This window comes from Zootoca vivipara, chromosome 12, assembly GCF_965207765.1.
Source record: "Zootoca vivipara chromosome 12, rZooViv2.hap1.1, whole genome shotgun sequence".
In the NCBI taxonomy this organism is placed as follows: domain Eukaryota; kingdom Metazoa; phylum Chordata; class Lepidosauria; order Squamata; family Lacertidae; genus Zootoca; species Zootoca vivipara.
Window position 1 is genome coordinate 30042502 of NC_142595.1, and position 142142 is coordinate 30184643.

The window sequence follows — 142142 nt, forward strand, 5'->3', positions numbered from 1 at the left end:
CGCGGAACAAATTAAATTCGTCTTGCAAGGTACCACTGTAGTTTTGCATTTCACAGAAATATTGGTACAATATAGCTGGTATGGTTGATTGACTTGCTGTTGCAGTTTTGAAAAGTAATGGCGTTAGCTGAACTGTTCCTATGTAAGACTCTTGAGAAAAATACACCATTAATACCAGGCATTAATATCACATGTTAATAGAAAAACAGGAAGATAATCCTACAATCCTTCTTTCTTAAAAACTCCAGAAAACATGGTTGGAATGCAGGGAGATTACACATACATGTGCTGAAAGCTAAAATGGTGCAAGCAAACATGGTTAAACATGGCAGGCAAGATATTTACATCTATGCTTAATCCAGATATCTCACTCTGTACATCAATAAGCCTAAAATACACCACCATCACCATACATAATAAAAAATAAAGAAACCACCTCAGTATAAAAACAAAGCGAAACAAAGCAAATAGATAAGATATATTCTTAAAAGATCAATATAAACTAAAATATATAATATGTAGTGGTCATGATTACTACCGGCATAGAGGGAAGGACCACCCCTATGTCCCCACATTTTATCTGTCTCCAGTGATGGGACTTCTTTATCAGATCTCATCTCAACACTTTCAGCTCCTGGGCAGGAATATTCTAGGAAATCCCAAGGATTTCTGGATGTACCCGGGAACAGTGTCACAAAAGTGTTTAAGGCTCAATAGCTTCCTCAATGCTGTTTGGATCTCTTTGTTTCTCATGCTGTAGATGAAGGGATTCATCATAGGAGGAAGTATTGCATATATCACACCAAAGACTAGATCCATCCCAGATGAGCTATTACTAGGTGATCTGATGTAGGCAAAGAGTCCAGTGAACATAAGCAGAGAGACAACCAGGAGATGGGGCAGGCAGGTGGACAGGGCCTTATGCCGTCCCTGTTCAGAAGGCATTTTGAGGACTCCAGTCAAGATCCACGCATAAGTTACAATGATGAAGACAAAGCACCCAAACGCAGAAATACAGCTAAATGCAAGAAGTCCAACTTCAACTATGTATAAGTCAGAGCAAGACAATTTTAGTAGTTGTGGGATTTCACAGAAGAATTGATCAACATGATTGGAGCAGAAGGTAATTGAAAATGTGCCTGCAGTGTGCAGCACAGCATAGAGAATACTGGTGATCCATGCCATGGTTATCATTTGAATGTAGGCCCCTTTGTTCATAATTACTTCATATTGCAGTGGATTACAGATGGCCACATACCTGTCATGTGCCATTATGGTTAACAGGATTAAGTCAGAGCATCCAAAGAGGAAAAAGAAAAAAACTTGAGTGACACATGCAGCATAAGAAATGTGACTGTTGTTCATGATTGAACTAACCATGGATTTCGGTCCAATGGCAGAAACTGTCCCAATATCGGAAATGGCCAAGTTCATGAGAAAGAAGTACATTGGTATATGCAGGTGATGGTCAAGGGCTATTACAAAGATGATCAAAAGATTCCCGATTACCGTTATCAAGTATAGTCCTAGGAACACAAAGAAGTGTAGTATCTGTAGTTCTCGGATCTGAGAAAATTCTAGAAGTAGAAATCCAGATGTGAGAGTCAGATTACGCATTTTGTATGTCCCTCAGAATTGGGTGCTACCTGTGAGGGAGAGAAAATCCCATCAAATATCAGAACTGATTCTCCATTTTATGTCATGCTTGTATGCAGACAATTTAAATTCATATTTATTAATAAAATAGGCAGTGCTGCTGCCGATTGAAATGTGTGCTTCATGTAGGGAGGATTGTGATAATTCTGCTGCCCCAGCAACATTTTCCTCATAATACAACAAAGTGGATGTCATACAGTATATGCATTTCAATGGATGATAAGCTTTGGGGCATAGGAGAAAATTCTGTATAACTACTTTAGCCTTGAAAAAAATATGTAGATTTCTCAGAAATTCCAGCTGCTTCACAATGCAACAGTCTTATTACTGACTAGGGTTCAATTTTGAACTCACCAATCACCTACATTGGCTTACAAATTAGTTTCTGGGCACAATTTAACTACTCATATTACTATTTAGAATGCTAAGTGAATAGGTGTCCCATTATCCGAGATTGTCTCCTTCCCTACAAACTCTGCCTTGTGTTCAGATTGGCAGAGGGGCCCCTCTTTCAAAAAAGTTGAATTTTGCACTTTCATTGTAGAGTTTACACCATATAATGAAGGTACATATCTTTACCCTTCTTCTTGACACTACAAACACACACACACACACACACACACACACACACACCTTGGGTTGCACCTGTTTTTCCAAACTGAAATTGTTTTAAGTGATTTTAACATTTTTATAGTGTTGTATACTACCCTGGGACCTTTGATGATGATGATGATGGTCATGATGATAATGATGATGATGATGCACTTTCATACAGTAGGTTAGCATCCTCATGAGTGGCTTAGAACAAGACTTTCTCAGCTTCTGCCCACCATAGTCTCTCCTCTGCTTTGATGAGACCTTTGACATCTGGGTCATGTGCTATTCCAACAGCAATTACACCCCAACAACAACCTGAGCCTAGACAAATCCCTGGAATACATTCACTTTTTGGAAAATATAGTGCAACAACATACTGGAGATAGTATAAGGGACCCTCCCCTTATATAGGAAACCTACTGACTTATATAGGTGCTTCATCTTGATTTCACTTGTACTTCACAGCTTATAGTACTCACACATTTCCCTGAGGAAACCTGTGCTTTCACCAACATTTCTCTGATGAAAATTGGGACACCCACTCCGTAATGATGATTTTAATATTCATATTTATCCTACTGGGTGGCCCCAGCACTCTGGGCAGTTTCCCACATATTGGACTCAGGGTTGGTCTTCCCTGTGAGCGGTTGTCCCCAGAGCCTGAGTCCAGGGGACATCTGGGTGGAGGTCTAGCAGGGCTCCTGCTTGCCACTGTCCCAGGTGTTCACCCGAGGCTGACTTATGGTTGGTGCCCAGGGTCAGCGCTACCTGCAAGGGTGCAGGGAGCTAGTCGAACCAGAGCCTATGTAACCATTCCCTTGATTGCAATCAATAAAGTTGTGGCCTAAATTCTGCAAAAACCAAACCAAAAAATTGAGTCTTGTCTGAATTTATTTGGGGGGGGGTGGTGGTTAAAAGCTCTACACACTCAAACATTTCACAAATGAAAATGGGACACCCTACCATACCCTCCAACACTTCTCCAATGAAAATAGGGACACCATAAGGACAAGTGAGCATAGCTGCCAAGTTATCCCTTTTTTAAAGGGATTTTCCCTTATGCTGAATAGGCTTCCTCACGAGAAAAGGGAAAACTTGGCAGCTATGCAACTGAGACATTCCAGGATCAAATCAGAAACTGGGACGGCTTCTCTAAATCAGGGGCATCCCTGGAAAATAGGGACACTTGGAGGGTCTGCTTTCCAAGACCAGCACCCCAACCTAAAACCAACAACAACAGGCCACAGTACAGTGATATAGACACAGGATATAGGCCATGTGGTCAATCAAGATGCCAACTCTCTCCATGGCTATTCAGGCAATGCTGTTACATGATCTAAACATGTTATCCACAATTTGTGCTGTGTCAAAGCCTGCTTTCTCCCCTCTCTACACCCCCCCCCCAAAGTTGGGCTATCTATTCTATTCTATTCTAGGGTTTCCCCCCCCCTCTCTCTCCAGATATATCTCAGCTACCTCATTCTGTTCATTATGTGTCTTCAGCCTGTCCTGAGCATCTGAGGAAAAAGTAAAAGATGGGAGAAACTGTGCTTGCAAGATGAATGGGCAAAGAGACAAGAGAATGGAGATGGGGATGATGAGAAGAAAGGGGGTGGGAATAAGAAAGTATTTACTTTCCCTCATACATATTATCAGTGCTTTTTTAAAGGAAAAAATGGTACTGGTACTCACCCTGAAGTTGATAAAGCAAGTGCCCCACTTTAAACATGGGGGGGGGAGCTTTCAGGACTGCATGTCCTTGAGTACCCCCAGAAAAATGTGTGTGTATTATCAACAGGAGATGCAATTTGTCTTCCAGTGAAGTGGATCAGTGAAGTGTTTGCATTTGTCTCATCATTGCATCACTCCCATCCTTCATTTGAATCAAGACTCTGTGTCTTTCAGTGTAGCTTTTCAGTTTTTCAGTTGTGGAAAGGAATTTATATGTCTGTCATTGGTCTCTTGGAGGAGAGCTCAGTGCAGCTAATCAGAAAAGTTTGTTGATGCTTCTTCTTTTGCCTTTGTTATCATTTCCCTTACCTTTGATAATTGGCACTGATAAGCTAATGGGACTGTTCGACTCATGGAAGCTAGAGCAGTGTCTGTAATTCATTCTCATATCTTCAGGTCCAGGTTCAGACTCAAGAGTACAGGGATTCTATGCCAGCAAGGAGCTGCTCCATATTACGAAATGCCTTTGAGACAGTAGCTATCTCCTCAAGAGAATAGAGGATGGCACTGAGGCCCACTGACACGCGCTTGCAAAGGATTTTGCAGACAGCACTGCTAAGATCCATTCTGGTTGTATTCTGGGTTTTCAGTAGCAATTCTGGAGGAGGCTAGGTTTTCTGGTTTATTTTGTTGCATATAGCTATACTACCTTTCTGCTGAGGCACCCAAGACCATTTACAATTTTAAAATGATAAAATGCTATAAAATACAACTGGTGGATTGGGGTGGTAGTAGAGGACAGTTCAACTGAAGCAGAACCTGGAATTGCTTGCCTGCGTACATCACTCTGTTCTCATTTCTCACAGGGCAGATGGTGTCCTTTAGCATTAAGAGGGGGTCATTCTGATAGAAAGATGCCCGGATGTTGTCTTTCCCTGCCCCCTCACTCTCTTCTTGAATACCTTCTACAGTCATACCTCATGTTACGTCCGCTGCGGGTTATGCCTTTTCGGGTTGCGTTCCACGCTGAACCCGGAAGTACTGGAACGGGTTACTTACAGGTTCGGTGCACACACCTTACCTTCCAAGTCCTAGACTGCAGAATCCGGGACCGGCAGCTGTGTGACACTGGAAGTTGTGCCGACGTAACTTCTAGTGTCGCTTTGCCCTTTTATGGGCACCAAAATGGCCGCCGCCGGCTTCGAAAGTCGCTTCCACGCATGTCAGGAAGTGCGTCAACACAACTTCTGGTGTCGCTCTGCCCATCTACGGGCAACAAAAATGGCCGCCGTAGACACTGGAAGTAGCGTCTATGCACTTCCGGGCATGCGTAGATGCGACTTTTGAAGCCGGCGGCGGCCATTTTTGGTGCCCATAGAAGGGCAAATCAGAAAGAAAAAAATGGCTGCCGGCAGGAGAAAATAACGGAGAAAACGGGAGATGAAGTGATACGGGGGACCACCGGGAAAAGGTAAGTAAAAACGGGGGTTTCCCGGGGAAAACGGGGTACTTGACAGCTATGGCACACACATGCGCAGAAGCGCTAAATCATGCTTTGCAGAAGCACCGAATCACAACCCGCAGATGCACAGATACAGGTTGCGAATGTCCACTGTACTGGAATTTGTTGACCTTGAAATGTGGATAAGCTCTTGGGAGAAGTGTAGCTAATTGCTTGTATTCTCATCCTGGTCATTGAAATCAGGGTGTTTAGACTTCTACACTTGGGCTAGCAAAGTCATAAACCAGGTATCCCCAAACTTTGGCCCTCCAGATGTTTTGGACTACAATTCCCATCATCCCTGACCACTGGTCCTGTTAGCTAGGGATCATGGGAGTTGTAGGCCAAAACATTTGGAGGGCCGCAGTTAGGGGATGCCTGTCATAAACACTTATCTCAGGGGAAGTACTAAATGAGGTGATAATATGGCCTCTTTTGAAAACAAAAACATAATTGGACTCCTACAATTTGAAGAACTGTCATTTTGTGTCCAACATCCCCTTTTTGTACAAGTTGTGTGAACAAGTGGTTTGTTTGGTTTTTTTTTTTTTTTTACACAGTTCCAAGTGTTTCTGTATGAAACTGATAATTGAGATCTTTTCCATTCTGGTTTCTGGCCAGGCTTCAGCATGGAAACTGCTTTGGGCCAGGAGCTGGAAGGGGAAATGTAGCCCCATTGGTTTTCCTGGATTGTCAGCCATGGATCATCCTGAGGGAATGGGAGTTAGGGGGTCACTTCATTGAGATGGCTCCCATCATTTCTGACAGATAGGATTCAGAAGTACATGGAGGTAGGTATTTGTTGTTGTTGTTTAGTCGTTTAGTCGTGTCCGACTCTTCGTGACCCCATGGACCATAGCACGCCAGGCACTCCTGTCTGTAGGTAAACGGTGGTCAAAGGTTCTAGCCCCACCCCCTTTCTTTAAAAGTCCCATCCGAGCAGCAGTGAACCACTTCCCAACGTGCAAATTAAATGCCAAATTGTTAGCAGCTTTTGTCAACATCGGGCCAGCTGGGGTGCCTTTTACTTTAATCCAATTATCCAAAATAAAAGGGGATCCCACAGTGAACTAGATAGCTGATGAAGTCTTTATTCAAAATGGAGTCATGGCATAACACAGCACCCTGTCCCTCCATTCTTGGTGAAGTCTTCCAACTCTGACAGCAACTGTGGGTTCACGGCACCCCCTCAAATTCATTGGGGGGATTAAGAGGGAAACTAGCCTCTGCTATCATCCATTATCTCTAATCTGAGCCCCCAACCTTCAGCACCCGGGGGAGCAATTATTCAGGTTCATGGCCAAAAACAGCAACCTGTTTTTAATTCTCTTTATTGTTTATGTTCTTGTGAAATTAACTTTGAGATATTTATGGAAAGTGATTCATAAATGTAATTAAATAAATGAACAAATGCATACGAACACATATGGTGTTTCTGAATGGCAATAGAAAATGCAAACCAACCTTGTTTACAAATAAACAAGCCTTTTCAGTGCATCCTGCCGCCCCCAGGGCATGCTGGGTGGAGTCACGACATGTGATGCATCATGTGACCTCCCCCCCCCCATGGGGAGCAAGTCTGCACCCTGGTCAGATTCCTAGCTCTTTTGGGCCTTATTGTAAGAATTGTAGGAATTTAAATCACAGGACTTCTGCCCTGAAACACAAAGGACTCTTTCTTTCTTTCTTTCTTTCTTTCTTTCTTTCTTTCTTTCTTTCTTTCTTTCTTTCTTTCTTTCTTTCTTATTATGAAATAATTATAAGTCCATACCTTTTTTAAAACAAAAACAAATCCAGCATTGCTACTACAGAACATATACTATTAAGAAGATATCTACTTGCTGTAAATGGAACAGAATATTTCTACTCCATGTCAATTTTGCATATACACAATCATTTATTCATCAAATCACTCACTTTTAATTTCTTTCTTTTTTATACTAAAATCCTATTAAAAATGTATGTTCATTCACCTGAGGTATGCATTTCCCCCCAAAATATGTATTTTGTTTATATAAATTGTCTCTCATGCTATTCACCTTTTCATTAAAACAAATATATTATTGAAAATTTATTTGACCTGCCACTACATTGCAAAAACTGGATAAATGCACAATCTCACTGAGAGTCGTGTTCCAATCAATTAAAAAGTCAGGGACCGACAAATTATGGTGGTTGACGTTAAAATGCAAACCAAAATAATTTATTCTCCATCCTTAATGCCCATATCAAAATATACTAGATTGCAAAATGATTTTCATTTGATGCTTGGAACATAGTTTCCATCCAAAATGTTTTGACAGTGCGGATCTGATCTCTTGATTTCTCATGCTATAAATCACTGGATTCATCATGGGTGGCAACATAGAATATAGCACAGAAATCAACATGACCAGATCTTTGGGGGCATTTTGAGTTGGGCACAAATAGCCAAGGGTGCCAGTGCAGATAAATAAGGAGACAACAATGAGGTGGGGCAAGCAGGTAGATAGGGCTTTCTTCTTCCCTTGCACTGAGGGGATTCTTAGCACGTTGGTGAAAATCTGAACATAAGAAAAGATTATGAAGATAAAGCAACCAAAAGCTTCACAGGCTGCAAATACATTGATCCCAACTTCTGCCATATAATTGTCATTACAGGAGAGCTTCAGCAATTGTGGGATTTCACAAAAAAACTGGTTGACAACATTGGAGCAGAAAGTAATGGAAAATGTGCCCCCAGTGTGTAACATAGCATTGAAAAGGCCAGTCATCCATGCACTTGCTGCCATTTGGATGCAAGCTCTCATGTTCATCACTGTCTCATATCGTAGTGGATTGCAGATGGCAACGTATCGATCATAAGCCATGACTGTGAGGAGGCCCAGGTCAGTCACTGCAAAGAAGATGAGGAAAAAGACTTGGGAAACACATTCTGGATATGAAATCAACCTGGTGTTCATGAGGGAGTTGCTCATGGCTTTGGGGACATTGATGGAGATGTTGCCAATATCTGCGATGGATAAATTCATCAAGAAAAAGTACATAGGCGTGTGAAGTTGACGGTTGAGGATTATGAGTATGATTATGAGTAGATTTCCCATGACAGTAGCCAAATAAATCAAAAGAAACATCACAAAGTGTAAAATTTGGAGCTCTCGGAAATCAGAGAATCCCAGAAGAAGAAAACTGGTCTCATTTGACATTATCTACCCTGTGGGAAGAAGGAGAGATATAATTTGGAGGTGCCTGATCCTTGATATAAGATCTCTGCTGGATGAAACCAAAATCTTATGCAGTCCAACTCATTTTTTTCTTTAGTAGCCCACCAGATGTCTCTTTGAAGTCCATAAGCAGTAAACAAGGGCAAAAGCCTTCTTCCACATTTGCTGCTCCCCAAATTGGGATCATATGCAGCTAGGAATATAGAAAGCTGAGTAACACCCCCGATCTATCTCAATCAATATTGTTTACATTGGCTGACATGATTCAGAGCAGAATCTTCTCTAGCCCTACCTAAATTATTGTTATCTATTCATCATTGGCCCATGAAATAAGGACATTCATGGGCAGTTGGCCCATGAAAAGTCATATTTTGGTATCACAATGAATCAAATTAACCATTAGGGTGATGACTTTTTCATTTTCCCCCCTCAAGAATTATTTCCTGTAGCACAAATGGATGAAATTTTGCCTATTAATGACTAAAATGAGGTATATTCCATTAAAATGTTTAAAAAGGTTACGCACAAACCAGTTTTAATTTTTTGTATGCTGTGTTACCATTTCATAAAATTGTATTAACAATTCTATACATATTTCGTATCAAATTTGGACACAACACCACATTCCACAATGGGGAGTGTTCTTAGCAACATAGGGTATACAAATGTCACACCTGCGCAAGGTAAAAGCCCCTTTTGGGGTCCTTAAAACTCAGCCAGCAGACCCTGCCGGACATGCTGGGAAAAGAACCTACAGGAGAGGTAGCAAAACATCATCCTCTAGTGGCGTGTATACTGTTACTGTGGCTAAAAAAAAGCTTTCTTGTGTGTTTGATGACCCTATATAATGTTGTATATATGTAACTCTAAAGCTTGGGTTCAATTTTAGATCTGCTTACAGTGACTTCAAAAATGGTCAAAAAACTGATAAATAAAATTTTTTAAATCATTTTGTGCGCGAGGGTTTTTTTTAATCAAATCTCTTTGAAAGTAAGTAATCTTTAATGAAAGGTCATCAAATTATGATACAGGGAAATGAGGTTATAAAAAAGTCATCACCCTGTTTACCATCTTGTCAATATATTTTCAAATGCTCTTAGGTAATGGTCAGTTCAGACCCTTTGTCACTATTGATCTGTTCCTCCCCAGTACCATTCTGTGCAAGAAGGGTGGGGGGAGGGGAGAAAAGGGGCTGCAGAAGGAAAGAGTGGATGGCCCCATGTAATTTTGGCTCTCACTCTGTCCTCCACTGGCATAGTCTCCAACCATTGCTAGCATCCAGCATCTTCTTTATGTTACCCCAAGGGAACATAAAAATAAGGGGAAAATGTTTTTCACTCTCCTGCCATAAAGCAAAAGGAAAGACATGTAGAAATTCCTTAATTCTTAGATCAGGACAGTAGCTCCATGTTGTACAAGAACCATGAAGTCATAAAAAGAATTGAAAATTATTATTTTTTAAATCAAGATTATGTATCTGCTTCTAATTGTCAATGTGGGAAATGTGTCATTAATCACCAGTAGGTTTACCAATGCCCTGCATATTCATCACCCCTTAGTACTGAACAGGTTGCTCTCCATCACCCAGAATGAAAAAACAAAACAGTGAATGGTTTGAAGTAATTCCTGCCAGTTTAGTACTTTTAATGTCTTAACTGCAGCATCATAGAGTTCAAAGGGGTTTTGTAGGCAATCTAGTCCACCCATTTAGAGGAGGAAATTCACAGCTAGTGCATTTCTAATACGTACCGCTATCAGCTTCAGATTTGAAATATACACCTACTTGACTCTTCTTCCCCTGATTCTAGTTTTCAAGTCTGCCAAGGAGGTGTATATGTGTGCATGTGATTTGAAGCTGTTTTGATTGCTGCAACATTTCTTTCTTTCTTTTTTCCGTTTCTGAGCACTTGAGAAACTTGTTGCCTTGGGACCACTATGTCTCAGCGTGCAAGATCAGCTGGGAAATTATCTTTTATATGTTGAGAAAATAAGTGCTTTTAATTTATTATAATTCTGTTAATTCTATTCCTGTTAAGTGGTTCAAATCTGTAGGAAAGACAAATTAACCCTTTAAAATACTCTGAAGAGCGGCTCAATTGGTTTGCAGCAATGTTGAGAGGTTATGCCATTGTCCATTTCCCACCCACCCTCTTCCTTTCTGCATTGAGGTTTTCTAGCATTCTCTCCCTGCCACCTGTCTTTGACTCTTTTCTCCTCCTCCCATTTTGGGGCAAGCCCACTTCCAGGCAGGCAAAGAGCTTCCACCACAGCCTAGACTTGTAGCAGTTTACCCACTGCCTGTATATGAGAGCATGCAGTGGGAAAGGGTACAGCATCTTTTTAAAAAAAAAAAAAAAAAGTCTTGATATTCCAGGGCCACAAAAGCTGCATTTGCTCAATTTTTGCAATTGGGGATAGGGCAGGGGAGGATGAGATGGCAACCCTGCTCATGTGCACGATACTGTAGGGCAAATGATCCAAATTTTATTTCGAAAAAATTATACACTATTTGTTTGTTTTTTAAAAATCAAACCAGTTTACAAAAGAATGAATACTGTAAAATTATTGGCAAAAGCAGTTAAAAACAACTGTTTAAACATTAAAAAAAAATTAGAATCAGCAATAAACTAAAAACAGATTGAAATACACATTAGCATTCTAGATATCTGGGAAGGTTTGCTTAAACAAAAATGCTTACAGCAGGTGCCAAAATGAGTGCAGCGAAGGCACATAATCCACAGCATGCCTTTCGGATTGTGCATAGCGCAGCTGAATGTTGTACATTTCCTGTTGTTGTTGTTGTTTAGTCGTTTAGTCGTGTCCGACTCTTCGTGACCCCATGGACCATAGCACGCCAGGCACTCCTGTCTTGCACCGCCTCCCGCAGTTTGGTCAGACTCATGTTGGTAGCTTCGAGAACACTGTCCAACCATCTCGTCCTCTGTCGTCCCCTTCTCCTTGTGCCCCTGCTACATTTCCTAGCAATACACAAATAATCTGTTTGGTATGCATGGTGTCAAAGAAACATGCCCTTTTCTGTAGTTCTTCTTCAGAAGTGGCGATCTTTGCTCCCTGGGCTGCTTCTGTCACACTGCCTAATGTTATCTGACTCACAACACACACACACACACACACACACACACACACACAATGATGAGCAAAGAAGCAGAAATAATATATGATTGCATGATTCTGGATAGACAAGTAGTCTGCCCCGGTTTAAGGCAACTCTAGGTATAGGTATAGGTTATATAGATACATGGGTATATTTTTCTTAGGAACTTAAGTTATGAAGCACTGTAGCACTAGATCATAAAATGATGGTTGTCATCTGATGCTTGGAACATAGTTTCCATCCAAAAAGTTTTGACAGTGCGGATCTGATCTCTTGATTTCTCATGCTATAAATCACTGGATTCATCATGGGTGGCAATATAGAATATAACACAGAAATCATCATGACCAGATGTTTGGGGGCTTTTTGAGTTGGACACAAATAGGCAAAGGAGCCAGTGCAGATAAATAAGGAGACAACAATGAGGTGCGGCAAGCAAGTAGACAATGCTTTCTTCCTTCCCCGCACAGAAGGTATTCTGAGTACATTGGTGAAGATCTGTACATATGAGTAAATTATAAAAATAAAGCAAGCTAAAGCTACACATTCAACAAATACAAGGACACCAACTTCTGTCATATAATTGTCATTACAGGAGAGTTTTAGCAATTGTGGGATTTCACAAAAAAACTGGTTGAGAACGTTGGAGCAGAAAGTAATGGAAAATGTGCCCCCAGTGTGTAACACTGCAAAGAAAAAACCAGTCATCCATGCACTTGCTGCCATTTGGATGCAAGCTTGCATGTTCATCACTGTCTCATATCGTAGTGGATTGCAGATGGCAACGTATCGATCATAAGCCATGACTGTGAGAAGGACGAGGTCAGTCACTGCAAAGAAGATGAGGAAAAAGACTTGGGAAACACATTCTGGATATGAAATCAACCTGGTGTTCATGAGGGAGTTGCTCATGGCTTTGGGGACATTGATGGAGATGTTGCCAATGTCTGCGATGGATAAATTCATCAAGAAAAAGTACATAGGCGTGTGAAGTTGACGGTTTAGGATTATGAGTATGATTATGAGTAGATTTCCCATGACAGTAGCCAAATAAATCAAAAGAAACATCACAAAGTGTAAAATTTGGAGCTCCCGAATATCAGAGAATCCCAGAAGAACAAAATTGGTCTCATTTGACATTATCTACCCTGTGGGAAGAAGGAGAAAGAGAACTGATAGAATTTAGAGGGCATGAGCCTGAACATAAGAAATCTGCTGGATAAGACCAAAGACTTATGTAATCTGGACTCTTTTGCCCATACTGACCAATAAGATGACTCAGGAATATCACTGAGCATAAGACATGAAGTAAAAAGAGGAACTGAACACTGTACCAAAAAATGTTTTAAAGCACATAGCTGAATGTAACCCTGAACTGGGAATATGGGAACTGTTCCATAAACATTTCAGTAGTTTCATCTCTCCTTCAAATTCATCACCTGTTTTGACTGAAAAAACTAGATTTCATGCCCCAAGAATAAAGATACAAGACAGTTAATGTAAATAAAATATAAACAGAACTTTATGTCTGATTTGAATTAATCTTAATTAGAAGCACACACATTGTCTAGTTCAATCACCTTTTTTGTGAAGGAAATTTGGAGCTAGTGTATCCCCAATGGATGGCTTTTCAATCTTTGCTGGAAGATTTCTGGAAGATCTTAGCCTCCATATCATAGCTGCCAAGTTTTCCCTTTTCTCACGAGGAAGCCTATTCAGCATAAGGGAAAATCCCTTAAAAAAAGGGATAACTTGGCAGCTATGCTCCATATATTTAGTCCCTGCATGTAGATAAGGAAACTCCACTTTCCCTCTCAAATAACACCTTAACTTAAAAAGTCAATTTATGGAGTAGAGAGTCGGTGAACAAAGGGTCAGAAAGGGAAAAGAGGGAAAATATAATATGTTCACACACACAAAATGTCATTCAGAGGATTTTTTTTTATTGAGATGGTGAGGGGAAAAGTTGGATTATTACCTTGCTGTTCATTATTTCTTCTGAATTGCTGTGGTGATCACCCATCAAGCTATGCAGTTCTATATTAATCTATGAACATATCAATAGGACATTCAGATTCTAAATGGAGAGTAAAGTGTTTCCTCCCACCGATTCTGGTATTTAAGGCTGCTAATGAGGTGTATATGTGCATGTGACTTGAAGGTTTATTTTGGTAGTTTCTCTCCCTCTTTCTCTTTTGGGTCCAAGCATTTGAGAAACTTGCTACCTGGGGACTACAACAGCTGCATGAGGAAACTTAGCTGGGAAATTATCTTTCATTTATTGTGACCACAAAGGATGCAAGGCACAGAAGGTTGGGTGAACCGGTACACATTTACTTATTTAAATATTTAAACCCAAAACCTATATGCATAGGGAAAACAACATTAAAGATTATATATATATATATATATATATATATATATATATATATATATATTGTAAACTACTTAGAGTTTTCTTATACTCAAGTGGTGTATAATGGTTAGAGTGTTGAACTAAGATTTGGAAGACCAGGGTTCAAATCGCCACTTAGCCATGAAGCTCACCTTGGGTGACCTTAGGCTGCTCTCAAGCTTTTAGCCTAACTGCTGTGACAATAACAAGGGGAAGGAGGATAGGAAGAAAGGAAAGGTGGAATCAGAAAGAAAGAAAGAAAGAAAGAAAGAAAGAAAGAAAGAAAGAAAGAAAGAAAGAAAGAAAGAAAGAAAGAAAGGAAGGAAGGAAGGAAGGAAGGAAGGAAGGAAGGAAGGAAGGAAGGAAGGAAGACAAATTACACACATTTTATACAAGGCCATATTCAAACTGTAGATAACATCACCATCTTCACTAAAGCATTCCCACTCTTCATCTTTAAAAGATGGAAAAGAATCTTCTAGGATGTGACTGCTGTAACATATATATTCAGCCAGGATGGGGAACTCTCCATTCTGCCTGTTATGAGAGTTGGACTCCAGCAACATATGGAAGCCCACAGGTTGCGTGCTGAGGTTCCAAGACATCCCCCCAATAACTCACACTTCACACAATATTTTAAGTTTAAGGTTTTTGGCATTAATTTGGCCACAACTTTATTTAAATACAAGTGAATGTGAGTGGTTGCTTAGGCATTGGTTCTTGCCGTCTGTCCCCCCATCTGGGACAGATCTGACTCCCACTAGCCTAGTAGGGAAGCCAGTAGGTAAGCACCCTCGGGAAGAGATTGGGGCAGGGGCCCACGCCCTTGACCTCATCCCTCAGATGCTCCCCAAGGCTCATGCATGGCCCTGGCCCCAACAGGGATAAACGGACAAACATGTAGAGCCCAAGGATTCCTTTAAAGGAATACCCCTAAAGGCAGCAGCAACCATGACAGGCAGGCCCAACCAAATCCGTACCCCTCCACCATCCAATTTGAACCAATGCCTAACCACCAACCTTACAAGTTGTGACTTGTTGCAGCGTAGTAAGCAAAAACCACCTGGCACCAGCCAATCAGCCAAGTGACAAAATTCCTACCAGGCCTCTGATCCAAAACAGGCAGCCCCATGAGAGGCACAGCAAGGTCAATGCAAGAATGCCTAAAATTAGAGAAGGGCGGGCGGCAGATTCGTTGCAAGCAGCAAAAGTGGAACTGAAAGCTGCTCGCTAAGCACATATAGGGTAAGGCTGTCAATCAATCATTTGCTACATGCAAATTTCCCCAGCAACAGCACACCCACCAATCACACATGTAGCCATACAAACTGACCCGCCTCTCCAACCCTGGCATGTCTTGTTAACCCTTCCGCAACCCATGTTCTCCTCTATGGGGAGAACCTGCTTTCCCAATTCCTATCATACACCATCTATCTATCTATCTATCTATCTATCTATCTATCTATCTATCTATCTATCATCTAGACTGTTTTCTTCAGAACCTTTTGTAAAATGCCAATTTAGACCCATTTGATGTTTTCTCTCCCCCAAACAGTTTTTAATCTGGGCTTCCACTGAAATGAGGCTGCATTTTAAGTTGTATTTTAATCCTATTTTTAAGTTGCATTTTTAAGTTGCATTTTCAGTTGCATTTTAATCCATTGTTTTTATACCTGATGTTAGCTGCCCTGAGCCTAGTCTTGGCTGGGGAGGGCGTGGTATACTTAGAATTTATATTATTGTTGTTGTTGTTGCTATTATTATTATTATTATTTACACATTAAATTGATAAATTGAATAAATGAGCAACATCACATGTATTAATTGGTTTAATAGCATGTATTAATTGGTATCATTATTAAACCAATTAAATACAAGTATTGTGTTCAGTTATTCAATTTATCATTTTAATGTTTAAATGTGTATAAATTGGCATTTTACAAAAGGTTCTGAAGAAAAATATGTGAATTTAATGAACATGCATATTATCTGTTATGCAATTAGCTGCCTCAGAGAAATCATTGGGGGGGGCATAAAAGTAAGGCGTTCCCTTAAAAATAAAAGCATCAAGAGCACCATTCTCAGGCATTTGGTAGCCAGCCTCTGCAACTTCCAGTGTTTCAGTTACAGCCCAGGGGAAACCCCTTTCCAGTTTAGGAATATGGGTGACCAGAGACATTGCATAGTGCTGAACAAATATGTAATGGGTAGAATAACACACCCTCCATCCTCTACCACCTTGCAACAGTAAGGAAAGCTCAACCCTCCAACCTCTGAAATTGTAGAGAAATTCTTTAAAAAAATCCCAACTGCCCTCCAAATTATAGAAGAAAGATCCTCTTTTGTGGGAGTAGAAAAGCTTTTGAGAAGTAGAGATCAGTGAGAATCGCTCAGTCAGTAGAGACTGAGACTCTTAATCTCAGGGTCATGAGTTGTGCAAAATATTGCTGCATTGCAGAAAGTTGGACTAGGTGACCCTTGTGGTCCCTTCCAAGTCTACAATTCTACGATTCTGTGATTCAGCAAACACCATCTTAAGCTGGGTTTCAAAACAAGGGGATGCTACACAGCCTTACTTGAAAGTCTGCCATCAAAATCTATAAGGTGTCCATCAGGGGAAATGTGTTTTGAATGTGGAATAGAGTAATTTAGCAGAACATTCTCTTTCAGGTATCTACTATATGGAGCAAATTCTCGTCACTCTATGCCCCACCCCATCCCATTATTTTTTTCCTGGTGTCACCACTGGTCATATTTCTGTTACGTAGGCTGAGACCCTACCTGCCCGTGTACTGTCTCGCAAGAGTGGTGCATGCTCTAGTTATCTCTCGCTTGAACTACTGCAATGTGCTCTATGTGGGGCTACCTTTGAAGGTGACCTGGAAACTGCAATTAATCCAGAATGCAGCAGCTAGACTGGTGACCAGTCTTGAAAGATCTACACTGGCTCCCAGTATGTTTCCGAGCACAATTCAAAGTGTTGGTGCTGACCTTTAAAGCCCTAAACAGCCTCGGTTCAGTATACCTGAAGGAGCGCCTCCACCCCCATCATTCAACCCAGACACTGAGGTCCAGTGCCGAGGGCCTTCTGGCAGTTCTCTCGCTGAGAGAAGCCAAGTTACCGGGAACCAGGCAGAGGGTCTTCTCAGTAGTGGAACCCGCCCTGTGGAACGCCCTCCAGCCAGATGTCAATGAGAAAAACAACTACCAGACTTTTAGAAGACATCTGAAGGGAATCCTATTTAGGGAAGCTTTTAATGTTTGATGGACTATTATATTTTAATATTTTGTTGGAAGCCACCCAGAGTTGCTGGGGAGGCCCAGCCTGATGGGCGGAGTATAAATAATAAATTATTATCATATTATTATTAGTATTATTATTACTACTACTACTACTTTGGAGAATGTGAGAGTGATTTCTCATATTTTTTGGAAGTTACAGCACTCTTATTCATGACTACTAAGAAGTAAGCCCAGCGATTTTTATGGGACTTACTTCCATGTAAGTACTATAGGATTGCACCTGACCTAATCACATCTGAAAGTGTAGGCCTTATTTCCATGTAATGGGGCATTGGATTTTTTTAAAAGTGTTTGAATATAAGCTTTTTAAGTGTTTGAATATAAGCTTTATTTCCTTTTTCTCTGTAGAAAAACTGTGAAATATCCACCTCAGTAAGATTTTGACAATACCCCCCACTCCGATGGCAGGAATAATGAAACACAAATAATGAATCATTAGCATCTACAAACTGTTTTAATTAGTCTCCTAGGGAAGGAGGACACTCAACACACATTCTATACAACTCATTTAATGTGAAACTTTTCAGGGTCAATGCTAGGTGAACATGATTTGCTAAAGTTCTCATCTGCTGAGGATTCTAATTCTGAAATAACTATTGCAACTATTTTTAAATGGTACACTTATTTTATTTCTCCGAAGAGAAATCAAAGAAAAAAAGAAGGGAAATAGATTAACATTATTAAGATAATGCTTTCCAATCGATATAATGATGTATAATTGGTGAGGCAGTTTTTCAGTTGTTTGTGGTCTCAACTGAAGAATTTATCTTAACTGTTCCTCAAGGGACAGTCTTATGCCTTTGAACTAATTTAGTTGAGCACAATGGATTTTAAAATAATGATGAAAAATGCACTTTTTCCTCTTAGAAGTGATGTAATGCTTACAACAAACAGCTACTGAAATATTTGAAGTGTCAATTCAAACCAAATAATTTTATTTGTTGTTGTTGTTTAGTCATTTAGTCGTGTCCGACTCTTCGTGACCCCATTATTTATCCCTTCATAATTACAGCCATAGATTAATCTCTTCACAAACTTTTCCAGCTTCTGCCTTTGACTGATATTTGAGTACATCAGCAATAAATCTAAATGTATCATGAGTGAAATTTCAGAATGATATAATCCTGAAGGGAGGGGGTCTAGAGATGGATAACAGATGGCAAACATAAAGGAATATAAGAAAGTGAGAAAAAATGTTGGATTGGTGCCACAAAACAGGTATTATTGAGTAAGCCCTTTTGATTTCATAGAATCATAGAGTTGGAAGAGACCACAAGGGCCATCCAGTCCAACCCCCTGCCGAGCAGGAAACACCATCAAAGCATTCTTGACATATGCCTGTCAAGCCTCTGCTTAAAGACCTCCAAAGAAGGAGATTCCACCACACTCCTTGGTAGCAAATTCCACTGCCGAATAGCTCTTTCTCTCAGGAAGTTCTTCCTAATGTTTAGGTGGGTCACTATGCCACCCACAGGCAGCTGAGGTCAGCTAGAAACAAGGAGTTGAGTTGGGCATCAAAGGCAAGGACAACACAGAAAAATGCCAGAAGCAGGAAGATCTTATTGTCTGAGGAAAGCTCCACACACCCCCTTCGTGTATTAGACTTAAACTTTTAAGTTATTTAAGCTGGTTGTCATAATAATAATAATAATTAATATATAAATAAATAAAAAAAAATAAAAAAAAATTGTTGGGCCGCCTCCTTGCTATCTTACTGTTTCGTGACTGCTTCAGCAAAAGCAACATTGCTTTGCAATCTTATTTATTTTATTAGAACCACTTGGACACATTGGGTTGTGTCTATCCTTGGTTGCTGATTAACCCACTCCCTTCCCATTAATTGCCAGAGTACATTCTGCGCATTTGTGGATCACATTGATATCAGTAGAAGCAGTGCTTTAGATAACAAATAAGAAGTGCACCATTAATAATAATAATATAATATTTATCTGTATTAATAATACAGTGGTACCTCTAATTACGAATTAATGCATTCCGAACGCACATTCGTGAGTCAATAATAATAATAATAATAATAATATGCAAGTCGAATCCCATAGGTATGCATTGGGAGAAAAAATTCGTAAGTCAAAGCAACCCTATCTAAAAATTCGTAAGTAAAAAAAATTCTATCTAAACCGCATCCAATATGGCGGACAGAGCTCCGCTCGTAAGGAGAAACATTCGTAAGTAAAGTTACTCGTGGGTAGAGGCACCACTGTAATAATAACAGCAATGAGCTCTGTGCAGATCTTTACAATCACAAATATCTTCTGTTGTATTGATTATAATTGGATTAAGGTTACGATAGCAGTAATACATATGTAATAATAGTACTAATTAAAACAAAAACAAAGCTTATTACAACTCGTGCTTTCTATCGCCTCGTCCTGGGCTCCTTAGGTTATTTTGAGAATGATTTTGCCAGGTTGCTTAGCCTCACTCTAAGGGTGGCATGGTTTGTGTACCACTAACAGCCTTACTTAAGTATAAAATGAGAGGTCTTGGGGACCGAGATCCCGGTTCGGAGTTCATACACTTTCGGAACCTCTTACAGGGTTATTCTCTTTCCCTGGCATGCACATAATGGTTTCAGTCTCTGGGGACACTTGAACTTCACAAGCCAGGCCGGCCATTCAGTGCACATCTGACTGGGTTAACCGCTGGACTTCATTCCTCTTCATATGGGTGTACTCTCTACAACGGGGTATCTCTCTGGCAGGACAATTTGTAATTCTTTCCATATGATCAGGTTCAATCAGGGCTCCTCCACGGACAGCAGTGTGCGCATGAAGTTGGCGGTTACATACAATTTAACCTTTCCAAGTTTCTACTCATAGTAGTGGCACTTCACCTTGGTATGAAGGACTTCAGAGATCTCTGTGTTTGTCTTTGGATTGATAGTCGAGATGTCGTCGGTGTCCCTGCAGAGCAGGCGTCGAGTTCCAAGAGGATGTCGCTCCCGCTCTGTGCATCTGTGCAGCTTTGCCTTAAGTTTATCATCAACTTCTCAGAATTTATTCCCGTGGTTACTAATGGCATTGCGATGACATACCTCAACGGGCTGAGGGAGTAGTGGCATCTTATAAGAGGGCCTGGGCGGTTGTGATGGGCTTAGGTCCAAAATCATTGGGGTCAGACTTTGTGGCCTTTTGGCTAGCCTGGTTACTATTGCATGCTATTTAACCTTTGGAAGTTTCTTTCATAATAGTTCCAGTTCACCCTGGATGGAGGACTTCAGAGATCACCACGTTTGCTTTGGGGGGGGGGGGGGTAATCGAGCTGCCATCAGTGCCCTTGCAAAGCAGTCCAAGATGATGTCACTCCCACTCCGCGCAATTGTGCAGCTTCACCTTAAGTTTCTCTTCAACTTCCCAGCACATTTATTCCTGGGGTTACTAATGGCATCACGATGCCTAGCCTCGATGGGCTGTGGGATTAGCGACATATTGGCTCTGTCCACTCTTATGGCTGATTTCATTGACTTTCGGTTCAAAACCTTTGCTTTCAGATTTTATGGGGATATCAGGGACAGTCAGCCATCCCACCACAGATTAGGTGCTTTAATACCTTGCCTGACTGTGTTACCTGGGCGTGTGGTTAAGACTTTTACTAGTCTGACAGCCGCTATTCCTCTCTTAGCTTATAAATTGAATGAGAATGGGTGAAGGACACCAGGCGATTCCTGGCCCCTTCCTCATCCATCAGGATGGGTTTGTGAGTCCCCCGCCCCCGACCAGTCCGCTAAGGGCACTTTGTTATCTGACCTAATGCTATCCATACATAATTATTGCTTTACATTCGTCAATATAAAATCGGAGGGGGAAGGGTGCCCGCGTGTTACCGCGCATTCCTTCCGAATGGAGCAGTGGTACACACGGGCCTCTCATCGGAGAGAATAAAAGATTTGGGTCGATGGACATTCAAAGCTTACGAGGGTTACCTCCGCTGCACAATGTGACTAAGCAATTGAGTTTGGCAAATCACTTACGTTCTTTTGCTTTGTTCTCAGGAGATAATACGGTGAATATCTGGATAGTTGATCACAGTACCATGCACCGGGCTCAGGCACGCGTCTTTGATTGGAGATTGGGTCCCAATTTGGGGCTACCTCCAGGAGTCAAAGTTTCCTGGTTTGCAAGGAGATGGATGTGCTGGGATGGACTCCTGCCAGTTGTGTAGGCCAGGGCCGCCTCGCAAAATCCCCCTGTTTTCTTGGAGGTGCAGCCTGGTGGAAATGATTTGGCTTAATGTAAAGGCACTGAGTTGCATTGTAGATTTTAAAGACTTGGTTGAACTGGTGGCTGCCTTTGCAAATCTTGACTATCTTTGGTCTTCTCTGCTGGAGAGATGCATTTTTGCGTGACTTTAACCCCCCCCCCCCCCCGCTGCCATTGATAAATCAAGAAAGTTCTTGGTTCTGGCAGTGGCCAGAAAGGTTTCAGCTTTGAATGGACAAACTATCTTGCACCCAGCCATAAGATTCTGAGATGCCCCAGGGTGAGTCCTAGTCGATGTACATCACAGGACTCACCCAATGGTGGCTAACCCTTCACAGACTGCCAGCACAGCAGGCTGGAGTCATATGATGGCATGCATCAAGGAAGTTCTTGGATCTGGCAGTGGCCGGAAAGGTGTCAGCCTGGAATGGACAAACTATCTGGCACCCAGCCATAAGATTCTGCGAGGCCCCAGGGTGAATCCTAGTTGATGTACATCACAGGACTCACCCAACGGTAGTTAACCCTTCACAGACTGCCAGCTTCATGTTGAGCACGGCCTCCTTGCAGCAGCCCCTATCCTAGCCGCAGCATCCAGGGTTGCCGTGCTGCTCCTCATCATCTGCACTATAATCACACTGACCTACAGGCTCCTCTAACTCCCCATTCCCCCCCCCCGTACGTTCTCCCTTCAAGCTTCCACACCTGACAGCCTTGCCTAAGAAAAGGAGTCCAGCCTGGAGAGCCTCCTTGCAGCTCCCCAACTCCTGCTGCCCTTTCATGTAACTTGGTTTAGAGGGATAAGACACTGGTTTCGGGTGTGAGGGTATTGGCGGCGAGCCTCAGGAGGCTCGAGTGGTGGTTAGGCATTGGAAATTAGCATAAATTACGTCATCATCTGCCCAGAGAGTAGTGAAATATTCTGATAAAGGTGTTGGGGGCGGAGCTTGTCCTGAGCCTCTGGAGGTCAGGGCCGTAATGCACGCCCCAACGGCAGCCACAGAAGGCGGTTCCGGTAGATGTACATCACTGGGCACCTTGCTGGTGATTAACTTCTCACAGACTGCAACACACGGGTTGCAGTCAGATTTAGTGGTTAGGTTCCAATGCCTTAGCCAATACCGCTCAATATCCGTAACCAATAAAGTTGTGGCCTTTTCGCCCAATTAAAATCTATACAGTGTGTCTTGTGTCTTATTTCATGGGAAGGAGGGTCATTGCCACACAAAAACACTTCCGCATCCCAACGGAGGTGGTGTTGTGGGCGGGACCCTTCTGCACTCTCGCGATGGGGCTGGGAGCCCAGCCCCTCGCGTGCAGGGAGTTCCCGCCTACGTCATGCCCAGGCTGACCATTAAGGTCGGCTAGGGGGCGGGGCCTCACCCCCTTTAAACAGAGTGGAGGTGGGAACTTTGCCTCTTTGCCCGCTTCCCCCTCAGCTGTTCGGATCACCCGCCCGCCCACCCTTCAGGCTAGGCTGACGCTGCTATGGACTTCGGTTAGTTGCCTTGGTTGGCCAGGGGGCCTGGTAGGACTTTTACCACTTGGGCTAGCCAAGATGGTTTTTTCGCCTACATCATAGCAATTCGTCGCAACTTTGGTTTGGGGGTTAGGCATTGGAAATTAGCATGAATTACGTCATCATCTGCCCAGAGAGTAGTGAAATATTCTGATAAAGGTGTTGGGGGCGGAGCTTGTCCTGAGCCTGCAGAGGTCAGGGCCATAATGCACACCCCAACGGCTTTCATGGGAAGGAGGGTCATCGCCACACAAAAACAACTACCAGACTTTTAGAAGACATCTGAAGGCAGTCCTATTTAGGGAAGCTTTTAATGTTTGATGGACTATTATATTTTAATATTTTGTTGGAAGCCGCCCAGATGGGCGGAGTATAAATCATAAATTGTTATCATATTATTATTATTATTATTATTATTATTATTACTACTACTACTACTACTACTTTGGAGAATGTGAGAGTGGTTTCTCATATTTTTTGGAAGTTACAGCACTCTTATTCATGACTACTAAGAAGTAAGCCCAGCGATTTTTATGGGACTTACTTCCATGTAAGTACTATAGGATTGCACCTGACCTAATCACATCTGAAAGTGTAGGCTTTATTCCCATGTAATGGGGCATTGGATTTTTTTAAAAGTGTTTGAATATAAGCTTTTTAAGTGTTTGAATATAAGCTTTATTTCCTTTTTCTCTGTAGAAAAACTGTGAAATATCCACCTCAGTAAGATTTTGACAATACCCCCCCCCACTCCGATAGCAGGAATAATGAAACACAAATAATGAATCATTAGCATCTACAAACTGTTTTAATTAGTCTCCTAGGGAAGGAGGACACTCAACACACATTCTATACAACTCATTTAATGTGAAACTTTTCAGGGTCAATGCTAGGTGAACATGATTTGCTAAAGTTCTCATCTGCTGAGGATTCTAATTCTGAAATAACTATTGCAACTATTTTTAAATGGTACACTTATTTTATTTCTCCGAAGAGAAATCAAAGAAAAAAAGAAGGGAAATAGATTAACATTATTAAGATAATGCTTTCCAATCGATATAATGATGTATAATTGGTGAGGCAGTTTTTCAGTTGTTTGTGGTCTCAACTGAAGAATTTATCTTAACTGTTCCTCAAGGGACAGTCTTATGCCTTTGAACTAATTTAGTTGAGCACAATGGATTTTAAAATAATGATGAAAAATGCACTTTTTCCTCTTAGAAGTGATGTAATGCTTACAACAAACAGCTACTGAAATATTTGAAGTGTCAATTCAAACCAAATAATTTTATTTGTTGTTGTTGTTTAGTTGTTTAGTCGTGTCCGACTCTTCGTGACCCCATTATTTATCTCTTCATAATCACAGCCATAGATTAATCTCTTCACAAACTTTTCCAGCTTCTGCCTTCGACTGATATTTGAGTACATCAGCAATAAATCTAAATGTATCATGAGTGAAATTTCAGAATGATATAATCCTGAAGGGAGGGGGTCTAGAGATGGATAACAGATGGCAAACATAAAGGAATATAAGAAAATGAGAAAAATGTTGGATTGGTGCCACAAAACAGGTATTATTGAGTAAGCCCTTTTGATTTCATAGAATCATAGAATCATAGAGTTGGAAGAGACCACAAGGGCCATCCAGTCCAACCCCCTGCCGAGCAGGAAACACCATCAAAGCATTCTTGACATATGCATTTCAAGCCTCTGCTTAAAGACCTCCAAAGAAGGAGACTCCAGCACACTCCTTGGTAGCAAATTCCACTGCCGAACAGCTCTTACTGTCAGGAAGTTCTTCCTAATGTTTAGGTGGGTCACTATGCCACCCACAGGCAGCTGAGGTCAGCTAGAAACAAGGAGTTGAGTTGGGCATCAAAGGCAAGGACAACACAGAAAAATGCCAGAAGCAGGAAGATCTTATTATCTGAGGAAAGCTCCATCCCAAACAGGAAACTGTCCAAAGCTCCTCCAGCCCAGAAAGACAGCTTCACTTTAAATTATTTGTGGGTGGGTGGTAGAGGCGGAAATGGTTTGTCATTACATCAGCGTATGCACTGTTAATATGTTGTTGTTGTTGTTTAGTTGTTTAGTCGTGTCCAACTCTTTGTGACCCCATGGACCAGAGCACGCCAGGCACTCCTGTCTTCCACTGCCTCCCGCAGTTTGGTCAATCTTATGTTCATAGCTTCGAGAACACTGTCCAACCATCTCATCCTCTGTCGTCCCCTTCTCCTTGTCCCCTCCATCTTTCCCAACATCAGGGTCTTTTCCAGGGAGTCTTCTCTTCTCATGAGGTGGCCAAAGTATTGGAGCCTCAGCTTCAGGATCTGTCCTTCCAGTGAGCACTCAGGGCTGATTTCCTTCAGAATGGATAGGTTTGATCTTCTTGCGGTCCATGGGACTCTCAAGAGTCTCCTCCAGCACCATAATTCAAAAGCATCAATTCTTCGGCGATCAGCCTTCTTTATGGTCCTGCTCTCACTTCCATACATCACTACTGGGAAAACCATAGCTTTTACTATACGGACCTTTGTCGACAAGGTGATGTCTCTGCCTTTTAAGATGCTGTCTAGGTTTGTCATTACTTTTCTCCCGAGAAACAGGCATCTTTTAATTTCATGACTGCTGTCACCATCTGCAGTGATCATGGAACCCAAGAAAGTAAAATCTCTCACTGCCTCCATTTCTTCCCCTTCTATTTCCCAGGAGGTGATGGGACCCGTGGCCATGATCTTAGTTTTTTTAATGCTGAGCTTCAGACCATATTTTGCACTCTCCTCTGTCACCCTCATTAAAAGGTTCTTTAATTCCTCCTCACTTTCTGCCATCAAGGTTGTGTCATCTGCATATCTGAGGTTGTTGATATTTCTTCCGGCAATCTTAATTCTGGCTTGGGATTCATCCAGTCCAGCCTTTCTCATGATGAATTCTGCATATAAGTTAAATAAGCAGGGAGACAATATACAGCTTTGTCATACTCCTTTCCCAATTTTGAACCAATTAGTTGTTCCATATCCATTTCTAACTGTAGCTTCTTGTCCCACATAGAGATTTCTCAGGAGATAGATGAGGTGATCAGGCACTGCCATTTCTTTAAGAACTTGCCATAGTTTGCTGTAGTTGACACAGTCAAAAGCTTTTGTGTAGTCAATGAAGCAGAAGTATATGTCTTTCTGGAACTCTCTAGCTTTCTCCATAATCCATTGCATGTTTGCAATTTGGTCTCTGGTTCCTCTGCCCCTTCGAAATCCAGCTTGCACTTCTGGGAGTTCTCAGTCCACATACTGCTTAAGCCTACCGTGTAGAATTTTAAGCATAACCTTGCTAGCGTGTGAAATGAGCACAATTGTGTGGTAGTTGGAGCATTCTTTGGCACTGCCCTTCTTTGGGATTGGGATGTAGACTGATCTTCTCCAATCCTCTGGCCATTGTTGAGTTTGCCAAGAAAATTCCATGGACAAAGACAACAGGCTCCTTCAGATATGCAGGGGCAAAGCCATTTAGGGTTTTAAAGGTCAGCAACAACACGTTGAATTGTACTCGGAAATGTACTGGAAACCAATGTAGATCCTTTAGGACTGGTGTTATATGATCCTGGCGGCTGCTCCCAGTCATCCATCTATTCCAACATTGGACTCCTGGTATTGATTTGTATATATTATATGATATTATACAAAGTAGGAGTAGCCAACATGGTGCCCCCCAGTGAACAAGTAGTCTTAAACCTTTTTAGTCTCAGGACCAACTTTTAACCCAAACATGCATCAGAGGACCCATTTTTTAAATGTTCAGAATTTGTGTTTAAACCAAGATACGTGCCTTATTTATTAAAGTTATTAAACTATCCAGTGTTACACCCTCATAGAGTGTTTTTTTAATCTAAAAAAATAATGCTTCTTAGTAATGACAACAACAAGCAAACCTCACAAACAGTTTTATTGTGGCCCATAGACCCAATATTCACATTACAACAATAGAATATACTTACAGTTAATAAGGTGTAAGTTTGACCTTGCTAGCCAACGGGAGAGCTTTTAGCTTGTACATACTGGTTTCTGATTTTTACTGCTTCCTAGAGGAATTTTGCTAATAGTAATAGTATGAATCTTATCCTTAAGGAGAACCTTGACATGAAAAGAGTCAGCAATTCCAGGTTCTGTTAATATTGGATTACAAGCAAACCTGTACTATGTGTGCATGCAGGAATCTGAGATTTTATTTCAAAAGAACAGAAAGGTTTTTTTGGCCACTTTTTCTATATGTTTTCATAAACAATTCATAAGCCATCAAAAAGTATACAACCAACGTAAGCGTTTCCACATAAATCATAAAAAATAATAATAACAGCAATAACAGCAATACTCCATCCCAAGAATCTTTTCAGCAGCCTTATGTGGAGTCACTCAGGGCCCCGTCAGGTGGGAAAAGGTCTGCAAGGCAGGAAGCAGGTCTTCCAGGACTCGTGTAACAATTTGTTTTTTAATGAACTTTATGTTGTGAAGACTCATTGCTATGGGATTCGAATTGGCCACAACTTTATTTAGATTCAGGTGTAGGGAGACCTTGCCTCAGGCATTGGGCGTTATCCTTCCCAGTCCTCAGCCGGGGTTCTGGGAGGGTTCGGGGTTATCCACATGTATGGGGGTTGGGGCTGGCTCTGGAGAACATATGTTCAAGCAGAGAGAGCCCGCCCCCTGTTTGCCTTCGCTGGAAGGGGGAAGTGATGACGCCTATTGGCATGGTCAAGGCTTCCCCCAATACCCCGATCTTCTTGCCGCAAAGGGGGTGAGGTCTCCGCCTCACACCCCTCCCTCTCGGAAAATCACCAAAGAATTGCTCCCAAGCCTGACACCGCCAAAGTTGTGATGTATTGCTACGGGAAAGGCGAAACCTGCCAGTGCAAGGAAATTCCTTTCCGACCCTTCAACAGCGGCCTTGACGTAGCAGTGCCTGTGAACCTGTAGAGAAAAGGTAAACCTGCAAAAGAACATGAATGAAGGGTGTGAAGGGTGGGAGAAGCTCTGGAAACAACTGGTGCTTGGAGGTAAGATTCAAATTTTCTTGTGTGAGCTGGACAGTCCCTCCCCTTACCTGGCCATCCCCTGGCAAAGCCTTCCCAGGCAGGATTGGACGCTGGGCTGGGGTAGGCGGAGACCCCTGGCATCCTACCTGGGAAGGCGATGCCAGCCCCAAACTCCCAGGGAGTCGCCTCTGGGACCAGGGGGCTGTGCGCGTCCATGCAAAGGTCACCCCCCATTGATGTGTGGAGTGGTCATTCCTGTCATAAGATATAAATTCACAATACAGTGGAGAAAGATTACCTGAATGTTAGGGTGATGTGAAGTGGAATAAGATGACCATTTACTATGTGTTGGGTTTTGGGAGGGAGGGAGGGAGGGAATCAGTGAAATACAAATATTTTATACATAATGGATAAAATATGAAATACCCTTTGACTTGATGGAAAGCTTTCTTCTATCAGATAACTATTTGGAGAAATATCCCTTTGAAGGGCTGCCTTTGGATCCAAAACAATATTTTTGCAAAAGGAAGGATCAGCAAATTGCCCATACAGCTAACATTAGTGTGACTGATGTCTGCCTTCAATTAGCAATTGAGAATGACTAAATAAATAAAGAAATAGCAGGCTAATGGGCAGGGCCGTCTCAAGCAGGTTGGGCGCCGCTGAGGCGCGGAGATCGCTCCGGCGCCCCTGCCCTCGCAGCGCGCCGCATGGCTTCCGTGTGGCCTTGCTGCACAGCGTCCCCCCCCCCGCCGCCCGGCACCCTGGCGCCCCGTGCCACCGGGACTACACCTAGAGCCGGGCCTGCTAATGGGTCTGAATCTGGAGTGGCACTCTAGTGAAGCAGAATAGAGGTACTTTAACTATTTGTTCCCCATAGTGATCTCCACATCTATTTGCATTAGAAGAAAAACATCCATTGATATGAATGGGTACATTTATCCCCATAGGCCAGATTGGGAACACAGTGAGGGACAAAATATTGCAATCTCTCTATTTCATGCCAAGATTCAAAACCAGAATGGATGTTCTTTGCTACCTTTTTAAACAATTCTCTTTTTTTTTATTCAGCTGATCATCTAGTTTTGGCCTTAGGTTCTGATGAAATCAGTGTGAGTTGTTAGATATCCAACTTGTTTTTTAACTAAAACATCAGTGGACTGGAATTATACCAGCTCAATTCAAGTTTCTAAATCAACAGCAGATTTCTTTTCTTATGGCAAAACCTCTGAAGTGCTGCTGTTATCTCTTTGTTCCTCATGCTATAAATGATCGGGTTCATGAAAGGAGGTACCATTGAATACAACACTGCAAGCAATAAATCTAAGCCTGACGAGGCCCTAAAGGTTGTCCCCAAACAGGCATAGATTCCAGTGAAATAGAACAAGGAGAGCACAGCAAAATGGGGCAGGCAGGTAGAAAACGCTTTTTGCCTTCCCTTTGCAGAACGAATGCCAAACACAGCTCTGAAAATGTGCACATAGGAAATGATTGTGAAACAAAAACAGCTTATACATATCAGAACAGTAAAAACAAGAGCTCCAGTTTCAATGAGATAGGAGGAGTTGGAGCAGGAAAGCTTTAGAAGCTGTGGGATTTCACAGAAGAACTGGTTGATACTATTGGAGCAGAAAGGGATGATAAATGTGCAGACAGTATTCAGTGTTGCATCCAAAAACCCAAAGATCCATGCGCTGGTGGCCATTTTGATACAGACTCCCCTGTTCATTTCTCTCACGTAGTTCAGTGGATTGCAGATGGCAACATAACGATCATAGGCCATGACTGTCAAGAGGACGGATTCTGATGCCCCCGCCCAAAAGAAGAAGAAGACCTGTGCCATACATCCATAATACGAAATTCTCCTAGTGTTCATCAGGGAATTAGCCATGGCTTTGGGAACAGTGACTGAGATGAAACCCATATCAATAATGTTTAAATTAACCATGAAAAAGTACATTGGGGTTTGCAGGTGTTTGTTGAGGGCTACAGCAGTTATCACGAGAAGATTTCCAATCACAGCTCCCAAGTAGATGAGGAAAAAACCCAAAAAGGATATAATGTGCAGCTCCAGAACATCAGAGAATCCTTTGAGCTGGAACTCAGTCACAAAGCTATGGTTGCTCATTTCTTTCTTGGCAAACTGTAGCCAGCCTATAGTTAGTGAAGAAGAAAAACGCTCATTGATACTCTTAATTAATTATTTGATTCTGCAAGAGGCATGCACAACTTGGATCCTATGCTTGTCCATCAGTCATAAATAGTAGCCCACCAGAGCCTTAGCAAGCCTCCTGCTTTTAACTGCATGTTCTGGACTGAAAAACTGAATGGCTGTGTGCTATTGTGGTTGTACCTGGTAGTACAACCACAATACAAGATTCTGATAAGTTTAGAGTGCCATATGTTGTACAGATCTGGTGTATAAAATACGTACACACACAGTCATACCTCGGTTTAAGTATGCCTCGGTTTGAGTATTTTCAGTTTAAGTTCTCCGCAGACCCGTCTGGAATGGATTAATCCGCTTTCCATTACTTTCAATGGGAAACTTCGCTTCAGGTTAATATGCTTCAGGTTAAGTACAGACTTCCAGAACCAATTGTGTTTGTAAACTGAGGTACCACTGTATATTATTCTGGTATACACATTTGCAATTTTAATGAGATGTGAGAAAACAGTCCCAATACTGATTTTGGAAGGGTGGGGTGTCCTAGAGTTTCCTGCATATGATTTTATCCGAACAATAAAATCATGGCCTCACAACAGTAATGATGGATTAGCAACAGTGGTGGAGGATTCCTCCCATTCATTGATGAACTTGGACCTCTCCCTCTTAAAGTCACCCCCTTCTCACAACAGAAAGACAAAACTCTGCAATATCCAAAAACCTCCCAGTCTTCGTTTCTGGAAGCTTAGAGTTGTTCCCTTGATGTTTTATGTTCTGTACATACAATTCAGAGAAACCACACCATGAACCTTCCTCCCAGAGTATCTTTTGTGGTGCCAGTTCAGTAAAATGCCCGCAATAGTCTAGATTGCAATTATTCAAAATTTCATGGTGACATATGGAATAAGCATTAGTTTCTAGTATGCAAAGCTAGTTTCATAGATAATTAGAGGGAACTCTTTTTGGACGGACAACTTCAGCTCTTTATACATTTTGTGTTGGTTCAGTCACAGGTATAAGGTGAATTTTAGCAATCTAACTAGTATGTTAAGATCTCAAACTGAGGACTTCTCAAATTCCAGCCATCTTCTCTTAGATTACTTCCTATCTAACCATGCCAAATATCAGGGATGTGTAACATGTGTCATTCAATCAGCCCCAGCCAGAATGGTCAGGGACAATGGAAGTTGCAATCCAGCAACATCTGTAGGGCCATCTATGATCCTATCTAGGGTTCCCATCAATTCTCTCTGAGTTAATGACTTTAGATTAAATTTAATGAATAAATTATGCCCATATAGAACTTATTATCATCTTCTGAATGCAAAGAACTACTTTCCTTGTCCAAGGGAAATCCATCTTACCTTGGATCTGTTGCTTATACACATTTGTTTGGCATATTCCATTCCATTCTTGTTCCCATCAGATTATACAACTGTGTGTACTGTGGATCTGGAAAGTATAGCTGGTGTACTATCTTGCATATGCAAAAGAAGATTATCCAACATATATTAGGAAAGCAGAGTATTAGGGTGATGCATCCAACAAGAGAAAGGAACAAGATATTAGTATTACTATAATTACTGGTTTATTGTACCAGTATATATTTATTCCAAGATTTGTACAATTTTCTCATACTTTCAGTGATCTTCCAGTATTTCTCTATTAAGGTCTTTATATTTCTGTAACTTTCACAAATTTAACTTGAGAAAGGATCTGTCAATTTATCTTCTGTAATGAAATAAATGTGATACTGAAATCATCTACATTGTGCTCCAGGTCTCTGTTTCTGATTTCAAATTACAGTGGAAGTGGGTTTCTTTTTGGGGGGAAGGAAAATTATATATGCTCCTTCTGAAACAGTACTTAGAGTTTTTTCCCCAGGAGCTCAGTCCAGATTATTTCCAAAGTCCCAAGAGAATGATCATTATGTCTAAATTATTTGAAGAAGAAGAAGAGTTTGGATTTGATATCCCACTTTATCACTACCCGAAGGAGTCTCAAAGCGGCTAACAATCTCCTTTTCCCCTCCTCCCCCACAACAAGCACTCTGTGAGGTGAGTGGGGCTGAGAGACTTCAAAGAAGTGTGACTAGCCCAAGGTCACCCAGCAGCTGCATGCGGAGGAGTGGAGATGCAAACCCAGTTCCCCAGATTATGAGTCTACTACTCTTAACCACTACACCACACTGGCTGCAAAGTGAGAGCCAAAGTGAGAAAAACACATTATGGAATGTCACTGTTTGCAGAGGACAAAGGCAAATGTTCAGGATGGAGCTTTCAATTGATCCATCATGAGTGACAGACCCAGCATTTTGCTGTCAGATGTGCAGGTCAGTCTACAAAGTTATCCTGAACTGCTTAACTTTGAAATGCAGTTCAAAAAAGTTCAAATATTAAAAAGGGGAGATCCCAGAACATGGTCTGAAGTAATTTGATGAAAAGGCATTGTTGAAGATAATGAGTATGGAAGACAGCATGGAAATTCTATGTATCACATGATCTTTAGTGTGATCATTGAAGAGTGCCATCATGAAAGAAAGGTGGTGTATAAATGCCAAGGCTTCAGTGGAATCCTATCCCTCCCCTAGTGGCAGCCAAAAAAGCAGATAAAGACAAAGAGTCCTTACCACATAATTTATTCAGTATTCACAGAGAGACAAAGAATGTAGTCTCTATTCAATGATGGCGTTGCTCCAAGTAAAGTTCTATCCCTCTACATCTCCCCTATTCAATGTCACTCCTGTATCAGTTAATTTCAGCTTTCTGCCTCTAAGTTCTCTGTTCTAATACCCTCAATGCCCCTCTGGTCTTGGGAGAGTTGGGGTCAGGAATGCTTTCCAAGGACACTGAGCCTGTCAGTTGTCTCTTCTTCCTGCTGTTTCTCTTCCAGTATTCCCCAGCTTCTGCCCTCTGCAGCCTCTGAACTATGCCCTTATGCAAACCACTATTCTAAATCTATACTGTCCTCCTGTTCTTGAGAAGGTTCAGGAGAAGGGGGGAGGCCCCCACCATTCCTCTTCATTCCAGTCCCTATGTAATAGTGAAATTAAGAAGATAATGGGAACAGCTTCAGATATTCTTATTCTTCTCTCATTTCTCCCCAGTCTGCTATCTAGACTGTTCCCTTGTTCCAGATATCCTGCTCCATATATCATTCCAGACATTTCATGTCCCTTGGTTTCTCTACCTTTGGTGAATTCCACCTCTGCAGTGTCCAGTGGCTTATGCTCCCTCCCTATGTTCTATTCGGCGACATTTTCAACTGGAAAACCTATGATCTACCTGTGTCATTGGGGGTGAGATGAGCGGAGACCATGCTGCTCCTTTCCTCTAGTTGTGCTATCATTGTTATGCCACATCAGCCTGCGCCCCACCTCTACTCAACTGGTTCCACTTGCTAGCATGAAAATAAAGGCATTGGAGCAAACGAGGGGGAGAAATCCATCCCTCTGGTCTCCTCCAGGGATATACATTGAGGTCACCCTTGGGGGGAAAAATGTCATTGCTTTGGGAGGTAGAACAATGTTCATTCTCACTCACCTTTAAAATGGTATGTGTTTACAGCATCTATACTGAGAAATATAATTATAGTTCTGCTGATCTTAAATTTCTGTAGCTTTCAACAATTTATTCTATTTTCAGTAACTCTCAGGTCGATTGTTGTAAATGGATTCATTATCTGTGTTAAGCAATACCCACATTAATATCATTTGCTGACAACCACATTCAACGAATTAATAAGAAAGCACAGTTTCCTACAGAGTGCAAGGTCAGACCACCACATGGCTGGAGCTGACTTCATACAGTCTGGGACTTCGATGCTCCAATAGGGTCTGCGTGATGTAAGCCTTGGATTTTTATGTATATAGGTGACTAATGTCAGTGGACGATTAAAATATTCTTCTTTAAAAATTAATTTTATTTATTTCATAACATTTATATTGTGCTTGATTGCAGAAAACTTCAAGGTGGTTTACAGGAAAAAATTAAACAGCAACATTACTAGTAAAAACAATTTAAACATTTTTAATTTTTTAAAACCCCCAGCAATAAACTGAAAACACACCACCATTTTAATCCTCTGTGTAGGCTTATCTAGCCAAAAATATTTTCAGCAGACATCCAAAAGAGTACAGTGAAGGCACCTGCCTGATGTCAATGGTCAGGGAGTTCCACAGTATAGGTGCCACCGCACTAATATATATATTTCTTACAAATGCAGAACATATATTATGTGACACCTGTAACGGTGATGAAGTTTTAACAAAATGCAACCGTTGTTACTCACACTCAGGACAGAACTCAAAGGATTCAAATAACTTCAGTGCAATAGTTTAAATGGGTGAGTATGAGTAGATAGAGGGACCCAGGTGGCGCTGTGGTTAAACCACTGAGCCTAGGGCTTGCTGATCAGAAGGTCGGCGGTTCGAATCCCTGTGACGGGGTGAGCTCCCGTTGCTTGGTCCCAGCTCCTGCCAACCTAGCAGTTCGAAAGCACGTCAAAATGCAAGTAGATAAATAGGAACCGCTACAGCGGGAAGGTAAACGGCGTTTCCATGTGCTGCTCTGGTTTGCCAGAAGTGGCTTTGTCATGCTGGCCACATGACCTGGAAGCTGTACGCCGGCTCCCTCGGCCAATAATGCGAGATGAGCGCGCAACCCCAGAGTCGGTCACGACTGGACCTAATGGTCAGGGGTCCCTTTACCTTTACCTTATGAGTAGATAGATTGATACATGCATACACATATCTATGTTACGTCCCGTTTCATTCTGGCATTTGCCTATAAAAGTGCATTGTTTCTAATATTAAACCTCAAAGGACTGGATATTGGATTCACAGTGGGAAAAGCTTCCTTATTTCCTGTAAGAAACAAGGTACTGAAACATTTTGCAAAGTGCAACTTTGATGTCCCTGTTCCTCATGGTATAAATAACCGGATTCATCAGTGGAGGTACCACAGAATATAATACAGAAACCACCAGATCCAGATCTGAAGGTGCACCTGAGACAGGCTTCAAGTAGGCAATGGCACCAGTACTTATAAATAAGGAGACAACAATGAGATGTGGTAGGCAAGTTGAGAAGGCCTTACTCCGTCCTTGAGTGGTAGGGATTCTGAGCACCGACTTGAAAATCTGCACATAGGAAACAACTATGAAACCAAAACAGGTGAAGACTATAAATGCACTGAAAGCAATAACTCCAACTTCAACGAGGTACAAATTATCACAGGAAATTTTCAGCAGTTGTGGGATTTCACAGAAGAACTGGTTGACGATGTTCGAACAGAAGGTGATGGCAAAAGTGCTACCAGTGTGTAAGGCTGAGTAAAGAAGGCCAGCTATCCATGCACTGCCTGCCATCTGGATGCAGGCTTTCCTGCCCATCACTGTCTCATAGTGCAGTGGGTCACAGATGGCAACATACCTATCATACGCCATTCCTGTGAGCAAGAACAGATCTGAGATCAAGAAGAAGAACAAAGAATACACTTGTGCAACACACCCAGAAAATGAAATCTCTCTGGTGTTCCAAAGTGAATTGATCATGGCATTGGGGATGGTGACAGAAATGGAACCAAGGTCGACAACAGATAAATTCACCAAGAAAAAGTACATGGGGGTATGAAGTTGTTGATCCAGGGAAACCGCTGAGATGATGAGAAAATTTGCTGTCAAGGCTGCCAAGTAAACCACTAAAAAAAGAGTGAAGTACAAAATGTTTTCCTCCCAGTTGTCAGAAAAATCCAAGAGAAGAAAAGTAGGAAGGACAGTTGAATTAGGCATTTTCTCCTACAGATGTGGCATGGCTGCTGATCAAAAGAGAGAGAGAGAGCTTATTTAATGCATGTATTCAGCAATTTATTAACATTTTTCATTACTGTCACAATCAGTAATGATAGAAATGAAGCTATATATATATATATATATATATATATATATATATATATATATATATATATATATATTAGCATTATAGCTAATGAAAAAGCAGGTGTATCATCCCCCTTATGATAGACAGCTTTATGGAAGAAAAGAGACTTCAAACAATTAGAGTTGCTACCCTATATGCTTTTGAATAGAAATGCATAACATTTTGCTGTGAATTATGTACCTGAGGTGTTGTCAAAGCTTGCCAGGTTGTGGTTTACAACCTTCAAAGACTCAGCTGCTTGAGTCAAAGAAAAGGAAAGCATTTCAAAAGCCTGAAAATTCTTTTCTGGTTCAGGGTAAAATCTGAACTGGGAAGGAACTGGGAAAGAACTGGGAAAGAACTGGTCCACATGGATGGACCCTCTCATTGCCCCTAAACACAGTTTCCTGCCACCCAAAAAGAAACATGGGAATAAACAAAGTTGCTTAACTGTGAGTCAGAACTTTGGTCCATCTAACTGATAACTGTCTGCATGGACTGGCAGCAGTTCTACAGATGTTTCAACAAGGATCTCTCCTGTCCCTACATGGATATGCCAAGTACATGGAACTATGTGAAAAAAGGATATAAATGTAAAAAGAAGAGTAAAATACAGAAAAAATGCTTTCAGGGACTTTGTTATAGTCAATCTAAAGGCTCTCAATTCATTTGAAGTTTATTTTCCACCATGCCACAAAGTCTATGCCACAACAATTCTGTTCAACATCAAAGTGCCATGGAAATCTATGGGTCATTTCATGTTAAACATCTGAAAGCATATCCAAGCTCATTTGAAGCACATGACCTTCCCCCAAATAACCTTTAAACATGTGCTTTAAGTGTGAGTTAAGTTTGCTTTCAGTGTATAGCTTGGATCTGTCCTAGGTTGGTTTGGCTGCCACAAATTAGACACAACTAACATGTCTGGAAGTAAGGCTTAACACCAAGTATTTGGAAATGGTCACATTGAATAAATTTATAACATATAAAAAGTTTCCCCCTCCTACTTCTATTGTACCTATACATACCAGTAAAGGATACAGTCCTTTTTCTTCAACGGGGATACCCAATATGCTGCCAACTTTGTTTATTCCCACATATTCCAATGACATTTGCTGGAAAGGAGGCATGCTGTCCAGTTATGCGTAATCCTCATCTAATAAACTCTACTCATTGGTTAACAATTCTTTCAGCAATTTTCATTTTCAAAACTATATAGATCTTATTTCTGATTGTAAAACAGCAGATTGTTTGATCATTGAATTATACGTGTCATGAAAGAATCAGTATTTGGAGGCTAGTGATTGTTTTAGCTAATATATCTAAATGAAGTGTTGAATCGTACAGCTGATTCTTCAAGGTCACTGCATTGGGGGGCACAGGTGCACATCAGTGTGCTGGAAAAGGGACACACACACACACAGTGTGGTGTAGTGGTTAAGAGCGGTAGAGTCGTAATCTGGGGAACTGGGTTCGTGTCTCCGCTCCTCCGCATGCAGCTGCTGGGTGACCTTGGGCTAGTCACACTTCTTTGAAGTCTCTCAGCCCCACTCACCTCACAGGGTGTCTGTTGTGGGGGTGGAAGGGAAAGGAGATTGTTAGCCGCTTTGAGACTCCTTCGGGTAGTGATAAAGCGGGATATCAAATCCAAACTCTTCTTCTCTTCTTCACCCCAAGCTGTGCTGCTGAAGTCTAACAAATGAGATGAAGAGATTTGTGAAAATTAAAGACAAGATACGCTTGTGTTCCTGTGAGGAGATAAGACACAGTGTATGTTTTTGTGCGTAACAGAGAGTAGAGGAAGTTTGTGTTCAGCAATAGAGAATTTAAATAGTGCAAGTGTGTGCACTCAGAATACGATCCCACTGTGTTCAGTCAGCTATATTCACATACAGTACAAAAATGCAAGGTGCAAGTGCTTAGGTAAGGGTGCAATCCTATAAACACATATCTGGCAATCAGTCACATTGAATTTAAAGGGGGTTGCTTTTCAATAAATTTTTTGCTTTCTGTGTGGAATCTGTACCACATGAACAGATGCATGCAGAAACCAGGTACTGCCAGTATTGAGCAGCCCAGAGACACCCCATTTATGAAATGGTAGGTTGTGAATTTTTGACGCTGACACTGGTTTCAGTCTATGTATTGACTTGACAGTTACACACTGCTTAACTGTACACGTATATAAAATATTTCAAGGGTTCAGACTGCTTCACAAATGTTGTCTAAGTAATGTTTAAAACAGTTGCAGTATCTAGGCTGCAGTTGCTTTCTCAATGTTAAAGTGAGATTAGCAGATGTAAGGCGAGGATATTGTGATGGATTATGCCAGGCCACCTGCCAAGTCTTCTACTTTGCAAATTATTCTGTGGCATTACCTACTGGATGACAGTGGAGAAAACACTAGGAGGGTTTATTCTTTCTTTATATTTTACCTTTGCATTCTGTCACGCATCTCACTTGATTTCTTCATTTGTATTTCATGGAAACAAAGTCAAAATCTCTAAAATGTTCTTCTTTATTTTCCATGTCTTCTATAGCAATGAGCTGTGTGTGTAAATGTGTACCTTGTAGTGACAAGGTTTTATGACCCTACACTCTGCATGTGTTCTTGGGGAAACTACAGATCCCAGTAGCATTCAATAGTAGTAGTCTCAAGAGGAATTATCTATGGATTGAAATATGTTTCATGTAAAACACATGAGGAATGTGGCTTCTTTCACGTTAGTTGCAGATGGAAGAAATAACATCTACAATATGTTCCTAAAGGCATGAAAAATGATGACACTTGAGCTGAATCTATGGCTAGCATTATGCCAGATTTGTTTGATTATATTCAAATATTGTTGCCATTTCTAGATAGAGATAGACTTTCATAGCGGTCTATGTTCTGGTAACCTCCTTGTTGAATCATGTATTGGATTATACATAGGATTGCCCATGAATATGACCTAGGAGCCTCAATTAGTGCAGAACAAGGCCACCATAATTCTTACTGGTTCAACCAGATGTAATAATATAATTCCAATTTTAAGAGGATGGCACTGAAATCTGCCTTTGAATTGCCACTTCCCATATCATTCTCTTGACCCCAAAAGAACTTTGATGATAGCCTTTTGCCGAGTGCTACCTAAATAGAGGTGCATTTTGTATTCAGTAAAGAGAGAGGATATACTAAAGAGGAAGTTTCCAGAATCTTGGTTTGTTGAGGTCTCCGAACAGCTCTCATATTGTTCTGCAAATCAGACTTTCCAGGATTCTGTGGAGGAAAGCCATGAGTCTTGAAGGGTGTTAAGAGTGCTTTAAATGTATAGTGTGAATGAGATGATACTATTGCCCCCACCTCTGGGAACAAGGCCCAATTTAAGAAGGTGAACAAAGTGAACAAGAAAATGTTCTGTGTTTTTTTAAAAAAAGGCCACAACTTTATTGATTTCAGATGTAGGTAGGATTTAGCATAGGCATTGGACATATATCACTCTCAGCCCCTTGTTGGAGGACTAAGGCTTGATGGGGTTGTTCATGGGATATATGGCTCCATCACAAGACACAGGTGAACAAATTACAGAGACATGCAGAATAAAGTTGACACATTAGGGAGAATTTGTGTCAAAGTTGCCTGACACAACCAGCCATGGTTCCATTTTGTCTGTATTATATGCATGGACTTCCAGTGGCTCTCTGGGCCTTCAGACAGGTCATCATTCCTTGCCCTGCTTGGAGATGCCAAGTTTTATTTTTATTTTTTCCCCAAAAAAATTTTTTATTCATTTTCCAATATTACAAAATCACAAAAACAAGAACAAAAAACAAAAGAACACATTTTTAAAAAATCAATTCTTGCATTTTTTACTTAGCATTGTTGACTTCCTCAATTCCCCCCTCACTGGGTACATTTTAAAATTCCAAGTAAGCAAGTTCCATTTCATATCTTAAATCATTCTAACACATTTTATCATTATCACTCGAATATTCTATTCTAAAATCATCATCTATTCTTCACCAATAATTAATCAATTTATCCAAATCAAAATTCCTGTCCTTCTATCTACTATTTCTCCCCTTAACCTCGAATTTATTACCAAGAATTTTCCATAAATTTAAATACTAATTATTCTATCATGCTAACATTTAAACACTTAAAACTAATTCAGCCCCCCTTCCGCTGGACTCAGGGTCTCCCAGATACTTCAGCGAGTTCCACAAGTCATTCCAGTTTCGGACCATCTAGATCAATCAAAAATTTACATCCATTATTACCCCTCACCCCACTCCCACCCTGTCCCAGCCTACCCCCCCATTTTTCCTTGATCATCCCCTGCTGCCTCCCCAATTCTCTAAATACTGTAGTACAAAACCATCCAGTTATATTTCCACTTTCCAGCCCTATCTCAATCCCCCCCCTTTAAGTTATGGCCCTAGTATGGATCCTGCCCTCCCTCTCTCACTGGGAGGACATTATTCCATGCTGGTTCTTCTTTGGAGACTCCTTGGATCAGACATATGTTCTGTCCCCCCCCCCCCCTCTCACTGGGGGAACAATATTCCATGCATCTTCCTCATTTTCTTTAAAGTCAATTACATTGTCCAAGACTGATGAATATATTATTTTGCCACAATTCATTTCTCAAGTCCAAAAGCAATTCCAAAAGTTCCTTCTGAAAGTCCAATCCATCAGGTGATGTTATGGCTACAGACATCCTGCTCGTCTCAGATTTCACGAGAACAGAACAGAGCAGGAAGTGGCACAGATCTTATTTCCAAAAACATCAGGGACCAAGTTTATATCTGAACTGGTTATACTCTCATTTTTAATTCTTCTTCATATTTTAAAAATCTTGTGACCATTTGTGAAAAGAGCATTTATCAAACTTCTTATACCCAGCTTTATATTTTGCGCTCTCTTCAAAATTGACAGTTCTCAACTTCAAAGAGGTAAAAAAATTCCTTTCTATTGTGATATCATAATGGTGGCTCGCTGATCCCTCCAGGGGCCTGACTCCAGATTCCCGGGGGACTTTCCCCAGTCCAAATTAAAAATTTTACAGGGATTTTAGTGGATTCAGCTCTTCTCCCCTTTACCCTGCTTCAGGGGGAAGGTATTGAGCCCAATCATTGGTAATTGATAAGTTCCTTTCAGTCTTTCCGGCTACAGGCAAATTAACTGCATCACAGTTCTTTCAATGGGAGATCGACTTCCTGTTTAAATCTCCTCCTGTGGCCAATTCTTTTCAATGTAAATTTCCCCCCCTTAAATTTCTTTCTGTTACTCACGATGTCCAATGTCTTAAAAGCCTATATATATATATATCTATATATATATATATATATATATATATCTCCACCGCTCCTCCACTGCCAGCTCGAAGCTTTGCTCTGTGAGGGGAGCAGTATACTTGAAAATCGCGCCCGCGACTCTCACTCCGCTCACTGTCGGAGCTCTTAAAAAGAGCTTACCAGGGACAGAGGAGTCACTATGGGGCACAGCCAAGCTCTCACGCCCCAAGAAAGCTCAATCTGGGGTTCTTCTGGGGGTCCGTGTTGCTGTCGCAGCCCCCCCTCACAGCGCCAGGAACTTCGGAGCTCAAGGATTCGTCACCGATCAGCGCTGGCGGTACACCAGAAGTCCTGGAGATGCCAAGTTTTAAAATAGGAGCTGCCTTCATGCAAAACAGATGTTCTACAACAGATTATAGGGGGAAATTCACATACAGAAGGTGATTGTAAAGCACCCACATGCCTTCTTATAGAATTCTGGATATAGTTTTAGAAGAACGCCGCACATCTAAGAGTTTCCATAAGGCAGTCTTGATATCTTTGTTTCTCATGCTGTAGATGAATGGATTCAATGTGGGAGGAATTATGGAGTACATCACAGCAAAAGCTATATCTAGATCAGAAGAAGCTTCACTGGGAGGCCTTGTATAAGCAAACACTCCAGTGAACAGTAAGACAGAGACAACAGTGAGGTGGGGGAGGCAAGTGGAAAGGGCTTTTTTCTTACCATGGACAGAAGGGATTTTGCGCACTGTAGAAAAGATCTCCATGTAAGTTATGATGATGAAAATGAAACACCCAAGTGCTATACTGGAGCTTAGCACAATAACTCCAACTTCCACTAAGTAAAAGTTAGAACAGGAGAGCTTCAATAACTTTGGGATTTCACAGAAGAATTGATTGACAGCATTAGAACAAAACGTGTTGGCAAAGGTGATCCCAGTATGTAATGTGGCATAAAGAAGACCTACAATCCACACAATGGCTACCATTCGAATGCAGGCTCCTTTGTGCATAATTGTCTCATAGTTGAGTGGGTTGCAAATGGCCACATATCGGTCATGTGCCATTATAGTTAGCAGAGCATAGTCAGATGCTCCAAATAAGTACTGAAAGAAAACTTGAGCAACGCATCCAAAATACGAAATAAATCTGCAATTTAGGAGGGAAATCTCCATTGATTTGGGTACCATGACTGAAACTGTTCCAATATCCATGATGGCCAAATTCAGAAGAAAGAAGTACATGGGTGTGTGAAGGCGATGATCAAGAGCAATAGCAATAGAAATGAGAAGATTCCCTATTATTGCCATTAAGTACAATACCAGAAATATAAAGAAGTGTAAGATTTGCAGTTCTCGAATGTCTGAGAATTCCAGCAGCAGAAAGGCAGACATGGATGTAAGATTGTGCATAATGTTCACATGCTACCTGTACAAGGAAGAAATCAAGACTTTTTAGCATACAAATATTGATTAACCAGTTTGATTTGAACAGGGCTCTTTTAATTTAACAACCATATTCAATTGATTTTACTTTGCTTAATTCCCCCTGTAAAAACAGTATGATGGTTCTTTGTCCACTCAGTAGACTGCCCACTACCCACTTATGGGCCCTGATTATGCAGGTTTCTGGAGAAGATGGATGGACTACATGCATACGGTACAAAGTACACATATAGATTTTTTGGGGTGTTTGGCTTCATTTGCAGACATCAATGAGAGGGGTGAAAAATGGGCATGCAGGCTACTGGTAGTAAGGTTGTGGAACAGACATAGTTTAAAGGTGGTAGAAGGCGGCTTGGCTTTAGTTCAGTAGACCCAATGAAGGAGCAAATGACATTGGCTAAGAATCTTAAAGGCAAAGGTTATTCCAAGAGTAATTCTGGGGAGGGAGCCAATGCCCATTCTACATAAAGCTCTCTGGGTCCTTTTGAAACTATTGGCCTACCTTGCCCTGGAGGGTTTTTGCGAGGATAAAATGTAATAACCGCCTCATTCATTGTCCTCACTTGGAATGAAGGAAATCAATGCAACTGGGTAGTCTTAGGTATATTTTCAAACTTTATGCAAGACAATGAAACCAAGTGGAACAGACAGGGAGCATCAGCCAGTTGCCCCAAGGAAACCAGGAAAAGTGCCCACCCACCACCTCTATAAAATGAGTGGAAACCTTTGATCCAGTTTATGTGCCCACCATAAAAAGATTACCGGAAAGGGGGTGCAGCTCATAACTGTCAAAAGATTTCATTAAAAAAAAGGATGCTGTACCATTTTAGCTTATACCCACATAGAGGTAAATGAAGGGTAGTGTGGGGAGAGATGAAGTCCTACTCACACCGTTATCCATCGCATGGTTAGTTCATTGTGGATTTGGTGCATGTCATCCTTGGAATGTTTCTGTAGCTTTTACACAGGGTTGTCCTCATCAAAATACCAGCCTGTACTTGTTCTTCCTGTCATCCACATTTCCCTTCACCACAGAAGATCTGTAGAAAAATCTGTAATAATAACCCATCATACATTTGCAGTCCCTGCTGGGGTGCAAACTCTTTAGCACATTTTGGGGGTAGAACTAACAGGGATGATCTGGGGTAAACTGAACCTCCCCCTATTGCTCCCTTTAGGCTATCCTGTATTCTCTCATGCACTCGAGGGTTTTATTCTTTTTCTTCTCCTTTTATACAAAAGAGAGTCCTCTTCCAGCGCAAAAGTGGTCAGGTACCTTTTAAAGTTCAGGGCTATATCGGAGACTATCCCTTGTGTCCACAGTTTAGGAAGTTCTGCCTCTAGAAATCCCTTTCTGTAAAAGCTTGCCTCTCTCCTGAGGTAACTTTAGGACACCCTGGGTCTGTCTGTCTGCCTGGCTCGCCCTCTTGGTGCACCCTAAAGATACAAACTAACCGTTCCCCTCTCGAAGGAAGTGTTGTCTTTTTAATGGATGTCCTCCTGAATGAGTTTTCATGTACCTTGGCTGGAAAAATAACACAGACGATTTTCTAATTGGCACTTTAACACTGGAAATTTTATTGCTCAATAACGTAATGGTTGCTTTAAGGTTTCCTTTGCACAAGCTTAGTTTCAACAGTCATAACTTTGTTACTCGTGTACTAGATAACCTATCGACTACCTAGCCTAAACCTACTCTCCTAGACCTTCTTTTCAACCACCCTCACACTCCCGCTCCCCAGCACCCTCTCAACTCACAAAAAATGACTCTCCCTTCTCTTTAAACATTCAACCATTCCCTTCCCTTCCTGGAATGTCCAGTCAATCAACACGGAGTCTGAGTAAACCCTTGATGGGTCGGGTTGTTAAGGCTATACCAAACAGGTAAAAATGTCACAGATAACATTCCCTTTGGGTTATAATGAATTTTCAACCAGAGGGATATTGCTTGTTCCCAGACTTTTAATTCAACTCTGGGCAGTCTTGCCTTAATATTACATTAGATGTGCTCTTAGGGGTGCCGAATAGGGATCTAAGAAATTTTGATTGGACTGTTTCGAGAATCTTAAGATTGGCAGAGAGTCCAATTTGTGAACCGTATAGAAGTTGGACCAGAGATTTTGCCTGAAAGACTTTTAAGGCCATAGGAAGGAAACCAGCACCTTTCCTTCTAAATAGTCTAAGAATGGCGTTAGCACTTCTTTCTGCTAAGGTGGCTGATGTGGTCAGATGTGCTGAGAATTTGGCATTGTAAGAGAAGGTGATGCCTAAGTATTGGAAGATCTTAATTTGATCTATGGCATTTCCCTTCATATTCCAATTGTGTTTCCTAAAGGAGCGGCCAAAGCGGACAATTTTAGTTTTAGCAAAATTAATTGTTAGCACTTCAGTGTTACATTGATCACTGAATTTCTCTAATGCTCCTTTCAAGCCAACTTTGGTTTGAGAAAGAAATACAGCGTCATCCATGTACATTAAAATTGGAACTTTTCTATTCTGCAGCAGTTTCATTTCTAAATTGGTTTTTAAAAGCTGTATGTGCAGGACAATAATTGGAAAGGTGCTTTGACATTGTGGGAAATTGCTCCCATTCATCCAAAACAGCTGATTAGAATCAAAACTCCTCCGCCCCAATTAGAACTGCCTCTGTTTTTCTCACAAACAGAAGAAAATAGTTAATATAAGCACTCTGTGGCTGATGCAGCATTCCAGACCAAACTGCATTTTGTAGAGAGCTCTTCCCTTCTGCCCATTTCAGACCCGTGTGCAGAGTGTGCAATGAGGATTACTGTACAAATCAATGAACTAATCGATTCATGGTTTGACAACAGTACTTATGAAGTTGTCTGAAGACTTCCTTCTTTCTTTCAAAAACATTTTTAAATTCCTTGTGGCTGCCGGTAGTCAGCAACACACACACAAAAGGTCATTTAAAATGCTTCCAGGAAGTGACAATACATCCAATCATGTATTTAGAGATGCAGGCAGCCATATTTATTGCTCCCGATAATTGTTCAAGAAGAGATTGTCCAGCAAGGATTTTAAAGAACTGTTTGATGAATAGCAATCTTCCCCCATACACAATTCCCCAAGAATGAACAGCGCAGTAATACTCTAAAAACACTCAGTAAGTTCTTGCCTCACCTACCGGTAGATCCAATCCCAAATATATTTGACGGCCAAGCTAGTTTAAATAGGGTCTCAAAAATGAGAAAGAATTAACAAGTCAGACATTCTGTAAAAGAGAACGGTCTAAGCATGGCTGCATCATTACTCTGATGTTTCAAGTATACATGAGACCACATGAAACTCGATAGATAGATGACTGGATGTGAAAAAAGTGATAAGCACCTCCAGATTATATCAAAATAATAGAAAACTACTCAACCCCCTTAATCATTTTGACATACCTTTATATTTAAGAATTAGTTAACCCTCTAACTGCTTTAGGGTTCAATTTTCTGATGATATGAGAGTCCCTGCATCTTCCCAGCCAATCACTTTGTCTTTGATGTGGTCCTTACTATGGAATATGTTACTGATTTTTTTTGCCTTTATAAAGACTGCTGATGTTACAATTAAATTCACCTAATGTTGCATCAACTAATAGGGACAGCACACATGGGAAAGTGAGTTATTCTGAGTTTTTTTCGCCATCTTGGGATCTTACTCCCAAGAGTGTAGCATTGCTGATCTGAAAACCTTGTTTAAACTCATCAAAGTAATGTTTCTTCTTCTAGGTTAGTTGCAGATGAAAAGAAATAACATCTACAATATGCATACCTGCCAAGTCTCCCGCTGAAAAATGTGGGATCAGCAGCGACGCAACACCGGAAATTGCATAGAAGCAACTTCCAGGGCTGCTCTTCCCATGTGTGGGCATCGGAAATCAGACAGAGCGACACCAAAAGTCGCTTCTACACATGCCTGGTGGCCATCTTGGTGGTGGCCGCCGCCATGCAGCCACCACCAATATGGCTACCACCATGTGGCTGGCACCAAGATGGCCGCCGCCATGTGGCCACCACCAAGATGGCCGCCGGGCATGCGCAGAAGCGATTTCCGGTGCCACTCTGCCTGATTTCCGGTGCCCACACATGGGAAGAGTGGCACCCAAAATGGAGGCTCCCTGGAAGGTAGGAAATCCGGGGGGATTTCCAAGATTTTTCTCCATTCGGGAGAACAGCGGGAAATGGATTAAAATCTGGGGGTTTCCTGCGAAAAATGGGATACTTGGCAGCTAAGACAATATGTTCCTACACTATGTTTCTACAACATCTACAATATCTCCCTCAATGCATGAAAATGACGGCACTTGTGGGGAATCTATGACTAGCATAATTTCAGATTTGTTTGATTATATTCCGTGGACAGGCAGAGTCCCCCCAAACCCCAGGCGACCCCTGAGCAGAATAATGACTCAGGACAACATGTTATGAGATTAAAATTGGCTACAACTTTATTAAGATTCAGATGTAGGAAGACCTTGGCTCAGACATTGGGCGTTGTGTGGCAATGTCCCTCCCTCCCCGTGAAATAAGACATGACACAATGAATAAGTTTTAAGTGGGTGAAAAGGCCACAACTTTATTGGTTTAGGATGTGGAGAAGTATTGGCTTAGGCATTGGAACCTAACCGGCTATATCCAACTGTAACCTGTGTGTTACAGTCTGGGAGAAATTAACCACCAGAAAGGAGCCCAGTGATGTACATCTACTGAGACACCTCCTGTGGCCACCATTGGGGGGGGGGGTGCCATAAGGCCCTGACCTCCATAGGCCCAGGACAAAGCTACCGCCCCTGGAATCCCTTTAATGGAATTAATTCTCCAATTTCTGGGCAGAGGATGACGTAATCTGCCCCCCTTCTTCTTTTATGCAAATTTCCAATGCCTAACTGCCACTTGAGCCTCCAGAGGCTCGCCGCCAATACCCTCACACCCAGAGGGTAAAAGCAAGGAGGGGGAAAGCAAGGACAACCACTCGGTGTATGGGCCATTGCCTCCCCCCAAGACCCCTTTAACAGGGGGAACCCTGATCTTGATGCCGCAAAGGGAATAAGGTCACCGCTTCACACCCCTCCACTTTAGGTATATAGCCAAAAGGAATCTGCCCAAGGCCTGAAACCGCCAAAGTTATGATGTACTGCTACGGAAAGGCAATGCAGGAAAATTCTTTTCTTTTCTTTTCTTTTCTTTTTGCTGATGACTCGCTTGGCACTTTTTTTAAATAATAACTTTTATTTTATGTTTCAACATTACAAATAAAAGTCATTATTTAAAAAAAGGTGCAAAGCGAGTCATCAGAAAAAAAAGGAGAATGGGTTATTTTCTGATTGATTAAGATGGTCCGAAACTGGAACATTTTATGGAGCTGGTTGATACATCTGGGAGATCCGGAGTCCAGGGGAAGGGGGGTAGCATTAGATAAAGGTGGTTAAAGGTTATTATGATAGAATAAATAATATTTGAATGTATGGAAAATTTGGGGGAATAAATTGTTAGGGTAAAGGAAAAATTAGAGATGGATGGGAAAATAAATTTAGATTTGGATTAATTAATGAATTATAGGTTGAGGATAGTCGATGTTTTTTTTTCTTTGTGTAGATTAGAATTGGTTGTGAAATAAGGGGAAAATTGTGTTAGAATGATTTAAGATGATAAAGGGAAATTGCTTAATTTAGATTTAATAAATGGACCCAGTGTGGGGGGAATCAAGGAAGTACACAATGTCAAATTAATGTGAGAATTGATATGTTTTTTTCTTTTCTTTTTCTTTTTTTGATTATGTTACCGGTATATGTTTGCTTTTTGTGTTTGTTTTTGTGTTGAAATGTTTGAAAATCAATAAATATTATTTGGAAAAAGAAGAAAACTTCAGTTAGGGTGTGGGGGGCGGGAGAATCTCTGGAGCCACAACTGCTGCTTGCAGGTAAGGTTCAAATCCTATTGTGTGAGCTGGACAGTCCCTCCCCCTTACCTGGCCTGTCCCCTGGCAACACCTCCCCAGGCAGGATTGGACGATTGGCTGGGGTAGGCGGAGAGCCCAGGTAGCCTGCCTGGAAAGGTGGTGACCAGATCCGAACTACGAGGTAGCCGTTCTGTGGTCCAAGGGGCTGCCCTCGACCACACAAAAATCACCCCCGTTTAATGCGGGGAGCAGTCATTCAAATATTGTTGCCATTTCTAGATAAAGATAGACGTCCATAGCAATCCATGTTGGGGTAAACTCCTGATCGAATCATGAATTGGATTATACATAGGATTGCCCATGAATATGACCTAGGAGCCTCAGTTAGTGCAGAACCTGGCAGCCAGAATTTATAAGAGGATGGTACTGAAACCTAACTTTGAATTCCCACTTCCCATATCATTCTCTCGACCCCAAAAGAACTTTGATGACAGCCTGTTGCCAAGTACTACCTAAATGGAGGTGCATTTTGTATTCAGTAAAGAGAGAGGATGCAATAAAGAGATATTTCCCAGAAACTTGGTTTATTGAGGTCTCCTAACAGCTCTCATATTGTTCAGTAAATCAGACGTTCCAGGATTCTGTGGAGGAAAGCCATGGGCCTTGAAGGGTGTTAAGAGTGCTTTTAATGTATGGTGTGGATGAGATGATAGTATTGCCCCCACCTCTGGGAACAAGGCCCAATTTAAGAAGGTGAACAAAGTGAACAAGAAAATGTTCTGGGATTTTTTTAAAAAATGGCCACAACTTTATTGATTTCAGATGTAGGTAGGATTTAGCATAGGCATTGGACATATATCCCTCTCAGCCCCCTGTTGGAGGACTAAGGCTTGATGGGGTCATTCATGGGATATTTGACTCCATCACAAGACACAGGTGAACAAATTACAAAGACATGCAGAATAAAGTTGACGCATTAGGGAGAATTTGTGTCAAAGTTGCCTGAAATGCATAGAGCCATTGTTCCATTTTGCTCTGTATTATATTCACAGACTTCCAGTGGCTCTCTGGGCCTTCAGACAGGTCATCATTCCTTGTCCTACTCGGAGATGCCAAGTTTTAAACTAGGAGCTGTCTTCATGCAAAACAGATATTCTACAACAGATTATAGGGGAAAATTCACATACAGAAGGTGATCGTAAAGCACCCACATGCCTTTTTATAGAATTCTGGATATAGTTTTAGAAGAATGCCGGACATCTAAGAGTTTCCATACGGCGGTCTTGATCTCTTTGTTTCTCATGCTGTAGATGAATGGATTCAATGTGGGAGGAATTATGGAGTACACCACAGCAAAAGCTATATCTAGATCAGAAGAAGCTTCACTGGGAGGCCTTGTATAAGCAAACACTCCAGTGAACAGTAAGACAGAGACAACAGTGAGGTGGGGAAGGCAAGTGGAAAGGGCTTTTTTCTTACCATGGACAGAAGGGATTTTGCGCACTGTAGAAAAGATCTCCATGTAAGTTATGGTAATGAAAACGAAACATCCAAATCCTATACTACAGCTTAGCACAATAACTCCAACTTCCACTAAGTAAAAGTTAGAACAGGAGAGCTTCAATAACTTTGGGATTTCACAGAAGAATTGATTGACAACATTAGAACAAAACGTGTTGGCAAAGGTGATCCCAGTATGTAATGTGGCATAAAGAAGACCTACAATCCACGCAATGGCTACCATTCGAATGCAGGCTCCCTTGTGCATAATTGTCTCATAGTGGAGAGGGTTGCAAATGGCCACATATCGGTCATGTGCCATTATGGTTAGCAGAGCATAGTCAGATGCTGCAAATAACATATAAAAGAAAACTTGAGCAACACATCCAAAATATGAAATAAATCTGCAATTTAGGAGAGAAATCGCCATTGATTTGGGTACCAGGACTGAAACTGTTCCAAGGTCCATGATGGCCAAATTCAATAGAAAGAAATACATGGGTGTGTGAAGGTGATGATCAAGAGCAATAGCAGTAGCAATAAGAAGATTCCCTAGTGTTGCCATTAAGTACAATACCAGAAATACAAAGAAGTGTAAGATTTGCAGATCTCGAACGTCTGAGAATTCCAGCAGCAGAAAGGCAGAAATGGATGTATGATTTTGCATTTTCCTCACATACTACCTATACAAGGAAGAAATCAAGAATTGTTAACATATAAATATTGATTAGCCAGTTTGATTTAAACAGAGCTCCTTTAATTTAACATTCAAATGCATCTCATTTTCCTTTTTTTAATTCCCGTTGAGAAAACAATATGATGGTTCTTTCTCCACTCACTATGTCCACTCATTCCCCTTCTACACCTTTTGCAAAGCCTCTCCTTTTCCCCAAGGGGAGGGGTTGTGAGCTGGTCTCACTTCCCACGCTTTGCAGGGGGTCTGGATAGCCCACTGCTTCAGAGAGTCCCTGGCCTGTGTCATGCCCGCAGTCAGCCAATACGGCTGGCGGGGGTGCGTGGTTTGCCACTCTTAAACGAGCGCAGGACTGTGGCTCAGCCTGTTTGTTTCCTGGACACACGGATCTCCCTCCTTCCCTCCTATTTTCATGCATTCAACACCTGACCTGGCTATGGACCTCGGTTGGTCATCTGTTGAAGGGGACTAGTGGTCGTGCTTCCTGCCTGATGCCCAGGTGGTGACTAGGGCCATGGCATGACCCTCCGGTGACTCTAGGAGAAAGCTTCCAGTTGATTTGCATCAACCAGCTCCTCCTACAGCTTGTTAACTCTTGTGTGACTTCCTGCAGAGCGGGCAGGAGTCAAATATAGTCGGTTCGGATCCAATGCCTAAGCCAACACCACTCACATTATGAAACCAATAAAGTTGTGGCCTTTTTTAGCTCATTAACCTAAAATGCTTGTGTCAATTTGTCTTATTTTAGCATAAAGTGGGGGACGGGGCCTCGACTCACAATTGTTTGCATTGCAACTTGATTCTATATCCCTCAAGCCATCCCTTGGCATCTGTGCATTAGATGGAACATCAGAAAGAGAAGCTAGTTGCACACACTTATATGTTTTGCATAGGGGCTCACTACTCAGTTATGGGTCCTAATTATGCAGGCTTTTGCAGCAGCTGGAGGACAACATGCATACAAAGTACACATATAGCCTGTACTCCCCCCTTTAATCCACATTTTCCACAGAAGATCTCTAGCAAAATCTGCAAAAAATTAAAAAATAACCCATTGTTCACCTGCAGTCATTGCAGCATTTCTTTGAGCAACCACTGAGCAAAAGCTAGATAGAACAGAGAGCAAGCAACAGCAAAGTACTAAGAGCACAGAGGTGGTTTTGTGCTATGTGACCTGCCTCTTTGCTAATCTGCTGCCATCATATGTGGTTTAAGATATCTAGACTTTAAGAAGGGAATGGAGTGTGGGGAGGAAGTCATCCTTCATCTCAGCCAGCAAAAGATCTTGGATCAACCCTGACTGGCTCATCTGGGTTTCTATTCCCAAAAGCAACCAAAAAAAGTGGCGAAAGAGTATCAGCCCAAGAGCAATGTTGGGGGAGAAGTAGGGAATGATGAATATCAATATGAAGAATAATAGATTTATGACCATAGGTTGCTTTGTATTCACTGTTCAAAAATTAAAACATACCTTGGTTCTTTAAGAACAGCTGTGGGTCTTTGTGGGTAAGTGAGTTTATGTTTAGCTTATTATTATTATTATTATTATTATTATTATTATTATTATTTATTTGTACCCCACCCATCCGGCAGGGTTTCCCCAGGCACTCTGGGCAGCTTCCAACAAAGATTAAAATACATTAAAATGTCACACATTAAAAACTCCCCTAAACAGCTATTGATCATGACTAGTCATACATTCACAGAATCATCTGAAAATTCTTCCAGGAGGTGACAATACATCCTAAACTGGTTGCCATATTTCCCCACTGGACAATTATTCAAGAATAGACTGTACGTTACAATGTACAGTCACTTTCAACAAACATTTTAAAGAACTGCCTAGTGAACAGCAATCTTTTCCTCCATACAATTCCCCAATTATTGACAGTACATTAATATTGTTAACTCTGACCAGTCATACCTGTCTTAAATCTAGATTTAACATGCTGAATAGCTTATTGTCTTTCCCAGATCCAGTTCCAAATAATTTTTTGGGGGGTAGGCTAGTTCAATTAGGGTTTTAAAAATCAAAATAAATTAACAAGTTAGACATTCTGTAAAGTAGAACAGTGTAAGGATCTCTGTGTCATTATTCTTATACATGACACTACTTGTAACTCAATAGACCTTGGCCAATAAAGCGAGATGAGCGCTGCTACCCCAGATTTGGTCATGACTGGACCTAATGGTCAGGGGATCCTTTACCTTTACCTTTACTTGTAGCTCAATAGACGAATGGAAATGAAAATGGTGACCAGAATTCCTAGATTACTTCAAAGCAACAGAAAACTACTCAACCCCCCTTAAATCAATTTGAAATACATTTACTTGTAAGAACTAATTTCCCTCCAGCTGCATTGGGGTACAAAGTACTGAAAAATTGAAAGTGTATGCATTTTCCCAACCAAATACTTTTAACCTTAGAATCATAGAACCATATAGTTGGAAGAGACCACAAGGGCCATCCAGTCCAACCCCCTGCAAAGCAGGAAACACCATCAAAGCATTCTTGACATATGCCTGTCAAGCCTCTGCTTAAAGACCTCCAAAGAAGGAGACTGCACCACACTCCTTGGTAGCAAATTCCACTGCCAAACAGCTCTTACTGTCAGGAAGTTCTTCCTAATGTTCAGGTGGAATCTTCTTTCTTGTGCCCACTTCTCTGGAGCAGCAGAAATCAACCTTTCTACCTTCTCTATATGACATCCTTTTATATATTTGAACACGGCTATCATATCACCCCTTAACCTTCTCTTCTCCAGGCTAAACATACCCAGCTCCTTAAGCCGTTCCTCATAAGGCATCGTTTCCAGGCCTTTGACCATTTTGGTTGCCCTCTTCTGGAAACGTTCCAGCTTGTCAGTATCCTTCTTGAGCTGTGGTGCCCAGAACTGGACACAGAACTCCAGGTGGCATTGATTTTTACCTTTAATAGTCACTAAATGTTGCATCAGCTAACGACAACAGACATGGGAAGGTGTGTTATTTTAAGTCTGTTTTGCCATCTTGGGATCCTACTCCCAAGAGTGCAGCACAGCTGATCGGAAAACATTGTTTACATTCCTCAGAGGGATGTTGTAGCACAGAAATACAATCAATCAAATCAAACTATCACAATTGCTTCCATGTTTCAATTTATTATTGACTTGGTACTGGCCATGCTTCCTTGGAAATTGGAAATGTGTCTTTTTATAATATCCGCACAACGTCGTCCTCATCAAAATTCCAATCTGCACTTCCCCCCCCCTCTAATATTGATGTGGTAAAATCTGTTTAAAATTTTTTTTTAAAGGATACCCATCATACATATGCCTCTTGGCAAATGACCATGTCCAAATGAAAAAGTAGCAAGACAGCTAGACCAGGACTCCAAGAGGCAAAATTCATGTGCATGCATTGTGCTTCTCCTGTGACACATGCTGGTGCCTCTACTACTGCATTGCAGCATTCTTTGAATCCCAGCTGGAAGAGTGAGCAAGCAGCAGTGAAGTATAAGAAGACAGAGCTAGATTTGTGCTATGTCATCTGCCCTCTGCCTCCTAAGTTAGCCTGCTGCCTTCATGTGTCTTGTCAGATGCTGTCTCATCCTCCGAGTTTAAGTCGGGAATGGAGGAAGACTAACTACTCCTTCAGTTCAGCCAACAAAATGTCTGGGATCAGCCCTGATTTATTGGGTGGCAGTCATAGTCTAAGCTGATTTTTGTGATTCCAAATGCAAGAAAAAGGAACTAGTGCAAACATTTGTCCAAATGGTTTATCCCCACAAAAAAATTCACCACAAGTGTCTACTACCTTTGAGCAGTATACTTTGGGAAGACTGAGTTAAATATGAGATTGTTTCTGCCCTAAGGGGGGGGGGAATCAAATCACAATTTGTGATGTTCTTCTTTTTAAAAAAACCAATTATTTGTCATGTACAAAGATAGTTGTGTGCTGCTTCCACCTTTTAGAAGACTAACTTTGGTGTTTCCAACACAGAGTGCTGCCCCTTTATAGTTAGTCTTTTCGCCGTGCGCGAAAAGCGGCGCGCACAGTCGGTGAATGCACAGAAGCGCGAAATCGCGCTTCGCACAAGAGGTGCTTCGACAACCGAAGACTTCGACTTACAAAGACAGCCGCGGAATGGATCGTTTTCATAAGTCGAGGTATTACTATTCCACGCTAATGACATTGGCTTCAGAGTGTGAAAATTTCTAAGGGAAAAGTCTAGTGTAAGAAATTGTGACCTCCCTAAAAGAGGGCACGTGTTGCGGTGAGAACTAGAGACTGACCTCTTGGTTGCGGGTGGGTCCATTGGATAGTCACAACACCCGATTGGTAGGTCCCTCATTGCTGGGTTTCAATCTGGCCAATAGGGTTGCAGTCTAAATGGATTGAGGGACCTATATAAACCCATGCACGTGTCCTAGAGCTTCCTCTTTCGGCTTGTGCATCGGAACTCCTGCTCACCTCTCCCTAATTTTAGGGCCTTTTGCGATTGACCGTGCTATGCCATCATGTGTTGTCTGTTGTTGGAACAGGGACATGGCAGGAATTTTCCCACGGCTGATTGGCTGTTGCCATTTGGGTTTCACCTGCTACATAGCAATTCATCACAACTCGTAAGGTTGTGGATAGGCACTGGTTCATGTGATAGGGAGTCAAATGTGTCTTTATTTAGGAGGGAGGTCTCTGGGTCTATAATTATTTCCTCTCTTGTACTTAAAACCCCGAAGAATTGCAGTGGCCACCAGCAAAAACAGAAAATGAAAGAATTACAACTGAAATGAAAGCATTCCAATCTGGGGCCAGCACAAAATACACACAAGACACCTCCACTTTGATATCTGATGTTTTGCATTTTAAGTTGGACCCTTGAAAGATGAAAATAGAAGGAAACAGGAGCATCCATGTCAGAGGCAAGGAAAAATTGCAAACTTTTGAAAATGAAGTCTGTATTGCTGTTGAATAGTTTATTTGTTTTCTGATTTTGAACATGAGAAGAAAAATTATGTGCACCAATCTGGATTTTTGCCCCATTTTTGTTTTAATTCTTTAATTCCTTTGTTACTATGTTACACATTTTGTGTGTTATTAAAATAGTATAAACAGCCCTGTGATCTTTTGGTGAAGGGCTGTATAGAAATAATAATAATAATAATAATAATAATAATAATAATAATAATAATAATAATGTATTCTGGATTGACATTCTAGTAGCATTTCTTCTGATACTGCTTCCTCATATGGCATGCAAGGACCACATTCTTAACTGCATGGTTAAAGATCCACACCCTCCACTTCATGACTATCAACAGCCAGGTGACCTCTTCATTGGTGGAATTGTTTCCCAGAGTATCATCGTCTCCAATTTCATACCTTTCACAGAAGTACCACCACAGACTCTGCATGAAGAGCTTCTGTAAGGAGTTTGTTTTTAATGCATTATTCTTTCTGTCACTTGAGTGATGTGTCTTGGGAGCTGCGATGAGCTGAGTTTGTCTCACTTTTAATAGGTTTCACTGTGGGACCTCTAACTAATATTGTTTGCAGCACCAGGCACTCAGTTAGCTGCAATGCAGAAGTACTCCAACTTTCATATGGTTTGCTTATTTAATCTTCATATAGGAACACTAAGAAAAGTTTTGCCTCAATAAATTGCCTATTTAAAAGCTCTAGTAATGAAGATGGTGATCATCCTACAAGATGCTGTACACAGGTGCGGGGAAATGTGCAGCCCTTTGCCTCTAGAGTCACATGCCAGCATCTCTAAGGTATAAATTCAAAATTGGTGATTTGCTTTGGTTAGCGGCACCTATTTATCTACTTGCACTTTGACGTGCTTTCGAACTACTAGGTGGGCAGGAGTAAACTCATTGCGAGTAAAGCAAATGCAGTGCTTGCCTATGCAGAATCTTTGGCAATTGTTTTTTTGAGATGGCTCTCATACCTATCAGAACACCAACATGTGACAAGTCAAGAAAAAGGTATGGTGTGGATACTGACAGCCCAGATGGAGCTCACATCTATCACATATCAAAGGACTTGGAATATAGACATGATCCATGGTGCTCTCTCCTTCTCAATTCACTCCAAGGATCCTTCAGGATTTCAACAATTTCTTGAGAATAGGAATAGGAAACCTCTGCATGCAAAAGGAGATGGCTTCATCCTGGACTTCTGGCAACATGCATTTGGTTGTATATTCCCAAATAGAGTAACTGACACATTGGATGGGGATTTCTGTACTGGGGAAGAGAAATTGGAGAGTCTTCCTGGGCCCTTTTTTGAAACAAGGATGATTGGCCACAGCTACAGCATCTACAATGCTGTCTATGCTGTGGCCTATGCTTTACAAACTATGTTCTCATCTAGACTGGGGGCTGAAAGGGGGCTGAAGCTTTGGAATCTACAGTTCTGGCAGGTAATGGACCCCTGGGCTACAGCACCTAGACTGTCTATGCACAACAGGCTCAAACTGCCGAGTAAACTGACTCCCAAGCTTCATATGGCTCCCAATTTCCTATTACTTCATTTCCCTATGAAGTATGAAAAATCCCGTGTGTATCTAGTATTATTTTTGTTAAAATAATACTATGAGAATCCATTTGCTTCTGGGTGTATTTTAAGGAAACTACCAGTTAGGAATAGGGACGCGGGTGGCACGGAGGGTCAAACCACAGAGCCTAGGGCTTGTCGATCAGAAGGTTGGCAGTTCGAATCCCTGTGACAGGGTGAGTTCCCGTTGCTTGGTCCCAGCTCCTGCCAAGCTAGCAGTTCGAAAGCACGTCAAGTGCAAGTAGATAAATAGGTACCGCTCCGGCGGGAAGGTAAACGGTGTTTCTGTGCTCTGCTCTGGTTTGCCAGAAGCGGCTTAGTCATGCTGGCCACAAGACCTGGAAGCTGCACGCCGACTCTCTCGGCCAGTAAAGTGAGATGAGTACCGCAACCCCAGAGTCGGTCACGACTGGACCTAATGGTCAGGGGTCCCTTTACCTTTACCTTTTCCAGTCAGGAATAACTAAAAAATGTCAAGAAAGCTTCTCAAAAGTAAATTTAACTGTTTGAAAACTCTTTCTTATTTGGTTATTGCTATAGTTTGAGAGAAGGGCCATAGAGAACAACAAGAACAAAAATGTTTTCATCTAGGAAAAGTGTTTTTATAACTCCCTCTAAAAGATTCAATGCACTCCTGTCATAATGCATCATGCTCTACACTCTTACATTTCCCTTTTCATCCTAGTCCCATCACTTTCTGAGAGGAGTCTCCTTTAACAACAGTGCTGGTGACCAGGTTTCCTTTGACCAGAATGGGGAGTTAGTGGCTGGATTTGTCATTTCCAACTGGATTTTTTCTTCAAACCAATCCTTTCATAGAGTAAAAGTTGGACAGGTTGACCCCCAAGGTCTTCAGGGCAATGTATTCAGCATCAATGAGAGTGCCGTAACGTGGCACAGCTGGTTTAATCAGGTAGGAGCCAATTGTTAGTAATTTGAGTTGGCAAGGCCATATTTTGTTCTTAACTTTTTTTGATAAACAACAGAGCACGCCAAAAATAGAGCACCAGAAAGCAGAAGCAAGTGGCAATGCAGCAAATGCAGGTTACAAGTTTATTGCTCCAAAGGATATAAATCTCACTTGCCCCAATCTCCTCTTTAAACATTAGAGTGTTACCAGATGGACATAGAAAAAGGTACATAACCATTACTTTGCATTGTATCCAGTTGCCTTGAAATAGCAGAGATGCGCAGCATAAAGCACCTATCTTTTCCTTTTCAGATATGAACGACTGCTCTAAATGCAGTGACGTAAGCTATCCAAGCAAGAACCAAGATTCCTGTGTTCCCAGACTGATTTCCTTCTTGTCTTACAATGAACCATTGGGGATGGCTTTAGCTTTTTTGCCCTTTTCTGTTCTTTGGTCACAGCTCTGGTGCTAGCAGCATTTATGAAGCACCACAGCACTCCCATTGTCAAAGCCAACAACCGGAGCCTCACCTACACCCTCCTTGTCTCCCTCCTGCTCTGCTTCCTTTGTTCATTGCTATTCATTGGCCAGCCGCAGAAGGTGACATGTCTTCTCCGACAAACTGCTTTTGGAATCATATTCTCAGTGGCTGTTTCTTGTGTGTTGGCCAAAACCACCACAGTGGTCCTGGCTTTCATGGCCACCAGACCGGGATCCAGCCTGAGGAATTGGGTGGGGAAGTCATTAGCTGACTCCATTGTTCTTTCCTGCTCATTTCTCCAAGCAGGCATTTGCTTTCTGTGGTTGGTAACTTCTCCCCCATTCCCAGATGTTGACATTCATTCAGTAAGAGAAGAAATTATATTGGAGTGCAATGAGGGATCTCTGACATTCTTTTACTGTGTTTTGGGCTATATGGGCTTTCTGGCCATTACCAGCTTCAGTGTGGCTTTCCTTGCCAGAAATTTACCTGACAGTTTCAATGAAGCCAAATTCATCACCTTCAGCATGTTGGTCTTTTGCATTGTTTGGTTATCCTTTATCCCATCCTATCTGAGCTCCAAGGGAAAGTACATGGTAGCTGTGGAGATCTTTTCTATTTTAGCCTCCAGTGCTGGGTTGCTGGGGTGCATATTTGCCCCCAAATGTTACATTATTGTGTTGAGGCCTGAGCTGAATAACAGGGAACAGATAATAAGAAGGAAAGCATGACATACCCAAATGTATCTGGGTTCAGTCATATTATGCTGTGCAGTACCTTTTGGCATAGCTGCCAAGTTATCCCTTTTTTAAAGGGATTTTCCCTTATGCTGAATAGGCTTCCTCGCGAGAAAAGGGAAAACTTGGCAGCTATGCCTTTTGGATGCATATGCACTAGTATACCTCTGGGAAATTCACTCTTGGCATTTTCCCATTTGCAGATCTTCCCTAAAGCTCTCCAAATCATTCTTTTCTCCATACAGTAGTACCTCAGGTTAAGAACTTAATTTGTTCTGAAGGTCCATTCTTAACCTGACACTGTTCTTAACCTGAGGTACCACTTTAGCTAATGGGGCCTCCCGCTGCCACCGTGCCGCCACCGTGCGATTTCTGTTCTCATCCTGAAGCAAAGTTCTTAACCCGAGGTACTATTTCTGGGTTAGCGGAGTCTGTAACCTGAATCGTCTGTAACCAGGGCCGGTGCTATTTTTTTGCGTCCTAGGCGAGATCACCTTCTGCCGTCCCCCCCCATTAATAAAAAATAAAATATAAAATAAATAAAAATGGAAAATAGAAAAAAATAGCGGCCTGAAGCCGCTCAACAGCTGACAGCCGCAGTGGAGGTGGCCCCAGGATCACGCTCCCCGTACAAAGCTTCGGAGGCGTGCGGGGAGCGCGAGCCTGGGGCCACCTCGCCGCGCCTCTCAGCTGTTTTTTATTTTTTATTTTTTATTTTTTATCAAATCAGTTTTCCACTTTTACATCCATCAAAAATCATTTACTTTGTTGAATTTATCTTAGTGCTGCCAGTGCTTTCAGATTTATAGTTCTTTCCCATACATTCAATAAATGTTTTCCACTCTTCTTTAAATATATGTTATTCTTGCTCTCTTATTCTATTTGTTAAATCTGCAAGTTCTGCATATTCTATCAACTTAAGTTACCACTCCTCTTTAGCTGGGACCTTGTTCACTTTCCATTTTGGGGCTAACAAAATATGGGCGCAGTTGTTGCATAAATATAGGTAATCTTTTCTGACACCTAGAAATTTCTCTCTGGGTTATTCCCAAACGTCTAACAGTCACTTCTTAAACCACATCAAATAAGCAACAACCTCACAGCAACAATGCACACGGCATTCATTTTGAAAAGAAAGGCTGCTGTTTTAAGTACAGCAGCTTAAGGTAAAGGAAAAGGTAAAGGGACCTCTGACCATTAGGTCCAGTCGTGACCAACTCTGGGGTTGCAGCACTCATCTTGCTTTACTGGCCGAGGGAGCCGGCGTACAGCTTCCAGGTCATGTGGCCAGCATGACAAAGCCACTTCTGGTGAACCAGAGCAGCACAAGGAAACGCCGTTTACCTTCCCGCCAGAGCGGTACCTATTTATATACTTGCCCTTTGACGTGCTTTCGAACTGATAGGTTGGCAGGAGCTGGGACTGAGCGGGAGCCGTCGCCAACGACCTTCTGCTCGGCAAGTGCTAGACTCTGTGGTTTAACCCACAGCGCCGCCCATGTCCCTACAGCAGCTTAACCCACAGCAGCTTAACACCATCATAAGTCACTAAGTAAACTGTGAATAATTGTCATGTGTCTAAGGTGCTCTTTTACTGCAATTTCCCATGCATGTGTTAACTCAAAGAATCATAGTAGAGTTGGAAGGTACCATGAGGGTCATCTAGTCCAACCCCTTGCAATACAGGAATCTTTTGCCCAATGTAGGGCTTGAACCCAAAACCATGAGATTAAGTGTCTACCAACTAAGTCATGTTAGCATACGTTTTTCAGTTATTCTACCATTGTTCATATTTCAATTAATCACAGGTGCCCTGTACACTTTGCTCAGGGGCAGGACTTGCAGAACTGAACTGTAGAATTTAATCATTACAACCTTTCCCCAACTTGGTGCCCCCCGGGTGCTTTGCTCCCACTCATCCCCAAGCAGAATGGCCAGCAGTCAGGTGTGGTGGGAGTTGGAGCCCAAAAAATCAGGACAGCACAAGGCTGGGAAGGCAGATTTTAAAAGTCACATAACAAATGCTCAACAAGTACAGCACTGTTGCTTTAAAGTTTGGGATCCCAAGTCCAGCTAGCCAAGGATAAGTCATTAACAAAGGTGTTGATTGCTGGTCATTAGCACAACAAAGAGGGAGAGACTCCTGGATCTGTGCAAAGCAGAGGTTGCCAAGGTGACTGGGTAGGGGAGTGATGTCACAGTAAGAGAGGACATAAATGGGAAAAGGAAGAAATGGCAAGTACTCTCCCCACCTCCCCAAGAAATCCCAATGAGAAGAAAAGCTGAGAAAGAGAAGAGAAAGCAGCGCTCCGAGACCCTCTATTTAAAGATGATACAATCGCACATTCCGGAGGCACACACGCGCCTCGGGATAGTGGCCTGAAGCTGCTCAACAGGTGACAGGTTCAGTGGAGGCGGCCCCAGGCAGCAGGGGGGGGGGCTGCGGGCAGGCTGCCCAGCGCCCCCTCCATTTTGGTGCCCTACACAGCTGCCTAGTTTGCCTAAATTGAAGCGACGCCCCTGTCTGTAACCCGACGTACCACTGTATGACCAACCTGATTTTTAGGCTCTTTTCACCTAAGGATCCAGAAAATCAACCATCAGCATACACTCTGCCACTAAACTGCACCATATATGAACACCCTGCTTTGGCCACCATCTGCAAGATATATTATGTTTAACAAGCTCTTCTGAAACTGCTTTGTAATGTGAGAATTGTTTCTAGATTTTTATTCTCTGGTTACTGCCAGGAAGGAAACAAATGCATCATCTTTTCACAGCAATGAAACCAGTTTCATTTTTCACAGCAATGAAACCAGTTTTCTAAGAATTTTCAGTTTACTGGAACAAAAGGCTATACCAAATGAATGTGTTGTATTAAATATTACCGTGCAAAGTTCAAGTGTCCCATTCACAATGATATATTTCTGCTTATCCCATTGACTATCCCAGAGTTTGCTACAGTTGGACCAGACATTTTGCCTGAAAAACTTTTAAGGTCATAGGGAGGAAACCAACACCTTCCCTTCTAAATCAGGCATCTCCTGCGACCCTCCAGATGTTTTGGTCTACAACTCCGATAATCCCTAGCTAACAGGACCAGTGGTCGTGAAAGATGGGAATCGTATTCCAAAACATCTGGAGGGCCGAATTCTGGGGATGCCTGCTCTAAATAGTCTAAGAATGGCGTTAGCACTTCTTTCTGCTAAGGTGGCTGATGCGGTCTGATGTGCTGAGAATTTGGCGTTGTAAGAGAAGGTGATGCCTAAATATTGGAAGTTCTTAGTTTGATCTATGGCATTTCCCTTCATATTCCAATTGTGTTTCCTAAAGGAGCGGACAAAGTGGACAATTTTAGTTTTAGCAAAATTAATTGTTGGCAGTTCGGTGTTACATTGATCACTGAATTTCTCTAACGCTTGTTTCAAGCCAACGTTGGTTTGAGAAAGAAGTACAGCGTCATCCGTGTACATCAAAATTGGAACTTTTCTATTCTGCAGCAGTTTCATTTCTAAATTGGTTTTTAAAAGATGTATGTGCAGGACAATAATTGGAAAGGTGCTTTGACATTGTGGGAAATTGCTCCCATTCATCCAAAACAGCTGATTCGAATCAAAACTCCTCCGCCCCAATTAAAACTGCCTCTGTTTTTGTCACAAACAGAAGAAAATAGTTAATATAAGCACTCTGTGGCTGATGCAGCATTCCAGACCAAACTGCATTTTGTAGAGAGCTCTTCCCTTCTGCCTATTGCAGACCCGTGTGCAGTGTGTGACTGGAAATGAAAAAAGTGACCAGCACCTCCAGATTTATATCAAAATAATAAAAAACTACTCAACCCCCTTAATCATTTTGACATACATTTATATTTAAGAATTAGTTAACCCTCTAACTGCTTTAGGGTTCAATTTTCTGTTGATATGAGAGTCCCTGCATCTTCCCAGCCAATCACTTTGCCTTTGCTGTGGTCCTTACTATGGAATATGTTACTGATTTATTTATTTATTTTTTGCCTTTATAAAGACTGCCAATGTTACAATAAAATTCACCTAATGTTGCATCAACTAATAGGGACAGCACACATGGGAAAGTGAGTTATTCTGAGTTTCTTTTGCCATCTTGGGATCTTACTCTCAAGAGTGTAGCATTGCTGATCTGAAAACCTTGTTTAAACTCATCAAAGTAATGTTTCTTCTTCCACGTTAGTTCCAGATGAAAAGAAGTAACATCTACAATATGTTCCTACACTATGTTTCTACAACATCTACAATATGTTCCTCAATGAATGAAAATGACAGCGCACATGGGGAATCTATGACTAGCATTATTTCAGATTTGTTTGATTATATTGTGTGGACAGGCGGAGTCCCCCCAAACCCCAGGTGACCCCTAAGCAGAATAATGACTCAAGACAACATGTTATGGGATTAAAATTGGCCACAACTTTATTAAGATTCAGATGTAGGAAGACCTTGGCTCAGACATTGGGTGTTATGCTTCCCCTGTCCCCAGCCAGGGTTATCCAGAATGTATGGGGTGTTGGGCTGGCTCTGGAGAACATATGTTCAAGAAGAGAGAGCCCGCCCCTGTTTGCTGCCACTGGAAGGGGGAAAGCAAGGACAACCACTCGGTGTATGGGCCATTGCCTCCCCCCAAGACTCCTTTATTGGGGGGGACCCTGATATTGATGCCGCAAAGGGGGTAAGGTCACCGCATCACACCCCTCCCCTCTAGGAAGATAGCCCAAAGGAATTTGCCCAAGGCCTGAAACCAGCACAGTCGTGACGTATTGCTACAGGAAAGGCAATGCAGGAAAATTCCTTCCCGGCCCTTCGACAGCGACCCTGACATAGCAGCGCCCATGCACCCATGGGAGAAAAGGTTAACCTGCAAAAGAAAACTTCAGTTAGGGTGTGGAGGGTGGGAGAAGCTCTGGAGCCAACTGCTGCTTGCAGGAAAGATTCAAATCCTATTGTGTGAGCTGGACAGTCCCTCCCCCTTACCTGGCCTGTCCCCTGGCAACACCTCCCCAGGCAGGATTGGACAATTGGCTGGGGTAGGCGGAGACCCCAGGGAGCCTGCCTGGAGAGGTGGTGACCAGATCTGAAGTACCAGGTAGCTGCTCTGTGGTCCAAGGGGCAGCCCACAACCACGCAAAAATTGCCCCCCGTATAATGCGGGGAGCAGTCATTCAAATATTGTTGCCATTTCTAGATAAAGATAGACTTCCATAGCAATCCATGCTGTGGTTAACTCCTGGTCGAATCATATATTGGATTATACCAGGCATCCCCAAACTGCGGACCTCCAGATGTTTTGGCCTACAACTCCCATGATCCCTAGCTAACAAGACCAGTGGTCGGGGAAGATGGGAATAGTAGTCCAAAACATCTGGAGGGTCGAAGTTTGGGGGTGCCTGGTTTATACATAGGACTGCCCATGAATATGACCTAGGAGCCTCAGTTAGTGCAGAACAAGGCCGCCAGAATTTATAAGAGGATGGCACTGAAACCTACCTTTGAATTCCCACTTCCCATATCATTCTCTCGACCCCCAAAAGAATTTTGATGACAGCCTGTTGCCAAGTGCTACCTAAATGGAGGTGCATTTTGTATTCAGTAAAGAGAGAGGATGCAATAAAGAGATATTTCCCAGAAGCTTGGTTTGTTGAGGTCTCCTAACAGCTCTCATATTGTTCAGTAAATCAGACGTTCCAGGATTCTGTGGAGGAAAGCCATGGGCCTTGAAGGGTGTTAAGAGTGCTTTAAATGTATGGTGTGGATGAGATGATAGTATTGCCCCCACCTCTGGGAACAAGGCCCGATTTAAGAAGGTGAACAAAGTGAACAAGAAAATGTTCTGGGATTTTTTTTAAAAAAATGGCCACAACTTTATTGATTTCAGATGTAGGTAGGATTTAGCATAGGCATTGGACATATAGCCCTCTCAGCCCCCTGTTGGAGGACTGAGGCTTGATGGGGTCGTTCATGGGATATATGGCTCCATCACAAGACACAGGTGAAAAAATTACAAAGTCATGCAGAATAAAGTTGACACATTAGGGGGAATTTGTGTCAAAGTTGCCTGATATGCATAGAGCCATTGTTCCATTTTGCTCTGTATTATATGCACAGACTTCCAGTGGCTCTCTGGGCCTTCAGACAGGTAATCATTCCTTGCCCTGCTTGGAGATGGCAAGTTTTAAACTAGGAGCTGCCTTCATGCGAAACAGAAATTCCACAACAGATAATAGGGGAAAATTCACATACAGAAGGTGATCGTAAAGCACCCACATGCCTTCTTATAGAATTCTGGATATAGTTTTAGAAGAACGCCACACACCTAAGAGTTTCCATAAAGCGGTCTTGATCTCGTTGTTTCTCATGCTGTAGATGAATGGATTCAATGTGGGGGGGATTATGGAGTACACCACAGCAAAAGCTATATCTAGATCAGAAGAAGCTTCACTGGGAGGCCTTGTATAAGCAAATACTCCAGTGAACAGTAAGACAGAGACAACAGTGAGGTGAGGGAGGCAAGTGGAAAGCGCTTTTTTCTTACCATGGACAGAAGGGATTTTGCGCACTGTAGAAAAGATCTCCATGTATGTTACGATGATGAAAATGAAACAACCAAGTGCTATACTAAAGCTTAGCACAAGAACTCCAACTTCCACTAAGTAAAAGTTGGAACAGGAGAGCTTCAATAACTTTGGGATTTCACAGAAGAATTGATTGACAGCATTAGAACAAAACGTGTTGGCAAAGGTGATCCCAGTATGTAATATGGCATAAAGAAGGCTAAAAATCCACGCAATGGCTACCATTCGAATGCAGGCTCCTTTGTGCATAATTGTCTCATAGTGGAGTGGGTTGCAAATGGCCACATATCGGTCATGTGCCATTATAGTTAGCAGAGCATAGTCAGATGCTCCTAATAAGATATAAAAGAAAACTTGAGCAACGCATCCAAAATACGAAATAAATCTGCAATTTAGGAGGGAAATCGCCATTGATTTGGGTACCAGGACTGAAACTGTTCCAAGATCCATGATGGCCAAATTCAGTAGAAAGAAATACATGGGTGTGTGAAGATGATGATCAAGAGCAATAGCAGTAGCAATAAGAAGATTCCCTATTATTGCTGTTAAGTACAATACCAGGAATACAAAGAAGTGTAAGATTTGCAGTTCTCGAACGTCTGAGAATTCCAGCAGCAGAAAGGCAGACATGGATGTAAGATTGTGCATATTGTTCACATGCTACCTGTACAAGGAAGAAATCAAGAATTGGTAACAAATATTGATTAACCAGTTTGATTTAAACATAGTTCCTTTAATTTAACATTCAAATGTATCTCATTTTCCTTTGTTTAATTCCCGTTGGGAAAACAAAATGATGGTTCTTTGTCCACTCACTATGTCCGCTCATTCCCCTTCTACACCTTTTGCAAAGCCTCTTCTCTTCCCAAAGGGGAGGGGTTGGAGTGGATCTCGCTTTCCATGCTTTGCAGGGGGTCTCGATAGCCCACTGTGTCAGAGAGTCCCTGGCCTGTGTCATGCCCGCAGTCAGCCAATACGGCTGGCTGGGGGGGCGTGGTTAAATGAGTGCAGGAATGTGGCTCAGCCTGTTTGTTTCCTGGACACATGGATATCCCTTGCTTCCTCCCTCCCTCTTATTTTCATGCATTCAACACCTGACCTTGAAGGGTATTCCGTTAAAGAAATCCGGTGGTCATGGTTCCTGTCTGATGCCCAGGTGGTGGCGAGGGCCATGGCATGACCCTCCGGTGACTCTAGGACAGTGGTTCCCAACAGGTGGTCCAGGGACCCCCAGGGGTCCACGAGCTATGCCAGAGGGGTCCGCAAGATGCTATTAGAATAAAAAATATATTAAATATATTTCGTATGATAACAGATTTTTTGTTTTGGCTGCTTCCTGCATGAGCAGAGTCTAGTGCAAAACTAGAATTAGATAGGCAGTAGTTCTGCTGTATGTCGTTAGGTGGCGCTTTACAAACACTACTGTTTTGCAAAGAGGCAGCGCGCGCATTCTACTAACGCTCACCTCCCCAAGATGCTTTGCGCGTGTCGGCTTCATTTGTGTGCTACTGCGCAGGTACCCTGTCTTCTCCATTCCCCTTCCTCATATCTGGCGCACGCTGCCTCTTTGCAAAACAGTAGTGTCTGTAAACAAAGCGTTGTTTTTCGCGGAAGCTACAGTTCGCGTAGTTAAAAATGGACCGTTGGTTAAAAAGTGGTTCGTTAAAACGACAAAGGCCTACAGATGAAGAGGAAGATAATGCATTTGATGTTCAAGCAAGTAAGTCAGTGACTCTCAAACCGATCTTGTCAGTGTCCATTGAACCTAACTCGTCGGCGTCCCTTGAACCTAACCCTTCTAAGATCAGTGTTGATGAGGGGTCCTCGAGAAAATTTTGTTGGGAGCCCTTGCTCTAGGAGAAAGCTTCCAGTTGATTTGCATCAACCAACTCCTCCTACAGCTTGTTAACTCTTGTGTGACTTCCTGCAGAGCGGGCAGGAGTCAAATATAGTTGGTTCGGATCCAATGCCTAAGCCAACACCACTCACGTTATGTAACCAATAAAGTTGTGGCCTTTTTTAGCTCATTAACCTAAAATGCTTGTGTCAATTTGTCTTATTTTAGCATAAAGCGGGGGACGGGGCCTTGACTCACAAATGTTTGCATTGCAACATGATTCTATATCCCTCAAGCCATCCCTTGGTACCTGTGCATTAGATGGAACATCAGAAAGAGAAGCTACTTGCACACACTTATATGTGTTGCATAGGGGCTCACTACTCAGTTATGGGTCCTAATTATGCAGGCTTTTGCAGCAGTTGGAGAACAACATGCATACAATGTACACATATAGCCTGTACCCCCCTTTAATCCACATTTTCCACAGAAGATCTCTAGCAAAATCTGTAAAAAAAACAAAACCATTGTTCATCTGCAGTCACTGCAGCATTTATTTGAGCAAGCACTGAGCAAAAGCTAGATAGAACAGAGAGTAAGCAGCAGCAAAGTACTAAGAGCACAGAGCTGGATTTGTGCTATGTGACCTGCCTCTTTACTAATCAGCTACCTTTATGTGTGGTTTAAGATGCTGTCCTATATCTAGTATTTAGTCTTTAAGAAGGGAATGGGGAGGAAGTCATCCTTCATCTCAGCCAGCAAAAGGTCTTGGATCAACCCTGACTGGCTCATCTGGGTTTCCCCCCAAAAAAGCAACAAAAAAGTGGCGAAAGAGTAACAGCTCAAGAGCAATGTTGGGGGAGAAATAGGGAATGATGAATATCAATATGAAAATAATAGATTTATGACCATAGGTTGCTTTGTATTCACTGTTCAAAAATTAAAACTTACCTTGGCTCTTTAAGAACAGCTGCGGTTCTTTGTGAGTAGGTGAGGTTATCTCCACTTTTCTCCCTCAAGCCATCCCTTGGCATCTGTGCATTAGATGGAACATCAGAAAGAGAAGCTACTTGCACACACTTATATGTGTTGCATAGGGGCTCACTACTCAGTTATGGGTCCTACGGTAATTATGCAGGTTTTTGCAGCAGCTGGAGGACAACATGCATACAAATTACACATATAGCCTGTCGTCCCCCCCCCCTTTAATCCACATATTCCACAGAAGATCTCTAGCAAAATCTGCAAAATAAAATAAAATAACCCATTGTACATCTGCAGTCACTAGATAAAGCAGAGAGCACGCAGCAGCAAAGTACTAAGAGCACAGCGGTGGATTTGTGCTATGTGACCTGCCTCTTTGCTAATCTGCCGCCATCATATGTGGTTTAAGATATCTAGACTTTAAGAAGGGAATGGAGTGTGGGGAGGAAGTCATCCTTCATCTCAGCCAGCAAAAGGTCTTGGATCAACCCTGACTGGCTCATCTGGGTTTCTATTCCCAAAAGCAACAAAAAAAAGTGGCGAAAGAGTAACAGCCCAAGAACAATGTTGGGGGAGAAATAGGGAATGATGAATATCAACATGAAGAATAATAGATTTATGACCATAGGTTGCTTTGTATTCACTGTTCAAAAATTAAAACATACCTTGGCTCTTTAAGAACAGCTGTGGTTCTTTGTGGGTAGGTGAGTTTATGTTTAGCTAATTATTATTATTATTATTATTATTATTATTATTACTATTACTATTACTATTATTATTTATTTGTACCCCGCCCATCCGGCAGGGTTTCCCCAGCCACTCTGGGCAGCTTCCAACAAAGATTAAAATACATTAAAATGTCACACATTAAAAACTCCCCTAAACAGCTATTGATCATGACTAGTCATACATTCACAGAATCATCTGAAAATTCTTCCAGGAGGTGACAATACATCCTAAACTGGTTGCCATATTTCCCCACTGGACAATTATTCAAGAATAGACTGTATGTTACAATGTACAGTCACTTTCAACAAACATTTTAAAGAACTGCCTAGTGAACAGCAATCTTTTCCTCCATACAATTCCCCAATTTTTGACAGTACATTAATATTGTTAACTCTGACCAGTCATACCTGTCTTAAATCTAGATTAAACATGCTGAACAGCTTATTGTCTTTCCCAGATCCAGTTCCAAATAAATTTTGGGGGGTAGGCTAGTTCAATTAGGGTTTTAAAAATTAAAATAAATTAACAAGTTAGACATTCTGTAAAGTAGAACAGTGTAAGGATTTCTGTGTCATTATTCTTATACATGAGACTACTTGTAACTCAATAGACCTCGGCCAATAACGCGAGATGAGCGCCGCAACCCCAGATTTGGTCACGACTGGACCTAATGGTCAGGGGTTCCTTTACCTTTACCTTTACTTGTAGCTCAGACGACTGGAAATGAAAATGGAGACCAGCATTCCTAGATTACCTCAAAGCAACGAAAACTACTCAACCCCCTTAAATCATTTTGAAATACATTTACTTGTAAGAACTAATTTCCCTCCAGCTGCATTGGGGTACAAAGTACTGAAAATTGAAAGTCTATGCATTTCCCAACCAAAGACTTTTAACCTTCCTGTGGCACTTCTTTATGCAGAAGAAGCAACTGATTTTTACCTTTAATAGCCACTAAATGTTGCATCAGCTAACGACAACAGACATGGAAGGTGTGTTATCTTAAGTCTCTTTTTCCATCTTGGGATCTTACTCCCAAGAGTGCAGCAGAACTGATCGGAAAGCATTGTTTACATTCCTCAGATGGATCTTGTAGCATAGAAATACAATCAATCAAATCAAAATATCACAATTGCTTCCATGTTTCAATTTATTATTGACTTGGTACTGGCCATGCTTCCTTGGAAATTGGAAATGTGTCTTTTTATAATATCCGCACAATGTTGTCCTCATCAAAATGCCAGTCTGCACTTTTCCCTCCTCTAATATTTATGTGGTAAAATCTGCTAAAACATTTTTTTTAAGAATACCCACCATACATATGCCTCTCTTGCCTCATCCCTGCTCCCTATCTCTTAGAAATTGGCAAATGACCCTGCCCGATTGAAAAAGTAGCAAGAATGCCAGACCAGGACTCCAGGAGGCAAAATTCATGTGCATGCATTGTGCTTCTCCTGAGACACATGCTGGTGCCTCTACTACTGCATTACAGCATTTCTTTGAATCCTAGCTGGAAGAGTGAGCAAGCAGCAGAAGAAGACAGAGCTAGATTTGTGCTATGTCATCAGCCCTTTGCCTCCTAAGATAGTCTGCTGCCTTCATGTGTCTTGTCAGATGTTGTCTCATCTTCCTTGTTTAAGTGGGGAATGGGGGAAGACTAACTCCTCCTTCAGTTCAGCCAACAAAATGTCTGGGATCAGCCCTGATTTATTAGGTGGCAGTCATAGTCTAAGCTGATTTTTGTGATTCCAAATGCAAGAAAAAGGAACTAGTGCAAACATTTGTCCAAATGGTTTATCCCCACAAAAAAATTCACCACAAGTGTCTACTACCTTTGAGCAGTATACTTTGGGAAGACTGAGTTAAATATGAGATTGTTTCTGCCGTAAGTGGGGGGGAGGGAATCACATCATAATTTGTGATGTTCTTTTTTTAAAAAAATATTTGTCATGTGTTGGGTGTGCAGCTTCCACCTTTTACAAGTCTAACTTTGGTGTTTCCAACACACAGTGCTGCCCCTTTATAGTTAGTATTTTCGCCGTGCGCCCTCTGCGTACGCGTTCTGCGCCTGCACAAAGCGGCGCGCACAGTCGGTGCATGCACAGAAGCGCGAGATCGCGCTTCGCACAAGTGGCGCTTCGACAACCGAAGACTTCGACTTATAAAGACAGCCGCGGAATGGATCGTCTTCATAAGTCAAGGTACCACTGTATTACTATTCCACTCTAATGACATTGGCTTCAGAGTGTGAAAATTTCTAAGGGAAAAGTCTAGTGTAAGAAATTGTGACCTCCCTAAAAGAGGGCACGTGTTGCGGTGAGAACTAGAGACTGACCTCTTGGTTGCGGGTGGGTCCATTGGATAGTCACAACACCCGATTAGTAGGTTCCTCAATGCTGGGTTTCAATCTGGCCAATGGGGTTGCAGTCTAAATGGATCAAGGGACCTATATTAACCCATGCACGTGATCTAGAGCTTCCTCTTTCGGCTTGTGCATCGGAACTCCTGCTCACCTCTCCCTAATTTTGGGCCTTTTGCGATTGACCTTGCTATGCCATCATGTGTTGTCTGTTGTTGCAACAGGGGCATGGCAGGAATTTTCCCATGGCTGATTGGCTGTTGCCATTTGGGTTTCACCTGTAACATAGCAATTCATCACAACTTGTAAGGTTGTGGATAGGCACTGGTTCATGTGATAGGGATGGGAGAATGGTCTCGCCATCCCTATGTGAAGGGTATTCCGTTAAATGAATCTAGGGACTCAACTTGGTTTGGCCAACCCCCAAAAGGGCTTGTGTCCATGCCTGAGTCCAGGGGAGCATCTGGGGAGTGAATAGAGTCTGCTCCCAGGCTGTTCACCTTCCTCAGGTGTTCACCCTTGGCTGACCTATGATAGAGCTCTGGGTCAGCGCTACCTGCAAGGGTGTAGGGAGCTAGTCAAACCAGAGCCTATGCAACCACTCACCTTTCTTTAATCAATAAAGTTGTGGCCTAAATTCTGCCAAAAACCAAAGCAGGTTCTCTCCATAGGAGAGAGCATGGGTTGCGGCAGGGCTAACAAGACGACCCAGGGCCTTGGGGGTGGGTCTGATATTCGGCTTTGATTGGTGGATTTATTGTTGCTGGGGATTTTTGCTTGTTGCAATTTGTTGATTGACAGCCCTTGCTATGTTTAAGCCGAAGGAGCAGTTTGTGCTATCTCTTTGCTGCTCGCTTCGAATCTGAGAGGACCTCTGATTCTGCTCAGCGAAGGACTTTGGTTTAACTTGATTGATACGCTTATTTCTTTGGTTCCTTTTATTCCTTTCCTTCTTCTGCTTCATTACTGGCCTTCCCTACTTCTCCTGTACCTTGTCTTAATCTCCTTCCCCTGCCCCTTTCCCCCTTCCCCCCCACCCCCGCATCTGCACCTCTCGTTCCCCGGTGGGTGGGTGCGTGTGTGGGTTCCCCCCTCCCATTTTAAGTTTGTGAAGGGTGGCCGGTATTGGTGGGAGGCCGCGCTGTTTTGGGGTGCGTTCCGTACCTTATTTTTGTCGTTGGCATCAGTAGGCTTTTCTGTAGTGCCTTTGGGAGGCCTGGGTGTGATTGGGAGAGGCGCGGGCGCGTTCCTGCCTTTCGCGCCTCTTCCTCAAAGCGCCATCTTTTTTCGCGCTCTCCCGAGCGCCGCCTGCTCACGGGGTGAGCGGGTGCTGCTGGGAGGTCCTTCGGAGCCTCCTGGTGACCGGCTTCTGACTTAGTTACTACTGCCCCTTTGGCCGTTTGTGCCGGTGTCGCGCTGGGTGGCGGAGCGGCGTTTCTGGGCTCGTTTCAGGCTGTGTGTCTTCTGCTTGCGGCTTGGGGCCGCGGCCTCGGTTTGCGGGGAGGTTTTTAAGGCTCCCCCCCCACGGTTGTTTGCTGCGATCCTGCCTTGCTTGTGAGCGGGCTGGTTGGTGTCGCTGGGGCTTTGCGATCTCGTGGGGGCGCACTGCTAGCCTCCGCCCCCTTTTTTCCTCTCAGTTGGAGCGGCTGTGCGCCGGCTTCGTTTTAGCTGGCTTGGCGGGGGGCTGTCTTTGGCAGCGCCCTCTTGCCGTTAGTGGGTTTTTGTGTGTGTGTGTGTGTGTGTTGCTTCCTGCGTTTTTTGATTCGCTGTGCTCCCTGGCGTTGTAGGCGGCTGGGAGTGCTTGATTTGCTTTGCAGGCAGCTCCGCGTTGCTCGCGGGAGCGCTGCAATCCTCATTCGTGCGGCTTTTGGCGTCCTTGCCGCCGCGTGGACCTGGTGTTTGGCGCTCGTGGTGCTCTTTTGCTGGAACCCTGCGGCGGTTTTGTGCCGCGTGCGGGGGCGACTAGCGGGGGTGCTTTGAAGGCGCCTATATTTCTGCCCTGTGTTGAGTAAGGGTGAAAATTTGGTGTTTCCATTGTGGTAGACCAGGTGTGGTGCAGCCTTAAAACTGCTAGCACAGTTGCAAAGCTAAGCAGGCTCCTGGATGGTTATACATTGGATGGGGGACCAAGCGGTCTGCAGGTTGTGGGCTTAGACCAGGTGTCCCTGGAATTTTCATTTGTTGCAGCCAGTCATTTTGGGTTTTTCAGCTTTTAACGTTGGGCCACGTGACGCGGCCTTGCTCGCCAGCCACTTTTGGTGGCGTAGTCATTTTTGTTTGGGGGCCGAGGGTCTCAACCTTGTGTGACGGTCATTTTGTCCAGCGGCCATTTTTGAATTTTATTTTTATTTTTATTTTATTTTTGTCAGGTTGAGTGTTTTGGTCTTTCCTGTGGCCCCTCCCCTCTTTTCTTCTGGCGGCCATTTTGCTTAGGCTTCATGCTTTAGCTTTGCTTGGCTGCCATTTTTTTTGGTTGCAGTGATTCTCTTGCGGGGTATAAATAATAAATTATTATTATTATTATTATTATTATTATTATTATTATTATTTGTGCTGGGGTCGGTGTTCCTCTGTTTTGGATGTGCCTTGTCATAGGCATTGGCCAGTGTGGTTCTGCTTGCTTGCTTCTTGTGTGATATACTTGCACTTAATTGTATTTGTTTCTTGTATTTCCCACCCAGGTTATGGCTTCCAGGAAGGCGCGCGATAAGCGGCCTATTCGGGGGCCCTCCCAGTCTCTGCGCTCGCCGGAACCTACTTCTGCTTTGGGCCGCGTGGAAGCCTTTTTGGCTAGTCTCTCAGGGGATCCGGAGGCCTTAGCGCGCTTTGGTTCGGGTTTGGATGCACTCCTGCAACGCCCCACTCCCCAGCCCAGCACTTCCACACAGGTTGCTGGTGTGGTGCAGGAGTCGCCTTCTGACTCTTTGCCGTCCAGCGAGTTGGAGGATGATGTAGCCCCTTCCGGGGTTTTTGTTGCGGGCCCGCAGTTGGGGGCCGCGTCTATCTCGACGGCTCCCCAAGGGGTGGTTGTCCCGCCGGCTCCCCAGGGGGTGGTTGTCCCGCCGGCTCCCCAGGGGGTGGTTGTCCCGCCAGCTCCCCAGGGGGTGGTTGTTCCCTCAGCTCCTCAGGTGGTGGCCGTTCCGGCTGCCCCGCCAGTGGTGGCTGTCCAGGCGGCTACGCAGGCAGTGGCAGGGGTGTTGACCCTGCCGCCAAAGAAGAGGAAGCGTTCACACAGGTCTTCTTCCCTGGGGCGGCGGGACTCTCAGCCAATAGCGGGTCCTTCTCACGAGGGGGTTGCCCCCTCTTCTTCTCTTCAGCTCGTTCCAGCTCTTCCAGCTTGTGATGTGAATTCGGAGTCTTCCGTGGAGGACAACTTGCCCGTGCAGCCCAGAGTTTCTTTCGGTGGTCATCGGCGACGCAAGAGGAGATCCCGTAAGGGTTCTAGAAAGCACGATACATCTTCTTCTGCGTCCACTGGTACGTCCTCTTTGTCTTCTGAGGATGAATCTGATGATTCCTTGGGGTTGTATTGGGGCTATGGTGAATCGGTGCCAGGCTTGCCTCGTTGGATTTGGCAACGCCGAGCTAACTCCCATCGCGCTAGATATGGTGCTATTCAGGATTTTTTGAATGGTGCCTTAGTCCCGGAGGTGAAGGTTTCTACTAACCGGCCTAAGGACATCATTCCGGGTAGTCACCTTTCTTCTAAGTTGCGATCCAGGATTTTGAATGGTCGCTATGTCGACATGTTCGAGTTGGCCCCCCCACCTGAAGTCCCAGTTAGCCAAGGGAAGGGGACTGCCTCTTCAAAGAAGCGGTCTAAGGGCCCGAAAGTTGAAAGGACATTTGAACGTTGGCTGGACTGTTTTCAAGTGTTTGCCGGGGTTGTTTCTGCGGCTTATCCGCGTAGAGGGCATCATTTGTTCATATATCAGTCAATCGTGCGCTCTGCCTTTGCAATGGCTGGAGAGGCGGCAGCGATTGCTTATGATGAACGGTTTAGGCGCAGGGCAGCTTCGGTCCATACGGCTCGCTGGGACCGGAAGGATTTGGATGTGTGGACTACGTACGTTGCTCCCTCGTTTGAGAGGAAGCCGGTAGAGTTTCATCAACAAAAGGGAGTGGGGGGGAAGCCATTTCGTGCCTTTCGTTGTTGGGACTACAATAAGGGGTCCTGCCAGCGTCAGGCATGCAAGTTCTTGCACGTGTGTCAAAAATGTGCAGGGAATCATCCGGCCACAAGGTGTTTTGGCGGTAAGCGCCCCTTTCGAGGGGGCAGGGGAGGTTCGCAGCAGGCCTCCAGGACAACCCTCCCTGCTCTCCCCTCGCCTTCCGCACCCGGGACCGCACAATAGGGTCCTCTCCTCGTTGGCTTTTTCCCCGATTAGAGTCCCTGCCCTCCTTGATTGGTTGCAATTGTATCCTAACAGAAAGGCGGCAGTGTACCTTAGCAATGGGTTTTCTTTTGGTTTCAGGATTCCGGTAGCCTCGACGCCCGTTGCACGTAATCCTGCAAACCAAAAGTCGGTGCGGGAGATGTCGGAGGTGGCCCGCAAAAAGATTGCTACGGAGGTTTCCTTGGGCCGCATTGCGGGCCCGTTTCGGTCTCTCCCGTTCCGTAATTTGCATTTGTCCCCATTGGGTTTAGTTCCAAAAAAGGCTCCTGGTGAGTTTCGTCTCATCCACAACTTGTCCCATCCCCGACGTACATCTGTGAATGACATGATTCCTCACCACCTTTGTACAGTTAAGTATGCGTCTTTTGATCACGCGATCAAATTGGTTAGGAAGTTTGGGCCTGGTGCACTATTAGCGAAATGCGATATTGAATCGGCATTTCGGTTGCTGCCGGTTCATCCGCATGATTTCTGGCTTTTAGGTTTTCAATTTGATGGGGCCTTTTATTTTGATAAGGCCATGCCGATGGGCTGCTCTGTAGCCTGTGCGGCATTTGAGTGTTTTAGTACTTTTTTGGAGTGGGCCTTGCGTTTTAAGACCGGCCTGCGGGGGGTCACGCATTATTTGGATGATTTTCTGTTCGTATCAGCGCATGATACCGGGGAGTGTGCAGCTTTGATGCAGGCTTTCGCTGCTCTTACGAACGAATTGGGCGTGCCCCTGGCGGTGGAAAAAACGGAAGGCCCTTCTACTGTTTTAGTTTATTTGGGTATTCAGCTGGATACGGTGTCGCAGACTTCACGCTTGCCTGCTGACAAGATAGCTACCTTGCAGAGGGTAATAGAAGACAGTCTCCGTTTTCCCAAACTGACTTTGAGGCAACTTCAGTCGTTGTTGGGTCACTTGAACTTTGCTTGTAGGGTGGTGGCGCCCGGGCGCCCCTTTTGCGCTCGTTTGATTAAGCGGTCGGTCGGTTTGAAGGCCCCGCACCATAGGTTGCGCCTGTCCTCTGGGGAGAAGGCGGACCTAAGGGTGTGGTTGGAATTCCTGCGTGATTTTAATGGTGTTTCCTTGTGGCAGGATGTTTTGAACCTGCACAATGATTTTCAAATTCATTCAGATGCAGCTGGTTCTCTGGGTTTTGGGCTTTTCTGGAAGGGTAAATGGTGTGCTCAGCGTTGGCCTCGCGAGTGGCAGGGGGAGGCCATCACGCGCGATTTAACCTTTCTTGAGTTCTTTCCCATTGTAGTAGCTGTCCATATTTGGGTGCAGGAATTCAAAGATCATCGCGTATGTTTCTGGTCCGATAGCCAGGCGGTGGTGACAGTGCTATCCAAGCAATCGTCTAAATCTCCTAGGGTATCGGCCCTCTTGCGGGCTTTTGTTTTGCAATGTTTGAGGTTTAATATAGTGTTTTCTGCCCGCTTTATTCCCGGCATTACTAATGAGATTGCCGATGCTCTGTCCCGTTTTCAGATGGAACGGTTCAGGTCCCTGGTTCCGGATGCCCAGCCGTTGCCGGAATATTTCCCGGATCATCTTTGGAACCTTGGCAGCGATTAGTTCTGCAGGGAGTAGCGGCTTCTGTTTCCCCTTCCACGCTTAGATCATATAGAAAGGCTTGGGAAAATTTTTTGGCTTTCCGTTCCCAGTCTTCGGGGGTGGGGGCGGGATCTCGCCCCTCGTCGGCGCAGGTTTTGCAATACCTTGCACATCTTTTTCAGCTGGGTAGAGCAGCAAAGACGTTAAAACTTCAGTCGGCTGCGATTTCTTTCTTTAGCAAATCCTTTTTTGATAGGGATCCTTGCGCCAAATTTGTGGTGCGCAAGGCGTTGGAGGGTTGGAATAGGATCGGCCCAACTCCCCGTGGTCCGGTTAGGCGGCCAATCACTTTTCAATTGCTGACCAGCATGCGAGCTAAGCTGAAAGTGGCCTGTTGGTCCAGGTATGAGGCCAAGCTTTTTGCTGCAGCTTTTTCTGTTGCATTTTTTGGGGCCCTACGTGTAGGTGAAGTAGTGTGGGAGGCTTCTGGAGCCACTGGCTCTAGGGGTCTTTTATTGCAAGATGTCACCCTTTCTCAGTCTGAGGTCCTGCTTACCATCAGGAGTTCTAAGACTGACCAGCTGGGGAAGGGAGCGCTGGTTCGCTTGCCTGCTACAGGTAAGGAGGGCCCTTGTCCAGTGAAGGATGTAGCTAGGTATTTGCCCCTTAGGCCCCCGGGTGGTGGTCCGTTTCTGAGGCATGAAGACGGGGCCCCTCTGACTCGGCAGCAATTTTCTCGCGTGATGCGGAAAGTCATTGCGGCCTGTGGCTTCAATGCCTCTGAGTACGCGCCACATTCCTTTCGTATTGGGGCGGCTACGACGGCTGTTCACTGGGGTTTGTCTGTGGACAGAATTAAAAACATGGGTCGTTGGAAGTCTGACGCTTATAAGCGCTATGTGAGGAAACGTTGTTGATTCTGTTGTTTTGTCCTTTCATGTTTCTCCAGGTCATAAGCCAGTTCAAATTTGGATTGTGGGGCACAGCATTGTCCACTGGGCTGGAGTCAGAGCGGACGAGTCCGGTCTAGGCCGAGGGCTTGGCCTTCCTCAGCATGTGTGTGTATCATGGATGGCCAGGCGTGGCATGCGGTGGGCCGAATTGCTTCCCCTGTTACGGACTCAGGTGGCCTCCACGGGCCACCCTCATGCGCTGGTTATCCATCTGGGTGAAAATGATCTGCCAGCTCTCGATTGCTTCACGTTGCGCACCACAATCCTTAAGGACTTGGGGGAATTGTTTAAAATGTTGCCTAATGTTAAATTGTTTTGGTCTCACTTGTTGCAGAGAATTGAATGGTGGGGCAGTCGCAGTCCCGCCGCGATGGAGCATGCTCGGAAACGTATCTCCAGTGCTGCAGCTAAGCGGGTTTTGGAGTTGGGTGGGGTGTGCATTCCTCATCCGCAAATTACTTTTAAGGCCACTGATTTCTTCCGTACAGATGGTGTGCATTTGTCCTCTAAGGGGAATGATATTTGGTTACAGGATGTCCTAGGGGGGTTGAAGGAATGGTTGGGGTTGTGAGTGGTTGGCGGCAAGCTAGGCTTGTGTGGCGGTTAGTCATTGGTTCAAATAATTGGTAGAGGGGTACGGATTTTGGCTGGGCCTGACCCTCATGTGATTGCTGATGCCATATAGAAGTATTCCGTTAAAGGAATCCCGGGCTCCACATGTTTGTCTGTTTATCCCCGCTAGGGGTCAGGACCACGCATGAGCCGCGGGGAGCATCTGGGGAGAGGACAAAGAAGGGCTTGTGGTTCCCTGCCCCGTCCTCTCTCAGGTGGTGCTTACTTACTGACTCCCCTACTAGGCTAGAGGGAGTCAGATCTGTCCCAGGCGGGAGACAGATGGCTGGGGAACCAATGACTAAGCAACCACTCACATTTAATTGATTGTATTTTAATAAAAAAGTTGTGGCCAAAATTTTAATGCCAAAAACTTTAACAAAAATTATGGTGTCTGAGTGAGTTATTGGGGGGTCCTCTTGGTGCCTCGGCACGCAAAGCAGGTTCTCTCCATAGGAGAGAGCATGGGTTGCGGCAGGGCTAACAAGACGACCCAGGGCCTTGGGGGTGGGTCTGATATTCGGCTTTGATTGGTGGATTTATTGTTGCTGGGGATTTTTGCTTGTTGCAATTTGTTGATTGACAGCCCTTGCTATGTTTAAGCCGAAGGAGCAGTTTGTGCTATCTCTTTGCTGCTCGCTTCGAATCTCCCGCCCACCCTCCACTTTATTAGGCCCTTTTGCTTGACCTTGCAGTGCCTGTCTAGGTGGTCGCCTGTATTCAGGGGCCTGGTAGGAATTTTTCCACTTGACTAATTGGCTGGTGTCAGGTGGTTTTTGCTTACCATACTGCAACTAGTCACAACTTGTAAGGTTGCGGTTAGTCATTGGTTCAAATAATTGGTAGAGGGGTACGGATTTTGGCTGGGCCTGACCCTCATGTGATTGCTGATGCCATATAGAAGTATTCCGTTAAAGGAATCCCGGGCTCCACATGTTTGTCTGTTTATCCCCGCTAGGGGTCAGGACCACGCATGAGCCGCGGGGAGCATCTGGGGAGAGGACAAAGAAGGGCTTGTGGTTCCCTGCCCCGTCCTCTCTCAGGTGGTGCTTACTTACTGACTCCCCTACTAGGCTAGAGGGAGTCAGATCTGTCCCAGGCGGGAGACAGATGGCTGGGGAACCAATGACTAAGCAACCACTCACATTTAATTGATTGTATTTTAATAAAAAAGTTGTGGCCAAAATTTTAATGCCAAAAACTTTAACAAAAATTATGGTGTCTGAGTGAGTTATTGGGGGGTCCTCTTGGTGCCTCGGCACGCAAAACTAAAATTTGAGTCAAATGTGTCTTTATTTAGGAGGGAGGTCTCTGGGTCTGAAAACGCAATAACAGTCTGAGAGGCATACAGGTGGAAAAGAAAGGAAGCACATTTAGTATGCAAAAATAATCACAATTTTATAATGTAGTAGAATGATAATGTACAAGATGTACCACCATCTAATAAAAATGTGATACTTCAGTACTACCAGATACTAGCAGTAATAAGGACATACGGTAGTTATGTCTGGTTTTACTATGTTGTGAACATAAGAAAAAAAATAAAAAAATTCCTTCAGTAGCACCTTAAAGACCAACTAAGTTTTTATTTTCGTATGAGCTTTCGTGTGCATGCACACTTCTTCAGATACCTGTAATAAGAAAAAAAGTAATAGTGGGTGAAGAAGAATTACAGAAGATGGATGACATGAATAATAAGGTAAGAAGTCCGAGAGCACACTCTAATTGATATTAAATGCTTGCATTTTTATAGAACTCTAAATACAGTTTTAGAAGGACCAAAATCTAAGAGTTTTTCCAAGGCAGTCTTGATCTCTTTGTTTCCCATGCTGTAGACGAATGGATTCACTATAAGCAGGACAATGAAACTCTTCAGATGCGGAGGGGGAAAGTTTTTCTTCAGCAATTCCTCAGAGAATTTGCAACTTCAAACTGGAGATTAGCCTGCCCATTAATTATCAAAATAACTATAATTATTTCCTCCATTGTATTAAAACCCCGAAGAATTGCAGTAGCCACCAGCAAAAACAGAAAATAAAATAATTACAACTTTTGTAGGATGATATAAATATATACCTCATGGCATTCCAATCTGGGACAGGACAAAATACACATAAGACTTTGATATCTGATGTTTTGCATTTTAAGTTGGAACCTTAAAAGATGAAAATAGAAGGAAACAGAAGCATCCATGTCAAAGGCAAGGAGAAATTGCAAACTTTTGAAAATGAAGTCTGTATTGCTGTTGATATAGTTATTCGTTTTCTGATTTTGAACATGAGAAGAAAAATTATGTGTACCAATCTGGATTGTTGCCCCATTTTTGTTTTAATTCCTTAATTCCTTTGTTAGTATGTTACACATTTTGTGTGTTTTTAAAATAGTATAAACAGCCCTGTGATCTTTTGGTGAAGGGCTGTATAGAAATAATAATAATAATAATAATAATAATAATAATAATAATAATAATAATAATGTATTCTGGATTGACATTCTAGTAGCATTTCTTCTGATACTGCTTCCTCATATGGCATGCAAGGACCACATTCTTAACTGCATGGTTAAAGATCCACACCCTCCACTTCATGACTATCAACAGCCAGGTGACCTCTTCATTGGTGGAATTGTTTCCCAGAGCATCATCGTCTCCAATTTCATACCTTTCACAGAAGTACCACCACAGACTCTGCATGAAGAGCTTCTGTAAGGAGTTTGTTTTTAATGCATTATTCTTTCTGTCAATTGAGTGATGTGTCTTGGGAGTTGCGACCTGAGTACTTCTCACTTTTAATAGTTTTCACTGTGGGACCTCTAACTAATATTGTTTGCAGCACCAGGCACTCAGTTAGCTGCAATGCAGAAGTACTCCAACTTTCATATGGTTTGCTTATTTAATCTTCATATAGCACCACTAAGACAAGGGTTGCCTCAATACATTGCCTATTTAAAAGCTCTAGTAATGAAGATGGTGATCATCTTACAAGAAGCTGTACACAGGTGAGGGGAAATGTTCAGCCAAGGTCCGTATTCACCCTTTGCCTCTAGAGTCACATGCCGGGATCTCTAAAATCTCTTGTGTACAACATTTACATGCACTGTACCAAACACACACATGCATAATGGACACACACACAAAACACACATGCATACACATACCCCTCTTCATTGGGGAGATGCCACCTGTAAGGGATGGTTAAAAATCCCAGGAATGGAGATATGTGGAGGATTATTTTTGTAATGAAGGTATAAATTCAAAATTGGTTATTTGCTTTGGTTAGTTCACACAAGGAGTTAATCAGATATTTAATATGTGGACAATGAGACAATGAGATAGGGAATAAGAAGTTTATAAGGGAGAAGCATAGTGGAGTTTATTTGTAAATAGGGAACTGATATGGAAGTGCTGGGAAGTTTGTTTTGTGCTTTGTGTTTTATGTTCTTTTATTATCTTTTTTATTATGGGTTTTTTTCTTTTTTTTTTCTTCTCTTTTCTGTATTATAAGTTTGTTTAATTTTTTATAATTTGGGTATTTTGGGTGTATTTGTGTGGTATGTTGATTTATGTTGATTTTATGTTTAATAAGAAATAAAAATATTTTTAACTAAAAAACAAAAATCTCCCTTCTCCTGCCCTCTCAGCTGATACCGCAAATATGGTTTGCTCATTTAACATATTTCAATGGGTGCACTGCATTGTTGCTTCTTTGGAATTGGCCTTTTGACAAAATAAATATATGCTTTTTGCCAATCCTGGATGGAATTGGACAAAAATAGGTGGTAGGGCAGATATGCTCCTCTGCTTGGCTGAAATCAGAAGAGCCCTTGCAGCTGCCTCCTTGCTCCAAGCATGCTTTGGCAGCCCAGTAATGATAGGACACTGCAGCAGATGGTGGCTTTAACCCTGTCAATTTACTCCACTGCTGGGGAAGGAGAATTGCTGAGAAAGCTTTATGAGTTTGATCTGGTTGTCTTTGGCCACCAGTGTCCTAGCCCTACTGCAGAATGACATTCTAATACAGAACACATCTCTTCTTCTAGTGTGGTGACAAAGAATTACCAACACATTCTCACCTTGGCGTTTGCAATCAAAGAAATAAATGAAAACCCTCAGATGTTACCCAACATCACCTTGGGTTTCCGCATTTATGACAGCTATTTCACTGCCAAAAGCACCTACCATGCTACAATGCTCCTTATATTCACACCATGGAAACATTTCCCAAACTACAAATGTGACATTCAGGATCACCTCATTGCAGTTATTGGAGGACTGGACCCACTGACCTCCTTTCACATGGCAACAGTCTTGGATATTTACAAGATTCCACAGGTAGGGCAGATCCTTCCAGATTTTTAGAGGCGGACACACGGGAAATGTGACAGAAGGAGGTACAATTGGAGCAAATAGACAAATTTTTCTTTTTAAGAGATGGACATCAAATCTAAGCCAAGTAATACACCCCACAGGAATTGATCTGTAAAATCTGAATTAGTGGAATGTACTTTAAAAGCAGAAACTTATCATGGGTCCTGTGGAGACATAAATCAAGACACAATGTGGTTGCCAGGATAGGTCTGAAGGGGAGAAGGAGGGAGCCTCTACTTTGGCAGAGGGGGGAACATCAGGACAGTATTTTCAATGAGTCCTACCCCGTTGTCATCAGGGATCCTGGAAGTAGAGTGGGAGTCAGAGGGGTCCTCTTCCACACCTCATCTGGAAAGTGAATTTTCCCCAGAAGTAGAGTAAAGGTAAAGGTAAAGGGACCCTTGACCATTAGTTCCAGCCGTGACCGACTCTGGGGTTGCGGTACTCATCTCACGTTATGGGCCGAGGGAGCCGGCGTACAGCTTCCAGGTCATGTGGCCAGCATAACAAAGCCGCTTCTGGTGAACCAGAGCAGCACACGGAAACGTCGTTTACCTTCCCACTGTAGTGGCACCTATTGATCTACTTGCACTTCGACGTGCTTTCGAACTGTTGTTTGGCAGGAGCTGGGACTGAGCAACGGGAGCTCACCCCGTCACGGGGATTCGAAACGCCGATCTTCTGATCGGCAAGCCCTAGGCTCTGTGGTTTAACCCACAGCGCGCTGCGTAAATTTTGAGTAACTTGTCACTCAAGCCACAATGCTGCATGGGAAAAGTACAATTTTAATGTTCCATAAGAATTGTTCATTTGATGATTGTAGATTAATGTGAAGACTTAAAATAGGAAAAGAAAAGAAAAACTTCTCTCATTCTCTATTCCCCTTCACACCTCTTTTAGCTCATATATAGCCCTGCTCCAGTGATGAATGACAAAACCCCAGGCCTTTCTTTTTACCAGATGACACCTCAGGAAGCAATTCAGTATGCAGGAATTCTCTCTTTACTTCTGCATTTTAAGTGGATATGGATTGGAATCCTTACCTCCAACGATGAATATGGAGATAGATTTGTCCAAACTGTATCTCCACTTTTCTCCCAAGGTGGTATCTGTTTTGCCTTCATAGAAAGAAGCCACAAACAAACAATTGTCAGTGAAATTAATAGTATGTTTACTCAGGGGGCAAAAATACATGATAAACTCATTGCGAGTAAAGCAAATGCAGTGCTTGCCTATGCAGAATCTTTGGCAATTGTTTTTTTGAGATGGCTCTCATACCTATCAGAACACCAACATGTGACAAGCCAAGAAAAAGGTATGGTGTGGATACTGACAGCCCAGATGGAGCTCACATCTATCACATACCAAAGGACTTGGAATATAGACATGATCCATGGTGCTCTCTCCTTCTCAATTCACTCCAAGGATCCTTCAGGATTTCAACAATTTCTTGAGAATAGGAAACCTCTGCATGCAAAAGGAGATGGCTTCATCCTGGACTTCTGGCAACATGCATTTGGTTGTATATTCCCAAATAGAGTAACTGACACATTGGATGGGGATTTCTGTACTGGGGAAGAGAAATTGGAGAGTCTTCCTGGGCCCTTTTTTGAAACAAGGATGATTGGCCACAGCTACAGCATCTACAATGCTGTCTATGCTGTGGCCTATGCTTTACAAACTATGTTCTCATCTAGACTGGGGGCTGAAAGGGGGCTGAAGCTTTGGAATCTACAGTTCTGGCAGGTAATGGACCCCTGGGCTTCAGCACCTAGACTGTCTATGCACACCAGGCTCAAACTGCCAAGTAAACTGACTCCCAAGCTTCATATGGCTCCCAATTTCCTATTACTTCATTTCCCAATGAAGTACGAAAAATCCTGTCTGTAACTAGCTATATCTACACCAATATATATATATATATATATATATATATATATATATATATATATATATATATATATATAAAATACTATGAGAATCCATTTGCTTCTGGGTGTATTTTAAGGAAACTTACTTATCAAACCTCTATTAGGCATTTTGTTTTCTTAAGGAAACTACCAGTCAGAAATAGGGACACAGGTGGCACTGTGGGTCAAACCACAGAGCCTAAGGCTTGCTGATCAGAAGGTTGGTGGTTCGAATCCCTGTGATGGGGTGAGCTCCCACTGCTGGGTCCCAGCTCCTGCCAACCTAGCAGATCAAAAGCACGTCAAAGTGCAAGTAGATAAATAGGTACTGCTCCAAGCGGGAAGGTAAACGGCGTTTCCGTGCGCTGCTCAGGTTCACCAGAAGTGGCTTAGTCATGCTGGCCACATGACCTGGAAGCTGTACGCCGGCTCCCTCAGCCAGTAAAGTGGGATGAGTGCCGCAACCCCAGAGTCGGTCACGACTGGACCTAATGGTCGATGTCCCTTTAACTTTACCAGTCAGGAATAACTAAAAAATGTCAAGAAAGCTTCTCAAAAGTAAATTTAACTGTATGAAATCTCTTTCTTATTTGGTTATTGCTATATTTTGAGAGAAGGGGCATAGAGAACAACAACAACAAATAAGTTTTCATCTAGGAAAAGTGTTTTTATAACTCCCTCTAAAATATTCAATGCACTCCTGTCATAATGCATCATGCTCTACACTCTTACATTTCCCTTTTCATCCTAGTCCCATCACTTTCTGAGAGGAGTCTCCTTTAACAACAGTGCTGGTGACCAGGTTTCCTTTGACCAGAATGGGGAGTTAGTGGCTGGATTTGACATTTCCAACTGGATTTTTTCTTCAAACCAATCCTTTCATAGAGTGAAAGTTGGACAGGTGGACCCCCAAGGTCTTCAGGGCAATGTATTCAGCATCAATGAGAGTGCCATAACGTGGCACAGCTGGTTTAATCAGGTAGGAGCCAACTGTTAGTAATTTGAGTTGGCAAGGCCATATTTTGTTCTTTATTTTGTACTTTAATACTGACATGGTACTCTTTCATTTGTTGATTAGGCAAAGCCTCATTCTGTATGTAGTGAAAGTTGTCGTCCTGGTTTTAGCAAGAAAGTGAAGGAGGGGGATCCATTTTGCTGCTATGATTGCATCCTATGTCCAGAAGGGAAGATTTCAGACAAAGTCGGTAAGAAATATTCTGGCAAATAGTGTCAAACTTTTTTTGATAAACAACAGAGCACGCCAAAAATAGAGCACCAGAAAGCAGAGGCAAGTGGCAATGCAGCAGATGCAGGCTACAAGTTTATTGCTCCAAAGGATATTAATCTCACTTGCCTCAATCTTCTCTTTAAACATTAGAGTGTTACCCATAGCTGCCAAGTTTTCGCTTTTCTCGCGAGGAAGCCTATTCAGCATGAGGGAAAATCCCTGTAAAAAAGGGATAACTTGGCAGCTATGGTGTTACCAGGTGAACATAGAAAAAAGTACATAATCATTACTTTGCATTGTATCCAGTTGCCTTGAAGTAGCAGAGATGCGCAGCATAAAGCACCTATCTTTTCCTTTTCAGATATGAACGACTGCTCTAAATGCAGTGACGTAAGCTATCCAAGCCAGAACCAAGATTCCTGTGTTCCCAGACTGATTTCCTTCTTGTCTTACAATGAACCATTGGGGATGGCTTTAGCCTTTTTTGCCCTTTTCTCTTCCTTGATCACAGCTCTGGTGCTAGCAGCATTTATGAAGCACCGCAGCACTCCCATTGTCAAAGCCAACAACCGGAGCCTCACCTACACCCTCCTTGTCTCCCTCTTGCTCTGCTTCCTTTGTTCATTGCTATTCATTGGCCAGCCGCAGAAGGTGACATGTCTTCTCCGACAAACTGCTTTTGGAATCATATTCTCAGTGGCTGTTTCTTGTGTGTTGGCCAAAACCACCACAGTGGTCCTGGCTTTCATGGCCACTGGACCAGGATCCAGCCTGAGGAATTGCATGGGGAAGTCATTAGCTGACTCCATTGTTCTTTCCTGCTCATTTCTCCAAGCAGGTATTTGCTTTGTGTGGTTGGTAACTTCTCCCCCATTCCCAGATGTTGACATTCATTCAGTAAGAGAAGAAATTATATTGGAGTGCAATGAGGGATCTCTGACATTCTTTTACTGTGTTTTGGGCTATATGGGCTTTCTGGCCATTATCAGCTTTAGTGTGGCTTTCCTTGCCAGAAAGTTACCTGACAGTTTCAATGAAGCCAAATTCATCACCTTCAGCATGTTGGTCTTTTGCAGCGTTTGGTTATCCTTCATCCCATCCTATCTAAGCTCCAAGGGAAAGTACATGGTAGCTGTGGAGATCTTTTCTATTTTAGCCTCTAGTGCTGGGTTGCTGGGGTGCATATTTGCCCCCAAATGTTACATTATTGTGTTGAGGCCTGAGCTGAATAACAGGGAACAGATAATAAGAAGGAAAGCATGACATACCCAAATGTATCTGGGTTCAGTCATATTATGCAGTGAAGAACCTTTTGGATGCATGTGCACTAGTATACCTCTGGGAAATTCACTCTTGGCATTTTCCCATTTGCAGATCTTCCCTAAAGCTCTCCAAATCATTCTTTTCTCCGTACAGTGGTACCTCAGGTTAAGAACTTAATTTGTTCTGAAGGTCCATTCTTAACCTGAAACTGTTCTTAACCTGAGGTACCACTTTAGCTAATGGGGTCTCCCGCTGCCGCTGTGCCGCCACCGTGTGATTTCTGTTCTCATCCTGAAGAAAAGTTCATAACCTGAGGTACTATTTCTGGCTTAGCGGAGTCTGTAACCTGAAGCGTCTGTAACCAGGGCCGGTGCTAGGTTTTTTTGCGCCCTAGGCGAGATCGCCTTCTGGCGCCCCCCCCCCATTAATAACAAATAAAATAAATAAAAATAAAAATAGAAAATAGAAAAAAATAAAAATAAAAAATAGCGGCCTGAAGCCGCTCAACAGCTGACAGCCACAGTGGAGGTGGCCCCAGGCTCGCACTCCCCACACAAAGCTCTGGAGGCGCGCCTGGAGCGCACGCCTGGAGCACACGCCTGGAGCCACCTTGCCGCGCCTCTCAGCTGTTTTTTTTAAAAATCAAATCAGTTTTCCACCTTTACATCCATCAAAAATTATTTACTCTGTTGAATTTATCTTAGTGCTGCCAGTGTTTTCAGCTTTATAGTTCTTTTCCATACATTTAATAAATGTTTTCTACTCTTCTTTAAATATATGTTATTCTTGCTCTCTTATTCTATTTGTTAAATCTGCAAGTTCTGCATATTCTGTCAACTTAAGTTACCACTCCTCTTTAGCTGGGACCTCGTTCACTTTCCATTTGGGGGCTAACAAAACATGGGCGCAGTTGTTGCATAAATATATAATCTTTTCTGACACCTAGAAATTTCTCTCTGGGTTATTCCCAAACGTCTAACAGTCACTTCTTAAACGACAGCAAATAAGCAACAACCTCACACCAACAATGCACATGTCGTTCATTTTGAAAAGAAAGGCTGCTGTTTTAAGTACAGCAGCTTAAGGTAAAGGAAAAGGTAAAGGGACCCCTGACCATTAGGTCCAGTCGTGACCGACTCTGGGGTTGTGGCGCTCATCTCGCGTTATTGGCCGAGGGAGCCGGCGTACAGCTTCCAGGTCATGTGGCCAGCATGACTAAGCTGCTTCTGGCGAATCAGAGCAGCACACGGAAACGCCGTTTACCTTCCCGCTGTAGCGGTACTTATTTATATACTTGCCCTTTGACGTGCTTTCGAACTGCTAGGTTGGCAGGAGCTGGGACTGAGCGGGAACCGTCGCCAACGACCTTCTGCTCGGCAAGCCTTGGCTCTGTGGTTTAACCCACAGCGCCACCCGCGTCCCTACAGCAGCTTAACCCACAGCAGCTTAACACCATCATATAAGTCACTAAGTAAACTGTGAATAATTGTCATGTGTCTAAGGTGCTCTTTTACTGCAATTTCCCATGCATGTGTTAAATAAAAGAATCATAGTAGAGTTGGAAGGGACCAAGAGGGTCATCTAGTCCAACCCCTTGCAATACAGAAAACTTTTGCCCAATGTAGAGCTTGAACCCCAAACCATGAGATTAAGTGTCTACCAACTAAGTCATGTTAGCATACGTTTTTCAGTTATTCTCCTATTGTTCATATTTTGATTAATCACAGGTGCCCTGTACACTTTGCTCAGGGGCAGGACTTGCAGAACTGAACTGTAGAATTTAATCATTACAGCCTTTCCCCAACTTGGTGCCCCCTGAGTGCTTTGCTCCCACTCATCCCCAAGCAGTATGACCAGCAGTCAGGTGTGGTGGGAGCTGGAGCCCCAAAAATCAGGACAGCACAAGGCTGGGAAGGCAGATTTTAAAAGTGACCTAACAAATGCTCAACAAGTACAGCACTGTTGCTTTAACGTTTGGGATCACAAGTCCAGCTAGCCAAGGATAAGTCATTAACAAAGGTGCTGATTGCTGGTCATTAGCACAACAAAGAGGGAGAGACTCCTGGATCTGTGCAAAGCAGGGGTTCCCAAGGTGACCTGGTAGGGGAGTGATGTCACAGTAAGAGAGGACATAAGTGGGAAAAGGAAGAAAGGGCAAGTACTCTCCCCACCTCCCAGAAAAAGTCCCAAAGAGAAGGAGAGCTGAGAAAGAGAAGAGAAAGCAGCGCTATGAGACCCTCTATTTAAAGCTGGCACAATCGTGCACTCCGGAGGCACACACACGCCTCGGGATAGCGGCCTAAAGCTGCTCAACAGGTGACAGGTGCAGTGGAGGCGGCCCCAGGCAGCACGGGGGGCCGTGGGCAGGCTGGCCAGTGCCCCCTCCATTTTGGCGCCCTACGCAGCTGCCTAGTTTGCCTAAACTGAAGCGACGGCCCTGTCTGTAACCCGAGGTACCACTGTACTGACCAACCTGATTTTTAGGATCTTTTCACCTAAGGTTCCAGAAATTCAACCATCAGCATACACTCTGCCACTAAACTGCACCATATATGAACTCCCTGCTTTGGCCACCATCTGCAAGATATATTATGTTTAACAAGCTCTTCTGAAACTGCTTTGTTTTTTAAAAAATGTTTTTTATTTATTTCAATTGTTAAAAACATACATATACCGTGTTTCTCATATTATAAGACACGTCTTATATTTATTTTTTCCTCAAAAAAACACACTATGGCTTATTTTCAAGGGATGTCTTATTTTTTTCCTCCTCCTCCTGCTGCGGCCAGCATTGCTGCTGCGCCTATCACTATGTCTTATTTTCGGGGTATGGCTTATATTCCTTGAATGCTTAAAAATCCTGCTATGGCTTATTTTATGGGTATGTCTTAAAATACGAGAAACAGGGTATTTACATACAAAAATAAAAAAAGAAAACAGAAAAGCAATGTGTTACATGTTTTTCATCTCTATAATAAAAATGAAAAAGACAAAAAACAGAAAAAGGATACAGACAAGAGAAAAACGTGAAGAAAGAAAAAAAAGTTACAAACAATGCATAAAATACCGGCAACTTCCAATAATATCCTATGTAACTTATGCAGCTCCTTCTCGTCGTCCACAAAAGAAATCCTCTATTATCTATTTTTTTAACACTTCAACTTGGTTCGGCTTTAGTCTGCTTTGAGGTTTAATTACGTGATTGTTTTTATATATTCGTCAAAGATCCTCCATTCCTTTTTTATTTTTTGTCTTGTTTGTCCTCTAATTCTCCCAGTGGTTCTAGCTAGCTGTGAATATTCTTTCATTAGTATTTGCCAATCTGTTATATTAGGAATGTTTCTGCTTTTCCAGTTTCTCGCGATCAGCACTCTCGCGGCTACAATACCGTACATTAATAGTTTCCTATTTACGTCTCCTATATCTTCCAGTATTATATTTAATAGGAACATTTTTGGTTTTTTCATAATCTTACATTTCAACATTTTCTTTAACTCTTCATAAATGTTCTCCCAATATGTTCTTATCTCTGCACATTTCCACCACATGTGCATTTGAGTTCCTATTTCTTTCTCACATCTCCAGCATTTAGGTGATTTATTTTTATACATTTTAGCTAGTTTTTCAGGTGTCTGATACCACCTATACATCATTTTAAAGATGTTTTCCCGCAGGTTGTAGCACGCGGTAAATTTTAGATCTTTTTTCCACAGCCTTTCCCACTGTTCTACGAGTATATTATGTCCCAAATCTTGGGCCCACTTTATCATTGATGGTTTAGTTTGTTCCTCTTTTAACTCCCATTCCAATAACAGGTCATACATGCATGAAATCAACTTTTTATCATTGTGTATCAATTCTTTTTCAAATTTAGACTTCTCTTTTGCAATTCCCAATTTTTTGTCCTCCATAAATTTCTGATTTATTTGAAAATATTGCATCCAACTCGTAAGGTACTTTTTGATTTCCTCATAATTTTTTAACTTGGGTTCATTTTGTGTATTTTCCAATAACTCATGGTAGGTGGTGGTCTTTTCTTCCATATTTAGTTTTTTAAAAACCTCTGTGGGCTTTAACTTTTTCATAAATCAAATATAAATGCCAGCCAAACCTATTTTCCACTCCCTCTAGGTCTAGGATATCTGGTTTTTCTAAAGTTATCCATTCTTTCAGCCAGACCAATCCGGCTGCTGCGTGATATAATTCCAAGTTAGGGAGGGAAAATCCCCCCTCTCTTTTCTATCTGTCAGCAGCTGGTATTTAATTCTTGGCTTCTTGTTGTTCCACACAAACTTTGTTAGGTCTTTCTTCCACTCAGCGAAACACTTAATTCGTCCCAAGATTGGTATCGCTTGAAACAAATACATCAACCTTGGGAGTATATTCATTTTCACCACAGACATTCTACCCCAGAGGGAAAGGTTTAATTTACTCCACTGTTCCATTCCTTTTTTGATTTCACTCCAGGCTTTTTTTATAATTGTCTTCATATAGGTTTAAACTTTTTGCTGTCATCCAAATACCTAAATATTTTACTTTCTTTTTAAGTTCTAGACCTGTTGTCTGTTTCAACTCTTCCCTTTCCATTTTATCCATATTTTTTGTTAGCAATGTTGTTGTTTTTTATAATTTATTTTAAGTCCTGCCACCTTCCCATATTCCTTTATGGTTTCTATTACGTTTGGGATGCTCTCTTTTGGATCTTGGGTTGTCACTACTATGTCGTCCGAGAAGACACGAACTTTATATTCTCTTTTCCCGACCTTTATTCCTTTTATTCCACTTTCATTTCTGATTTTGTTTAACAGCACCTCCAATACCAGAATATATAACAAGGGGGAGAGTGGACAGCCTTGCCTTGTGCCTTTCTCTATCCAAAAATTATCGGTCATCTGCTTTGTAATGTGAGAATTGTTTCTAGATTTTTATTCTCTGGTTACTGCCAGGAAGGAAACTTAAATGCATCATCTTTTGGGTCACAGCAATGAAACCAGTTTTCTAAGAATTTTCAATTTAATGGAACAAAAGGCTATACCAAATGAATGTGTTGTATTAAATATTATCGTGCAAAGTTCAAGTGTCCCATTCACAATGATATAGTTCTGCTTATCCCATTGACTATCCCAGAGTTTGCTACAGTTGGACCAGACATTTTGCCTGAAAGACTTTTAAGGCCATAGGAAGGAAACCACCACCTTCCCTTCTAAATCTCTGAACTGCGGCCCTCCAGATGTTTTGGCCTACAACTCCCATGATCCCTAGCTAACAGGACCACTGGTCGGGAAAGATGGGAATTGTAGTCCAAAACATCTGGAGGGCAAAAGTCTGGGGATGCTTGCTCTAAATAGTCTAAGAATGGCGTTAGCACTTCTTTCTGCTAAGGTGGCTGATCTGGTCTGATGTGCTGAGAATTTGGCATTGTAAGAGAAGATGATGCCTAAGTATTGGAAGTTCTTAGTTTGATCTATGGCATTTCCCTTCATATTCTAATTGTGTTTCCTAAAGGAGCGGCCAAAGCGGACAATTTTAGTTTTAGCAAAATTAATTGTTGGCAGTTTGGTGTTACATTGATCACTGAATTTCTCTAACGAATGCCCTGTAAGACAAATTTTTCGCTAGACGAATGGATTTTGCGATTGGAGGTTGCCTCGCAAGATGACGAAGCGTGGCCATAGAAGCGTGGCCATAGAAAAATGAACCTCCGACTGCAAAGTCCAGTGTGCAGCGAAAAATTGCCAGGGCTTTTTGCCACCTGCCTTCCCCTTGGCTTGGGGAAGGCAGTCGGCAAAAAAACCCCACACCGCCACACTTCGGCTCTGGATCTGTGCTTTCTATCGGCGGTGGGGTGGGGAGAGGAACGAAGGGGGAGAAAGGGCTGCTTTCTCCTCCTTCGTTCCTCTCCCCCCCCCCCCCCCCGCCACCGACAGCAAGGACAGGTCCCGGGATCTGTGCTTTCTGTCCGGTGGGGTGGGGAGAGGAACGAAGGGGGAGAAAGGGCTGCTTTCTCCTCCTTCGTTCCTCTCCCCTCCCCCCCCCCCGCCACTGACAGCAAGGACAGGTCCCGGGATCTGTGCTTTCTGTCGGCGGTGGGAGGGGGAGAGGAACGAACGGAGAGAAAGGGCTGCTCTCCGTTCGTTCCTCTCCCCTCACCGCAGAAAGAAAGGACAGATCCCAGGACCTGTCCTTGCTGTCGGCAGCGGGAGGAGAGGAAGGAAGGAGGAAAAAGGGCTGCTTTCTCACCCTTCGTTCCTCTCCCCCTGCCACCGACAGCAAGGACAGCTGTGGGGCTGTTGCCGCCTGTCTGCCTGCCATCCAGGGAGCCAAGCGAGCAAGCGCCGCCACTGCCGCCAGTCCCCCGGAGCCCATAGGAATGCATTAATTAACTTTTAATGTGTTCCTATGGGAAACGGTGCCTCGCTAGACGAATTTTTCGTTGGATGAATTGACCGTCGGAACGAATTAAATTCGTCTTGCGAGGCACCACTGTACAGCGTCATCCGTGTACATTAAAATTGGAACTTTTCGATTCTGCAGCAGTTTCATTTCTAAATTGGTTTTTATTTTATTTTTTATAATAATTTTTATTGATTTTTATAGAAACAACACATACAAAACATACAAAATAAGCTCAGTCCCTTCATTTGCCCTCCACCCACAAGACCACTTCTGCCACCAGTGATACCCATGGGCATTGGGAAACAAAGGGGTCCATTTTAAGCTGGGTTTGACCTCCCCCCTCCCTCCTCCCCCCTCATCCCCCCCCCTGCCACTGAGAGGACAGAGGCGGAGGATCTCTGAGGTTTGGTTTGTCCCCCAGCTAATTCTCCAATATAACACTTTAGTTAACAACAAAACAACAGATAAGAAAAAAAGAAAAAACAGGAAAAAAGAAAAAGAAAAAAGAAAAAAATATAAATTCCAAGTCTTATTCTCTTAACAGTTTGCTTGCGGCTTCCCCGGTTCTCTTCCTCCTGGATTTCCTAACTTCTTCAATTGATTATGGCGGGTTTTCTATTCTAATTCAAAATCTTATTCTTATCATATTGACTTAATCCTCCTCCTTCTTCATGCTGCCTCCCTCCGAGTCCCCTCCTGTCACTAGGGTAACCCGAGGGGTTCAGCAGTCAAAAGGTTCCATTTTTGTGTCTGGGTTTCCTTCCACCCCTCCCTCTCCCCTCAAAACACCCCCTGCCACTGGATGCAAAGAGTAAAGAGAGGGAGACAGGCAGTTCTCTACCCAAAGACCTGTCTGATCACTAAAAATATTAAAAATAAACATATTTCCTCAGCCATTCTTCTGCTCCCTCCAGAAAACTCTTAACCCTAAACTTTTAAAACTCTCTCCTTCCCCCCTCCCAATGTCCCTTCCCCCAATTGGATCAGCATATCCTTTAGCAGGCCAAGATTCAGAAACCGTCATTCATCAACCAGAAAAGTAACCTTAAACTAAAGTTTTCACCCCACACCAGTTCTTTCCCACTTCCACTTCCAGTCCTTTGCTCCCCCCTCTTCCTGCCTACCCCCCCTCACTAACTCCACTCCACATTTCAGTCCCTCCAGGGTTTTCATTTCCATCAATCTTCTCTTCACTTTGCTTCTCCTTGTCGGCCTCGTCTCCTTGTTCAAATCTTTGTTTTTCATCATCCAACACATATTTTTTTTGGTCCAAATCAGTCTCCAAGTTATCAAATTGTTGCTCCTCACACACAGTCTCAGTCTCAAAATTGTCCTCTAAATCTTGATCTTGCACCTCATTCTCCATTGCTGTTGGATTCAAACATTGCCGTTCCTTGTAAATATCTTCCCATATTTGAAAATAGTTCAGCACAGCCTCCTGGAAGGCTCGAGAAAACTTTGTTTTCATACTTCACTTAACCACAGGCAGACCAGAGATAAGGGCTGAAGGGTACTGGAAAATTCCTCTCTACCACGTTGTCGGCTCCATCTTGGCTGATCTTCTCCTTTGTCTTTAACTTCATCACAGTTCAAATTTAAATTCCCATTAAATTACTTCTGAATCCTCTTCAATCAGTTTTTATAATCCACAACAATAAAGTCGATTTTCTTAATCCTTTTAGCAATTTGACAGCTTTTGACAGCTGTCAAAACGTCTTCCCCCTTGTTACTGCTGAACCTCAAGGGGTATCGACACCGGGGGCTGGGAAGGTTTTGTAAAGTCTTTCTTTCTCTCGGGTCCTTTCGGCTTGAGGATATTTAATGCGCCTCCCGATTGACCATTTGGAAGAGATCGGCTTCCGTTGTTTGGAAATCTCTTCCTATCTTCAGAATTGAAATTTTAAAGTCCAAATAAAGATTTGACTTACTTTGTAAAAGTCTTTTATTTTCTTGGAAGAATCCGCCGCTTGCAGGCTGAGGACTCGGAGCTTCACTTCAAGGAGGTAAGATGAAACCCAAAAATGGCTCCCGCGACTCCACTCCGCTGGCTCTCGATCGCTCTACGGAGCTCTCGGGCAGCGGAGGAATCGCGTCCGGAGCAAGCAGCTGGGCGCTATGTCACCAGGACTCTCTACCCGGTGTTTTTTTGGGGAGTCCGCTCGCTCTGCGGACTTCCCCCCCCCCTCCACGAAGCCAGGGACTTCAGAGCGCGAAGTCCCTGCGTCCTTTTTCCACCAGCGCGACGGACCAGAAGCCCTCTAAATTGGTTTTTAAAAGCTGTATGTGCAGGACAATAATTGGAAAGGTGCTTTGACATTGTGGGAAATTGCTCCCATTCATCCAAAACAGCTGATTAGAATCAAAACTCCTCCGCCCCAATTAAAACTTTTCTCACAAACAGAATAAAATAGTTAATATAAGCACTCTGTGGCTGATGCAGCATTCCAGACCAAACTGCATTTTGTAGAGAGCTCTTCCCTTCTGCGTATTGCAGACCCGTGTGCAGAGTGTGACTGGAAATGAAAAAAGTGACCAGCACCTCCAGATTTATATCAAAATAATAGAAAACTACTCAACCCCCTTAAACATTTTGACATACCTTTATATTTAAGAATTAGTTAACCCTCTAACTGCTTTGGGGTTCAATTTTCTGATGATATAAGAGGCCCTGCATTTCCCCAGCCAATCACTTTGCCTTTGCTGTGGTCCTTACTATGGAATATGTTACTGATTTTTTTTTTTTTTGGCCTTCATAAAGACTGCCAATGTTACAATAAAATTCACCTAATGTTGCATCAACTAATAGGGACAGCACACATGGGAAAGTGAGTTATTCTGAGTTTCTTTTGCCATCTTGGGATCTTACTCTCAAGAGTGAAGCATTGCTGATCTGAAAACCTTGTTTAAACTCATCAAAGTAATGTTTCTTCTTCCACGTTAGTTGCAGATGAAAAGAAATAACATCTACAATATGTTCCTCAATGCATGAAAATGGCAACACTTGTGGGGAATCTATGACTAGCATTATTTCAGATTTGTTTGATAATATTGTGTGGACAGGCGGAGTCCCCCCAAACCCCAGATGACCCCTGAGCAGAATAATGACTCAAGACAACATGTTATGGGATTAAAATTGGCCACAACTTTATTAAGATTCAGATGTAGGAAGACCTTGGCTCAGACATTGGGCGTTATGCTTCCCCAGTCCCCAGCCAGGGTTCTGGGAGGCTTTGGTGTTATCCAGAATGTACGGGGTGTTGGGCTGACTCTGGAGAACATATGTTCAAAAAGAGAGAACCCGCCCCTGTTCGCTGCCGCTGGAAGGGGGAAAGCAAGGACAACCACTTGGTGTATGGGCCATTGCCTCCCCCCCAAGACCCCTTTAATGGGGGGGAACCCTGATCTTTATGCCGCAAAGGGGGTAAGGTCACCGCATCACACCCCTCCCCTTTAGGAAGATAGCCAAAAGGAATTTGCCCAAGGAATGAAACCACCACAGTCGTGACGTATTACTACAGGAAAGGCAATGCAGGAAATTTCCTTTCCGGCCCTTCGACAGCGACCCTGACGTAGCAGCACCCATGCACCCGTGGGAGAAAAGCTTAACCTGCAAAAGAAAACTTCAGTTAGGGTGTGGAGGGTGGGAGAAGCTCTGGAGCCAACTGCTGCTTGCAGGAAAGATTCAAATCCTATTGTGTGAGCTGGACAGTCCCTCCCCCTTACCTGGCCTGTCCCCTGGCAACACCTCCCCAGGCAGGATTGGACGATTGGCTGGGGTAGGGGGAGACCCCAGGTAGCTTGCCTGGAGAGGTGGTAACCAGATCTGAACTACCAGGTAGCCGCTCTGTGGTCCAAAGGGCTGCCCACGACCACGCAAAAATTGCCCCCCGTATAGTGCGGGGAGCAGTCATTCAAATATTGTTTCCATTTCTAGATAAAGATAGACTTCCATAGCAATCCATGTTGTGGTTAAGTTCCTGGTCAAATCATATATTGGATTATACATAGGACTGCCCATGAATATGACCTAGGAGCCTCAGTTAGTGCAGAACCTGGCAGCCAGAATTTATAAGAGGATGGCACTGAAACCTAAGTTTGTATTCCCACTTCCCATATCATTCTCTCGACCCCAAAAGAATTTTGATGATAGCCTGTTGCCAAGTGCTACTTAAATGGAGGTGCATTTTGTATTCCGTAAAGAGAGAGGATGCAATAGGATATTTCCCAGAAACTTGGTTTGTTGAGGTCTCCTAACAGCTCTCATATCGTTCAGTAAATCAGACTTTCCAGGATTCTGTGGAGGAAAGCCATGGGTCTTGAAGGGTGTTAAGAGAGCTTTAAATGTATGGTGTGGGTGAGATGGTTGCATTTTTAATTTTAAAAAGATGGAGGTTATGGATTCTCATGTGTCAATTGTGCAGAAAGAAAAATGGGTATGAATGACCCATCAGGGCATAGCAAAGAACTCTGAAGTGTGGCCAGAATGTGATTGTTGTTGTTTAGTCATTTAGTCGTGTCCGACTCTTCGTGACCCCATGGACCATAGCACGCCAGGCACTCCTGTCTTGCACCGCCTCCCGCAGTTTGGTCAGACTCATGTTGGTAGCTTCGAGAACACTGTCCAACCATCTCATCCTCTGTCGTCCCCTTCTCCTTGTGCCCTCAATCTTTCCCAACATCAGGGTCTTTTCCAGGGAGTCTTCTCTTCTCATGATGTGGCCAAAGTATTGGAGCCTCAGCTTCACGATCTGTCCTTCCAGTGAGCACTCAGGATTTAGGTTTAAGGATTTAGATTTGGTGGACAGAGTGCCTGAAGAACTATGGATGGAGGCTCGTAACATTATACAGGAGGCAGCAACGAAAACCATCCCAAGGAAAAGGAAATGCAAGAAAGCAAAATGGCTGTCCAACGAGGCCTTACAAATAGCGTAGGAGAGGAGGCATGCAAAATGTAAGGGAGATAGGGAAAGATACAGGAAACTGAATGCAGATTTCCAAAAAATAGCAAGGAGAGACAAGAGGGCCTTCTTAAATGAGCAATGCAAAGAAATAGAGGAAAACAATAGAATGGGGAAAACCAGAGATCTGTTCAAGAAAATTGGAGATATGAAAGGAACATTTCGTACAAAGATTACCATAATAAAGGACAAAAGTGGTAAGGACCTAACAGAAGCAGAAGACATCAAGAAGAGGTGGCAAGAATACACAGAGGAATTATACCAGAAAGATATGGAGGTCTCGTACACCCCAGATGTGGTTGCTGACCTTGAGCCAGACATCTTGGAGAGTGAAGTCAAATGGGCCTTAGAAAGCACTGCTAACAACAAGGCCAGTGGAAGTGATGATATTCCAGCTGAACTATTTAAAATTTTAAAAGATGATGCTGTTAAGGTGCTACACCCAATATGCCAGCAAGTTTGGAAAACTCAGCAATGGCCAGAGGATTGGAGAAGATCAGTCTACATCCCAATTCCAAAGAAGGGCAGTGCCAAAGAATGCTCCAACTACCGCACAATTGCGCTCATTTCACACGCTAGCAAGGTTATGCTTAAAATTCTACAAAGCAGGCTTAGGCAGTATGTGGACCGAGAACTCCCAGAAGTGCAAGCTGGATTTCGAAGGGGCAGAGGAACCAGAGACCAAATAGCAAACATGTGCTGGATTATGGAGAAAGCTAGAGAGTTCCAGAAAAATGTCTACTTCTGCAAAAGCCTTTGACTGTGTCGACCACAGCAAACTATGGCAAGTTCTTAAAAGAATGGGAGTGCCTGATCACCTCATCTGTCTCCTGAGAAATCTCTATGTGGGACAAGAAGCTACAGTTAGAACTGGATATCGAACAACTGATTGGTTCAAAATTGGGGAAGGAGTACGACAAGGATGTATATTGTCTCCCTGCTTATTTAACTTATATGCAGAATTCATCATGCAAAAGGCCGGACTAGATGAATCCCAAGCCGGAATTAAGATTGCCGGAAGAAATATCAACAACCTCAGGTATGCAGATGACACAACCTTGATGGCAGAAAGTGAGGAGGAATTAAAGAACCTTTTAATGAGGGTGAAAGAGGAGAGCGCAAAATATGGTCTGAAGCTCAACATCAAAAAAACCAAGATCATGGCCACTGGTCCCATCACCTCCTGGGAAATAAAAGGGGAAGAAATGGAGGCAGTGAGAGATTTTACTTTCTTGGGTTCCATAATCACTGCAGATGGTGACAGCAGTCACGAAATTAAAAGACGCCTACTTCTTGGGAGAAAAGCAATGACAAACCTAGACAGCATCTTAAAAAGCAGAGACATCACCTTGCCTACAAAGGTCCGTATAGTTCTGTACCAAAGAAAGAGGGGAAAAGGAGAACTGATGGCAAAGGGAAATAAAACATTCCCAGAAAAAAACTATCCAAGCATCAACCAGGTCTACTGTTTTCCCAGGCTTATTTCATTTTTGTCTTACAAAGAAACTTTGCAATCCCACTTCTATTGCCCCCACCTCCGGGAACAAGGCTCAATTTAAGAAGGTGAACAAGTTGAATAAAACAATGTTCTGGGATTTATAAAATGACCACAACTTTATTGATTTCACATGTAGGTAGGATTAGCATAGGCATTGGGTGTATATCCTCTCAGCCCCCTGTTGGAGGACTGAGGCATTACAAGGTCGATCATGGGACACATGGATCTATTGTTCCATTTTGCTCTGTACATAGGACTTACCAATGAATATCTCCTAGGAGCCTCAGTTACTGCAGAACAAAGCTGCCAGAATTCTAACTAGTCCAACCAGATGTAGTTCTATTATTCCAGTTGTAAGACGATTTCACAGAAACCTACCTTTGAATTGCAACTTTCTATACCAGGCATCCCCAAACTTCGGCCCTCCAGATGTTATGGACTACAATTCCCATCATCCCTGACCACTGGTCCTCTTACCTGGGGATCATGGCAGTTGTATGCCAAAACATCTGGAGGGCCACAGTTTGGGGATGCCTGTCCTATACCATTCTCTCAACCCCAAAAGAACTTTGGCCGAGTGCTACCTAAATAGTGGTGCATTTTGTATACAGCACAGAGAGAGGATATACTAAAGAGATATTTCCCAAAATCTTGGTTTGTTGAGGTCTCCTAACAGCTATTGTTCAGTAAATCAGACTTTCCAGGATTCTGTGGAGGAAAGCCATGGGTCTTGAAGGGTGTTAAGAGTGCTTTAAATGTATGGTGTGGATGAGATGATAGTATTGCCCCCACCTCTGGGAACAAGGCCCGATTTAAGAAGGTGAACAAAGTGAACAAGAAAATGTTCTGGGATTTTTTTAAAAAAAATGGCCACAACTTTATTGATTTCAGATGTAGGTAGGATTTAGCATAGGCATTGGACATATAGCCCTCTCAGCCCCCTGTTGGAGGACTGAGGCTTGATGGGGTCGTTCATGGGATATATGGCTCCATCACAAGACACAGGTGAAAAAATTACAAAGTCATGCAGAATAAAGTTGACACATTAGGGGGAATTTGTGTCAAAGTTGCCTGATATGCATAGAGCCATTGTTCCATTTTGCTCTGTATTATATGCACAGACTTCCAGTGGCTCTCTGGGCCTTCAGGCAGGTCATCATTCCTTGCCCTGCTTGGAGATGCCTTCATGCAAAACAGATGTTCTACAACAGATTATAGGGGGAAATTCACATACAGAAGGTGATCGTAAAGCACCCACATGCCTTCTCATAGAATTCTGGATATAGTTTTAAAAGAATGCCGCACATCTAAGAGTTTCCATAAGGCGGTCTTGATCTCTTTGTTTCTCATGCTGTAGATGAATGGATTCAATGTGGGAGGAATTATGGTGTACATCACAGCAAAAGCTATATCTAGATCAGAAGAAGCTTCACTGGGAGGCCTTGTATAAGCAAACAATCCAGTAAACATAAACAAAGAGACAACAGTGAGGTGGGGGAGGCAAGTGGAAAGGGCTTTTTTCTTACCATGGACAGAAGGGATTTTGCGCACTGTAGAAAAGATCTGCATGTATGTTACGATGATGAAAACGAAACATCCAAATCCTATACTAAAGCTTAGCACAAGAACTGCAACTTCCACTAAGTAAAAGTTGGAACACGAGAGCTTCAATAACTTTGGGATTTCACAGAAGAATTGATTGACAGTATTAGAACAAAACGTGTTGGCAAAGGTGATCCCAGTATGTAATGTGGCATAAAGAAGGCTAAAAATCCACACAATGACTACCATTCGAATGCAGGCTCCTTTGTGCATAATTGTCTCATAGTGGAGTGGGTTGCAAATGGCCACATATCGGTCATGTGCCATTATAGTTAGCAGAGCATAGTCAGATGCTCCAAATAAGACATAAAAGAAAACTTGAGCAACACATCCAAAATACGAAATCGATCTGCAATTTAGGAGGGAAACTGCCATTGATTTGGGTACCAGGACTGAAACTGTTCCAAGGTCCATGATGGCCAAATTCAGTAGAAAGAAATACATGGGTATGTGAAGATGATGATCAAGAGCAATAGCAGTAGCAATAAGAAGATTCCCTATTATTGCCGTTAAGTACAATACCAGAAATACAAAGAAGTGTAAGATTTGCAGATCTCGAACGTCTGAGAATTCCAGCAGCAGAAAGGCAGACATGGATGTAAGATTGTGCATATTGTTCACATGCTGCCTGTACAAGGAAGAAATCAAGAATTGGTAACATATAAATATTGATTAACCAGTTTGATTTAAACAGAGCTCCTTTAATTTAACATTCAAATGTATCTCATTTTCCTTTGTTTAATTCCCGTTGGGAAAACAATATGATGGTTCTTTGTCCACTCACTATGTACACTTATTCCCCTTCTACACCTTTTGCAAAGCCTCTTCTCATCCCCGAGGGGAGGGGTTGTGAGCTGGTCTCACTTCCCACGCTTTGCAGGGGGTCTGGATAGCCCACTGCATAAGAGAGTCCCTGGCCTGTGTCATGCCCGCAGTCAGCCAATACGGCTGGCTGGGGGGGGGCGTGGTTTGCCGCTCTTAAACGAGCGCAGGACTGTGGCTCAGTCTGTTTGTTTCCTGGACACATGGATCTCCCTCCCTCCCTCTTATTTTCATGCATTCAACACCTGACCTTGCTATAGACCTCGGTTGGTCACCTGTTGCAGGGGCCTGGTAGGATTTTTTTTTACCACTTGGCAGATTGGTACCAGCCATTTGGTTTTCCGCCTACCTTGTAGCAAATCGTCACAACGTTGTAAGGTTTGGTGGTTAGGCATTGGAAAATGCATTGTGTGTTGGAGGGGAGATATTGGCCATCACCTACCCCTCCCCTTGAATGGTATTCCGTTAAAGGAATCCAGTGGTGGTGACTCTAGGAGAAAGCTTCTGGTTAATTTGCATCAACCAGCTCCTCCTACAGGTTGTTAACCCTTGTGTGACTTCCTGCAGAGCGGGCAGTTGTCAAATATAGTCAGTTCGGATCCAATGCCTAAGCCAACACCACCCACATTATGTAACCAATAAAGTTGTGGCATTTTTAAGCTTATTAACCTAAAATGATTGTGTCAATTTGTCTTATTTTAGCATAAAGTGGGGGACTGGGCATCGACTCACAAATGTTTGCATTGCAACATGATTCTATATCCCTCAAGCCATCCCTTGGCACCTTTGCATTAGATGGAACATCAGAAAGAGAAGCTACTTGCACACACTTATATGTGTTGCATAGGGGCTCACTACTCAGTTATGGGTCCTAATTATGCAGGCTTTTCCAGCAGCTGGAGAACAACATGCATACAAAGTACACATATAGCCTGTACCCCACTTTAATCCACATTTTCCACAGAAGATCTCTAGCAAAATCTGCAAAAAAATAACCCATTGTTCATCTGCAGTCACTGCAGCATTTATTTGAGCAAGCACTGAGCAAAAGCTAGATAGAACAGAGAGCAAGCAGCAGCAAAGTACTAAGAGCACAGAGGTGGATTTGTGCTATGTGACCTGCCTCTTTGCTAATCTGCTGCCATCATATGGTTTAAGATATCTAGACTTTAAGAAGGGAATGGAGTGTGGGGAGGAAGTCATCCTTCATCTCAGCCAGCAAAAGGTCTTGGATCAACCCTGACTGGCTCATCTGGGTCCCCCCCCCAAAAGCAACAAAAAAAGTTACGAAAGAGTAACAGCTCAAGAGCAATGTTGGGGGGGGGGAATAGGGAATGATGAATATCAACATGAAGAATAATAGATTTATGACCATAGGTTGCTTTGTATTCACTGTTCAAAAATAAAAACATACCTTGGCTCTTTAAGAACAGCTGCGGTTCTTTGTGGGTAGGTGAGGTTATCCGGCTGGATTTCCCCAGCCACTCTGGGCAGCTTCCAACAAAGATTAAAATACATTAAAATGACATACATTAAAATCTTCCCTAAACAGCCGTTGATCATGACTAGTCATACATTCACAGAATCATCTGGAAAATCTGCCAGGAGGTGACAATACATAGAATCATAGAATCATAGAATCATAGAATCATAGAGTTGGAAGAGACCCCAAGGGCCATCCAGTCCAACCCCCTGCCAAGCAGGAAACACCATCAAAGCATTCCTGACAGATGGCTGTCAAGCCTCTGCTTAAAGACCTCCAAAGAAGGAGACTCCACCACACTCCTTGGCAGCAAATTCCACTGCCGAACAGCTCTTACTGTCAGGAAGTTCTTCCTAATGTTTAGGTGGAATTTTCTTTCTTGTAGTTTGAATCCGTTGCTCCGTGTCCGCTTCTCTGGAGCAGCAGAAAACAACCTTTCTCCCTCCTTTATATGACATCCTTTTATATATTTGAACATGGTTATCATATCACCCCTTAACCTTCTCTTCTCCAGGCTAAACATACCCAGCTCCCTAAGCCGTTCCTCATAAGGCATCGTTTCCAGGCCTTTGACCATTTTGGTTGCCCTCTTCTGGACACGTTCCAGCTTATCAGTATCCTTCTTGAACTGTGGTGCCCAGAACTGGACACAATACTCCAGGTGAGGTCTGACCAGAGCAGAATACAGTGGTACTATTACTTCCCTTGATCTAGATGCTATACTCCTATTGATGCAGCCCAGAATTGCATTGGCTTTTTTAGCTGCTGCATCACACTGCTGACTCATGTCAAGTTTGTGGTCAACCAAAACTCCTAGATCCTTTTCACATGTACTGCTCTCAAGCCAGGTGTCTCCCATCCTGTATTTGTGCCTTTCATTTTTTTTGCCCAAGTGTAGTACTTTACATTTCTCCTTGTTAAAATTCATCTTGTTTGCTTTGGCCCAGTTGTCTAATCTGTTAAGGTCATTCTGAAGTGTGATCCTGTCCTCTGGGGTGTTAGCCACCCCTCCCAACTTGGTGTCATCTGCAAACTTGCTCAGGATTCCCTCAAGCCCATCATCCAAGTCATTGATAAAGATGTTGAACAAGACTGGGCCCAAGACAGAACCCTGTGGCACCCCACTAGTCACTACTCTCCAGGATGAGGAGGAGCCATTGATGAGCACCCTTTGGGTTCGGTCAGTAATCCAGCTACAAATCCACTGAATGGTAGCATTGTCTAGCCCACATTTTACCAGCTTCTTTACAAGAATATCATGGGGCACCTTGTCAAAGGCCTTGCTGAAATCAAGATAGGCTACATCCACAGCGTTCCCTTCATCTACCAGGCTTGTAATTCTGTCAAAAAATGAGATCAGATTAGTCTGACATGACTTATTTTTCAGGAACCCATGCTGACTTTTAGTGATCACAGAGTTTCTTTCTAGGTGCTCACAGACTGTTTGCTTAATGATCTGCTCTAGAATCTTTCCTGGTATTGATGTCAGGCTGACTGGGCGGTAATTGTTTGGGTCCTCTCTTTTCCCCTTTTTGAAAATAGGGACAACATTTGCCCTCCTCCAGTCTGCTGGAACTTCGCCTGTTCTCCAGGAATTTTCAAAGATTATTGCCAGTGGTTCTGAAATCACCTCTGCCAGTTCTTTTAATACTCTTGGATGTAGTTCATCTGGCCCTGGAGACTTGAATACATCTAAACTAGCCAAGTATTCTTGTACTACCTCCTTACTTATTCTGGGCTGTGTTTCCCCTGCTGAATCATCTGCTCCATATTCTTCAGGTCGGGCGTTGTTTTCTTTCTTGGAGAAGACTGAGGCAAAGAAGGCATTGAGGAGTTCTGCCCTTTCTCTGTCCCCTGTTTGCATTTCACCATCTTCTCCTCTGAGTGACCCCACTGTTTCCTTGTTTTTCCTTTTGCTACGGACATACCCATAAAAGCCCTTTTTGTTGCTTTTAACCTCTCTGGCGAGCCTGAGTTCATTCTGTGCTTTAGCTTTTCTGACTTTGTCTCTACACGTGCTGGCTATATGTTTGAATTCCTCTCTGGAGATTTCCCCCCTTTTCCATTTTTTGTACATATCCCTTTTAAATCTTAACTCAGTCAAAAGTTCTTTAGATAGCCAGCCTGGCTTCTTTAGGCACCTTCCATGTTTCCGTCTCATTGGTATTGCCTGAAGTTGTGCTTTTAATATCTCCCTTTTAACAAACTCCCAACCATCATGAACTCCCTTCCCTTTTAGTATTACTGTCCATGGGATTTCACCCAGCGTTTCCCTAAGTTTTCTGAAGTCGGCTTTCTTAAAGTCTAGAATTTGGACCTTAGTATGCTTGGTTGCTCCTTTCCGCTGGATAATAAACTCCAGAAGAGCATGGTCACTCCCACCTAATGATCCTGCCACTTCTACCCCACTAACCAAGTCATCACTATTGGTTAGGACCAGATCTAAAATGGCTGATCCTCTTGTTGCTTCTCCCACTTTCTGGACAATGAAGTTGTCTGCAAGGCCAGTGAGGAATCTGTTCGACCTTATGCTCTTGGCTGAGTTTGACATCCAACAAATATCAGGATAGTTGAAATCCCCCATTACTACTATCTCACTTCCTTTGGAATGCTTGGCCATCTGTTCCAGGAAGGCATCATCTGTGTCCTCAGTTTGGCTTGGGGATCTATAGTAAACTCCCACAATGAGATCACTGTTGTTTTTCTCTCCCTTAATTTTGACCCAGATACTCTCAATTTGGCTTTGAAGTTTTAAATCCTGGATCTCTTCACAGGTATACATATCCCTAACATATAAAGCTACTCCTCCTCCTTTCCTGTTTGGTCTATTTCTCTTAAATAGATTGTATCCCTCTATTACTACATTCCAGTCATGAGACTCATCCCACCAGGTTTCAGTGATGCCTATTATGTCATATTTAGTTTGCTGTACCAAGAGCTCAAGTTCATCTTGTTTATTTCCCATGCTCTGTGCATTAGTATACAGACATTGAAGACCGTTGATCATTCCCCCATGTCTCTTATTTAAGGATATTTTCGTCCCACCACTAGGTCTGCATGCTGCTTGCTCCATTTGGTCCTTGACATTTGGATGATCATCTTCAGCATTTGATAGACTCCTACCTTCAGGACCACTGTCTCCCTCCCCCACATAAGTCAGTTTAAAGCCCTCCTGATGAGGTTTTTGAGTTTTGTGGCAAAAACATTCCTCCCAACTTTTGTGAGGTGCAGTCCATCACTTGCCAGAAGTCCATCTTCAAGAAACTGCAGACCGTGATCTAGGAATCCAAACCGTTCCTGTTTGCACCATTTGCGAAGCCAGTTGTTCACTTCCCCTATTTTTCCCTCTCTCCCTGGGCCATGTCGTTCAACTGGGAGGACAGAAGAGACGACAATTTGTGCATCTAATTGCTTCAACTTCCTGCCCAGAGCCTCATAATCATTTTTGATCTTCTGTAAGCTATGGCTTGCAGTGTCATTGGTTCCCACATGCACCAAAAGGAAGGGGTATTTGTCGGTGGGTTTTATGATTCCTTGCAGCCGTTCTGTTACATCTTTGATCTTGGCCCCAGGTAGACAGCACACCTCTCGAGACATCTTGTCAGGCCCACAGATCACTGCTTCTGTACCCCTCAGTAGGGAATCCCCAATCACCACTACACGCCTCTTCATAGGCTTGGTTGGGATTCTTCTATGTGCTGTCCCTTCCAAGGTTACCTGCATATTTCCAGAGGACTGACTTGGTTGCTCGTCTTCATATTCCTCATCAACTGTGATGAGGGAGAGATCCTCAGGGGGAGACTGTTCCTCGTCTTCCATGAGCACTTCAAAACGGTTGTGTAATTCTAAGCACTCAGAGCGATCCCTGGGCCTTCTACTTCTATGAGTCACGTTCCTCCATACATCTGGCTGCTGTGTTGGGGAACTGACCTCCTCCTCAGGGAGATCCCCTGTCTCCTCCTTGGTGCAGACAGTGTGCTCTGCTGCATCCAAGAAAAGCTCCAGCTCTTTAATTCTCTGGAGCGTAGATACACGCCCCTGAAGCTGCTGCACCTTCTCTTCCAGAAGGGCAACCTTGTTTTCTAGTAGGGCAACCAACTTGCAATTGTTGCAGGTGTAGCTACCCACATCCTTTGGCAAGAAAACAAACATTGCACAGGAATTGCAGGTGACAATGGTTGTTCCCTCCACCTCCATCTTGAAAACCTTGAGGTCAAGGGGGAAAGAGGAAGAGGCCTAGGTCCCCCCTAACAAACGTATGAGACTTGCTGCCCTAGGTCAAAAAGATGGGTTAAACTGCGCGCGCCGTTAGGCGCGCGCCGCTGCACTCCAAGCTCTGACTAGCTCCGCCCACAGCTAATCACCTGAACTTCCTGACTCACACTTCTAGGTGAAAGGTCACAGCCAGAAACAAACAAGGTCACAGCCAGAAACAAACACCCACACAAGCCTGGACAGTCACCGAAATCCAAGAGGCAGCAGCCCTTCTGCTCCTTCCTCAGTCGCTGCACTCCAAGCTCTGACTAGCTCCGCCCACAGCTAATCACCTGAACTTCCTGACTCACACTTCTAGGTGAAAGGTCACAGCCAGAAACAAACAAGGTCACAGCCAGAAACAAACACCCACACAAGCCTGGACAGTCACCCAAATCCAAGAGGCAGCAGCCCTTCTGCTCCTTCCTCAGTCGCTGCACTCCAAGCTCTGACTAGCTCCGCCCACAGCTAATCACCTGAACTTCCTGACTCACACTTCTAGGTGAAAGGTCACAGCCAGAAACAAACAAGGTCACAGCCAGAAACAAACACCCACACAAGCCTGGACAGTCACCGAAATCCAAGAGGCAGCAGCCCTTCTGCTCCTTCCTCAGTCGCTGCACTCCAAGCTCATCCTAAACAGGTTGCCATATTTCCCCACTGGACAATTATTCAAGAATAGTCTGTACGTTACAATGTACAGTCACTTTCAAGAAACCTTTTAAAGAACTGCCTAGTGAACAGCAATCTTTTCCTCCATGCAATTCACCAATTATTGACAGTACATTAATATTGTTAACTCTGACCAGTCATACCTGTCTTAAATCTAGATTTAACATGCTGAATAGCTTATTGTCTTTCCCAGATCCAGTTCCAAATAAATTTGGGGGGATAGGCTAGTTCAATTAGGGTTTTAAAAATTAAAATAAATTAACAAGTTAGACATTCTGTAAAGTAGAACACTGTAAGGCTCTCTGTGTCATTATTCTTATACATGAGAGTACTTGTAACTCAGTAGACCTCGGCCAATAAAGTGAGATGAGCGCTGCTACCTTATTTCCCTCCAGCTGCATTGGGGTACAAAGTACTGAAAAATTGAAAGTCTGTGCATTTTCCCGACCAAAAACTTTTAACTTTCCTGTGGCACTTCTGTATGCAGAAGAAGCAACAGATTTTTACCTTTAAGGATCTCTGTGACATTATTCTTATACATGAGACTACTTGTAACTCAATAGACCTTGGCCAATAAAGCGAGATGATTGCTCATACCCCAGATTCGGTTACGACTGGATGTGATGGTCAGGGGTTCCTTTACCTTTACCTTTACTTGTAACTCAGTAGTTGACTGGAAATGAAAATGGTGACCAGAATTCCTAGATTACTTCAAAGCAACAGAAAACTACTCAACACACCCCCTTTAATCATTTTGAAATACATTTACTTTTAAGAACTTATTTCCCTCCAGCTGCATTGGGGTACAAAGTATTGAAAAATTGAAAGTCTATGCATTTTCCCAACCAAAAACTTTTAACCTTCCTGTGGCACTTCTGTATGCAGAAGAAGCAACAGATTTTTACCTTTAATAGTCACTAAATGTTGCATCAGCTAACGACAACAGACATGGGAAGGTGTGTTATTTTAAGTCTGTTTTGCCATCTTGGGATCTTACTCCCAAGAGTGCAGCAGAACTGATCGGAAAACATTGTTTACATTCCTCAGATGGATCTTGTAGCATAGAAATACAATCAATCAAATCAAAATATCACAATTGCTTCCATGTTTCAATTTATTATTGACTTGGTACTGGCCATGCTTCCTTGGAAATTGGAAATGTGTTGTTTTATAATATCCGCACAATGTTGTCCTCATCAAAATGCCAGTCTGCACTTTTCCCTCCTCTAATATTTCTGTGGTAAAATCTGCTAAAACATTTTTTTTAAGAATACCCACCATACATATGCCTCTCTTGCCTCATCCCTGCTCCCTATCTCTTGGGAATTGGCAAATGACCCTGCCCGATTGAAAAAGTAGCAAGACAGCCAGACCAGGACTCCAGGAGGAAAATTCATGTGAATGCATTGTGCTTCTCCTGAGACACATGCTGGTGCCTCTATTACTGCATTGCAGCATTTCTTTGAATCCTAGCTGGAAGAGTGAGCAAGCAGCAGTGAAGTATAAGAAGACAGAGCTAGATTTGTGCTATGTCATCTGCCCTCTGCCTCCTAAGGTAGCCTGCTGCCTTCATGTGTCTTGTCAGATGCTGTCTCATCCTCCGTGTTTAAGTTGGGAATGGGGGAAGACTAACTACTCCTTCAGTTCAGCCAACAAAATGTCTGGGATCAGCCCTGATTTATTGGGTGGCAGTCATAGTCTAAGCTGATTTTTGTGATTCCAAATGCAAGAAAAAGGAACTAGTGCAAACATTTGTCCAAATGGTTTATCCCCACAAATTTTTTTACCACAAGTGTCTACTACCTTTGAGCAGTATACTTTTGGAAGACTGAGTGAAATATGAGATTGTTTCTGTCCTGGGGGGGGGGGGGAATCAAATCATAATTATCCAAAAAAAAATTTGTCACAAATCTAACTTTGGTGTTTCCAACACACAGTGCTGCCCCTTTATAGTTAGTATTTTCGCCGTGCGCCCTCTGCGTGCGCATTCTGCGCCTGCACAAAAGGGTGCACACAGTCGGTGCATGCACAGAAGTGCAAAATCGCGCTTCGCACAAGCGGCGCTTCGACAACCGAAGACTTCGACTTACAAAGACAGCCGCGGAATGGTACTTCTTCATAAGTCGAGGTACTACTGTATTACTATTCCACTCTAATAACATTGGCTTCAGAGTGTGAAAATTTCTAAGGGAAAAGTCTAGTGTAAGAAATTGTGACCTCCCTAAAAGAGGGCACGTGTTGCGGTGAGAACTACAGACTGACCTCTTGGTTGCGGGTGGGTCCATTGGATAGTCACAACACCCGATTGGTAGGTCCCTCAATGCTGGGTTTCAATCTGGCCAATAGGGTTGCAGTCTAAATGGATTGAGGGACCTATATAAACCCATGCACGTGTCCTAGAGCTTCATCTTTCGGCTTGTGCATCGGAACTCCTGCTCACCTCTCCCTAATTTTAGGGCCTTTTGCGATTGACCTTGCTATGCCATCATGTGTTGTCTGTTGTTGGGACAGGGGCATGGCAGGAATTTTCCCATGGCTGATTGGCTGTTGCCATTTGGGTTTCACCTGCCACATAGCAATTCATCACAACTTGTGAGGTTGTGGATAGGCACTGGTTCATGTGATAGGGATGGGAGAATGGTCTCGCCATCCCTATGTGAAGGGTATTCCGTTAAAGGAATCTAGGGACTCAACTTGGTTTGGCCAACCCCCAAAAATGGGTCGTGTACTTGCCTGAGTCCAGGGGACCATATGGGGAGTGAATAAAGTCCGCTCCCAGGCTTCTCATCTTCCTCAGGTGTTCACCCTTGGCTGACCTATGATAAGAGCTGTGGGTCAGCGCTACCTGCAAGGGTGTAGGGAGCTAGTCAAACCAGAGCCTATGCAACCATTCACTTTTCTGTAATCAATAAAGTTGTGGCCTAAATTCTGCAAAAAACCAAAACCAAAATTTGAGTCAAATGTGTCTTTATTTAGGAGAGATGTCTCTGGGTCTGAAAATGCAATAACAGTCTGAAAGGCATACAAGTGGAAAAGAAAGGAAGCACCTTTAAAATTAAAAAAATGAGTGAAGAAGAATTAAAGAAGTTGGATTACATGAATAATAAGGTAAGAAGTCCCAGAGCAAACTCTAATTGATATAAAATGCTTGCATTTTTATAGAACTCTAAATACAGTTTTAGAAGGCCCAAAATCTAAGAGTTTTTCCAAGGCAGTCTTGATCTCTTTGTTTCCCATGCTGTAGACGAATGGATTCACTATAAGCAGGACAATTAAACTCTTCAGATGTGGAGGGGGAAAGTTTTTCTTCAGCAATTCCTCAGAGAAGTCGCAACTTCAAACTGGAGATTAGCCTGTCCATTAATTATCAAAAGAACTATAATTATTTCCTCTCTTGTACTTAAAACCCCAAAGAATTGCAGTGGCCACCAGCAAAAAAAGAAAATAAAAGAATTACAACTTTTGTAGGATGATATAAATATATGGTACCTCATAGCATTCCAATCTGGGGCCAGCACAAAATACACACAAGACACCTCCACTTTGATATCTGATGTTTTGCATTTTAAGTTGGACCCTTAAAAGATGAAAATAGAAGGAAACAGGAGCATCCATGTCAGAGGCTCGGAAAAATGGCAAACTTTTGAAAATGAAGTCTGTATTGCTTTTGAATAGTTTATTTGTTTTCTGATTTTAAACATGAGAAGAAAAATTATGTGTACCAATCTGGATTTTTGCCCCATTTTTGTTTTAATTCTTTAATTCCTTTGTTACTATGTTACACATTTTGTGTGTTATTAAAATAATATAACCAGCCCTGTGATCTTTTCGTGAAGGGCTGTATAGAAATAATAATAATAATAATAATAATAATAATAATAATAATAATAATAAATAATAATAATAATAATAATAATAATAATAATAATAATAATATTGTATTCTGGATTGACATTCTAGTAGCATTTCTTCTGATACTGCTTCCTCATATGGCATGCAAGGACCACATTCTTAACTGCATGGTTAAAGATCCACACTCTCCACTTCATGACTATCAACAGCCAGGTGACCTCTTCATTGGTGGAATTGTTTCCCAGAGCATCATCGTCTCCAATTTCATACCTTTCACAGAAGTACCACCACAGACTCTGCATGAAGAGCTTCTGTAAGGAGTTAGTTTTTAATGCATTATTCTTTCTGTCACTTGATGGATGTGTCTTGGGAGCTGCGACGACCTGAGTTTGTCTCACTTTTAATAGGTTTCACTATGGGACCTCTACTAATATTGTTTGCAGCCCCAGGCACTCAGTTAGCTGCAATGCAGAAGTACTCCAACTTTCATATGGTTGGCTTATTTAATCTTCATATAGGACCACTAAGACAAGTTTTGCCTCAATACATTGCCTATTTAAATGCTCTAGTAATGACGATGGTGATCATCTTAGAAGATGCTGTACACAGGTGAGGGGAAATGTTCAGCCAAGGTCCGTATTCACCCTTCGCCTCTAGAGTCACATGCCAGCATCTCTAAAATCTCTTGTATACAACATTTACATGTACTATACACAAAACACACACATGCAGTGTCATCAGGGATCCTGGAAATAGAGTGGGAGTCAGAGGGGTCCTCTTCCACAGCTCATCTGGAAAGTGAATTTTCCCCAGAAGTAGAGTAAAGGTAAAGGGACCCTTGGCCATTAGGTTCAGCCGTGACCAACTCTGGGATTGCGGTACTCATCTCACGTTGTTGGCCGAGGGAACCGGCGTACAGCTTCCAGGTCATGTGGCCAGCATGACAAAGCCGCTTCTGGTGAACCAGAGCAGCACACGGAAACGTCGTTTACCTTCCCACTGTAGCAGCACCTATTTATTTACTTGCACTTTGACGTGCTTTCGAACTGCTAGTTTGGCAGGAGCTGGGACTGAGCAACGGGAGCTCACCCCGTCAGGGGGATTCGAACCGCCGACCTTCTGATCGGCAAGCCCTAGGCTCTGTGGTTTAACCCACAGCACTCTGCGTAAATTTTCAGTAACCTGTCACTCAAGCCACAATGCTGCATGAGAAAAGTACAATTTTAACGTCCCATAAGAATTGTTCATTTAATTATTGTAGATTAATGTGAAGACTTAAAATAGGAAAAGAAAAGAAAAAAACTTGTCTCATTCTCTATTCTCCTTCACACCTCTTTTAGCTTATATATAGCCCTGTTCCAGTGATGAATGACAAAACCCCAGGCCTTTCTTTTTACCAGATGACACCTCAGGAAGCAATTCAGTATGCAGGAATTCTCTCTTTACTTCTGCATTTTAAGTGGATATGGATTGGAATCCTTACCTCCAACGATGAATATGGAGATAGATTTGTCCAAACTGTATCTCCACTTTTCTCCCAAAGTGGTATCTGTTTTGCCTTCATAGAAAGAAGCCACAAACAAACAATTGTCAGTGAAATTAATAGCATGTTTACTCAGGGGGCAAAAATACATGATAAACTCATTGCGAGTAAAGCAAATGCAGTGGTTGCCTATGCAGAATCTTTGGCAATTGTTTTTTTGAGATGGCTCTCATACCTATCAGAACACCAACATGTGACAAGTCAAGAAAAAGGTATGGTGTGGATACTGACAGCCCAGATGGAGCTCACATCTATCACATATCAAAGGACTTGGAATATAGACATGATCCATGGTGCTCTCTCCTTCTCAATTCACTCCAAGGATCCTTCAGGATTTCAACAATTTCTTGAGAATAGAAAACCTCTGCATGCAAAAGGAGACGGCTTCATCCTGGACTTCTGGCAACATGCATTTGGTTGTATATTCCCAAATAGAGTAACTGACACATTGGATGGGGATTTCTGTACTGGGGAAGAGAAATTGGAGAGTCTTCCTGGGCCCTTTTTTGAAACAAGGATGATTGGCCACAGCTACAGCATCTACAATGCTGTCTATGCTGTGGCCTATGCTTTACAAACTATGTTCTCATCTAGACTGGGGGCTGAAAGGGGGCTGAAGCTTTGGAATCTACAGTTCTGGCAGGTAATGGACCCCTGAGCTACAGCACCTAGACTGTCTATGCACACCAGGCTCAAACTGCCGAGTAAACTGACTCCCAAGCTTCATATGGCTCCTAATTTCCTATTACTTCATTTCCCAATGAAGTACGAAAAATCCTGTCTGTATCTAGCTATATCTACACCAATATATTATCTACCCTTTTAGACAATTATATACTCAGAAAACTTTTTTTTTAAAAAAAAAAACTATGAGAATCCATTTGCTTCTGGGTGTATTTTAAGGAAACTTACTTATCAAACCTTTATTGGGCATTTTGTTTTTTTTAAGGAAACTACCAGTCAGGAATAGGGACACGGGTGGCACTGTGGGTCAAACCACAGAGCCTAAGGCTTGCTGATCAGAAGGTTGGCGGTTCGAATCCCTGTGATGGGGTGAGCTCCCACTGCTGGGTCCCAGCTCCTGCCAACCTAGCAGTTCGAAAGCACGTCAAGTGCAAGTAGATAAATAGGTACCGCTCCGGCGGGAAGGTAAACGGTGTTTCTGTGCTCTGCTCTGGTTTGCCAGAAGCGGCTTAGTCATGCTGGCCACAAGACCTGGAAGCTGTACACCGACTCTCTCGGCCAGTAAAGTGAGATGAGTGCCGCAACCCCAGAGTCGGTCACGACTGGACCTAATGGTCAGGGGTCCCTTTACCTTTACCTTTACCAGTCAGGAATAACTAAAAAATGTCAAGAAAGCTTCTCAAAAGTAAATTTAACTGTATGAAATCTCTTTCTTATTTGGTTATTGCTATAGTTTGAGAGAAGGGGCATAGAGAACAACAACAACAAATAAGTTTTCATCTAGGAAAAGTGTTTTTATAACTCCCTCTAAAATATTCAATGCACTCCTGTCATAATGCATCATGCTCTACACTCTTACATTTCCCTTTTCATCCTAGTCCCATCACTTTCTGAGAGGAGTCTCCTTTAACAACAGTGCTGGTGACCAGGTTTCCTTTGACCAGAATGGGGAGTTAGTGGCTGGATTTGACATTTCCAACTGGATTTTTTCTTCAAACCAATCCTTTCATAGAGTGAAAGTTGGACAGGTGGACCCCCAAGGTCTTCAGGGCAATGTATTCAGCATCAATGAGAGTGCCATAACGTGGCACAGCTGGTTTAATCAGGTAGGAGCCAATTGTTAGTAATTTGAGTTGGCAAGGCCATATTTTGTTCTTTATTTTGTACTTTAATACTGACATGGACCTCTTTCATTTGTTGATTAGGCAAAGCCTCATTCTGTATGTAGTGAAAGTTGTCGTCCTGGTTTTAGCAAGAAAGTGAAGGAGGGGGATCCATTTTGCTGCTATGATTGCATCCTATGTCCAAAAGGGAAGATTTCAGACAAAGTCGGTAAGAAATATTCTGGCAAATAGTGTCAAACTTTTTTTTGATAAACAACAGAGCACGCCAAAAATAGAGCACCAGAAAGCAGAGGCAAGTGGCAATGCAGCAGATGCAGGCTACAAGTTTATTGCTCCAAAGGATATTAATCTCACTTGCCTCAATCTTCTCTTTAAACATTAGAGTGTTACCAGGTGAACATAGAAAAAAGTACATAACCATTACTTTGCATTGTATCCAGTTGCCTTGAAGTAGCAGAGATGCGCAGCATAAAGCACCTATCTTTTCCTTTTCAGATATGAACGACTGCTCTAAATGCAGTGACGTAAGCTATCCAAGCCAGAACCAAGATTCCTGTGTTCCCAGACTGATTTCCTTCTTGTCTTACAATGAACCATTGGGGATGGCTTTAGCCTTTTTTGCCCTTTTCTCTTCCTTGATCACAGCTCTGGTGCTAGCAGCATTTATGAAGCACCGCAGCACTCCCATTGTCAAAGCCAACAACCGGAGCCTCACCTACACCCTCCTTGTCTCCCTCTTGCTCTGCTTCCTTTGTTCATTGCTATTCATTGGCCAGCCGCAGAAGGTGACATGTCTTCTCCGACAAACTGCTTTTGGAATCATATTCTCAGTGGCTGTTTCTTGTGTGTTGGCCAAAACCACCACAGTGGTCCTGGCTTTCAAGACCACTGGACCAGGATCCAGCCTGAGGAATTGGGTGGGGAAGTCATTAGCTGACTCCATTGTTCTTTCCTGCTCATTTCTCCAAGCAGGCATTTGCTTTGTGTGGTTGGTAACTTCTCCCCCATTCCCAGATGTTGACATTCATTCAGTAAGAGAAGAAATTATATTGGAGTGCAATGAGGGATCTCTGACATTCTTTTACTGTGTTTTGGGCTATATGGGCTTTCTGGCCATTATCAGCTTTAGTGTGGCTTTCCTTGCCAGAAAGTTACCTGACAGTTTCAATGAAGCCAAATTCATCACCTTCAGCATGTTGGTCTTTTGCAGCGTTTGGTTATCCTTCATCCCATCCTATCTAAGCTCCAAGGGAAAGTACATGGTAGCTGTGGAGATCTTTTCTATTTTAGCCTCTAGTGCTGGGTTGCTGGCCTTATTGTGTTGAGGCCTGAGCTGAATAACAGGGAACAGATAATAAGAAGGAAAGCATGACATACCCAAATGTATCTGGGTTCAGTCATATTATGCAGTGAAGAACCTTTTGGATGCATGTGCACTAGTATACCTCTGGGAAATTCACTCTTGGCATTTTCCCATTTGCAGATCTTCCCTAAAGCTCTCCAAATCATTCTTTTCTCCGTACAGTGGTACCTCAGGTTAAGAACTTAATTTGTTCTGAAGGTCAATTCTTAACCTGAAACTGTTCTTAACCTGAGGTACCACTTTAGCTAATGGGGTCTCCCGCTGCCGCTGTGCCGCCACCGTGTGATTTCTGTTCTCATCCTGAAGAAAAGTTCATAACCTGAGGTACTATTTCTGGCTTAGCGGAGTCTGTAACCTGAAGCGTCTGTAACCAGGGCCGGTGCTAGGTTTTTTTGCGCCCTAGGCGAGATCGCCTTCTGGCGCCCCCCCCCCCATTAATAACAAATAAAATAAATAAAAATAAAAATAGAAAATAGAAAAAAATAAAAATAAAAAATAGCGGCCTGAAGCCGCTCAACAGCTGACAGCCGCAGTGGAGGTGGCCCCAGGCTCGCGCTCCCCGCACAAAGCTCTGGAGGCGCGCCTGGAGCGCACGCCTGGAGCCACCTCGCCGCGCCTCTCAGCTGTTTTTTTAAAAAATCAAATCAGTTTTCCACCTTTACATCCATCAAAAATTATTTACTCTGTTGAATTTATCTTAGTGCTGCCAGTGTTTTCAGCTTTATAGTTCTTTTCCATACATTCAATAAATGTTTTCTACTCTTCTTTAAATATATGTTATTCTTGCTCTCTTATTCTATTTGTTAAATCTGCAAGTTCTGCATATTCTGTCAACTTGAGATACCACTCCTCTTTAGCTGGGACCTTGTTCACTTTCCATTTGGGGGCTAACAAAATATGGGCGTAGTTGTTGCATAAATATAGGTAATCTTTTCTGACACCTAGAAATTTCTCTCTGGGTTATTCCCAAACGTCTAACAGTCACTTCTTAAACCACAGCAAATAAGCAACAACCTCACAGCAACAATGCACACGTCATTCATTTTGAAAAGAAAGGCTGCTGTTTTAAGTACAGCAGCTTAAGGTAAAGGAAAAGGAAAAGGGACCCCTGACCATTAGGTCCAGTCGTGACCGACTCTGGGGTTGCAGCACTCATCTTGCTTTACTGGCCAAAGGAGCCGGCGTACAGCTTATTTATATACTTGCCCTTTGATGTGCTTTCGAACTGCTAGGTTGGCAGGAGCTGGGACTGAGCGGGAACCGTCGCCAACGACCTTCTGCTCGGCAAGCCTTGGCTCTGTGGTTTAACCCACAGCGCCACCCGCGTCCCTACAGCAGCTTAACCCACAGCAGCTTAACACCATCATATAAGTCACTAAGTAAACTGTGAATAATTGTCATGTGTCTAAGGTGCTCTTTTACTGCAATTTCCCATGCATGTGTTAAATCAAAGAATCATAGTAGAGTTGGAAGGGACCATGAGGGTCATCTAGTCCAACCCCTTGCAATACAGAAAACTTTTGCCCAATGTAGAGCTTGAACCCCAAACCATGAGATTAAGTGTCTACCAACTAAGTCATGTTAGCATACGTTTTTCAGTTATTCTCCTATTGTTCATATTTTGATTAATCACAGGTGCCCTGTACACTTTGCTCAGGGGCAGGACTTGCAGAACTGAACTGTAGAATTTAATCATTACAGCCTTTCCCCAACTTGGTGCCCCCCCCCCCGGGTGCTTTGCTCCCACTCATCCCCAAGCAGTATGTCCAGCAGTCAGGTGTGGTGGGAGCTGGAGCCCAAAAAATCAGAACAGCACAAGGCTGGGAAGGCAGATTTTAAAAGTCACCTAACAAATGCTCAACAAGTACAGCACTGTTGCTTTAAAGTTTGGGATCACAAGTCCAGCTAGCCAAGGATAAGTCATTAACAAAGGTGCTGATTGCTGGTCATTAGCACAACAAAGAGGGAGAGACTCCTGGATCTGTGCAAAGCAGGGGTTGCCAAGGTGACCGGGTAGGGGAGTTGTCAGAGGGAGTGATGTCACAGCAAGAGAGGACATAAGTGGGAAAAGGAAGAAAGGGCAAGTACTCTCCCCACCTCCCCCAAAAATAGTCCCAATGAGAAGGAGAGCTGAGAAAGAGAAGAGAAAGCAGCGCTCCGAGACCCTCTATTTAAAGCTGGCACAATCGCGCACTCCGGAGGCACACACGCGCCTCGGGATAGCGGCCTAAAGCTGCTCAACAGGTGACAGGTGCAGTGGAGGCGGCCCCAGGCAGCACGGGGGGCTGTGGGCAGGCTGGCCATAGCCCCCTCCATTTTGGCGCCCTACGCAGCTCCCTAGTTTGCCTAAATTGAAGCGACGGCCCAGCTGTAACCCGAGGTACCACTGTACTGACCAACCTGATTTTTAGGATCTTTTCACCTAAGGATCCAGAAATTCAACCATCAGCATACACTCTGCCACTAAACTGCACCATATATGAACACCCTGCTTTGGCCACCATCTGCAAGATATATTATGTTTAAGAAGCTGTTCTGAAACTGCTTTGTAATGTGAGAATTGTTTCTAGATTTTTATTCTCTGGTTACTGCCAGGAAGGAAACTTAAATGCATCATCTTTTGGGTCACAGCAATGAAACCAGTTTTCTAAGAATTTTCAATTTAATGGAACAAAAGGCTATACAAAAATGAATGTGTTGTATTAAATATTATCGTGCAAAGTTCAAGTGTCCCATTCGCAATGATATAGTTCTGCTTATCCCATTGACTATCCCAGAGTTTGCTACAGTTGGACCAGACATTTTGCCTGAAAGACTTTTAAGGCCATAGGAAGGAAACCAGCACCTTACCTTCTAAATCTCCGAACTGCGGCCCTCCAGATGTTTTGGCCTACAACTCCCATGATCCCTAGCTAACAGGACCAGTGGTCGAGAATGATGGGGATTGTAGTCCAAAACATCTGGAGGGCCGAAGTCTGGGAATGCCTGCTCTAAATAGTCTAAGAATGGTGTTAGCACTTCTTTCTGCTAAGATGGCTGATGAGGTCTGATGTGCTGAGAATTTGGCGTTGTAAGAGAAGGTGATGCCTAAGTATTGGAAGTTCTTAGTTTGATCTATGGCATTTCCCTTCATATTCCAATTGTGTTTTCTAAAGGTGCGGCCAAAGCGGACAATTTTTGTTTTAGCAAAATTAATTGTTGGCAATTTGGTGTTACATTGATCACTGAATTTCTCTAACACTTGTTTCAAGCCAACTTTGGTTTGAGAAAGAAGTACAGCATCATCCATGTACATTAAAATTGGAACTTTTCTATTCTGCAGCAGTTTCATTTCTAAATTGGTTTTTAAAAGCTGTATGTGCAGGACAATAATTGGAAAGGTGCTTTGACATTGTGGGAAATTGCTCCCATTCATCCAAAACAGCTGATTAGAATCAAAACTCTTCCGCCCCAATTAAAACTGCCTCTGTTTTTGTCACGAACAGAAAAAAATAGTTAATATAAGCACTCTGTGGCTGATGCAGCATTCCAGACCAAACTGCATTTTGTAGAGAGCTCTTCCCTTCTGCCTATTGCAGACCCGTGTGCAGAGTGTGACTGGAAATGAAAAAAGTGACCAGCACCTCCAGATTTATATCAAAATAATAGAAAACTACTCAACCCCCTTAATCATTTTGACATACATTTATATTTAAGAATTAGTTAACCCTCTAACTGCTTTAGGGTTCAATTTTCTGATGATATGAGAGTCCCTGCATCTTCCCAGCCAATCACTTTGCCTTTGCTGTGGTCCTTACTATGGAATATGTTACTGATTTATTTATTTATTTTTGCCTTTATAAAGACTGCCAATGTTACAATAAAATTCACCTAATGTTGCATCAACTAATAGGGACAGCACACATGGGAAAGTGAGTTATTCTGAGTTTCTTTTGCCATCTTGGGATCATACTCTCAAGAGTGTAGCATTGCTGATCTGAAAACCTTGTTTAAACTCATCAAAGTAATGTTTCTCCTTCCACGTTAGTTGCAGATGAAAAGAAGTAACATCTACAATATGTTCCTACACTATGTTTCTACAACATCTACAATATGTTCCTCAATGAATGAAAATGACAGCGCACATGGGGAATCTATGACTAGCATTATTTCAGATTTGTTTGATTATATTGTGTGGACAGGCGGAGTCCCCCCAAACCCCAGGTGACCCCTAAGCAGAATAATGACTCAAGACAACATGTTATGGGATTAAAATTGGCCACAACTTTATTAAGATTCAGATGTAGGAAGACCTTGGCTCAGACATTGGGTGTTATGCTTCCCCAGTCCCCAGCCAGGGTTCTGGGAGGCTTTGGTGTTATCCAGAATGTATGGGGTGTTGGGCTGACTCTGGAGAACATATGTTCAAAAAGAGAAAACCTGGCCCTGTTCGCTGCCGCTGGAAGGAGGAAAGCAAGGACAACCACTTGGTGTATGGGCCATTGCCTCCCCCCCCAGACCCTTTTAATGGGGGGGAACCCTGATCTTGATGCCGCAAAGGGGATAAGGTCACCGCATCACACCACTCCCCTTTAGGAAGATAGCCAAAAGGAATTTGCCCAAGGCCTGAAACCACCACAGTCGTGACGTATTGCTACAGGAAAGGCAATGCAGGAAAATTACTTTCTGGCCCTTCGACAGTGACCATGACGTAGCAGCGTCCATGCACCTGTGGGAGAAAAGGTTAACCTGCAAAAGAAAACTTCAGTTATGGTGTGGAGGGTGGGAGAAGCTCTGGAGCCAACTGCTGCTTGCAGGAAAGATTCAAATCCTATTGTGTGAGCTGGACAGTCCCTCCCCCTTACCTGGCCTGTCCCCTGGCAACACCTCCCCAGGCAGGATTGGACGATTCGCTGGGGTAGGGGGATACCCCAGGTAGCCTGCCTGGAGAGGTGGTGACCAGATCTGAAGTACCAGGTAGCCGCTCTGTGGTCCAAGGGGCTGCCCACGACCACACAAAAATTGCCCCCGTATAGTGCGGGGAGCAGTCATTCAAATATTGTTTCCATTTCTAGATAAAGATAGACTTCCATAGCAATCCATGTTGTGGTTAACTCCTGGTTGAATCATATATTGGATTATACATAGGACTGCCCATGAATATGACCTAGGAGCCTCAGTTAGTGCAGAACAAGGCCGCCATAATTTATAAGAGGATGGCACTGAAACCTACCTTTGAATTCCCACTTCCCATATCATTCTCTCGACCCCGAAATAATTTTGATGACAGCCTGTTGCCAAGTGCTACCTAAATGGAGGTGCATTTTGTATTCAGTAAAGAGAGAGGATGCAATAAAGCAGTGTTTCTCAACCTTTTTTGGGCCACGGCACACTTTTCTATGAAAAAAAATCCCGCGGCACACCAACTCTGTGCCGCCCTATATTTAGTTTAGTTTGGGGGGGGAGACGTACCGGTAAAGCATGACGCTGAAGAACTGCTTCGCGGTAGCCAGGCGGACCCACCAGGCGCAGAGCCTGCGGAGCGAGCGGGGACAGACCCCAGGAGGGCAGACACGGGCGCGCAGCTGCCGCCGCCTCCCTCCCAGCCACCCCAGGCAGCTGCCGACGCTCTGGCCCGGCGAAGGGAAGCCCTGCGCAGCCTTCCCCGCCTGCCTCCTCCTCCCCAGGAGGGCGATTTGCATTGTCACGTGTCTGGCGGCTGCCAATATACAACACTGGCCCGCAGGAAAAGAAGGCGGCCGGGTCACGACGCGGGCGCTCGCCTCGCGTCGTGACCCGGCCGGCTTCCTTTCCGGCGGGTCAGCGACGTGACAGTGCAAATCGCCCTTCTCGTCACGGCACACCAGGCAGTGTTTTGCGGCACAGTAGTGTGCCGTGGAACACCGGTTGAGAAACGCTGCAATAAAGAGATGTTTCCCATAGATTTGGTTTGTTGAGGTCTCCTAACAGCTCTCATATTGTTCAGTAAATCAGACTTTCCAGGATTCTGTGGAGGAAAGCCATGGGTCTTGAAGGGTGTTAAGAGTGCTTTAAATGTATGGTGTGGATGAGATGATAGTATTGCCCCCACCTCTGGGAACAAGGCCCGATTTAAGAAGGTGAACAAAGTGGACAATACAATGTTCTTTGATTTTTTTTTAAAAAAATGGCCACAACTTTATTGATTTCAGATGTAGGTAGGATTTAGCATAGGCATTGGACATATATCCCTCTCAGCCCCCTGTTGGAGGACTAAGGCTTGATGGTGTCGTTCATGGGATATATGGCTCCATCACAAGACACAGGTGAACAAATTACAGAGTCATGTAGAATAAAGTTGACACATTAGGGAGAATTTGTGTCAAAGTTGCCTGATATGCATAGAGCCATTGTTCCATTTTGCTCTGTATTATATGCACAGATTTCCAGTGGCTCTCTGGGCCTTCAGACAGGTCATCATTCCTTGCCCTGCTTGGAGATGGCAAGTTTTAAACTAGGAGCTGCCTTCATGCAAAACAGATATTCTACAACAGATTATAGGGGGAAATTCACATACAGAAGGTGATCGTAAAGCACCCACATGCCTTCTTATAGAATTCTGAATATAGTTTTAGATGAACGTCGCACATCTAAGAGTTTCCATAAGGCGGTCTTGATCTCTTTGTTTCTCATGCTGTAGATGAATGGATTCAATGTGGGAGGAATTATGGAGTACACCACAGCAAAAGCTATATCTAGATCAGAAGAAGCTTCACTGGGTGGCCTTGTATAAGCAAACAATCCAGTAAACATAAACACAGAGACAACAATGAGGTGGGGGAGGCAAGTGGAAAGGGCTTTTTTCTTACCATGGACAGAAGGGATTTTGCGCACTGTAGAAAAGATCTCCATGTATGTTACGATGATGAAAATGAAACAACCAAGTGTTATACTACAGCTTAGCACAATAACTCCAACTTCCACTAAGTAAAAGTTGGAACACGAGAGCTTCAATAACTTTGGGATTTCACAGAAGAATTGATTGACAGCATTTGAACAAAACGTGTTGGCAAAGGTGCTCCCAGTATGTAATATGGCATAAAGAAGACCTACAATCCACACAATGGCTACCATTCGAATGCAGGCTCCTTTGTGCATAATTGTCTCATAGTGGAGAGGGTTGCAAATGGCCACATATCGGTCATGTGCCATTATAGTTAGCAGAGCATAGTCAGATGTTCCAAATAAGAAATGAAAGAAAACTTGAGCAACACATCCAAAATATGAAATAAATCTGCAATTTAGGAGGGAAACTGCCATTGATTTGGGTACCAGGACTGAAACTGTTCCAAGGTCCATGATGGCCAAATTCAGTAGAAAGAAATACATGGGTGTGTGAAGATGATGATCAAGAGCAATAGCAGTAGCAATAAGAAGATTCCCTATTATTGCCATTAAGTACAATACCAGAAATACAAAGAAGTGTAAGATTTGCAGATCTCGAATGTCTGAGAATTCCAGCAGCAGAAAGGCAGACATGGATGTATGATTGTGCATTTTCTTCACATGCTACCTATACAAGGAAGAAATCAAGAATTTTTAACATATAAATATTGATTAACCAGTTTGATTTAAACAGAGCTCCTTTAATTTAACATTCAAATGCATCTTATTTTCCTTTGTTTAATTCCCATTGGGAAAACAATATGATGGTTCTTTGTCCACTCACTATGTCCAATTATTCCCCTTCTACACCTTTTGCAAAATCTCTTTTCTTCCCCGAGGGGAGGGGTTGTGAGCGGATCTCGCTTCCCACGCTTCGCAGGGGGTCTGGATAGCCCACTGCGTAAGAGAGTACCTGGCCTGTGTCATGCCTGCAGTCAGCCAATACGGCTGGCTGGGGGGGGGCGTGGTTTGCCGCTCTTAAACGAGCGCAGGACTGTGGCTCAGTCTGTTTGTTTCCTGGACACATGGATCTCTCTCCCTCCCTCTTATTTTCATGCATTCAACACCGGACTTTGCTATCGACTTCGGTTGGTCACCTGTTGAAGGGGCCTGGTAGGATTTTTTCCCCACTTGGCAGATTGGCACCAGCCATTTGGTTTTTCGCCTACCTTGTAGCAAATTGTGGGTTAGGCATTGGAAAATGCATTGTGTGTTGGAGGGGAGATATTGGCCATCACCTACCCCCCCCCCCTTGAATGGGATTTTGTTAAAGGAATCCAGTGGTCGTGGTTCCTGTCTGATGCCCAGGTGGTGGCTAGGGCCATGGCACAACCCTCTGGTGACGCTAGGAGGAAGCTTCTGGTTAATTTGCTTCAACAAGCTCCCCCTACAGCGTGTTAACCCTTGTGTAACTTCCTGCGGAGCGGGCAGGAGTCAAATATAGTCGGTTCGGATCCAATGCCTAAGCTAACACCACTCACATTATGTAACGTATAAAGTTGTGGCCTTTTTTAGCTCATTAACCTAAAATGCTTGTGTCAATTTGTCTTATTTTAGCATAAAGTGGGGGGCGGGGCCTCAACTCACAATTGTTTGCATTGTAACTTGATTCTATATCTCTCAAGCCATCCCTTGGCATCTGTGCATTAGATGGAACATCAGAAAGAGAAGCTACTTGCACACACTTATATGTGTTGCATAGGGGCCCACTACTCAGTTATGGGTCCTAATTATGCAGGTTTTTTGCAGCAGCTGGAGGACAACATGCATACAAAGTACACATATAGCCTGTACTCCCCCCTTTAATCCACATTTTCCACAGAAGATCTCTAGCAAAATCTGCAAAATAAACAACCCATTGTACATCTGCAGTCACTGCAGCTTTTATTTGAGCAAGCACTGAGCAAAAGCTAGATAGAACAGAGAGCAAGCAGCAGCAAAGTACTAAGAGCACAGAGCTGGATTTGTGCTATGTGACCTGCCTCGGTCTTTGCTAATCTGCTACCTTCATATGTGGTTTAAGATGCTGTCCTATATCTAGTCTTTTAGTCTTCAAGAAGGGAATGGAGTGTGGGGAGGAAGTCATCCTTCATCTCAGCCAGCAAAAGATCTTGGATCAACCCTGACTGGCTCATCTGGGTGTTTATTCCCAAAAGCAACAAAAAAAGTGGTGAAAGAGTAACAGCCCAAGAACAATGTTGGGGGAGAAATAGGGAATGATGAATATCAACATGAAGAATAATAGATTTATGACCATAGGTTGCTTTGTATTCACTGTTCAAAAATTAAAACATACCTTGGCTCTTTAAGAACAGCTGTGGTTCTTTGTGGGTAGGTGAGTTTATGTTTAGCTAATAATAATAATAATAATAATAATAATAATAATAATAATAATAATTTATTTGTACCCCGCCCATCCAGCAGGGTCTCCCCGGCCACTCTGGGCAGCTTCCAACAAAGATTAAAATACATTAAAATGTCACACATTAAAAACTTTCCTAAAAAGCTATTGATCATGACTAGTCATACATTCACAGAGTCATCTGAAAATTCTTCCAGGACCTGACAATACATCCTAAACAGGTTGCCATATTTCCCCACTGGGCAATTATTCAAGAATAGACTGTATGTTACAATGTACAGTCACTTTCAACAAACATTTTAAAGAACTGCCTAGTGAACAGCAATCTTTTCCTCCATACAATTCCCCAATTATTGACAGTACATTAATATTGTTAACTCTGACCAGCCATCCCTGTCTTAAATCTAGATTTAACATGCTGAACAGCTTATTGTCTTTCCCAGATCCAGTTCCAAATAAATTTTGGGGGGTAGGCTAGTTCAATTAGGGTTTTAAAAATTAAAATAAATTAACAAGTTAGACATTCTGTAAAGTAGAACAGTGTAAGGATTTCTGTGTCATTATTCTTATACATGAGACTACTTGTAACTCAATAGACCTCGGCCAATAACGCGAGATGAGCGCCGCAACCCCAGATTCAGTCACGACTGGACCTAATGGTCAGGGGTTCCTTTACCTTTACTTGTAGCTCAATAGACGACTGGAAATGAAAATGGTGACCAACATTCCTAGATCACTTCAAAGCAACAGATAACTACTCAACCTCCCTTAAATCATTTTGAAATACATTTACTTGTAAGAACTAATTTCCCTCCAGCTGCATTGGGGTACAAAGTACTGAAAGATTGAAAGTCTATGCATTTTCACATCCAAATACTTTTAACCTTAGAATCATAGAAGCATAGAGTTGAAGAGACCGCAAGGGCCATCCAGTCCAACCCCCTGCCAAGCAGGAAACACCATCAAAGCATTCTTGGCATATGCCTGTCAAACCTCTGCTTAAAGACCTCCAAAGAAGGAGACTCCACCACACCCCTTGGTAGCAAATTCCACTGCCAAACAGCTCTTACTCTCAGGAAGTTCTTCCTAATATTTAGGTGGAATCTTCCTTCTTGTTTCCACTTCTCTGGGGCAGCAGAAATCAACATTTCTGCCTCCTCTATATGACATCCTTTTATATATTTGAACATGGCTATCATATCACCCCTTAACCTTCTCTTCTCCAGACTAAACATACCCAGCTCCGTAAGCCATTCCTCATAAGGCATTGTTTCCAAGCCTTTGACCATTTTGGTTGCCCTCCTCTGGACACGTTCCAGCTTGTCAGTATCCTTCTTGAACTGTGGTGCCCAGAACTGGACACAGTACTCCAGGTGGCACTTCTGTATGCAGAACAAGCAACTGATTTTTACCTTTAATAGTCACTAAATGTTGCATCAGCTAAGGACAACAGACATGGGAAGGTGTGTTATTTTAAGTCTGTTTTTCCATCTTGGGATCTTACTCTCAGGAGTGCAGCACAGCTGATCGGAAAACATTGTTTACATGCCTCAGAGGGATGTTGTAGCATAGAAATACAATCAATCAAATCAAAATATCACAATTGCTTCCATCTTTCAATTTATTATTGACTTGGTACTGGCCATGTCTTTTTATAATATCCGCACAATGTGGTCCTCATCAAAATGCCAGTCTGCAATTTTTTCTCCTCTAATATTTCTGTGGTAAAATCTGTTTAATTTTTTTTAAGGATACCCATCATACATATGCCTCTTGGAAAATGACCCTGTCCAATTGAAAAAGTAGCAAGACAGCCAGACCAGGACTCCAGGAGGCATAATTCAAGAGCAAGCATTCTGCTTCTCCTGAGATGCATGCTGGTGCCTCTATTACTGCATTGCAGCATTTCTTTGAATCCTAGCTGGAAGAGTGAGCAAGCAGCAGTGAAGTATAAGAAGACAGAGCTAGATTTGTGCTATGTCACCTGCCCTCTGCCTCCTAAGGTAGCCTGCTGCCTTCATGTGTCTTGTCAGATGCTGTCTCATCCTCCGTGTTTAAGTGGGGAATGGGGGAAGGCTAACTACTCCTTCAGTTCAGCCAACAAAATGTCTGAGATCAGCCCTGATTTATTGGGTGGCAGCCATAGTCTAAGCTGATTTTTGTGATTTCAAATGCAAGGAAAAGGAACTAGTTCAAACATTTGTCTAAGCGGTTAATCCCCACAAAAAAAATTACCACTCTTTTTGACCAATATACTTTTGCAAGACTGAATGAAACATGAGATTGTTTCTGTCCTAAGTGGGGGGAGAGGATCAAATCATAATTTGCGATTTTTTAAAAATAAAGAAATTATTTGTCATGTCGCTGGGTTAGGTGTACAAGTCTAACTTTGGTGTTCCCAACAGACACAGTGCTGCCCCTAGTTAATATAAAGTATGTATTACTATTCCACTCTAATGACATTGGCTTCAGAGTGTGAAAATTTCTAAGGGAAAAGTCTAGTGTAAGAAATTGTGTCCTGCCTAAAAGAGGGCACGTGTTGCGGTGAGAACTGGAGACTGACCTCTTGGTTGTGGGTGGGTCCATTGGATAGTCACAACACCCGATTGGTAGGTCCCTCGATGCTGGGTTTCAATCTGGCCAATGGGCTTGCAGTCTAAATGGATTGAGGGAACTATATAAACCCATGCACTAGAGCTTCCTCTTTCGGCTTGTGCATCGGAACACCTGCTCACCTCTCCCTAATTTTAGGGCCTTTTGCGATTGACCTTGCTATGCCGTTGTGTGTTGTCTGTCGTTGGGACAGGGGCATGGCAGGAATTTTCCCACGGCTGATTGGCTGTTGCCATTTGGGTTTCACCTGTCGCGTAGCAATTCATCAGAACTTGTAAGGTTGTGGATAGGCACTGGTTCATGTGATAGGAATGGGAGAATGGTCTTGCCATACCTATGTGAATGGTATTCCGTTAAAGGAATCTAGGGACTCAACTTGGTTTGGCCAACCCCTGAAAAGGGGTTGTGTCCATGCCTGAGTCCAGGGGAGCATCTGGGGAGTGAATAGAGTCCACTCCCAGGGTTTTCACCATCCTCAGGTGTTCACCCTTGGCTGACCTATGATAGAGCTGTGGGTCAGCGCTACCTGCAAGGGTGTAGGGAGCGAGTTGAACCAGAGCCTATGCAACCATTCACTTTTCTGTAATCAATAAATTTGTGGCCTAAATTCTGCCAAAAACCAAAACTAAAATTTGAGACAAATGTGTCTTTATTTAGGAGGGAGGTCTCTGGGTCTGAAAACGCAATAACAATTTGAGAGGCATACAGGTGAAAAAGAAAGGAAGCACCTTTAGTATGCAAAAAATAATAATCACAATTTTATAATGCAGTAGAATGATAATGTACAAGATGTACCACCATCTAATAAAAATGTGATACTCCAGTACTACCAGATACTAGCAGTAATATAGGTATGTCTGATTTTACTGTGTTTGAATCAGTTGTGAACATAAGAAATAATTAAAAATGGGTGAAGAAGAATTAAAGAAGGTGGATATCATGAATAATGAGGTAAGAAGTCCCAGAGCAAACTCTAATTGATATTAAATGCTTGCATTTTTATAGAACTCTAAATACAGTTTTAGAAGGCCCAAAATCTAAGAGTTTTTCCAAGGCAGTCTTGATCTCTTTGTTTCCCATGCTGTAGACGAATGGATTCACTATAAGCAGGACAATGAAACTCTTCAGATGTGGAGGGGAAAAGTTTTTCTTCAGCAATCCCTCAGAGAAGTCGCAACTTCAAACTGGAGATTAGCCTGCCCATTAATTATCAAAAGAACTATAATTATTTCCTCTCTTGTAGTTAGAACCCCAAAGAATTGCAGTGGCCACCAGCAAAAACAGAAAATGAAAGAATTACAACTTTTGTAGGATGATATAAATATATGGTACCTCATAGCATTCCAATCTGGGGCCAGCACAAAATACACACAAGACACCTCCACTTTGATATCTGATGTTTTGCATTTTAAGTTGGACCCTTAAAAGATGAAAATAGAAGGAAACAGGAGCATCCATGTCAGAGGCAAGGAAAAATTGCAAACTTTTGAAAATGAAGTCTGTATTGGTGTTGAATAGTTTATTTTTTTCTGATTTTGTTACTATCTTATACATTTTGTGTGTTATTAAAATAGTATAAATAGCCCTGTGATCTTTTGGTGAAGGGCTGTATAGAAATAATAATAATAATAATAATAATAATAATAATAATAATAATAATAATAATAATATTGTATTCTGGATTGACATTCTAGTAGCATTTCTTCTGATACTGCTTCCTCATATGGCATGCAAGGACCACATTCTTAACTGCATGGTTAAAGATCCACACTCTCCACTTCATGACTATCAACAGCCAGGTGACCTCTTCATTGGTGGAATTGTTTCCCAGAGTATCATCGTCTCCAATTTCATACCTTTCACAGAAGTACCACCACAGACTCCGCATGAAGAGCTTCTGTAAGGAGTTTGTTTTTAATGCATTATTCTTTCTGTCAATTGAGTGATGTGTCTTGGGAGCTGCGATGACCTGAGTTTGTCTCACTTTTAAAGGGTTTCACTGTGGGACCTCTACTAATATTGTTTGCAGCACCAGGCACTCAGTTAGCTGCAATGCAGAAGTACTCCAACTTTCATATGGTTTGCTTATTTAATCTTCATATAGGACCACTAAGAAAAGTTTTGCCTCAATAAATTGCCTATTTAAAAGCTCTAGTAATGAAGATGGTGATAATCTTAGAAGATGCTGTACACAGGTGAGGGGAAATGTTCAGCCAAGGTCCGTATTCACCCTTCGCCTCTAGAGTCACATGCCAGCATATCTAAAATCTCTTGTTTACAACATTTACAGGTACTGTACACAAAACGCACACATGCATAAAGGACACACACACAAAACACACATGCATACACATACCCCTCTTCATTGGGGAAATGCCACCTGTAAGGGATGGTTAAAACTCCCAGGAATGGAGATATGTGGAGGATTATTTTTGTAATGAAGGTATAAATTCAAAATTGGTGATTTGCTTTGGTCAGTTCACACAATGAGTTAATCAGATATGTAATATGAGGATAATGAGACAATGAGATAGGGAATAAGAAGTTTATAAGGGAGAAGCATAGTGGAGTTTATTTGTAAATAGGGAACTGATATGGAAGTGCTGGGAAGTTTGTTTTGTGCTTTGTGTTTTATGTTCTTTTATTATCTTTTTTCTTATGGTTTTTTCTTTTTTATTTCTTTCTTCTCTTTTCTGTATTATACGTTTGTTTAATTTTGTATAATTTGGGTATTTTTGGTGCATTTGTGTGGTATGTTGATTTATGTTGATTTAATGTTTAATAACAAATAAAGATATTTTTAACTAAAAAACAAAAATCTCCCTTCTCCTGCCCTCTCTGCTGATACCGCAAATATGGTTTGCTCATTTAACATATTTCAATGGGTGCACTGCATTGTTGCTTCTTTGGAATTGGCCTTTTGACAAAATAAATATATGCTTTTTGCCAATCCTGGATGGAATTGGACAAAAATAGGTGGTAGGGCAGATATGCTCCTCTGCTTGGCTGAAATCAGAAGAGCCCTTGCAGCTGCCTCCTTGCTCCAAGCATGCTTTGGCAGCCCAGTAATGATAGGACACCATAGCTGCCAAGTTTTCCCTTTTCTCGCGAGGAAGCCTATTCAGCATAATGGAATTTCCCTTAAAAAAAGGGAGAACTTGGCAGCTATGTAGGACACTGCAGCAGATGGTGGCTTTAACCCTGTCAATTTACTCCACTGCTGGGGAAGGAGAATTGCTGAGAAAGCTTTATGAGTTTGATCTGGTTGTCTTTGGCCACCAGTGTCCTAGCCCTACTGCAGAATGACATTCTAATACAGAACACATCTCTTCTTCTAGTGTGGTGACAAAGAATTACCAACACATTCTCACCTTGGTGTTTGCAATCAAAGAAATAAATGAAAACCCTCAGATGTTACCCAACATCACCTTGGGTTTCCGCATTTATGACAGCTATTTCACTGCCAAAAGCACCTACCATGCTACAATGCTACTTATATTCACACCATGAAAACATTTCCCAAACTACAAATGTGACATTCAGGATCACCTCATTGCAGTTATTGGAGGACTGGACCCACTGACCTCCTTTCACATGGCAACAGTCTTGGATATTTACAAGATTCCACAGGTAGGGCAGATCCTTCCAGATTTTTAGAGGCGGACACATGGGAAATGTGACAGAAGGAGGTACAATTGGAGCAAATAGAAAAAAATTTTTTTTAAGAGATGGACATCAAATCTAAGCCAAGTAATACACCCCACAGGAATTGATCTGTAAAATCTGAATTAGTGGAATGTACTTTAAAAGCAGAAACTTATCATGGGTCCTGTGGAGACATAAATCAGGACAGAGTGTGGTTGGCAGGATAGGTCTGAAGGGGAGAAGGAGGAAGCCTCTACTTTGGCAGAAGGGGAAACATCAGGACAGTATTTTCAATGAGTCCTACCCCGGTGTCATCAAGGATCCTGGAAGTAGAGTGGGAGTCAGAGGGGTCCTCTTCCACACCTCATCTGGAAAGTGAATTTCCCCCATGAGTAGAGTAAAGGTAAAGGGACCCTTGACCATTAGGTTCAGCCGTGACCGACTCTGGGGTTGCGTGCTCATCTCACGTTATTGGCCGAGGGAGCCGGCGTACAGCTTCCAGGTCATGTGGCCAGCATAACAAAGCCGCTTCTGGTGAACCAGAGCAGCACACGGAAACGTCGTTTACCTTCCCACTGTAGCAGCACCTATTTATCTACTTTGACGTGCTTTCGAACTGCTAGTTTGGCAGGAGCTGGGACTGAGCAACAGGAGCTCACCCCGTCACGGGGATTCGAACCGCCGACCTTCTGATCGGCAAGCCCTAGGCTCTGTGGTTTAACCCACAGCGTGCTGCGTAAATTTTCAGTAACCTGTCACTCAAGCCACAATGCTGCATGGGAAAAATACAATTTTAATGTTCCATAAGAATTGTTCATTTGATGATTGTAGATTTATGTGAAGACTTAAAATAGGAAAAGAAAAGAAAAAACTTGTCTCATTCTCTATTTTCCTTCACATCTCTTTTAGCTTATATATAGCCCTGCTCCAGTGATGAATGACAAAACCCCAGGCCTTTCTTTTTAACAGATGACACCTCAGGAAGCAATTCAGTATGCAGGAATTCTCTCTTTACTTCTGCATTTTAAGTGGATATGGATTGGAATCCTTACCTCCAACGATGAATATGGAGATAGATTTGTCCAAACTGTATCTCCACTTTTCTCCCAAAGTGGTATCTGTTTTGCCTTCATAGAAAGAAGCCACAAACAAACAATTGTCAGTGAAATTAATAGCATGTTTACTCAGGGGGCAAAAATACATGATAAACTCATTGCGAGTAAAGCAAATGCAGTGGTTGCCTATGCAGAATCTTTGGCAAATGTTTTTTTGAGATGGCTCTCATACCTATCAGAACACCAACATGTGACAAGCAAAGAAAAAGGTATGGTGTGGATACTGACAGCCCAGATGGAGCTCACATCTATCACATATCAAAGGACTTGGAATATAGACATGATCCATGGTGCTCTCTCCTTCTCAATTCACTCCAAGGATCCTTCAGGATTTCAACAATTTCTTGAGAATAGGAAACCTCTGCATGCAAAAGGAGATGGCTTCATCCTGGACTTCTGGCAACATGCATTTGGTTGTATATTCCCAAATAGAGTAACTGACACATTGGATGGGGATTTCTGTACTGGGGAAGAGAAATTGGAGAGTCTTCCTGGGCCCTTTTTTGAAACAAGGATGATTGGCCACAGCTACAGCATCTACAATGCTGTCTATGCTGTGGCCTATGCTTTACAAACTATGTTCTCATCTAGACTGGGGGCTGAAAGGGGGCTGAAGCTTTGGAATCTACAGTTCTGGCAGGTAATGGACCCCTGGGCTACAGCACCTAGACTGTCTATGCACACCAGGCTCAAACTGCCAAGTAAACTGACTCCCAAGCTTCATATGGCTCCCAATTTCCTATTACTTCATTTCCCAATGAAGTACGAAAAATCCTGTCTGTAACTAGCTATATCTACACCAATATATTATCTACCCTTTTAGACAATTATATACTCAGAAAACTTTTTTTTTAAAAAAAAACTATGAGAATCCATTTGCTTCTGGGTGTATTTTAAGGAAACTTACTTATCAAACCTTTATTGGGCATTTTGTTTTTTTTAAGGAAACTACCAGTCAGGAATAGGGACACGGGTGGCACTGTGGGTCAAACCACAGAGCCTAAGGCTTGCTGATCAGAAGGTTGGCGGTTCGAATCCCTGTGATGGGGTGAGCTCCCACTGCTGGGTCCCAGCTCCTGCCAAGCTAGCAGTTCGAAAGCACGTCAAGTGCAAGTAGATAAATAGGTACCGCTCCGGCGGGAAGGTAAACGGTGTTTCTGTGCTCTGCTCTGGTTTGCCAGAAGCGGCTTAGTCATGCTGGCCACAAGACCTGGAAGCTGTACACCGACTCTCTCGGCCAGTAAAGTGAGATGAGTGCCGCAACCCCAGAGTCGGTCACGACTGGACCTAATGGTCAGGGGTCCCTTTACCTTTACCTTTACCAGTCAGGAATAACTAAAAAATGTCAAGAAAGCTTCTCAAAAGTAAATTTAACTATATGAAAACTCTTTCTTATTTGGTTATTGCTATAGTTTGAGAAAAGGGCCATAGAGAACAACAAGAACAAAAATTTTTTCATCTAGGAAAAGTGTTTTTATAACTCCCTCTAAAAGATTCAATGCACTCCTGTCATAATGCATCATGCTCTACACTCTTACATTTCCCTTTTCATCCTAGTCCCATCACTTTCTGAGAGGAGTCTCCTTTAACAACAGTGCTGGTGACCAGGTTTCCTTTGACCAGAATGGGGAGTTAGTGGCTGGATTTGTCATTTCCAACTGGATTTTTTCTTCAAACCAATCCTTTCATAGAGTAAAAGTTGGACAGGTTGACCCCCAAGATCTTCAGGGCAATGTATTCAGCATCAATGAGAGTGCCGTAACGTGGCACAGCTGGTTTAATCAGGTAGGAGCCAATTGTTAGTAATTTGAGTTGGCAAGGCCATAGTTTGTTCTTTATTTTGTACTTTAATACTGACATGGACCTCTTTCATTTGTTGATTAGGCAAAGCCTCATTCTGTATGTAGTGAAAGTTGTCGTCCTGGTTTTAGCAAGAAAGTGAAGGAGGGGGATCCATTTTGCTGCTATGATTGCATCCTATGTCCAGAAGGGAAGATTTCAGTCAAAATCGGTAAGAAATCTCCTGGCAAATAGTGTCAAACTTTTTTTGATAAACAACAGAGCACGCCAAAAATAGAGCACCAGAAAGCAGAAGCAAGTGGCAATGCAGCAAATGCAGGTTACAAGTTTATTGCTCCAAAGGATATAAATCTCACTTGCCCCAATCTCCTCTTTAAACATTAGAGTGTTACCAGATGAACATAGAAAAAGGTACATAACCATTACTTTGCATTGTATCCAGTTGCCTTGAAATAGCAGATGCGCAGCATAAAGCACCTATCTTTTCCTTTTCAGATATGAACGACTGCTCTAAATGCAGTTACGTAAGCTATCCAAGCAAGAACCAAGATTCCTGTGTTCTCAGACTGATTTCCTTCTTGTCTTACAATGAACCATTGGGGATGGCTTTGGCCTTTTTTGCCCTTTTCTCTTCCTTGATCACAGCTCTGGTGCTAGCAGCGTTTATGAAGCACCACAGCACTCCCATTGTCAAAGCCAACAACCGGAGCCTCACCTACACCCTCCTTGTCTCCCTCTTGCTCTGCTTCCTTTGTTCATTGCTGTTCATTGGCCAGCCGCAGAAGGTGACATGTCTTCTCCGACAAACTGCTTTTGGAATCATATTCTCAGTGGCTGTTTCTTGTGTGTTGGCCAAAACCACCACAGTGGTCCTGGCTTTCATGGCCACCAGACCGGGATCCAGCCTGAGGAATTGGGTGGGGAAGTCATTAGCTGACTCCATTGTTCTTTCCTGCTCATTTCTCCAAGAAGGCATTTGCTTTCTGTGGTTGGTAACTTCTCCCCCATTCCCAGATGTTGACATTTATTCAGTAAGAGAAGAAATTATATTGGAGTGCAATGAGGGATCTCTGACATTCTTTTACTGTGTTTTGGGCTATATAGGCTTTCTGGCCATTATCAGCGTCAGTGTGGCTTTCCTTGCCAGACATTTACCTGACAGTTTCAATGAAGCCAAATTCATCACCTTCAGCATGTTGGTCTTTTGCAGCGTTTGGTTATCCTTTATCCCATCCTATCTGAGCTCCAAGGGAAAGTACATGGTAGCTGTGGAGATCTTTTCTATTTTAGCCTCTAGTGCTGGGTTGCTGGGGTGCATATTTGCCCCCAAATGTTACATTATTGTGTTGAGGCCTGAGCTGAATAACAGGGAACAGATAATAAGAAGGAAAGCATGACATACCCAAATGTATCTGGGTTCAGTCATATTATGCTGTGCAGTACCTTTTGGCATAGCTGCCAAGTTATCCCTTTTTTAAAGGGATTTTCCCTTATGCTGAATAGGCTTCCTCGCGAGAAAAGGGAAAACTTGGCAGCTATGCCTTTTGGATGCATATGCACTAGTATACCTCTGGGAAATTCACTCTTGGCATTTTCCCATTTGCAGATCTTCCCTAAAGCTCTCCAAATCATTCTTTTCTCCATACAGTAGTACCTCAGGTTAAGAACTTAATTTGTTCTGAAGGTCCATTCTTAACCTGAAACTGTTCTTAACCTGAGGTACCACTTTAGCTAATGGGGCCTCCCACTGCCACCGTGCCGCCACCGTGCGATTTCTGTTCTCATCCTGAAGCAAAGTTCTTAACCCGAGGTACTATTTCTGGGTTAGCGGAGTCTGTAACCTGAATCGTCTGTAACCAGGGCCGGTGCTATTTTTTTTTTTGCATCCTAGGCGAGATCACCTTCCGGCGCCCCCCCCCATTAATAAAAAATAAAAAATAAAATAAATAAAAATGGAAAATAGAAAAAAATAGGGGACTGAAGCCGCTCAACAGCTGACAGCTGCAGTGGAGGTGGTCCCAGGATCACGCTCCCCGTACAAAGCTTCGGAGGCGCGCGGGGAGCGCGAGCCTGGGGCCACCTCGCCGCGCCTCTCAGCTGTTTTTTATTTTTTGTTTTTTATTTTTTTATCAAATCAGTTTTCCACTTTTACATCCATCAAAAATTATTTACTTTGTTGAATTTATCTTAGTGCTGCCAGTGTTTTCAGATTCATAGTTCTTTCCCATACATTCAATAAATGTTTTCCACTCTTCTTTAAATATATGTTATTCTTGCTCTCTAATTCTATTTGTTAAATCTGCAAGTTCTGCATATTCTATCAACTTAAGTTACCACTCCTCTTTAGCTGGGACCTTGTTCACTTTCCATTTTGGGGCTAACAAAATATGGGCGCAGTTGTTGCATAAATATAGGTAATCTTTTCTGACACCTAGAAATTTCTCTCTGGGTTATTCCCAAACGTCTAACAGTCACTTCTTAAACCACATCAAATAAGCAACAACCTCACAGCAACAATGCACACGTCATTCATTTTGAAAAGAAAGGCTGCTGTTTTAAGTACAGCAGCTTAAGGTAAAGGAAAAGGTAAAGGCACCCCTGACCATTAGTTCCAGTCGTGACCAACTCTGGGGTTGCAGCACTCATCTTGCTTTACTGGCCCAGGTCATGTGGCCAGCATGACAAAGCCACTTCTGGTGAACCAGAGCAGCACAAGGAAACGCTGTTTACCTTCCCGCCAGAGCGGTACCTATTTATATACTTGCCCTTTGACGTGCTTTCGAACTGATAGGTTGGCAGGAGCTGGGACTGAGCGGGAGCCGTCGCCAACGACCTTCTGCTCGGTAAGTGCTAGACTCTGTGGTTTAACCCACAGCGCCACCCGTGTCCCTACAGCAGCTTAACCCACAGCAGCTTAACACCATCATAAGTCACTAAGTAAACTGTGAATAATTGTCATGTGTCTAAGGTGCTCTTTTACTGCAATTTCCCATGCATGTGTTAACTCAAAGAATCATAGTAGAGTTGGAAGGTACCATGAGGGTCATCTAGTCCAACCCCTTGCAATACAGGAATCTTTTGCCCAATGTAGGGCTTGAACCCCAAACCATGAGATTAAGTGTCTACCAACTAAGTCATGTTAGCATACGTTTTTCAGTTATTCTCCTATTGTTCATATTTTGATTAATCACAGGTGCCCTGTACACTTTGCTCAGGGGCAGGACTTGCAGAACTGAACTGTAGAATTTAATCATTACAGCCTTTCCCCAACTTGGTGCCCCCCAGGTGCTTTGCTCCCACTCACCCCCAAGCAGTATGACCAGCAGTCAGGTGTGGTGGGAGTTGGAGCCCAAAAAATCTGGCCAGCACAAGGCTGGGAAGGCAGATTTTAAAAGTCACATAACAAATGCTCAACAAGTACAGCACTAGTTACAGGTAGGTAGCCGTGTTGGTCTGAGTCGAAGCAAAATAAAAAAATTCCTTCAGTAGCACCTTAAAGACCAACTGAGTTTATATAGGGTGGAGGGGGTGGGTGGGAATGGGAGATGGGCTGATGGGAGTGGTAGATGGGTGTTAATGGCTGTTTGTGCCAGTTTCTTGGTGAGGTTGATGGCATGCGGCTCAATGTGGTGCCTTCCATAGTTCTAGTTACAGGTAGGTAGCCGTGTTGGTCTGAGTCGAAGCAAAATAAAAAAATTCCTTCAGTAGCACCTTAAAGACCACTGAGTTTATATAGGGTGGAGGGGGTGGGTGGGAATGGGAGATGGGCTGATGGGAGTGGTAGATGGGTGTTAATGGCTGTTTGTGCCAGTTTCTTGGTGAGGTTGATGGCATGAGGCTCAATGTGGTGCCTTCCATAGTTCTAGTTACAGGTAGGTAGCCGTGTTGGTCTGAGTCGAAGCAAAATAAAAAAATTCCTTCAGTAGCACCTTAAAGACCAACTGAGTTTATATAGGGTGGAGGGGGTGGGTGGGAATGGGAGATGGGCTGATGGGAGTGGTAGATGGGTGTTAATGGCTGTTTGTGCCAGTTTCTTGGTGAGGTTGATGGCATGCGGCTCAATGTGGTGCCTTCCATAGTTCTAGTTACAGGTAGGTAGCCGTGTTGGTCTGAGTCGAAGCAAAATAAAAAAATTCCTTCAGTAGCACCTTAAAGACCAACTGAGTTTATATAGGGTGGAGGGGGTGGGTGGGAATGGGAGATGGGCTGATGGGAGTGGTAGATGGGTGTTAATGGCTGTTTGTGCCAGTTTCTTGGTGAGGTTGATGGCATGCGGCTCAATGTGGTGCCTTCCATAGTTCTTGAAATATACTCGGAGTCGAGAGTGAATTTCATGCTCTTTATTCAGCTCATAGTCATCAAGGAGGAGAAGAGAAGACGAATCGCTCTTTTCCCAAAACCATCTGCTTATATACATTATTTACACAATGGGCCTTGCATGATTGGCTACTTCAGGGCTACACCTGTGGGCCAATTATATTGTGGATTGACTTCTGCCTGCAGCCTGATTGGCTGCTCCTACAGGCCAATCAGGTAGCAGATTCACTTCTGCCAGCCGCCTGATTGGCTGCTCCAGCAGGCCAATCAGGTTGCGGATTCACTTCCACCTGGAGTTGGATTGGGTAGCTCCCGCTGATTCTGAATCCTATTGTTCTAGGATTCAGCTCAGTACATAACACCCCTCCCCTCTAAGTTCCAGTCCTGCCCGGGAAGTTGCATTCGTAGTCCCCAAGGTCTGCTGGCCGCCTCCGTGTGCGTTGTGGCCTGGGGTGTTCCTTGGTCAGGGGTTCTGGTTCTGGCTCGTGTTCCGAGGCTGCTGGCTGTGCCGGGGCTGTCTGGTCTGGCGCCACTGAACCACTAGGTTGTAGCTCTGGTTCCGGTGTC

At 43.0% G+C, this 142142-nt stretch overlaps 14 protein-coding genes and 1 pseudogene across 14 annotated transcripts; 5 read left to right on the forward strand and 10 right to left on the reverse strand.

The window, feature by feature from the left end:
• Window positions 1-627: 627 nt before the first annotated feature.
• LOC118079096 (olfactory receptor 14A16-like) lies at window positions 628-1617 on the reverse strand. The gene has a single exon (XM_035103131.3). The coding sequence runs from the start codon at window positions 1615-1617 to the stop codon at window positions 628-630; it is 990 nt and encodes a 329-aa protein (XP_034959022.3).
• Window positions 1618-7653: 6036 nt separating this feature from the next.
• On the reverse strand, window positions 7654-9045 carry LOC118079095 (olfactory receptor 14A16-like). Its single transcript, XM_035103130.3, has one exon. The coding sequence runs from the start codon at window positions 8608-8610 to the stop codon at window positions 7654-7656; it is 957 nt and encodes a 318-aa protein (XP_034959021.3). The 5' UTR covers window positions 8611-9045.
• Window positions 9046-11938: 2893 nt separating this feature from the next.
• LOC132592938 (olfactory receptor 14A16-like) lies at window positions 11939-12883 on the reverse strand. The gene has a single exon (XM_060281183.2). It carries the CDS (start codon window positions 12881-12883, stop codon window positions 11939-11941), a length of 945 nt encoding a protein of 314 aa, XP_060137166.2.
• A 16512-nt stretch (window positions 12884-29395) lies between these two features.
• Window positions 29396-30133, reverse strand: LOC148683904 (olfactory receptor 14A16-like). Its single transcript, XM_088654647.1, has one exon. The coding sequence runs from the start codon at window positions 30128-30130 to the stop codon at window positions 29396-29398; it is 735 nt and encodes a 244-aa protein (XP_088510773.1). The 5' UTR covers window positions 30131-30133.
• Window positions 30134-35230: 5097 nt separating this feature from the next.
• On the reverse strand, window positions 35231-36163 carry LOC118079094 (olfactory receptor 14A16-like). Its single transcript, XM_088654648.1, has one exon. The coding sequence runs from the start codon at window positions 36161-36163 to the stop codon at window positions 35231-35233; it is 933 nt and encodes a 310-aa protein (XP_088510774.1).
• A 5871-nt stretch (window positions 36164-42034) lies between these two features.
• On the reverse strand, window positions 42035-42982 carry LOC118079098 (olfactory receptor 14I1-like). The gene has a single exon (XM_035103134.3). It carries the CDS (start codon window positions 42980-42982, stop codon window positions 42035-42037), a length of 948 nt encoding a protein of 315 aa, XP_034959025.3.
• Window positions 42983-50144: 7162 nt separating this feature from the next.
• Window positions 50145-51092, reverse strand: LOC118079097 (olfactory receptor 14A16-like). The gene has a single exon (XM_035103133.2). It carries the CDS (start codon window positions 51090-51092, stop codon window positions 50145-50147), a length of 948 nt encoding a protein of 315 aa, XP_034959024.1.
• Window positions 51093-58883: 7791 nt separating this feature from the next.
• On the forward strand, window positions 58884-59782 carry LOC132592939 (vomeronasal type-2 receptor 26-like; annotated as a pseudogene).
• A 6306-nt stretch (window positions 59783-66088) lies between these two features.
• Window positions 66089-67036, reverse strand: LOC118079090 (olfactory receptor 14A16-like). Its single transcript, XM_035103128.3, has one exon. It carries the CDS (start codon window positions 67034-67036, stop codon window positions 66089-66091), a length of 948 nt encoding a protein of 315 aa, XP_034959019.1.
• An 11569-nt stretch (window positions 67037-78605) lies between these two features.
• On the forward strand, window positions 78606-79786 carry LOC148683905 (uncharacterized). The gene is made up of 2 exons (XM_088654649.1): window positions 78606-79074; window positions 79187-79786. Exons 1-2 carry the CDS (start codon window positions 78606-78608, stop codon window positions 79759-79761), a joined length of 1044 nt encoding a protein of 347 aa, XP_088510775.1. The 3' UTR covers window positions 79762-79786.
• A 4202-nt stretch (window positions 79787-83988) lies between these two features.
• On the forward strand, window positions 83989-88569 carry LOC132592940 (vomeronasal type-2 receptor 26-like). Its single transcript, XM_088654650.1, has 5 exons — window positions 83989-84132; window positions 85069-85914; window positions 86830-87057; window positions 87157-87283; window positions 87668-88569. Exons 1-5 carry the CDS (start codon window positions 83989-83991, stop codon window positions 88567-88569), a joined length of 2247 nt encoding a protein of 748 aa, XP_088510776.1.
• Window positions 88570-102687: 14118 nt separating this feature from the next.
• On the reverse strand, window positions 102688-103635 carry LOC148683906 (olfactory receptor 14A16-like). Its single transcript, XM_088654984.1, has one exon. The coding sequence runs from the start codon at window positions 103633-103635 to the stop codon at window positions 102688-102690; it is 948 nt and encodes a 315-aa protein (XP_088511110.1).
• An 11042-nt stretch (window positions 103636-114677) lies between these two features.
• On the forward strand, window positions 114678-118782 carry LOC148683907 (vomeronasal type-2 receptor 26-like). The gene is made up of 5 exons (XM_088654651.1): window positions 114678-114715; window positions 116085-116292; window positions 117212-117439; window positions 117539-117665; window positions 117953-118782. The coding sequence occupies exons 1-5, from the start codon at window positions 114678-114680 to the stop codon at window positions 118780-118782; spliced, it is 1431 nt and encodes a 476-aa protein (XP_088510777.1).
• Window positions 118783-125387: 6605 nt separating this feature from the next.
• On the reverse strand, window positions 125388-126335 carry LOC118079078 (olfactory receptor 14A16-like). The gene has a single exon (XM_088654978.1). It carries the CDS (start codon window positions 126333-126335, stop codon window positions 125388-125390), a length of 948 nt encoding a protein of 315 aa, XP_088511104.1.
• A 9334-nt stretch (window positions 126336-135669) lies between these two features.
• LOC148683908 (vomeronasal type-2 receptor 26-like) lies at window positions 135670-138655 on the forward strand. The gene is made up of 3 exons (XM_088654652.1): window positions 135670-136098; window positions 137016-137256; window positions 137754-138655. The coding sequence occupies exons 1-3, from the start codon at window positions 135670-135672 to the stop codon at window positions 138653-138655; spliced, it is 1572 nt and encodes a 523-aa protein (XP_088510778.1).
• Window positions 138656-142142: the final 3487 nt, after the last annotated feature.

Coding starts and splice junctions, on each gene's coding strand:
- LOC118079096 (XM_035103131.3), bottom strand. CDS start 1,617: ATGCGTAATCTGACTCTCACATCTGGATTTCTACTTCTAGAATTTTCT.
- LOC118079095 (XM_035103130.3), bottom strand. CDS start 8,610: ATGTCAAATGAGACCAGTTTTCTTCTTCTGGGATTCTCTGATTTCCGA.
- LOC132592938 (XM_060281183.2), bottom strand. CDS start 12,883: ATGTCAAATGAGACCAATTTTGTTCTTCTGGGATTCTCTGATATTCGG.
- LOC148683904 (XM_088654647.1), bottom strand. CDS start 30,130: ATGGGTTTCATCTCAGTCACTGTTCCCAAAGCCATGGCTAATTCCCTG.
- LOC118079094 (XM_088654648.1), bottom strand. CDS start 36,163: ATGCCTAATTCAACTGTCCTTCCTACTTTTCTTCTCTTGGATTTTTCT.
- LOC118079098 (XM_035103134.3), bottom strand. CDS start 42,982: ATGCACAATCTTACATCCATGTCTGCCTTTCTGCTGCTGGAATTCTCA.
- LOC118079097 (XM_035103133.2), bottom strand. CDS start 51,092: ATGCAAAATCATACATCCATTTCTGCCTTTCTGCTGCTGGAATTCTCA.
- LOC118079090 (XM_035103128.3), bottom strand. CDS start 67,036: ATGCACAATCTTACATCCATGTCTGCCTTTCTGCTGCTGGAATTCTCA.
- LOC148683905 (XM_088654649.1), top strand. CDS start 78,606: ATGCGAGCTAAGCTGAAAGTGGCCTGTTGGTCCAGGTATGAGGCCAAG. Junction 79,075..79,186: donor TACGACGGCTGTTCACTGGG/GTTTGTCTGTGG, acceptor ATGTTTCTCCAG/GTCATAAGCCAGTTCAAATT.
- LOC132592940 (XM_088654650.1), top strand. CDS start 83,989: ATGCTCCTTATATTCACACCATGGAAACATTTCCCAAACTACAAATGT. Junction 84,133..85,068: donor ATATTTACAAGATTCCACAG/GTAGGGCAGATC, acceptor CACCTCTTTTAG/CTCATATATAGCCCTGCTCC. Junction 87,058..87,156: donor GGCACAGCTGGTTTAATCAG/GTAGGAGCCAAC, acceptor TTTGTTGATTAG/GCAAAGCCTCATTCTGTATG.
- LOC148683906 (XM_088654984.1), bottom strand. CDS start 103,635: ATGCACAATCTTACATCCATGTCTGCCTTTCTGCTGCTGGAATTCTCA.
- LOC148683907 (XM_088654651.1), top strand. CDS start 114,678: ATGACGATGGTGATCATCTTAGAAGATGCTGTACACAG. Junction 116,293..117,211: donor GGAATCTACAGTTCTGGCAG/GTAATGGACCCC, acceptor TTTTCATCCTAG/TCCCATCACTTTCTGAGAGG. Junction 117,440..117,538: donor GGCACAGCTGGTTTAATCAG/GTAGGAGCCAAT, acceptor TTTGTTGATTAG/GCAAAGCCTCATTCTGTATG.
- LOC118079078 (XM_088654978.1), bottom strand. CDS start 126,335: ATGCACAATCATACATCCATGTCTGCCTTTCTGCTGCTGGAATTCTCA.
- LOC148683908 (XM_088654652.1), top strand. CDS start 135,670: ATGGTGTGGATACTGACAGCCCAGATGGAGCTCACATCTATCACATAT. Junction 136,099..137,015: donor GGAATCTACAGTTCTGGCAG/GTAATGGACCCC, acceptor TTTTCATCCTAG/TCCCATCACTTTCTGAGAGG. Junction 137,257..137,753: donor TAATCAGGTAGGAGCCAATT/GTTAGTAATTTG, acceptor TTTCCTTTTCAG/ATATGAACGACTGCTCTAAA.